This window comes from Triticum aestivum, chromosome 4A, assembly GCF_018294505.1.
Source record: "Triticum aestivum cultivar Chinese Spring chromosome 4A, IWGSC CS RefSeq v2.1, whole genome shotgun sequence".
Lineage (NCBI taxonomy): Eukaryota > Viridiplantae > Streptophyta > Magnoliopsida > Poales > Poaceae > Triticum > Triticum aestivum.
In genome coordinates, this window is record NC_057803.1 from 689942331 (window position 1) to 690086509 (window position 144179).

Consider the following 144179-nt stretch of genomic DNA (forward strand, 5'->3'; position numbering starts at 1 on the left):
GAGACGGTGGTCTTGCAATAGAGAAGAGGGATAGGAGAGGAGGTGGTTTTGGAATGGAGATGATGGAGAGGAGAGGAGGTGGTTTTGCAATGGAGAAGATCAGAAGAGGGAGAGGCGAGACGGTGGTTTTGGAATGGAGATGATGGAGAGGAGAGGAGGTGGTTTTGCAATGGAGAAGATCAGAAGAGGAAGAGGCGAGACGGTGGTTTTGGAATGGAGATGATGGAGAGGAGAGGAGGTGGTTTTGCAATGGAGAAGAGGGAGAGGAGCGTGCGGCAGCGATTTAGGATTGGGCGAGAGGGCCGGCGCGCTGTGACTGGATCAAAATCAAAATCAAATTACCCTTCAATTAAGAAAGCGACCCCACATTAACTAGTCTCCCTTTTATTCTGGGTCATAATTGACCATTATTTTCACACATAAAATATATGTTATACGTTGCAAAAATAATATAATTTGAAAGTACATTTAGATACGAACCAAACGATACAATATTTGGTGACATGCATTCACATTTTGCTTGTCACATACAGTACGTGGTCAAACTTTGACCCAAAATACGCAAAACAACAAAAAAATACTTCCAAGACCAGCGCCGCTCTTCCGCTCTTCTCCTGTTCCAATCTAAATCCACCACCGCTCCTCTCCTGTTCCAATCTAAATCCAGCGCCGCTCCTCTCCTCTTCCATTTCAAAACCACCGCCGCTCCTCTCCTGTTCTAGTCCAAAACCAGCGTCGCTCCTCTCCCGTTCTAATCCAAAACCAGCGCCGCTCCTCTCCTCTTCCATTCAAAAACCACCGCCTTCGAGTGAAGGTGCTGTGGAGAAGTAGATCGATGGTGGAGTACAACCGATACGTGAGGATCGCAGACGGCGACCCTGTGAAGCTAGCTAGGATATTGGAGATACAGACTTGGTTTGACAACAAGGACCAACTAGTGGCGACGGCGAGATCCCTGGCCAAATATCTGCAATAGAGCGGAAAAGCGGCGATACTCCCGGAGGGAGTCGCGCCGGAGTACATAGAGTTGTTCCTCTGGGCCATGGAGCAAACAGAGTCACCGAATACGATCATGAGGGAGCGGTGGTGGGAGTATCGATCCCAGATGGAACATCCACCGGAGATTGAAGGATCGAGCATCTACAGTGTGTCATTTGTGAGGGTGTCCTGCCAGAGCGAGCCGGTGGAGTCTTCGCCGACCAAACCCAACTGCAAGAGGATAAAAGCAGTTGGCCCGATGATGCTTCTCCGCCATCGTCTCCCTCGCCGTTCACATCGTCTCACGGGGCGGCTGTCTGCCGCCGAGGAATAGGAGGGGACTGCCCCTCAGCCCAATAGTCGGGCAGGTTGTGAATTGTCAGGAGGAGCTTAGGGTTGTTAGTATTTGCAGGTTATGAATTGTGTTTTGTGTTGTGTATTTTGAGAGTACTTTAAGATTTGAATGTCTTTTGAATTTCAGATTTGCAGTATTGAGCATATGAAGAATTTTATGAATTCTAGAGATCTATTTTTAGCACTTAAAAAATGTAGTTTCATAGGAGTATAAAAGTGCAGACGAGAAGAAACTGCAAGTTTCAGTTTCAGATAAGAAACTGCAAGTTCAGCTTCAGATAAGAAACTACAACTTTCAGAGGCAGAGCATTTATATTAACACGGCCTTTTCAAACAGGGTTAACATCATGTTGGAAGTTTTATTCGTGGTCGAAAATGGAACTACCAGCCAGTTAACATCATGCTGATCAACATTCATGCATAGCACATCTTCATATGATGCACAGTCAAAATGCCCACACAATGTTGAGTGTGCGAAACACAAAGAAAACAAGGGACGGAGTTTTGGCAAGTGTTGGACGTGGTTTTGGGCTGCCCCGTCTAGGCTTTCATTTTTAACATGCGCAGCCCACGACCTCGGATGGGAGGGCCTGTTTGTATTTTCTTAGGGTCATCATGTATCAACCGGCCTATGGACCTCCCATCCGAGGTTTTATTTTTGGCAGCCCAATTTATGTTTTTTTTGAAGAAAACGCAACGGTCTGTTCTATTTTTCTATATAAGAATAGGAACGCCAGGTACAATTTATGTTTCCCTTTTAACTATATTATATATATTTAAATTATTTTATATGTTATTATATATTATTTTTATTGTCATCATATATTTAACAGATACTTACATCTGTAAGAAAACAATATCCCACATCTTATTAACTTATAAAAATAATTTCTTAACAAATAAAATCCTGGGTTGTTTTGGCACGAAAATCGTAGTGATTGTGTACAAAAGCTTGGTAAGATTTAAGGATGAATGTAATAATATCACTTATTATTTAAATATATTTATAACAAAATGCTCAGCCCTTTTTTATTTTTTGATAACATTGCTGGCCCAACCCACATTATAATTAGAATCAGCCCAGCAAAATCGTGTATCTAGATAAAGTGCAAATGGCCTGTAATTTTTTAGGAAATAAAATAGATGGGCCGCATGAAAGCTACATTAATTGTTGACCCAGCTCAGCTAATGGTTGTAATTCAAAAAAAAGATCAAATTGACTGTAAATTCTAATGAAATGGTGTTGCTAAGTTTGCTTCATTTAATTAGCTATAGACTCAAAATTGTCTTTTCACCTAGGTACACACTCTTAGTACTGTTTCTTCCTTGGGTCACCAAACTAGTCTCTCTCTTCTTGATTAACTTGCCACATCAGACTTTATGCCTATGTGGCAAGCTTAAGCACCTGTAGGACCAAGTAAATACAATAGTGCGCTTTACATGGCATTTTTGCATATGTGGAGAAAATATAGGCAAGGAAAAAGTGGAGAAGTGGGCTCTCATGCAAGAGCCAGCCTCTACTACTACATGGTGGAGCATTGGGAGAGGCACTTGTATGGAGGTGGTCAGGAATCGGGAGACTCACGCTGGTCGTAGCACCGCAGTTAAAATGATAATGGCAAGTCAAATCATGGGGCCCCGCCTATCCAGTAGTAACTCACTGTCAAATCACACAGCCCTACATTTGTAGCAGCCTACTCCCTCGTCTTCTCGCGTCTCTATCAAACCGACTAGGCGGAACTGTCCCGCCGCCTACCGGGCAGGAAAAGCCCCGCCCTCGACTTTTAAATAGTATACAATATACTAATTTTGTATCCATGGATTGCGCCCGCGCCATGGAGCAAAGCGTCTTGAAAATGGGGTACACATGTACGGAGTATACAGCACGCACGTCGCGTTCGCGTCGCACCCCAGACGGTCGGTCGGTCTGGCACGCTGCTCTCCGAATGGAACGCGCGTCATATTGCGTTAGCACACACATGTGGGACGGCAATTGAGAACCGACCATAGGCACACTCCCCGGCCCCGCAAGTCGGGTGACTTAATAGAAGAGGGAGACGGGCGATAGTACTAGAGAAGTGTTGTACTACATTGGTGCTTGGACGATACCTGCAAGACACGGAAGATCAGTTCGTCCATGCATGTGACCAGACTCCAGCAGACACGCATGGATTGGCTATCGTCTACATATCGTGCAGGCTGTGTTGTACATGGTTGTAGTTGTGGTGAGAAATCTAAAAAAAGGTTTCTTATCATCTCGCAAAATTATGTATCATGTGCTTCGGATCCCTACGAGGGTTAAACAGCGACAACTGAGTTGGGCTAGTCATTGGGGGCACATGCATGAACAGTGACTACTCGGCTGCCATCTAGGTCAAGCCGGCTATGTTAATTAGACATCTATTGACGGACCCCTTTTCTACGAGTTTATCTTTAATTTGAGCTTTGTTCCTCGTCTAGTTTGTCCGTCGGGATTCATGTTGTCTCCTTTGGGCAGTGAGGTTATGATATCTTGTCATGTGGCATTTTTTTGTGTTATATGTTATAATCCGGCTCTTCCAATGAAATGGTGTTGCTAAAAAATGAGACCTCATGTTCTGAAAAAATGAGACCGCGCAAAAAAAGACTGTAAATTCTGAAAAAATGGGTTGAATACGTGCCACATTTTTGGAGGCTGAAATGTGGGCCAATAGGTCGAAGCCAACGCAATTGGTTGTAAATTTAGTCAAAAAATGATTCTGACATGTTAGCCATTTGATTTACATCCAACGGCCGGCATCCATCTTCAATCTCTTGTCTTCTTCCTCCAGCGCCGCCGGGACCACCTCCCGCTTCCTGCTGCTAGTAGCTCTGCTTAGCACGCTTCGGTATGAAGCGCTACTCCACCGTTGGCAAGGCCATCCCTCCAACCCTCCACACCTCATGTTCTTCTCCACTGACTGCCGAACCACACCACACTAGAACCAGTTAACCCTCATACACCTCTCCGTCTGCGACTCTACTCCCGCGTCTTCCCATCTCCGGCTCGTTGTTGTCCGTGGCCTCGCCGTCGTCCACCACCTTGGATGCACACGGTGCGGCGTGGTCAACGTGGTCAACGAACGACACCATCGGAAGTAGGCTGTGCATGGAGAGGCTGACAGCTATGTCCACGGCCGCACACTTGGAAATGTCTCCTTATTACATGCTAAATAATGATTCCTCCAGCTGACATCTGGGACCCACCGGAAGGGCCTCTGTATTTCGCAAAAAAAACGTGCCCCCCGCTGACTTGTCGGACCCACCAGCTATCTTCGCACGCAAGGAAGTGCCTCCTTATTACACACAAAAAATGAATACTCCCCCTGCCAGCTGGAACCCAGCATACTGGGAGGCTGACTTGTGGGCCTACCAAGTTGACGGGGATGGAGGGCTTTGTCAACTTAGTCAATATGAATGATTCTAGCTCCTGTTACCGTACGATGTTCATCCAACGGTTGTAGTGCTTCTTCAACCTCTGGTCTTCTTGCTCCAGCCGCCCAAACCAGCGCCGGTCGTGCCGCGTGCTCCTGCCTCCCGTGGCCGGCTGTGATGCCGCGGAGGCCTCACCGCCCCCTACTACTCCCACCGCTGGCCAGGCCATCCCTCTACTCACCCACACCCCCTGTTAATCTACAGCGACAGTAGCCTCACACCGTAGCCGAACCAGTGAACCCTCGTACTCCTCTTCGCGTGGGCATCCACTGCTGCGTCTTCCCCGGCTCCGAGTCGTCCCCTTCCTAGGCCTCGCCATCGTCCACTGCCATGGTGCTCTCGGCACGGCGTGGTCAACATGGTCAAGGAATGACTTCCATCGAATGTGGACTGTACATGGAGAGGCTGACAGCTGGGTCCACGGCCACAGCGAGGAAGTGTCTCCTTATTACGCGGAAAATAATGCTTCCTCCACTTGACAGCGGGGACCCACCGGACGGGCCACCGTATTTCGCAAAAAAAAAGTTTCCCCCTGACTGCTGGGACCCACCAGCTACATCTTCGCACGCAAGGAAGTGCGTCCGGGCAAAAAAAATGATTCGCCCCCCTGACTGCTGGGACCCACCAGCTACATCTTCGCACGCAAGGAAGTGTGTCCGGGCAAAAAAAATGATTCGCCCACCTGACTGCTGGGACCCAACACCTACATCTTCGCACGCAAAGGAAGTGCCTCCGGGCAAAAAAAACGATTCGCCCCTCTAACTGCTGGGACCCACCGGCTACATTTTTGCACGCAAGGAACTGCCTGATAGTCGGGACCCACCTGGTCGAAGCGTACGTAGCGTTGTCATTCTGGTCGCGAACTTGTACGTACATATATACTGGTCGATGTAGAGGCGCGCACGTGTCGTAGTAGAGGCGCATACGTATCATAGTAGAGGCGCGCACATAGCATGTACACGTACGTACAGCGGCCAGGGTGCAAGAAAGAAAATACGACCACGTATGTGTACATACGGGTGGGGTCTCGAACGCCTAGTCGCGCATACGTACGGCGAGGGCTCGTGTTCATGGGGAGGCAAAGGAATGTGTCGTGTTCATGGGGAGGCAACGGAATGCGTCGTGTTCATGGGGAGGCAACGGAATGCGTCGTGTTCACGGGGAGGCAACGGAATGCGTCGTGTTCATCGGGAGGCAACTGAACGCGTGGGAGCCAACCGGCTTGGACGGAACAGGCGATGGAAATGAGGCCTGGTGTACCACAAAACGGAGGAAACGGACCTCCTATGGTTGAAACGGGGGTCATGTTGATCGGGAGGGGTGTGGCATACCGCAAAATGGACGAAACGGACCTCCTACAGTCGAAACAGGGGTCCTGTTGATCGGGAGGGGTGTGGTGTACCGCAAAACGGACGAAACGGACCTCCTACGATCGAAACGGGGGTCCTGTTGATCGGGAGGGGTGTGGCGTACCGCAAAACGGACGAAAGGGACTTGTGTTGGAGCGCTACGGTCGAAATGGGGGGGGGAGGGGTGTGGCGTACCGCAAAACGGGACTCCACGGGATATTGTTCATCTCCACCATCGACCTCCTCCAGCCTCCACGGGCTACCGTCGACCTCCTCCAGCCTCCACGGGCTCCTGTTCATCCAGCCTCCACCGCGCGCTACTCCACCGGCTACTGTTCAACCACCCCTCCACGGGCATCCCTCCACCGTCTGCTGTTCATCCAGCCCTCCACACCACGGGGTCCTGTCCAACCACCCCTCCACGGCCACCCCTCCATCGTCTACTGTTCATCCAGCCCTCCACACCACGGGTTCCTGTTCATCCAGAGGCAACGCCACCGCTCACTGTTCATCCAACCCCCCCCCCCCCCCCCCCCGCAACGCTCACTGTTCATCCCAGAGGCAGCATCGATCGGCTTCAGTTAGCAGCAGTAGCGAAGGAATCGCTCCATCAGGTTCAGTTAACAGCCATCGATCGATCGCTCGGGTTCAGTAACACGTAGCCTGCAATGCAATCGCTCGGGTTTAGTTAGAGCCCAACGCCTCGCTCGGCTTCAGTTAGAGCCAACGCCTCGCACACACGCACGTACCTATACGAGAGAAACGCGCATCGCTCTCCCACCGTAACCGGCAACTCCCCGAAATTTTCCTCCCCCTCGCTTCTACCACGGTTTTTTCCGTCATGGACGACCCAATGAATGTCATGCAACTGCGTCTCCGGCCCGCCCAGGACGAAAAGCCCATTTTCTATCATGATTTTTTGTCATAGAAGTAGGAGCCCACCACATCTATGATGATACCGGGTTTTGTCACAATTATCATCATAGAAGTGTCATATGTATGACAGAAAAAAAATTCGTTTGGCCCAAAGTGTCACGGATGTGTCTTTTTTTTGTAGTGACTCCCCCCTTTCCTAGTTGGATTAGGACTTGGGAGGGGGGAAAGAGGAGGGAGAGAGGAAGGAAGGGGGGGGGGCGCCGCCCCCCTCTCCTTGTCCTATTTGGACTAGGGGGGAGGGCACCGCGACCCAGCCCTGGCCGCCTCTCCTCTTCTCCGTAAAGGCCCAGTAAGGCCCATTAACCTCCCGGGGGGTTCCGGTAACCTTCCGGTACTCCGGTAAAATACCGATTTCACCCGGAACACTTCTGATATCCAAACATAAGCTTACAATATATCAATCTTCATGTCTCGACCATTTCGAGACACCTCGTCATGTACGTGATCACATCCGGGACTTCGAACAACCTTTGGTACATCAAAACATATAATCTCATAATATAACTGTCATCGTAACGTTAAGCGTGCAGACCCTACGGGTTCGAGAACTATGTAGACATGACCGAGACACATCTCCGATCAATAACCAATAGCGGAACCTGGATGCTCATATTGGCTCCCACATATTCTACGAAGATCTTTATCGATCAGACCGCATAACAACATAGGTTGTTCCCTTTGTCATCGGTATATTACTTGCCCGAGGTTCGATCATCGGTATCTCAATACCTAGTTCAATCTCGTTACCGGCAAGTCTCTTTACTCGTTCCGTAATACATCATCCCGCAACTAACTCATTAGTTGCAATGCTTCCAAGGCTTAAGTGATGTGTATTACCGAGAGGGCCCAGAGATACCTCTCCGACAATCGGAGTGACAAATCCTAATCTCAAAATACGCCAACCCAACATGTACCTTCGGAGACACCTGTAGAGCACCTTTATAATCACCCAGTTATGTTGTGACGTTTGGTAGCACACAAAGTGTTCTTCCGGTAAACGGGAGTTGCATAATCTCATAGTCATAGGAACATGTATAAGTCATGAAGAAAGCAACAACAACATACTAATCTAATGATGTGATCCCGTTGATCAAATGACAACTCATGTCTATGGTTAGGAAACATAACCATCTTCGATTAACGAGCTAGTCAAGTAGAGGCATACTAGTGACACTATGTTTGTCTATGTATTCACACATCTATTATGTTTCCGGTTAATACAATTCTAGCATGAATAATAAACATTTATCATGATATAAGGAAATAAATAATAACTTTATTATTGCCTCTAGGGCATATTTCCTTCAGCTAGGCCAGAAGGAAGCATCTCGAAGGGCCATGAAAATGAGGAGGTCATTGAATTTTGTATTGACTTTATTCCTGACCTTAATCCGATTGGTGTTCCTGAATCGCGGCATAAGGGCAGACTGGATGGAAAAGGCACGCTAGGAGGGGATCAAATAATATGTATGGACGGGCATTCTCTCACTGAAGCACACTACACAGTTCTACAGAATTACACCTTGGTGGCTCCGTATATGGAGGAACACAAGAATTTTCTACACTCCAATCACCCGGAGCAGTCTGACGACTGGATTACACGTGAATAAACAAGGACTTTTTCCGGTTGGTTGCAGACACGTGCCATGCATGATGGCGATATTGAAGATGACCTGTACTTGTTGTCCCAGTTACCATCTTCGAATATAATGACTTTCAAAGGGTACAAGATAAATGGGAATACATTTTACATGATTGCCCAAGATAAGAAGAGCACCAACCAAAACAGTGGTGTCCGCTTTGATTCAACAACCAACACGCGAAAGGAAACATATTATGGTTACATAGAGGACATATGGGAACTTAACTATGGAGGCAGTTTGAAGGTCCCTTTGTTTCGGTGCAAATGGATCAATATGACACGAGGCGGGGTAACGGAAGACCCCAAGTACGGAATGACAACAGTGGATCTCAACAATCTTGCATATGCAGACGAACCATTCGTCCTAGCCAATGATGTGGCGCAGGTTTTCTATGTGAAAGACATGTCTACCAAGCCGAGAAAAAGAAAAGATAAGGAAGCGAATGGATCATACGATGAGCCAAAGCGCCACATAGTTCTTTCAGGGAAAAGAAACATCGTGGGAGTGGATGACAAGACAGACATGTCATAAGATTATGAAAGGTTTGATGAAATTGCTCCATTCACAGTGAATATTGACCCGAGTATCCAGTTAAATGATGAAGATTATCCATGGTTATGGCACAAAGGGACACACGCGAAAAAAAAGTTTCACACCCAAAGATTCCACACTGGCATGTGATAGGCTTCACCGTCATCACTTTCTTCTGTAGTGACTTTCCAGACTTATATATCTGGAAAGTGTCGCTTCGAAGAAACCAGAGGGGATCTTTGTAATAGTTAGGGTACTTATGTGTTTTGGTATTTGAAATGCGAAGAAATTTTAGGTGCAAAAACTGGATGCACTTCGTCTACCAATTAGTTCATCAAATAACTCAAATTTAAACTATTCAAATTTGAAAACTACTGGCACTAACAGAAAGTTTGTAATTTTTTGAAACTATAGAAAAAATATTTAGAAATAAATAAATGAAAATAAATAAAGTAGAAAAAAAACTAAATTTTTGTTGAGACAAAAACTAAATTAAAAAAATTAAACTATTCAAATTTGAAAACTACTCGCACTAACAGAAAGTTTGTAATTTTTTGTACCTAAAGAAAGATATTCAGAAATAAATAAATGAAAATAAATAAAGTAGAAAAGAAAAAAACTAAATTTTTGTTGAGACAAAAACTAAAAAAGCCCACCTACTGGGCCACAGCGGCCTGCATACGACTAGAAATCCAACCTGTAGTTGGGCCAGGATGCAGGCCCGCTAGCCCAGTAGGCCTAACAGGGCAGAGTCGAAGAGGTAGGCCCAGAAGGCCTACATTGGAGAGGAGCTCAATGCAGTGCCCGTGCCGGGGCTTATAAACTGGCGAGGTGGGACTAAACTTGCGCACCACCTGGAGCCAGCGCATCCTCTTTAGTACCGCTTTGTGGCTATAACCGGTACTAACGGGGGGCCTTTAGTACCGGTTGTAGCCACCACCCGGTACTATAGGGGTGCGCTTCCCGCCGCTTTGCCTGGCCAAAACAGACCTTTAGTACCGGTTAGTGGCTCCAACCGGTTCCAAAGGTCGGTTCTATATAAGAGAAAAAAATTCATCAGTTCTCCCTCTGCTTCTTCTCCTCTGTCCCGTCGCCGCCGCCCCTCATCGCCGCCCCTGTCTCCGCCCCCGTCCCGCGCCATTGCCGTCCCCGTCGTTGCCGTCCCCGTCGCACCGTCCCCCCGTCCCGCGCCATCATCGTCCGGCCCCTCGCCTCGCCGTCGTCATCACCTTCGCCTTGGACGGTCGACCTCGCCTCGCCGTCGCCGTCACCTATACCTCGCCGTCGTCGTCGCCTCGACCTCGCCTGCGCGCGCTGTGAGCCCCTCCCCTGCCTCTCCTCCCTCCAATACACTACGCCGCCGCCACCGCTGGCCGCCCGCGCGCACGCACACACACGCACTACACGCGCACACACACACTCACACTACACGCGCGCACACACACACAATTTTTCTGTTTTTAGTTTTTAGTTTTTTCTGTTTTTCTGTTTTGCATACAAAGTTTTAGACGAATTAATTAATTAGATTAGATTAATGTCAAATAGTATATACAAATGTTAGAAATGTTATAGAAATGACAAAATTTTAGAAATGTTAGTTTTAGCTAGATGAATTAGATTAATTTCGAATTGTTATAGAAATGTTATACAAATGTTAGTTTTTAGTTTCTTATAATTTTAGTTATACAAATTTAGAATTTCCATATAAGAAATCACAATCCGATCATTTAGAAAATGTTACTTTTGCCGCGTATAGTATTTGTTCTCGACGATGCCCGGCCCGCATCCTCGCCATCGACCCGTTCGCGACGGTGTTCTACTTCAGAGGACCCATGTCCGGGACTAGGCTCTGCCGGGCTAGCACTGGGAGGTGCTACCTTCAAGGGCTCGCCGCTTGGTGAGGAACCCGGGTCCCGTCGTCGACCCTGAGCTACTTTGGTGGCGTTTCCGTGGGCCACTTTCGGTGCAGAGGGAGTCGGCCCTGCCGGAGGTGGTGCGTCGCCGTGTCAGGGAGGAGGACAAGCACGTCCATCGCTACATGGCTGCTATGGACGTCAGGTTCTCCAATACCTAGCAGGGACTTTGGGGAGATGACCGGAGCTATGATCCTGTGATGGTTCCTTCTCTTTGGGTGTCCACCGCCCGTGCATCAAGAACCGCGAGTGGACTAGATTATTATGTAGTATTCGATCTTTATTAGCTAGCTAGCCAATGATGAATTAGATATATAATATTCGAGACGATGTATTCAAGATTATATATTATTCAACACGATGCATATTATGTACTATGATTCAGGATTTCCTCCTATTGATTGCATGCATGCATATTGTAATTTGAATACTAAATTGTTTTATATTTCTTCTGGATTTGATAAATAAAAGCTATGGCGGACAATACCGATTGAGAGGGAGAAGAGGCCCTATTCGAGATCGTACGCTCCTCTCGCGCGCCAGATAATCGAAATGAAGAAGATGACGGCTCCCAATATCTGAACAATACCGGGGAGGGTGATGATATGATATTCGATCGCGACGACCGAATTGATGAAGTCATGGATTATGATGGCGAAGAAATTAATGATTATGATGGCGAAGAAATTAATGATTATGATGGCGAACAAAATGTTGATCTTGATAAAACAGAGACCGGCGAGGTATATTTATATAAGAAGGCATCTGGTGATCATCACATGTTTGAAATGATTTGAAGATATATTAACGAATCGATCTTTCTTCTTTTCAGCCCTCCGGATCAAGCAAATCTTCTACAGGCAGAGTAGTGCGAGGCTCGAGAAAAAAGTTGAAGCCGGGCGTAAAGTTCAACATCGAGGCCATCAAAACTACTGGTAAACGAATAGCACCTAAGAACATTGCGGACAAGTTCGTTCGTCGGTGTGGAGTTCTTGTGAAGGACAAACTCCCGATCTCCCTTCAAGAATGGAAAGAGCCATCAAAGCCCCGTCCAGATCTTACTTTTGTCGGTGACTGTTGGGGATATAACTATTTGTGTAAGCCGCCCAGGTGGGGTCGGGTTACGCAAAGAAGACTCACCAGAGAGAAGCCCAAGACCAAGGCATGAAGATGGCGGCTCATAGAAAGCTTAAGGCCCACAGGCGACTTAAGGTCCGTTGTAGTAAACCGTTGTAATAATATTACTTGTATCATAAGGTAGACTTAGCTAGTCACCGAGCCGGACATTGTTTATAAGCCGGCCGGGACTCTGTAAGCCGCAGGGCGTCCAACCGTGTATATAAGGGGACAACCCGCTGGCGGCTTAGGGCAAGAAACAATTCATCAAGAGCCAGGCATAGCGTATCTCGCTCCCTGGTCATCGAAACATCAATACCAACCCAACTAGATGTAGGCCTTACCTTCACCGTAAGGGGCCGAACTAGTATAGGGTCCTTTGTCCCGATTAACCCCTTCAAGCTTCCTAGTTGCGATGGCTCCACAACTAAATCCTTTCACGAGGACATCTGACATGACAATTCCACGACAGTTGGTGCCCACCGTGGGGCCAGCGCACAGTGGATTTGAGTTCTTGAAGGGCAACTTTGAAGGGCTCAATGGATACGTAGTGGGCCGGATGACCAAAAGTCGTCGCGGCAAGATCTACATCGACGATGAAGGTTGGGGCCCCGATGTCGGCTCAATTGAGTATGGATACCGGGTCCCCTTCGGAGGGATCCACGTCTTCATCGGCCGGATTGGTGAGCCGGGGCCTGAGCCGGACAACTGCACCGACCTCGTCGAGACGGCTCAGCGTGCGAAACCTTCCCGAGTTCAAACCGGCATGAAGCGTGTCTTTGTGGGCTGCGTCCACAGAGAAGAACTTTCTGAAGGACCTGAAGACGGTGGTGAGACGTCCGTCCACTCTGGCGGTGATTCGTCCGCCGGTTCAACAGATTCTTTGTATCAAGTTTAAGACGGTGCGCTCGGGGGCTGTTCCGATGGCCTTAGTATTCCGGACCTCTGCGAGTCGCCAAATTGGGCAGGAGTCTTTATGGCTGGGACTCAACCCGGACAAAATTCTACAGCCACAGCTGCAATTACTTCCGGGTTAGGAGCAGCTGGGGCAGGAGGCCCTGTGCGCCCGCCGGCTCAAGTACTGATAGACCTCATGGACAAGCTTACGACCCTGTTAACCACCACGGTTATCCCTGCAAACAAAGATGAGCATGACGCGGAGGTAGCACGGGTACGTGAGGAGATAGCTTAGGCCAAGGAGGCCTTAGCAGCTGAGGATACTAGGCTAGCCACGGAGCGGGCGGCTCTCGATGCCCGGGCACAGCGGTTGCAGTCAGAGGCTTACCAGCTCACGCTGAGTTTAAGCGCATCCAATGAGGTAATGAGGAGGAGACACCATAAGACCCAATCCCGGTTGCCTCCGAATTATGACCCTAGGGTTGTTTTTGCTACACCCAGAGCCGGCCCAAGTAACCCGTCCGATGCTAATCAGTTTATGACATCCGGAGCGGGAGAACCGGCTCAGCGTCGGGAGATGCCACCTACTCATATGAGCATGGAGCCGCCGCGTTATGTGCCGGTACCGGAGGGTCACTTTTCCAACCCCATGGAGAATTTAATCGCAGCGTCAGCGCGCCTGGCGGCTCTTCCAGTGGACGGTGATGATCCAACAGCAGTGGAGACCCGGAGGATCAGGCAACTTGTCCAGACGGCCCTGGCTCAGCAGGAGACCTATTCTTACAGCCTGGATAGGATTCATTCAACCCCTTCGCCTTGGTTAGCACCGCCTCATCAGAACCCGAGCCCAAGTTACAGCAGGCACATGGAGTCCGAAGCTTTGTCAAGCAACGCCCAACGCCGTAACCAGCATGGTGGCTATAACCCGGTGCAAAACCGAGTATGCCAGGAGAACGAGCGGGCGGCTCAACAGGCGGCTCAACTGGCGGCTCATCAGGATATCCCAGAGTATCCAACGACTTCTATTGAGTTAGGAGTAGCCACCAGAACTGGTGGAGTTCCTTGTTTAATACCGGCTTTGCGCAACGTGCGTCTGCCGAAGGACTTCAAGGGACCTCGAAAGGTGCCGAATTACAAGGCCAACTTACAGCCCGGAGCGTGGATTGAGAGTTATGAGATGGCCATGGAGCTGTTGGAGGTCAGTGACGCGGCAATGGCTAAATACTTCACCATGATGTTAGATGGAACGGCCCGGTCTTGGCTAAAAGGTTTACCACCTAATTCCATTGGTTCGTGGGAGGAGTTAAAGGCCCGTTTCATCCAGAACTTCAAGGATACCTGTAAGCAATCTATGTCGATCGTGGACTTGACGAGTTGTAAGCAAGGAGAGGGTGAATCCACCACCCATTGGGTACGCCGAGTCAAGGAGATCATTCACTCATCTGATAAGATGGATGCCGACTCTGCAGTCCTCATGTTGGAGAAGAATTGCAACTTTGAACCACTGAGGCAGAAATTGGGCCGCCTTAAGCGTGACTGCACCGATATGGGAACGCTGATGGCGGCTTTAGTCAAATATGCCAATTCTGATAATACCAAGGACCCCGCGTCTGGCGATGAGAAGGCAGGGAAGGGTAAAAGGAACGGTAATGGAAAGGGTCAACAGCACAACCCGGGGAATCAAAGTGGCAATAAGCGTAATGTGGATGGCAACCCGGAGCTTGTGGCTAACGCTAGTACACAGGGTAACAATCAGAGACGTAAGGGTAAGTGGGCTCGAAACGGCGGGTCAGGTCCATCTCTTGAGCAGCTACTCAACGAGCCCTGTCCGAAACACGGCACCCGGGAGCACCCCGCTACGCACCTATGGAGAGATTGTGCGATCATGAAGGCGTTTAAAAACTCCAATATCTTTGATAGTGGTCATGGATCTGGTGGTGGTTCAGGGGCCGGCGGCTTTCATGGCCCGGGCGGCGGTTCAAATTCCGGTTTTCAGGGACGGCCAGGTGGAAATAGTCAGCAGCAATCTGGCCAGGGAGGACAGCAGCAGCAACAGCAGTCGGGTTACCAGAGCCAACCAAAACAGTTGAGCGGTGGGCAGTACCATGTGTTTACCACCAGCTTATGAAAACGTGACCAGAAGGTTCATAAGAGGGCTGTAAATTCGGTTGAACCGGCAGTTCCTTGTTGTTTGAGATGGTCAGAGCAACCCATCATTTGGAGCAGAGAGGATCACCCTCCACGCGTTGATAATCCGGGTCAGTTAGCCTTGGTGGTAGCACCCCAGGTTGGTGGATATAAATTTACTAAAGTACTCATGGACGGAGGTAGCAGCATGAATATACTTTATTATGAGACCTTCCAACGTATGGGGTTGACTAAGAAGAATCTGAGAACATCCAACACTGTTTTCCACGGGGTGGTTCCAGGCAAGTCGGCTTACCCAGTTGGTAAGATTGAATTAGAGGTGGCCTTTGGGGATGAGTATGATTCCAGGGCTGAGAAGTTGACGTTTGAGGTGGTGAAGATCAGGAGCCCATATCACGCTCTGTTTGGGCGACCGACTTATGCTACGTTCATGGCACAGCCGTGTTACATTTATCTACAGCTCAAGATGCCGGGTTACAAGGGCACCATCACCGTGCATGGGAGTCGAAGGGTGGCCTTGGAATGTGAAGAAGGCGACGCAGCATACGCTGAGACGGCCTGTGCCGCGGAGGAGCTCAAGTTCTATCAAGACAATGTTGATCCGGCGGATATGACCTCCCTTAAGAAGCCAACTACTGAGCATGACCCGGCGTTGAAGTTTAAATCGGCCGCTGTGACAAAGCTTGTTGACTTCACCCCGGGAGACGCCTCTTAGCAGTTCAGTATTAGTGCCAATTTGGATCCTAAATAGGAAAGCGCGCTCATCGAGTTCATCCGTGAGAACCGGGACATCTTCTGACATGCCGGGTGTACCGAGGGAACTCGCTGAGCACACTCTCAATATTGTCGGGTTTATTGTCGAAGTTTTTCATCCGGACAAAGAGAGACGGACAACTATTGGGGAAGAAGTGGCCCGGCTCTTAGCGGCCGGGTTTATTGTCGAAGTTTTTCATCCGGAGTGGTTGTCTAACCCGGTGTTGGTGCTCAAGAAGAACGGCACTTGGCAGATGTGTGTGGATTACACGGACTTAAATAAGGCTTGTCTGGTTGATCCCTTTGCTCTCCCCCGTATTGATCAAATCATTGATGCTACGGCGGGTTGTGAACGTTTGAGCTTTTTGGATGCTTACTCTGGTTATCATCAGATCAAGATGGCAGTTAAGGACCAGGAGAAGACAGCTTTTATCACCCCGTTTGGGGCTTTCTGTTATGTATCTATGCCGTTTGGGCTCAAGAGCGCCCAGGCAACTTATCAGCGATGTGTGCAGAACTGTTTGCACGATCAAATTGGGCGCAATGTTCATGCTTATGTCGATGACATCATGGTGAAGTCCAGTGAAAATGAAACTTTAATATCCGACTTGAGAGAGACCTTTCACAATCTCCGGGTTTACAAGATGATGCTTAACCCGGCCAAGTGCATATTTGGTGTACCTGCGTGCAAGCTCTTGGGCTTTCTGGTGTCAAATAGAGGCATTGAAGCTAATCCAAAGAAGATCACGGCGATTACCTCTCTGGCTAAGCCGGCATGTATCCATGATGTTCAGCGCCTGGCGGGATGGGTTGCTGCTTTAAGCCGGTTCATAAGCCGGTTAGGAGAGAAGGCCTTACCGCTATTATCAGATGATGAAGAAAATAGACACTTTTGTCTGGAGCGATGCGGCTAACACTGCCTTTGAAGATTTAAAGAGACAGTTGTCTGAGCCACCGGTTCTTGCAGCTCCCATTGATAAAGAGCCGTTATTGTTATATGTGGCTGCTAACTCACGGGCCGTCAGTGTTGCCATCGTGGTGGAGCGTAAGGAGGCAAGCAAGGAGCATCCGGTTCAACGGCCGGTTTACTACATCAGCGAGGTGCTCATTGAGTCTAAGCAAAGGTATCCACATTGGCAGAAGCTTGTTTATGGTGTGTTCATGGCAAATCGGAAGCTGAAGCAGTACTTCCAAAGTCACCCTATAACGGTGGTGAGCTCTGATCCTTTGGGAGACATCATTCAGAATAGGGAAGCCACAGGACGAATCGCCAAGTGGACCATTGAGCTTGGGCCCTATGGTCTGAAGTATATGCCCCGTACTGCCATCAAGTCTCAGGCCTTGGTGGATTTTATCAATGATTGGACGGAGTTGTAGGCACCTGAGGAGAAGCCGGACAATACGTATTGGACTATTCACTTTGATGGGTCCAGGCAGTTAGAAGGATCAGGGGCTTGAGTTGTCTTAACTTCCCCTCGAGGTGATAAATTTCGTTATGTGCTCCGGCTCATGTTTCCTAGTACCAACAATGCAGCTAAATACGAGGCCTTACTCCATAGTCTCTGGATGGCTAAGGAGATGAATTTAAGCCTGTTAAGGTGCTTGGGCGACTCAGACCTTGTGGCTGAACAGGTCTCAGGCACATGGGATTCTAAGGATCCCCTTATGGCGGCTTATCACCGTGAAGTTGATGCCGTAGCTGGGTACTTCAGGGGGTATCAGGTGGAGCACATTGACAGAAGGAAGAATGAGGCGGCTAATGCTTTAAGCCGGTTGGGCTCTCAGCGCAAGCCGGTACTGCCTAACACCTTTCTTGACGTTCTACATAATCCTTCTGCCAAGGTACCTACAGAGGAAGAGCTTGCAGTACCAGACCCGGAGGCACAGTTGGTGGTTGCACTTCACGTCATCCTGGATTGGACATTGCCATATCTGACTTATATGACCCGGGGACAGCTGCCTGAGGAGGAGACCTTGGCGAGACAAATTGTCAGGCGGTCCAAATCCATGACAATTGTTAACGGCGACTTACATCATCTCAGTGTCATAGGGGCGTTCCAGCGTTGTGTGTCGCCTGCAGAGGTTCAAGAGATACTCCGAGAAATCCATGAAGGAGATTGTGATCATCATGCCGGCTCAAAATCTCTGGTGGCAGAGGCTTTCTGTCATGGTTTTTGTTGGCTGACGGCTCATGCCGATGCAGAAGATCTTGTTAGCAAATGTGACGGATGTCAAAAATTCTCACGACGAGCTCATGTGTCGGCTCAAGAATTGAGGATGATTCCAATCACTTGGCCATTTGCAGTCTGGGGGCTTGACATGGTGGGACCTTTTAAAAGGTCTAAGGATAAAAAGACACACCTCCTCGTGGCAGTGGATAAATTTACAAAGTGGATTGAGGCAGAGCCGGTCAGTCAGTGTGATGCGGCCACAGCAGTTCAGTTCATCAAAAAGGTGATCTTTCATTTTGGTTTTCCACATAGCATCATAACTGACAATGGTACTAATCTCTCCAAGGGTGCCATGGAAGAGTTCTGTCAACGGGAACATATCCGGCTTGACGTTTCGGCTGTTGCTCATCCTCAATCCAATGGTCAAGCAGAAAGAGCTAATCAGGAGATTTTAAGGGGTATCAAGCCACAGCTCTTGGTCCCCTTACAGCGGACTCCGGGTTGTTGGGTGGAAGAGTTGCCCTCTGTGCTGTGGAGCATTAATACTACGCCTAACAGATCCACGGGTTATACACCTTTTTTCATGGTTTATGGAGCAGAGGCAGTTCTGCCCAGTGACATCCGGCACGATTCGCCCTGTGTGGCGGCTTACGTTGAGGCTGATAATGAAAAGGCTCGACAAGAGGCGCTTGACTTGTTAGATGAGGAGCGAGACTTGGCAATAGCCCGCACAACGATTTACCAGCAAGACCTTCATCGTTATCAAAGCTGCCGGGTCAGGAGCAGAACATTTCAGGAAGGCGATTTAGTGCTCCCGCTCATCCAGGATCAGTCCGATATGCACAAGCTATCCCCTCCTTGGGAAGGACCCTTTGTGGTCAGCAAGAATCTGCACAACGGGTCATACTACCTCATTGATATTCGAGAGCACAAAGACTCAGGTAAATCGGAGGAGGAGACCTGCCGGCCGTGGAATATAGCCCATCTTCGGCCTTATTATACTTAAGCCACCGGTTCTTTAGATGTATATATTTTTTTCACAATGTATATATTATATAAAGTAACAAAGCAGGACCTCTGTCCTTTTTTCACCCTCAAAAAAGTGTATATGTCTTTTTGGAAGGTGGTGGAAACAACCAACAGGGACCGGATCATATCTGAATCCGGCTTTACCTTTGGTCTGGCTTATGATCATATCTGAATCTAGCCATGATCACTTGGGGGCTTCCTGTTCAAACATAGGTCGTATCCGAACCAAAGAGAACATAGCTGTGGATACCCACTTGATCGGCATACTTGCCAAGCTTACTTGGGGGCTTCTTGATCATATTTAAATCACAGCTTAACCCCCATAGGTCTGACGTGGATCGTATGCGAATCAGCGTCAATAAACAAATCTTATGGTCACTTGGGGGCTTCCTGTTCAAACATAGGTCGTATTCGAACCAAAGAGAACATAGCTATCGATACCCACTTGATCGGCATCCCCAAGCCACTAGGGGCTATATGATCATATCCGAATCTTAGCTTAACCCCTTTGGAACGGTTTACTGATCGTATCCGAATCAGAAGCCTGTAAAGTATTTTGATTATCCTGAAACCTTGTGAAAAGCATTTTGAGATGTTTTTTGTCTTGCCGGTTTAATATTCATCACCCCAGGTTGTTAAGTGCCGGGTGAACATTATATGAGCCGGGAAGATTATCCAAGGATTGCAGAATAAGGCAAGTAAAGTTTAAAAGCCAAGGAAGCAAAAGCCAGAAATATATAGCCATGGCAGCTTAGGAAAAGTGTTAAGCATGCACAAAGGCATGACAGGCATAGGGAAGTTTTTCTACCCTATTACAAGACTCTCCGAGTCTGAAATTGATGAAGCATTGTTTTTTGGCCAAACATCTGGTGATTCACTCCTTCGGCGGGCTTGAGGGCTCCGGGTTATCCTTCTCCGCTTCTCCGTCGGCTGTTTTGTCCTGGAAAGTTGATGAGGCCCAATGAATGTCTCTCAAAGCTTCAAATTCAGCTTCAGCATCTATTAAACCGGCCGGGTCCACTTTAGGGGCAAAAGTATGCTTACGAATTGGAGGGATCAGGCTGATTTGATCATATGGAGCGTTTGGGATTTTCCGATTGTTACTGTCATAAGCCGACGCATACTTGCTGAGGTCAGTATCGTTTCCGATAAGGGTGGCCACCGGACATATGGCTTTGACGCAGGCGGTGAATTCATGATCATCAAAGGCATTGGCGTCTTCCTTTAGACTCGGGTATCCAAGTGCAAGGTCTGCCGGGTCTAGTTCTGGGAGCCATGCTTTTGCCCGGCTCAAGGCGGCTATAGCCTCGGCTCTTGAGGATGAACGCCTTAAGTCTTGGATCTGCTGAGGTAGAAAGGCAAGGCTCTTCAATAGATCTTGCAAAAGGCGGGGGTGTGGACTTGATAAAGCTACAACGGCCAAAGCACGTTGTGTCCCGGAGTATAGTTGTTCCACTAAATTGTAAACTACTTTAAGCTTGATACGCGTGTTCTGCTTCAAGTTGACACTCCTGGAGCCTGTATGTGCACAAGCATAACAGTCCGTCGGAAGTAATTATTACAATCATCATTGTAAGGTTGCAATGTTTAAAGGCTGGTTTACAATAACTTACCAAAGATAGCTGAGACCATTTGCGATATCTGCTGTTTTAAGTCGGTCAGCTCGGTTGTTGCTTCGGCAAGAGATGCTTCGGCTGTTTCGGCCCGATTCACCAGGGAAGCCTTATCATCAGCTCAAGTTTTCTTCTCCGACTCAAAATTCTTCTTTAGTTTCTCATTTTCAGAGACACTAAATTCAAATTTGGAGTTAGCCTTCTACGTCTCAAGCTCTTGAGTTTCCAGACGGCTCTTCAGGGTAGCAAGTTCTGATTCAAATTGACTTATGGCAGCCTGCATTGACACCAGGTTATGGTAAGAATTATAGTAAGGTAACATTCAAGTCCCGAGCACTTTACAAGTAAAGATACTTGGCACTTGGGGGCTAATGTATGCTGAAGAATTCTTTAACTTTATCCTGCCGGGTCACACATATTAAGTCTCAAGCACCTTACAAGTAATGATACTTGACACTTGGGGGCTAATGTGTATTGCAGATTTAAAAGCTTTATGTGATAACCGGGTTAAGCAACTTCTTTTTAAGCCAGATAAATTAACAGGTAAAGCAAATTTCTAAAAGTCTACAACATATTTGTTCATAAGCAATAGACTTGGGGGCTGGTACAGTATGTAAGATTCAGGTAAAAAGTATAAGTTATACCTCAGATTTGTGCTGTATTTGTTTCACCATGTCAATTTCCAGGTCACGGCTGTTACGAACCTGATTCAGATAGCCCGAGACTATATCACCAATGCTTAAGTGAGTGTAATCAGTGATGTCCTGCTTGGCTTTTCGGCGTTGGGCTAATTCTTCCTTGGCGGTACATTTGGCAAGGACTGTAGGCCGCCTTGGCTCAACAAACTGAGACTTCACAAATTCAACTTCCGGCTCATTTGTTTTGACCGGGCTAGGAGTCTCCGGGTTACTTGTTTGGACAGTATCTTCAGGAGGTGGATCAGAGGTTGGCATTGGAATATCAGAAGCTGGATCAGGCGGCGGCTGATGGGTAGAATTGTCTGGAGCAGATGTATTGATCACCGGTTCAGCCACGATTGGTTCTTCAGACGGCTTATTCTTCTTTTCCCGTTTACTGGGTTTTACTTGCATACTATTAACAAAAGCAGAAGGATGAATATGTAAGCATAGGTAAAGCAAAAAGTGCATAAGTTTACATTACCCGGGAGCAGTTTTGAAAGTCGGCATATTTGACTGCATGGATTCGTCGGAAGAAGGAGAAGTATCCTGATAGTTGGAGTCAGATGAATTGAGAGGTTGACGAATTAAGCCTGCTAAAGGTAAGACAGAACATAAATCGGAGATAACCTCAGTCCGACGCTTCCTGGTTACATCAGGTAAGCCGGAGGAGAGTTCTGCATCCTTGTTGTTCCGGGTCTGCCTCCGGTTCTCAAACTGTTGTTGCTTCAAAATAAATTGAGGATCTTGATAAGCAAGTGCATGTGAAAATCTTACTTTCCGGGTCACCCTTCGGGTCTTTCGCTTTGGCAAAGGCTCTGAGTCGAAGGAGATTATAGTTACCTCTTCACTGGCTGCTTGACTGTTCCCCGTATCCTCCTGAAGGGATAAAATGTCAGACAGGTGATAACAAGGGACTTAAGAAAATTTAAAGATTACCTCTTCTTCATCTGAAGAGCTATCCTCCAATCTGAGTAAGTCGGAGGCGCTGGGTTTCTTCTTCTTTGAGGTTCCTACATTGGCGGCTTTCCTTTCAGCTTTCTTGGTCGTCCTGGCTTGTTTGGCAGCTTCATGGTCATATTTGGCTTTCCAGAAGTCATCACCGGCCTGTGAAAAAAAGTTAAAAAATTATGAGTATCAAGAAAGGTATATGTTGGGGAACGTAGCAGAAATTCAAAATTTTCCTACGTGTCACCAAGATCTATCTATGGAGAAACCAGCAACGAGGGGAAGGAGAGTGCATCTACATACCCTCGTAGATCGCTAAGCGGAAGCGTTCAAGAGAACGGGGTTGAAGGAGTCGTACTCGTCGTGATCCAAATCACCGGAGATCCTAGTGTCGAACGGAAGGCACCTCCGCGTTCAACACACGTACAGCCCGGTGACGTCTCCCACGCCTTGATCCAGCAAGGAGAGAGGGAGAGGTTGAGGAAGACTCCATCCAGCAGCAGCACAACGGCGTGGTGGTGGTGGAGGAGCGTGGCAATCCTGCAGGGCTTCTCCAAGCATCGCGGGAGAGGAGGAGTAAGAGAGGTAGGGCTGCGCCAATAGAGGGAGAAACTCATGTGTTGGGCAGCCCCCAAGCCTCAAGTATTTATAGGGGGAGGGGAGGGGGCTGCGCCCCCTCTAGGGTTCCCTCCCCAAGGGTGGCGGCCAGAGGGGGAGAGAGGGGAGGCGCGCCTGGGGTGGGCCTTAGAGCCCATCTGCCCTAGGGTTTGCCCCCTCCCACTCTCCCTTGCGCCTTGGGCCCCTTGTGGGGGGCGCACCAGCCCACCTGGGGCTGGTTCTCTCCCACACTTGGCCCATGCAGCCCTCTGGGGTTGGTGGCCCCACTTGGTGGACCCCCGGGGCCCTCCCGGTGGTCCCGGTACGTTACCGAAAAAACCCGAAACTTTTCCGGTGACCAAAACAGGACTTCCCATATATAAATCTTTACCTCCGGACCATTCCGGAACTCCTCGTGACGTCCGGGATCTCATCCGGGACTCTGAACAACATTCGGTAACCACATAAAAACTTCCTTTATAACCCTAGCGTCATCGAACCTTAAGTGTGTAGACCCTACGGGTTCGGGAACCATGCAGACATGACCGAGACGTTCTCCGGTCAATAACCAACAGCGGGATCTGGATACCCATGTTGGCTCCCACATGTTCCACGATGATCTCATCGGATGAACCACGATGTCAAGGACTCAATCGATCACGTATACAATTCCCTTTGTCTAGCGGTATAGTACTTGCCCGAGATTCAATCGTCGGTATACCGATGCCTTGTTCAATCTCGTTACTGGCAAGTCTCTTTACTCGTTCCGTAACACATCATCCTGTGATCAACCCCTTGGTCACATTGTGCACATTATGATGATGTCCTACCGAGTGGGCCCAGAGATACCTCTCCGTTTACACGGAGTGACAAATCCCAGTCTCGATTCGTGCCAACCCAACAGACACTTTCGGAGATACCTGTAGTGCACCTTTATAGTCACCCAGTTACGTTGTGATGTTTGGTACACCCAAAGCATTCCTACAGTATCCGGGAGTTGCACAATCTCATGGTCTAAGGAAATGATACTTGACATTACAAAAGCTTTAGCATACGAACTACACGATCTTTGTGCTAGGCTTAGGATTGGGTCTTGTCCATCACATCATTCTGCTAATGATGTGATCCCGTTATCAACGACATCCAATGTCCATGGTTAGGAAACCGTAACCATCTATTGATCAACGAGCTAGTCAACAGAGGCTTACTAGGGACATGGTGTTGTCTATGTATCCACACATGTATCTGAGTTTCCTTTCAATACAATTATAGCATGGATAATAAACAATTATCATGAACAAGGAAATATGATAATAACTAATTTATTATTGCCTCTAGGGCATATTTCCAACAGTCTCCCACTTGCACTAGAGTCAATAATCTAGTTCACATCACCATGTATCAACACTGATAGGTCACATCGCCACGTGACCAACATCCAAAGAGTTTACTAGTGTCTTAAACTAGTTCACATCACCATGTGATTAAGTCTCAATGAGTTCTGGGGTTTGATCATGTTTTGCTTGTGAGAGAGGTTTTAGTCAACGGGTCTGCAACATTCAGATCTGTATGTACTTCGCAATTCTCTATGTCATATTGTAAATGCTGCTTCCACGCTCCACTTGGAGCTATTCCAAATGGTTGCTCCACTATACGTATCCGGTTTGCTACTCAGAGTCATTCGGATAGGTGTTAAAGCTTGCATCGACATAACCCTTTACGCCGAACTCTTTATCACCTCCATAATCGAGAAACATGTCCTTATTTACTCCAAGGACAATTTTTGACCGATGTCCAATGATCCCCATTTCTGGATCATTCTTGTACCCCTTGACTGACTCATGGCAAGGCACACTTCCGATGCGGTACACAGCATAGCATACTCTAGATCCTACGTCTGAAGCATAGGGGACGACCTTCGTCCTTTGTCTCTCTTTTTACGTGGTCGAGCTTTAACTCTTAACTTCATACCTTACAACTCAGGCAAGAACTCCTTCTTTGACTGATCCATCTTGAACACCTTTAAGATCATGTCAAGGTGTGTGCTCATTTGAAAGTACTATTAAGCATTTTTTGATCCATCCTCATAGATCTTGATGCTCAATGTTCCCTTGAAAAACACTTTTCAAATAACCCTATATGCTTTCCAGAAATTCTACATCAGTTCTGATCAACAATATGTCAACAACATATACTCATCAGAAATTCTATAGTGCTCCCACTCACTTCTTTGGAAATACAAGTTTCTCATAAACTTTGTATAAACTCAAAATCTTTGATCATCTCATCAAAGCGTTCATTCCAACTCCGAGATGCTTACTCCAGTCCTTAGAAGGATCGCTGGTGCTAGCATACCTTTTAGCATCCTTGGGATCGACAAAACCTTTCTGATTGTATCACATACAACCTTTCCTTATGAAAACTGGTAAGGAAACTCGTTTTGACATCCATCTGCCAGATTTCATAAATGCAGCTAATGCTAACATGATTCTGATGGACTTAAGCATCGCTACGGATGAGAAAACCTCATCGTAGTCAACTCCTTGAACTTGTGAAAAACTCTTCACCACAAGTCGAGCTTCATAGACGGTGACATTACCGTCCACGTCCGTCTGTTTCTTAAAGATCCATTTATCTCAATGGCTTGCCGATCATCGGGCAAGTCCACCAAAGTCCATGCTTTGTTATGACACATGGATCCTGTCTCGGATTTAATGGCTTCTAACCATTTGTCAGAATATGGGCCCACCATCGCTTCTCCATAGCTCGTAGGTTCATTGTTGTCTAGCAACATGACCTTCAAGACAGGATCACCGTACCACTCCGAAGCAGTATGCGTCCTTGTCGTTCTACGAGGTTCGGTAGTGACTTGATCCGAAACTTCATGATCACTATCATAAGCTTCCACTTCAATTGGTGTAGGTGCCACAGGAACCACTTCCTGTGCCCTGCTACACACTTGTTGAATTGACGGTTCAATAACCTCATCAAGTCTCCACCATCCTCCCACTCAATTCTTTCGAGAGAAACCTTTCCTCGAGAAAGGACCCGATTCAAGAAACAATCCCTATTGCTTTCGGATCTGAATTAGGAGGTACACCCAACTGTTTTGGGTGTCCTATGAAGATGCATTTTATCCGCTTTGGGTTCGAGCTTATCAACCTGAAACTTTTTCATATAAGCGTCGCAGCCCCAAACTTTTAAGAAATGACAACTTAGGTTTCTCCAAACGGTGTCGTCTCAACGGAATTACGTGGTGCCCTATTAAAGTGAGTGCGGTTGTCTCTAATGCCTAACCCTTGAACGATAGTGGTAATTCGACAAGAGACATCATGGTACGCAGCATATCCAATAGGGTGCAACTATGATGTTCGGACACACCATCGCACAATGGTGTTCCAGGCGGTATGAATTGTGAAACAATTTCCACAATGTCTTAATTGCGTGCCAAAGCTCGTAACTCAGACACTCATCTCTATGATCATATCATAGACATTTTATCCTCTTGTCACGATGATCTTCAACTTCACTCTGAAATTACTTGAACCATTCAATAATTCAGACTTGTGCTTCATCAAGTAAATATACTTAGTATCTACTCAAATCATTCGTGAAGTAAGAACATAACGATATTCACTGCATGCCTCAGCACTCAATGGACTGCACACATCAAAATGTGTTACTTCCTACAAGTTGCTTTCTTGTTCCATTTTACTGAAAACGAGGCTTTCAGTCCTCTTGCCCATGTGGTGTGATTTGCATATCTCAAGTGATTCAAAATCAAGTGAGTCCAAACGATCCATCTGCATGGAGTTCCTTCATGCTTATACACCAATAGACATGGCTCGCATGTCTCAAACTTTTCAAAATGAGTGAGTCCAAAGATCCATCAACATGGAGCTTCTTCATGCGATTTATACCAATATGACTTACATGGCAGTGCCACATGTAAGTGGTACTATCATTACTATCTTATATCTTTTGGCATGAAAATGTGTATCACTGCGATCGAGATTCAATAAACCACTCAGGTTTAATACTAATCTTGATGGTACAGGGAGCGCGCGATGTTTGATCACATCAAACTTGGAAACACTTCCAACACATATCGTCATCTCACCTTTAGCTAGTCTCCATTTATTCCGTAGCTCTTTTGTTTCGAGTTACTAACACTTTAGCAACCGAATCGGTATCTTAATACCCTGGTGCTACTAGGAGTACTAGTAAAGTACACATTTACATAATGTATATCCAATATACTTCTATCGACCTTGCCGGCCTTCTCATCTACCAAGTATCTAGGGTAATTCTGCTCCAGTGGTTGTTCCCCTTATTACAGAAGCACTTAGTATCGGGTTTGGGTTAAACCTTGGGTTTCTTCACTAGAGCAGCAGCTGATTTGTCGTTTAATGAAGTATCCCTTCTTGCCCTCGCCCTTCTTGAAACTAGTGGTTTCACCAACCATCAACAATTGATGCTCCTTCTTGATTTCTACTTTCGCGATGTCAAACAACGCGAATACCTCAAGGATCATCATCTCTATCCTTGATATGTTATAGTTCATCACGAAGCTCTAGCAGCTTGGTGGCAATGACTTTGGAGAAACATCAGTATCTCATCTGGAAGATCAACTCCCACTCGATTCAAGTGATTGTTGCACTCAGACAATCTGAGCACAAGCTCAACGATTGAGCTTTTCTCCCTTAGTTTGTAGGATAAGAAAAACGTCGGAGGTCTTATACCTCTTGACGTGGGCACGAGCCTGAAATCCCAATTTCATCCCTCAAAACATCTCATATGTTCCGCGACGTTTCGAAAACGTCTTTGGTGCCTCAACTCTAAACCGTTTAACTAAACTATCACGTAGTTATCAAAACGTGTATGTCCGATGTTCGCAACATCCTCAAACGATGTTTGGGGTTTAGCACACTGAGCGGTGCATTAAGGACATGAGCTATCTACTGTCCGCATAATCGCTACTGTCAACTTTCAACTATATTTTCTCTAGGAACAAAACAGTGGAACTACAGCGCGAGCTTACGACATAATTTGCAAAGATCTTTTGACTATGTTCAGGATAATTAAGTTCATCTTATGAACTCCCACTCAGATAGATATCCCTCTAGTCATCTAAGTGATTACATGATCCGAGTCAACTAGGCCGTGTCCGATCATCACGTGAGACGGACTAGTGATCATCGGTGAACATCTTCATGTTGATCGTATCTACTATACGACTCATCACTACTAGAAAAACCCCTACTAATGGCGCACCTAGTATGGCCATTAATGGCGCATCTGTGGTGCGCCACTAACAGCACGCCATTAGTAATTTTTACTAATGGCGCACCAGTGGTGCGCCATTAGTATCTGGTATACTAATGGCGCACCACTGGTGCGCCATTAGTATAGGCCATGGTGCGCCATTAGTATGCCTCCCAGGGGCCATGTATACCCACGTGCTTTGGATACTAATGGCGCACCATAACTGGATGCGCCATTAGTAACCGCGGCATACTAATGACGCACTGTCCTGTGATGCGCCATTAGTGATGCGCCATTTTGAATCTAGATCTGGATCGTGATTTTTTGCCCATTTTTTGCTCGTTTTTTTTGCTTGTTTTTTGGCACGACATTATTTCAAATTTTGTTCCTGTTTTTGGATCTTGTTGGCATGGTCTTTTGCCGGAGAGGAGTTCGCCGGAGAGGAGGAGGAGGAGGAGGTCGCTGGAGAGGAGGAAGGAGAAACCATGAGGGGATGGGAGGAGCTCACCGGAGAGGAGGGAGGAGGATCTCACCGGAGAGGAGGGAGGAGGAGCTCACCAGAGAGGAGGGAGGAGGAGCTCACCGGAGAGGAGGGAGGAGTAGCTCACCGGAGAGGAGGGAGGAGGAGCTCACCGGAGAGGAGGGATTTTTTGCCTCACCGGAGAGGAGGGAGGAGGAGCGCACCGGAGAGGAGGGAGGAGGAGCTCACCGAAGAGGAGGGAGAAGAAACCATGAGGGGAGGGGAGGGGAGGGGAGGGGAGGGGAGGGGAGGAGGGAGGAGGAAGGAGGAGGTCGCCGAAGAGGAGGGAGAAGAAACCATGAGGGGAGGGGAGGGGAGGGGAGGGGAGGGGAGGGGAGGAGGGAGGAGGGAGGAGGAGGTCGCCGGAGAGGAGGAGGAGGTCACCGAAGAGGAGAAGTATGGTGGAGGAGAGAAGGGAAGAGAAGATGAAATGAAGAGAGGAGGGGAGGACCAGCCATATATACGGCATACTAATGGCGCACCGCGGGCAGGTGCGCCATTAGTAAAAAAAATTATTTTTTTTATTTATTTTGAATTTTGAAGGCGGGAAGATACTAATGGCGCACCACAGGCTGGTGCGCCATTAGTAATTGTATTTTTATTTTTTTGACTTATTTTGAATTTTGAAGGAGGGAAGATACTAATGGCGCAGCATGGTCAGGTGCGCCATTAGTAACTTTTTTTTATTTTTTTGACTTATTTTGAATTTTGAAGGCGGGAAGATAGTAATGGCGCACTGTGGGTAGGTGCGCCATTAGTAAGTTTGAATTTTTTTGATTTTTTTGCCTCTCTAGATCTTAAAAGCCCCGTATCTTTTTTCTGTTAGGTTTTTGAGGATTTTGAAAATGTTTAACGGGGTTCCCCCGGTTAAATTTGGATGTAACTTTTCGAGTAGATGATTTTTCATATAAAAACTTTTTCATCCGAGTTAGTATGCAAAAGTTATGCCCATTTTTACAAATTCTCGCGAGATTTTGCAAATGAAGTCAAAATTCATATTTGCAAATTTTCCCAACAACTAGGCCACATATCACATGGGAAACTTATTTTCTTTTATTTTTTTGACATTTTTATCATTTTCTTTTAATTTTTTTAAACTGAAAAGGCGATCCACGGGGGGGGGTGCATTCGGTGGAAGTGGTGGCCATGGTTACTAATGGCGCACCGTGGCATGGTGCGCCATTACTAGTTTAACTAGTAATGGCGCACCACACCCACGGTGCGCCATTAGTATGTTTGGACAGGCGCACTAGTTCAAAAAAAAATTTGGTACTAATGGCGCACCGTGGACAGGGTGCGCCATTAGTAGTTTCAACACTAATGGCGCATCAGAAGGTGGTGCGCCATTAGTATATACTAATGGCGCACCACATGTCTGGTGCGCCATTAGTGTCATTTCCATCTATAGCCCTTTTCCTAGTAGTGCATGCTCGACCTTTCGGTCTCTTGTGTTCCGAGGCCATGTCTGTACATGCTAGGCTCGTCAAGTCAACCTAAGTGTTTCGCGTGTGTAAATCTGTCTTACACCCGTTGTATGTGAACGTAAGAATCCATCACACCCGATCATCACGTGGTGCTTAGAAACGACGAACTTTCGCAACGGTGCACAGTTAGGGGGAACACTTTCTTGAAATTTTAATGAGGGATCATCTTATTTACTACCGTCGTTCTAAGAAAATAAGATGCATAAACATGATAAACATCACATGCAATCAAATAGTGACATGATATGGCCAATATCATATTGCTCCTTTTGATCTCCATCTTCGGGGCTCCATGATCATCATCGTCACTGGCATGACACCATGATCTCCATCACCGTGATCTCCATCATCGTGTCTCCATGAAGTTGTCTCGCCAACTCATTACTTCTACTACTATGGCTACCGGTTAGCAATAAAGTAAAGTAATTACATGGCGTTGTTCAATGACATGCAGGTCATACAATAAATAAAGACAACTCCTATGGCTCCTGCCGGTTGTCATACTCATCGACATGCAAGTCGTGATTCCTATTACAATAACATGATCAATCTCATACATCACATATCATTCATCACATTCTTCTTGGCCATATCACATCACATAGAATACCCTGCAAAAACAAGTTAGACGTCCTCTAATTGTTGTTTGCATGTTTTACGTGGCTGCTAATGGGTTTCTAGCAAGAACGTTTCTTACCTACGCAAAACCACAACGTGATATGCCAATTGTTATTTACCCTTCATAAGGACCCTTTTCATCGAATCCGTTCCGACTAAAGTGGGAGAGACTGGCACCCGCTAGCCACCTTATGCACCAAGTGCACGTCAGTCGGTGGAACCTGTCTCACGTAAGTGTACGTGTAAGGTCGGTCCGGGCCGCTTCATCCCACAATACCGTCGAAACAAGATTGGACTAGTAACGGTAAGCATATTGAACAAAATCAACGCCCACAACTACTTTGTGTTCTACTCATGCAAAGAATCTACGCAATAGACCTAGCTCATGATGCCACTGTTGGGGAACGTAGCAGAAATTCAAAATTTTCCTACGTGTCACCAAGATCTATCTATGGAGAAACCAACAACGAGGGGAAGGAGAGTGCATCTACATACCCTTGTAGATCGCTAAGCGGAAGCGTTCAAGAGAACGGGGTTGAAGGAGTCGTACTCGTCGTGATCCAAATCACCGGAGATCCTAGTGCCAAACGGACGGCACCTCCGCGTTCAACACACGTACAGCCCGGTGACGTCTCCCACGCCTTGATCCAGCAAGGAGAGAGGGATAGGTTGAGGAAGACTCCATCCAGCAGCAGCACAACGGCGTGGTGGTGGTGGAGGAGCGTGGCAATCCTGCAGGGCTTCGCCAAGCATCACGGGAGAGGAGGAGTAAGAGAGGTAGGGCTGCGCCAATAGAGGGAGAAACTCATGTGTTGGGCAGCCCCCAAGCCTCAAGTATTTATAGGGGGAGGGGAGGGGGCTGCGCCCCCTCTAGGGTTCCCTCCCCAAGGGTGGCGGCAGCCCCCAGATGCCATCTGGGTGGCGGCCAGAGGGGGAGAGAGGGGAGGCGCGCCTGGGGTGGGCCTTAGGGCCCATCTGCCCTAGGGTTTGCCCCCTCCCACTCTCCCTTGCGCCTTGGGCCCCTTGTGGGGGGCACACCAGCCCACCTGGGGCTGGTTCCCTCCCACACTTGGCCCATGCAGCCCTCCGGGGTTGGTGGCCCCACTTGGTGGACCCCCAGGACCCTCCCGGTGGTCCCGGTACGTTACCGGAAAAACCCGAAACTTTTCCGGTGACCAAAACAGAACTTCCCATATATAAATCTTTACCTCCGGACCATTCCGGAACTCCTCGTGACGTTCGGGATCTCATCCGGGACTCCGAACAACATTCGGTAACCACATACAAACTTCCTTTATAACCCTAGCGTCATCGAACCTTAAGTGTGTAGACCCTACGGGTTCGGGAACCATGCAGACATGACCGAGACGTTCTCCGGTCAATAACCAACAGCGGGATCTGGATACCCATGTTGGCTCCCACATGTTCCACGATGATCTCATCGGATGAACCACGATGTCAAGGACTCAATCGATCCCGTATACAATTCCCTTTGTCTAGCGGTATAGTACTTTCCCGAGATTCGATCGTCGGTATACCGATACCTTGTTCAATCTTGTTACCGGCAAGTCTCTTTACTCGTTCCGTAACACATCATCCCGTGATCAACCCCTTGGTCACATTGTGCACATTATGATAATGTCCTACGGAGTGGGCCCAGAGATACCTCTCCGTTTACACGGAGTGACATATCCCAGTCTCGATTCGTGCCAACCCAACAGACACTTTCGGAGATACCTGTAGTGCACCTTTATAGTCACCCAGTTACGTTGTGACATTTGGTACACCCAAAGCATTCCTACGGTATCCGGGAGTTGCACAATCTCATGGTCTAAGGAAATGATACTTGACATTAGAAAAGCTTTAGCATACGAACTACATGATCTTTGTGCTAGGCTTAGGATTGGGTCTTGTCCATCACATCATTCTGCTAATGATGTGATCCCGTTATCAACGACATCCAATGTCCTTGGTTAGGAAACCGTAACCATCTATTGATCAACGGGCTAGTCAACAGAGGCTTACTAGGGACATGGTGTTGTCTATGTATCCACGCATGTATCTGAGTTTCCTTTCAATACAATTATAGCATGGATAATAAACGATTATCATGAACAAGGAAATATGATAATAACCAATTTATTATTGCCTCTAGGGCATATTTCCAATAGTATAATGTATCCGTAAAGATTTGTTACGATTGACAACTTACCGCAGGGGCCGGGTTATTCTTGCAAAATGGAAGTAAGCCGAAGGCGTTGCTCGTCACAGTGCCCTCCTTCAGCAGTGACTGGGTTGTAGCATCCACCACGTCATCTGGTAAGTCGTCAGGGCTATGGCGTAGCGGATCATTCTTTTCTACAGTATAAGTACACATTAAGCCGGGACGGCGGCTTAATGGAAGTATACGCAAAGTGACCCAGACTCGGACCAGATCGATGCCGTTTAAACCATTTCCCAAGAGAGCTTTAATCTTCCTGATGGTGGAATTGAGAGGCACGCGTTCAAGGGTTGTGGTGAATTGAGAGGCACGCGTTCAAGGGTTGTCAGCTTGTCTGGTAGCGGATGGTTAGATTCAAGGCGCAGGGCGCGAAAGCCGGGCAGAGGTTTTTCATCAGCCGGAGAAGTGTCCTGGCAGTAGAACCATGTCTGGTTCCAAGATTTTGGGTGGCTCGACAACTCAGCATAAGGGAAAAGACAGTCTCTTCGTCGCTGGATTGAGATGTCGCCAAGTTCAAGACTGGGCCCATTGGCACGTTCATTTTGCCGGTTCATGTAAAAAAGTTCCCGGAACAAAAGCAGACTCGGTTCTTCTCCCAGGTACACCTCGCAGAAGACTTGGAAATTGCAAATATTTGACACGGAATTGGGTCCGATGTCTTGAGGTCTAAGATCAAAGAAATTTAACACCTCTCTGAAGAATTCTGAGCCGGGAGGAGCAAATCCACGGCTCATATGATCTGTAAAAATTACTACTTCCCCTGCTTTGGGGTGAGGCTTTTCTTCAGATGGGTCAGGGGCACGGTAAGACATAACATCCTTTTTTGGAAGATGCCCAGACTTCACAAACTCAGCTAGTTTGCTATTGGTAACTATGGATGGAACCCAATTGCAAGTCATAGGGGCCTTGGTAGCTTTAGGAGCCATCACAGCAATTGGCCTATGGAAAAACAAGAAAATCCGGTTCGATTTTAACCCGAGGGAAGAATCCTGATAATTCAAGGTGGCGGCTTAATGAGGGGCCTAATGATATAAGGATGACTGTGCAACAATATTTAAGCCGCTACGAGTATCAAGTGCAGTTTAAAAAATTCCCGGGTCATGAGGAGCAATTAGGGTCCTGTGTCATTTATTTAAGCCGGACACCTCGACAGTTGTGTTTCAGAGCAGTTACCAGAAGAGGTTTTCCGGGTGATAAAAGCAAGTTTCACAGATAACAGTTATTACTCTGGATCAAAATATTGCTCTGAAAGGAAATTTTTCTAGACCTAAAACGAGGCAGAGAACTTCATGCACTCGAAGAGGATTCCTGAACAAGGGAAAGGAGATCTATTTTTATGCAAGATCAACACAAACAAGCACCGTAGCAGTTCTACGTAGTTTCCACGATCTAAACAGGGCATTGGAAGGAACTAGCGAGGGTTTGGTGTCGGCCAGTGATGAACACCGATGAACTCGGCAAGGACCTAATGCAGATCCGAGAAAGGGAATGAGAGGAACTCACGGATGCGGACGAGCTCGGAGGTTCGCCGTCGATCTCTGGTCAGAGTCAGGTTGATGCGGCGGCCTGAGTCAATGAAGACGAGAGGTTCGACGGTGGCGGCGGCAGAGCTCGGGAGGAGGCAAGAGGAAGAAGACGACTGGGGGGAAAGACTTAGGTCGCCCTATTTATAAAAGAAGACTGACTGAGAGGGCGCGAAAAACGAGGAAATAACATTTATTATCCAGCGGCTCGGGCGCCTCGATTCTCGGGACAGTCAGTAAAGACAAAGATCCGTTGAAGATATGGCGGAATAAAAATAAGTTTTATTGAAGATGACGTCACGGTGATTTAACCCGGATCCAGATGATGACGTCACGGCGGGTTAAAATTCTTCATGCAAGACAAAAGACTGCAGGACAGTTCATAAGGTATTTTAAGATTGACATGAATAGGTTCAAATCAATCTGGGGCCTAATGTTGGGGATATAACTATTTGTGTAAGCCGCCCAGGAGGGGCCGGGTTACGCAAAGAAGACTCGCCAGAGAGAAGCCCAAGACCAAGGCATGAAGATGGCGGCTCATAGAAAGCTTAAGGCCCACAGGCGACTTAAGGCCCGTTGTAGTAAACCGCTGTAATAATATTACTTGTATCATAAGGTAGACTTAGATAGTCACCGAGCCGGACAGTGTTTATAAGCCGGCCGGGACTCTGTAAGCCGCAGGGCGTCCACCTGTGTATATAAGGGGACGACCCGCTGGCGGCTTAGGGCAAGAAACAACTCATCGAGAGCCAGGCATAGCGTATCTTGCTCCCTGGTCATCGAAATATCAATACCAACCCAACTAGACGTAGGCCTTACCTTCACCGTAAGGGGCCGAACTAGTATAAAACCTCTCGTGTCCTTTGTCCCGATTAACCCCTTCAAGCTTCCTAGTTGCGATGGCTCCACAACTAAGTCCTTTCACGAGGACATCTGACGTGACAATTCCATTAAGCAACTTGAAAAGATTGAGTTTCTTTAAAAATCGAAGAACCAACCCGACCGGTTCAGTCTAGTTTGAGCTTCACCCTCCAACTTGCATTAGACAGTATATCTTTTTCTTTTGCACCGGGGCAGGGGAGGGGGAAGGTTTTTTTTTTTTCGGGGGCACATACTATATCTTTGCATGTTAAAATAGTTGTTGGCCTAAAGCGTTTTATTACTCACAGTCTCGCTTAGTATTTGTGTCCTGTCTTTATTTCCCGTTTCTAAATTTGCTGCTTCAGTTTGTTTTCATGTTGCTAGCTTAATTTACCTTGCCTTATAGAAGGGCGATAGTAGTAAGCTATTTCCAAGTGATCACTCAGGTGAAAATGCTGCTAAGTCATGCTCAACCATTGCCCCCGTGGTTCGAACCATGTATTTGCGGTCATCAAGATAATTTTCTTGGTCCGTTGTCAGAAGCATAAGGCACAAAACTAATTCTGGCTGTAGATAATGTTACAAAGAAGAAAAATGAGTAATCTTTATTAGTAGATAGAAAGGTCGGACAGATGACCTATTTTATTCTTCCTGGCATACTTATTGCATATTCGGGTTGCTCCAATAGCACAATTTGGAGCCGAAACAAATACATGCTACTAAAATACCACAAGATGAGATTATTTTTTCGCCAGCAGAGCCTTAAAGGTAATTGGAAATGTAAATTGGGGTGGACCATAGTAGAACGCAGCAGCTGTCAGCTTGGCGGCCCTATCTGTCATGAACTCCGGGTCCCAGAACCAGTAACCATCGGGGTTGTAGCAGTACGTCCAGTCGGGGTAGCTCCACTCGCTGCAGGAGTCCTGGGTATTCACTAGCCCTGCACCTCATACAACATAATAATTAAACAATGAAACAAACCACAATTAAATGAACATTGGAGACATGTGCGTTATTGGTAGATAATGGAATTCTGCTCCCAGATTGGGGTGTCCTATGTAAATAGGGCATTAGTGGTTGGTTAATTTTCAATAGAAGAAAGAGTATCAGTTCTAGTTTACTGTGCTACGTACCATAATTTGATGGGTTGGCAAAGACGGCGGTGGTGAAGCCGTAGAAGTCGCCGATGGAGTAGGAGAGACCCGACTTCTTGGACGCGAGGCCAGCCATTAGGGGCTTCAGGGCCGCGTCGAACGCGGTGGCGTTCTTTTTCAGGCTCTGGTCACACTCATACCTGTAGGGAGGTGGCTTGCAGCCGATGATGCCAACGTTTACGATGGCCATCTTCCTGGCGCCCATGTCATAAAGGGACGAGATGGCTTCCCCGTAAAGAGTGATGAGCTCCTGGAGCTCGGTCTGTGATCGTGGATATCCAGACTCGACGTTCCATCTTGGATCGAGGTCCTGGCCACCGGTGCCAATTAGGAAGAAAGACTTGGAGAGGAGCTCACGCAATTTCGCGTCGCCACCCAGCTTGGCCTCCATCTGGGACCTCGTCACCTTGAAGTGCTCAAGCTGCTTCGGCAACGAGATGGAACGTTCTCCGTTCTGTTGCATCTCTCATTTCAAATGTTTGTAATTTCGCACGAATGCAAATTTAGTGCAATGGGTTGACTTACAGTGGAGATTTTGATACCGGAACCTGCCGAGGCGTAGTTGGCGCCCCACATGTTGAGCCCACCGTTCAACGACATGTAAGCTGGAGGGCTCTGCTGGAAGCCGATTGATGTTGCTGAACACCATAAAACCAACCAGCCAATCAATCATGGATGATCGATCGATGAGTAGGCATATGATGTGTTAATTGAGAGACCGGGGTTATCCTCCTTTTTTCTAAAAAAAAGGATGTATCATGGGTTTGGCACGCACGTACCAACGGTGTCAGCCAAGTTGGCTCCGTTGCTGAACCTGCCGCTGCTAGATTGAGAGACTTGAGGGGGGTACCCCTCCTCCGTTTCGACCTTGGGCAAGTATCTGTTGTTTCCGACGTCCAACACCCCGTCTCCGAACACGAACATGGCAGGTGGAGGCACGGGCTTCGCCGGCTTTACCTCATCGTCTGTTTTCACCAGCACGTGCATTATATTGTACTATTTCACCGCAAACCCGATACCCCACGGAAAAATCCAAAATTAAAGAGTATACTTACGGCAGAATGTCTTGCAGTCGGGGCAGAGGACGATGCACTGCTGTGGGCAGCGGTCGGGGCAGGTGCTCGTGCAACCCGGCCGCTTCCCGTCGGTGTCCTTGCAGGTGACGTTCCTGGGAGGGACGGCCTCCCCCTCCCCCTCGTTGCCGTCCGGGGAGCCGGGAGATGGGTATGAGCCAGGGGATGGATACGAGTCCGGGGAGCTTGGGGACGACGGGTATTGCGCCGACGCCGACGCCGACAATGCTAGCAGGCAGAGGATGCCCACCACGAGCACACTCGCGCGCACCGCCATTGCTGCTGCCAACAGGTCCAAGCTAATCGGCGGAAAGACAACGTATGCTGCTGCCGCTGGCCGTTGTGATCGAGGGCCTCAAGGTTATCCTTATATAGTATGGTTATAGTCAGCACAGCAAGCTGGGTTAATGGCGAGCGTTGACCCAGATTGCCGGACCAGCAATGTAAGTAGCCGAACTGTCTTATGAACGACGACAAGTATGAAGCAAGATTTAATCAACAAGATACTCTTGGAATACAAGTATAGAACAGATCAAGTCGGCAACTCATAAGATTCTCCGGTGCAGTCGAGGCCGGTGCCTCGGGGTGAGGATATATATAATTATATACTTCAATAGGTAATGCAACTGCAGCTGGATACTTGTACGCGCAGGCAGAGGGAAACAACCCATGGATGAACTGAAGAAATAGAGAGTAGCCTGTGCGTGTGATCGGGCTGACGGCAGACCTACGCGTCCATGCTTCATATTAGTAACTACGGGATACAGGAGACTAAGTCAAAGCCTTACAAGTCAAATCTTGAGATATGCCTCCTCACGTGCTCATGCTTGAAATCTGAAATCTTCAAAACTAAGTCGGTCACCTCAAAAGTCAGAGCGCGCAATTTTTGTATTTTAATTTTTTGAACATAACTACTCCCTCCTTTCCTAAATGTAAGTCTTTGTAGAGATTTCACTAGGTGGACTACATACGGAGCAAAATGAATGAATCTACACTTAAAATGCATCTATATATATTCGTATGTAGTTCATAGTGAAATCTCTACAAAGACTTACTAGTATGTATGCACGTGCAATGCACGTTTTAACTTTATGGGGTGAGTTTTGGTAGGGAAAAACATAGACTTACTGATTGATTCAAAGCAAAAAATTCTTGATTTATAGATGCTGAAATGAATTATATTATAAAGAAAGTACGAATTAATATATGCAATCCCCATAATTTGTTAATAAAGAATCCTGCAAAAAATGTTAATAAAGAAAAGAATTAAAAATGAATTTAACTTTACTTTATGTTTCTCCCTCAAAACCATTTTTTGGGCTCAACTCATTGCCAACCTCAAGCTACAACATGTCTGGCCCAAGAGAAATCAGTTTAGGCCACATCTCTTGAGAAGTATCAGGCGGTTCATTCTAGAACATGATGGATGCAACAACCATGCACTGTTCAGTGCGAATCCCACTATTTTCAGCCGTTGGATCTAGGACATAAATGGTTAGGATTGATGGCCCGCTCCTATTCAAAACTCGTACACTATATAGTAGTATAGATATTTAGGAACAGAGGGAGTATGATTTTACCTAGTAGCCATGGAGGGCGTCTTAGCGATTGAATTCAACAGAATATAATTTTGTTGATGATCTTGATTTGTGGCTGGGTGGAAGGTGCATATCTCGTCTATATTTGCATGGTTTTGGTTTTATTGCCTCGGTAAAAATCGATAAATCTTATTTGAGAATGAAAAAAACTACACCCACCTTCCGTCCTGGAAATACAAGAGTATGTGCAACGGTAGAGAAAAGCTTCCGACTAACCGACGGAGGGAATACTCGGCAAACCATTTGTCGAGATGATATTGGCCTGCACCGAGTCCTCGTCGCACTCGGTGAAGAAGCTGTTTCAGTTTTCACTAGGGCGAAATGTAATATTGTAACAGGAAATTACACTATCATAACAGGAAGAATACACTTAAGCAATATAAATGAATAACAAGAATGGATCCTACCATCAAAGCTCCAATCTGATTTAGAACCATGATTCTGACTAGCTTGACAGCCGCCTCCTCCTACCACTCCGTCCCTCTTCCTCTCACCACTGCTAGATACCAGTGGCCAGGCTAAGTCGCGACACTAGTTAGTGATGGCGGCAACGAGGAGATCTCTGCCCCGGTAACCTTTACCAACGAGATGCGATCTACAAGCGGCGACTTGAGCTAGAGGATATGGTTGTGCAGCGGTGGCGGTGGTGTTTCCGACCAGGCAGGCGATCTCTCGTGGTGAGGTGTCGGTGGCCACAATCCGGTCTGCAGATACACGGATGGCAGCGGCGACATTCTGCATCTCAACGAGGCGGCCTTCCACTCGAACACGTGGATGGCACAGTGGTCCTGCACTATGAGGCGGTTATCGCTTCAGGCCGGAGTGTCTTGGACATTCATATCCAATAGCAACGGCGAGTATGTTTTGCCGACCAATTTTGTTCGAGGAAGAGGAAGGCGGAGCATGAGGACGGTGCCGCACTGTTGTAGTGTCCCCAATTGGGATTTTGGCGGTGCCAATGACCTTACTCCCTCGCCAATTTTTCTCGTATGTGCGCGCCGGTGAGACCTTCGTCCTTCCGAGCCTTCGGTGGTCACCGATACTTGTTGCGGTTTGACTGTATGCTTGTGTGGGTATGGTCTTCACATGCATGGCATCTCACGTCAAGACTTTGCTATACATGTAACTGCTCAGATCATTGAACATGGTGGCGACAACACATGATGACTTTGATTTGGTAATGCTTCTCGAGTACTACTCGGCCTCGAGCTTCGGGTGAAAACCCAAGGTTTGAACCTAAGGGAATTTTGGGTCGTTACCTTGTTGAAAGCACTGCTCGGATTTGCTCAACCTTATCTTCAGGGTGAAAGCCCAGGTTTTGAGCTTTCGTGCTTAGATCCAGTGACATCGGCGCTTGACTGCCATTTCCTTCCCATAGGCTTTCTGTTGGAGAACCTTTTCTCGATGTTTTTGTGATCTCATGAAATGGTTGGTGTGGATGGTCGATGTTGTAGTTCATCAATCACTGTTTCGATTGCTTCTTAGATTTTTTTTTCCTTTTCACTTTCCTCCACCTAGATAGAGTTTTGGTCTTGTATAACTTTGCTCTTTGCCGGCTAAATTCTTTGTGTGTGCGCACACGCGTTAGTGTTGCTTGTGTGCATCCTAATTATGCAAAGACTGGGTTCATTCTAATTGTGTTTGTATCCCATCGAATAAAATCAACCTTTATCAAGAATGACTAATCAGATACCCTGATCTTGTTGTTTCCGCCCTTTTGTCTCGATGCGGAACAACTGTAGTAGTCGTCTTCATTCTGTTGCCGCCATCCTTTTTAAGCAAAAGCGTAGGGCTAAGCAAGTTCGTCAGCAAAATTGTCAATTTCATGTGTTCTTCGGAGAATGTAAGGTGGATGTTATGCGGCTGGGGGCGCCATCGTAATCATATTCCACGGGACATTCGTCCAGCTGTATACATGGCAAAAATCACTACGTTCTATATATGGCAAAGATGAAGCACTGGGTTTTCCAAGGGATTTTTTTCCCCAGAGACTACCACGCACAATGTTCACGACCTGGCCTGCGAGGAGGCACGGGTGCAGCTCCCTCTTCTGCCACCTCCATGGCGCCGGGAGCGCCTTGCTGTACCGCGTGCTGGACGCGGTGACGTCGGTGAAATGCGAGACGCGGCGGGCTCGCAAGCAGGTCAAGGTGCTCGAGGCCCTCGACGTCGCCGGGACGCAGATGTACCACTTCACCACCATCGTCATCGCCGGCATGGGCTTCTTCACGGACGCCTACGACCTGTTCTCGGTCTCCCTCATCGCCGACCTCCTGGGCCGCATCTACTACCACTCGGCGGACGGCAGGCTCCCCCGTAACGTCGCCGGCGCCGTCAGCGGCGTGGCGCTCTGCGGCACGGTCCTGGGGCAGCTCTTCTTCGGCTGGCTCGGCGACAGGATGGGGCGGAAGCTGATCTACGGCGTCACGCTCAAGCTCATGGTGGTGTGCTCGCTCGCGTCCGGCCTCTCCTTCCACAACAAGCCCAAGTGCGTCGTGGCCACGTTGTGCTTCTTCCGCTTCTGGCTCGGCTTCGGCATCGGCGGCGACTACCCGCTTTCGGCCACCATCATGTCTGAGTATGCCAACAAAAGGACTCGCGGAGCCTTCATAGCAGCAGTCTTCGCTATGCAGGTGTGTAAGTAAAACTATCACAATATTTTTTGGAGCCTGTGCCGTATCTCATTTCTAATCTACAGCCCGCTTCTCTTTTCTCTCGTGTAACTTTCAATCCTTATCTTATTATGCTTGCTCTGCATAAAGGGTCTTGGGAACCTGGCTGCTGGGGCTGTTGTTCTGGTGCTCTCTGCGAGCTTCAAGAACACGGCCGCGTACGATTCTGACCAGCTCGGGCAAGCAGACTACGTGTGGCGCATTGTACTTATGCTCGGCGCCGTTCCTGCCCTGCTCACCTACTACTGGCGCATGAAGATGCCCGAGACGGCGCGCTACACCGCGCTCATCGCCAAGAACCTCAAGCTAGCGGCGTCTGACATGGCCGCGGTCCTCGACATCGACTTCGTGTCCGACATGGAAGCGGAGGCCGTCGTTAAGCAGGACGAGTTTGGCCTCTTCTCCATGGAGTTCCTTCACAAGCATGGCCGCCAGCTCCTCGGAACCACCGTGTGCTGGTTCGTCCTCGACGTCGTCTTCTACTCCCTCAACCTCTTCATGAAGGACATCTTCAGCGGCATCGGCTGGTTTGGAGACGCGGCTGAGATGAGCCCTCTCGAGCAGACCTACAAGATAGCCCGCACGCAGGCCATCATCGTGGTCGGCGGTTCCCTACCAGGGTACTTCCTCACTGTCCTCTTCGTTGACTGCATCGGCCGCATCAAGATCCAGCTCATGGGGTTTACCATGATGACCATCTTCATGATCGGGCTCGCCGCGCCCTACAAGTTCTGGTCCAAACCCAGCATGCATGCAGGCTTCGCCATCATGTATGCATTGATCCTCTTCTTCGCAAACTTTGGCCCTAACTCCACCACCTTCATCCTACCCACCGAGATATTCCCGACGCGGCTGCGGTCGACATGCAACGGTATATCGGCTGCCGGGGGTAAGTGTGGTGCCATCATCGGTGTTCTCTGGTTCCAGTATTCTCATACGAGCATCCGGAGCTCTCTCCTTCTTCTAGCAGGGTGCAACCTGGTTGGAGTCATGTTCACTCTTGCCTTGCCGGAATCCAAAGGGATGTCACTCGAGGATATCACCGGAGAAATGGAGGAAGAAAGTGAACCATCTCAAGAATCTGCAACGATTGCTGAAGTTGAGTTCATCCACAGCGTGGAAATTTTGTAACCAGTACCATTCATCCCGGTTGCTGATTTTAGTGTCTTCTCAAAGTTACTCAAACATTGGAAACTTGTATCTTTGAAATGTTTGGATTATATAGTCTTCAATGTGACATGGGATGGGATAGACTCCAAACGAAGTGGCAATAACAAAACTAAATCTAGGCATAGCAAATAGTAGAGCAACTTTCAGTTTTATCCCGTCCTTTACTCCTATCCATATTACTTTTCGCTGGTTCAGTACAACTGTATTACAGAATTGTACTAGAGCAGCGACAAGTAATCCCTATGAGCCTACAAGATATTGAACCCAGGACCAGGGAGGTTGTGAGCACGTTGTTAGCCACTAGAACCAACCAGATTTGGTGATACATATGTAGCACAGTTTCTTATCAACAAGAATCGATTTACTGTAGCAGACCAAACCACCACTGTACAAACCGGGCGGGACACTGCAGTGAACCGACCGAGGGGGTATTGTAGCTAATATGTTTTTTCAATTTCTAAAATGTTTTTTGAAACAAGAATAGTTTTAAAAATCCAAAATGTTTTTCAAAATTTGAACTTCTTATTGAAACGCGAACATTTTTTCAAATTTAGATCATACCGTACCCAGGATCGTGCAACTATTCTTCCTTCGTTCAAGACTCGCTTTTCTTGCTGGTTGAATGAGTGAGCCTTGGCCATACATACTGAGATTCAATAGTCAACTTTGGAGTCTGTCCTAAAGCCCTATGAACATTTTTTCAGAATCGTGAACATTTTCTGAAAGTGCGAACAATTTTTTAAAGTTTGCGAAATTTTTCTGAAAGTGCGAACAATTTTTCAAAGTTTGCGAACATTTTCTTGGAAACTTGAACAATTTTTAAAATTTCAGAATATTTTCTAAAAATGCGAACACTTCTTCAAGTTTGTGAGAATTATTTGAAAACACAAACATTTTTTTAAATTTAAGAACATTTTTCAACTTTATAAACATTTTGTGAAAACATTTTTTATTTTCTAGGGCATAAACATTTTTTTCTCTTTGCATTTCTCTTTATATCTATCTGCATTTCTCTTTGAATAAAACTAAAAGAAAAAAAAGAATATCTCACCTATGTACATATCTTAGATAAATAAGCTGGAAATTACCACAATAATTAGAAACATTTGGTTGAAAGAAAAAAAACTACTAGATCTCACGTCCTATAAAAGAAAAAGAAAAACTACCACATCTCATGTTTGGATCTCATGTCCCTTAAAACAAAACAAAAAACTGATTCTAAAAAAAGAAACTACTACTTGTCACGTACAAAAAAGCTACTACTATATATTTCCTTTAAAAAAGCTACAACAACTTATTTATCCTTTTTAGCTGCATTTCCTGTACAAAAAAACTACTAACGGATCTCACCTTTCTTTATGGTTCCTAGAATAAAGATCGCAGCAGCAGTCCCTCAGAAAACAAAAACACACATAGTGATCGTCCCTGCCTCCCTGATTTCACGTGGCGGCTGTCCCAAAACAAAAGAGAAAAACAAATAGATACCAAATCTCACGTAAAAAGCTACTACTATATCTTTTCCATAAAAAGAGCGATCACACCTATGTACACATCTTAGATAAATAAGCTAGAAATTACCACAATAATAAGAAACATTTGGTTAAAGAAAAAAAACCCACTAGATCTCATGTTTAGATCTCATGTCCCTTAACCAAAACAAAAACTGATTAAAAAAAGATACTACTTTTCACGTACAAAAAAGCTACTACTATATCTTTCCCTTAAAAAAGCTACTACAACTTATGTATCTTTTTCTAGCTGCATTTCCTGTAAAAAAAACTACTAACGGATCTCACCTTCCTTTATGGTTCCTAGAATAAAGATCGCAGTAGCAGTCCCTCAGAAAACAAAAACGCACGTAGTGATCGTCCCCTGTGTCCCTGATTTCACGTAGCGGCTGTCCCAAAACAAAAGAGAAAAACAAAAAGATACCAAATCTCACGTTAAAAGCTACTACTATATCTTTTCCATAAAAAAAGCTTAATCGGTCTCTGGGAGTTTGTTCAAAATTAATGGTGTAAGGGGGCCTAACACTTCCAATGCCGGTCCCAAGACCAGAAAAAAGTGGAGGGCGCATAAAGAATATAACACTAGGCCTTTGTGTTTAATCTACATAACTTACTACCATCATTTTGTAACTTGGCCATAAGTCAATTGAGTGAAGATCAAGAGCAGCCATCATACATGGTGGTACAAAAACATGAACTGGAAGGTTAGTCACTAACAACACTTCCTTAATTAGTTTATTAGTTCAATCGTACGGTGCCAAAAATAAATAAGGGGGATGAGACCCTCAGACCAGAAAATTAGACCTATCTCTACCTAAACCTGTGTTTGCACGTCGAGAACTATACGTAGCATTCTCAAGAGTCGCAATAAAGGTGTTGACCAAGGGTAATATTATATAAATAAATCTTTAAAAGGCACATAAAAACACTTTTATTATAGTTCTTCTTCAACAAATATGTTGCTATTGACCTTTTATTAGACAAGAATAAGTACATAAAAAATTTGTATACTACAAACTATCTTCAATATAATAACTAACATATCAATGCTAACATGAGATGGCAGGATGTCAAAAAAAACATGACATGGCAGGATGGATATGGTTTATTGATATGCATAAGTAATGGAAGCGTGCATCGGCATTTGATGGAATAACTCATTCATACCTAACATTGATGCTCAATATTATCTGATATTTGAGGCTCATTACATATAGTTTAGAGCCTGAATGTGAATAGGGGTATGGGCGGCAACTGTGAATGCCATCACAAGCACGAATAAATTGGATAGGCGTAATCAAATTAATATTTACACTACTTTAGTTACATCTGTTCAACAATACAAACATAGGAAAAGGATAAGAAGGGGTAAATATGACATGAACAGGAAAGGGAAAAAAGTTGGACCTGCAAGAGGAAGATGGCAACCGCTATGGAGGACGAATATGACGTGTCGGCCGGCCCTGATTTTCAATAATATGGATGTGTCTTATGGAGGATGAACTCAGTCCGGATCCAATATGGCTACGAGACATGAGATACATTCCCACAATGACTCAACAATAACACCGATGTTGCTCTTTGCGTAGATGGACATCAGCCGGCGGCATCAATCAGGCAGTCAATGGAGAAAAGGAGGTTGTCTTTTCTCTATGAGTAGCTGGACATCAGCCGGGGGCGGCAACACGGGAGTCAACGCAAAAAGGAAGGAAAGGAGAAATGAGATGAAGGGGATCGGGCAAGGCCTGCCTCTGTGTGAACATGTGGACTGTGGAGTCCTAGAGATTCCGGAATGTTGTGTGCATCTACGTGAGCCTGTTGGACTAAAAGCCTAATTAATCATTCAAGTACGAAAACATTATTTTACTACAAAAAGCACAAATTATCAGTTATAAATTGTGCTAAAAGCATCAACTATGAATTATTAAAAAAACACTAATCAATGTACATCGTCTAGGGAAAAAGTATAGTGCATAGACGCATTTTTAACAGAAATTGTGTAATATTTGGTGATGTAAACTTTTTTAAATATAAATCCATGCTAACATATACTTAATGGGCATATTAACAAAAAAAATGATCGTTACAAAATCGCCCGTATTGAATCAAATTTGATGCCTAGGATACTTCTTGAGGAAACATTATATACTAAAAATAAGTATATTTGATATGCCTCAACGGCATTGTAAAGCTAGCCACCCACCATGTGCACATCACTGCAGTTGCATTAGGAAATCCCATGAATTTGAGGACGGAACACTAAAAAACTTCAGCAACAACATGGCCTCCAAATATCTCACCCAAACATTTAAGGGGTAACTCTTATATCCTTAAAACGTCCAACCCAAAAACCTGGTGAATATGAACTACTAGTCCGACACACTTCTCTCAACTGGTATTTTTGAACTACTAGTAAGCGTGTACGTGAAAATTCACGTGTACAGAGAAGATAGTCTGGTAGTAGTAGTCAAAAACATTACAAACGAACCTAGCATGTTTTTGTACAATCAAGGATGGTCATTCTCACTGTTTGACAAAAGGTACTCCCTGCAAGTGATCTAAAATGTCTTGGAGGGAGTAAAATCTACAAAATCTACTTTGCAGTGCACCTAAGAGCATCTCTAGTAGATTCGTAAAAGGCCCGATTCTGTTAAATAACCGCTATTTTACGGTTTTGGGCGAAAGAAAAGGCCATTCCAGATCCCGCAAAATGGCTGGTGCTGTAAAAATTTATACAACTCCCCTTAAGAAAAACCTCGTCCTGAAGATATGGAGTTTTGGAGGAAATTTTTTCAGCTCCCACTATACCACGAGGGCTGGGGGTAAATGAATGTTTTATTTAGTGCGAAGTGTAATATACTATGTTAGCTATAGTAGCTAATTTTTTGTATGGCCACGTGACACTCTTGTTTTACTACTAAACATGATTTTAAGGTATATCACTATATGTGCTTCATGCTTCATTATTTCCTCGAACATAGGTTCCTCAAAAATGTTTACTTATCTGAACATTTATTTAAAGTAGTATTAAATTATTATTTTTTAGCATATATTCCCTCAGCAATGCGCGGGGTATCATCTTGTTTACAATAAAAAGTGGTCCCTTCTGTTGGAAATATGAGCAATTTACCGAGTGATTTTATTAACAGAAATACTAGATAAAGCATGACTAGTGTAGTAGTGATAAAACAGGCCATGTGATTTGACAAAGGGAAGGTAAACAACATCTTCATATATGAACCGTAACTAAACATATATTATGCAGACAGTATAGCAAGTTGCATATATGAAATAGAGTCTAACATATCCAGGGCAAACACTAGAACAAGGAACTGTAGCAGAACCTCTAATAGAAAGGAGACGGACACGTACGAGGCAGCAGCAGCAGCAGAAGCGCTGGACTTGGGGTCGGTGTCCTCGCCAGCCATGTAGTCGAGGAGGTCGTGGACGTCGGGGAAGAAGTCGTCGTCGGGGAAGTAGTCGTCGGAGTCCGGTGTGTCCGTGATGAAGAAGTCAGTAGTCGCGCAGAGCGCTCCCCAAAAACCTTATCACCCTTCTCCCGTACAGGACTCAAAATGTGCGGTTTCGGAGGCCTACTGTCCCAACCTGCGGTGCACGCCGCAAGCCGGGATGGGGAAGATCGTAGTAGCAGTGCAGTGCTGAGGAACCGGTGGCGAGAGGAGGAAGTAGTTCTGGTGTGTCTCTCTGGAGAGGAGCGACCTCTCTTATATAGGCACAAGAGAAGGACGCGAATAGGCTGCGCCGGGAGGTGAAGCAACGGAGGCAGACGAAACGAACAGGCATCACATGAAGAGGTGCGCCGTTCTTATTCAGGCGGAGGAGGAGCGCGCGTGGATTTCCCTCTTGTTCTCATGCTCATACAAGTGGGGAAGGAGCCTCCCTTATAAAGAGGTCCAACTCCCTCTAAACTAGCAAGCTGGGACTAAACTTTAGTTCCACCTCTTGCCTTGCACGAATGGGCTGTGTGGGCCTCTAGGATTTATAGGAATTTCTGAAACTGCTATTGGTCTAGGCCTAAAATAGACAAAATTCCAGCAATCCCCCACCAGATCCCAGAGGCACACAAAATTTGTCTTTGCTTCCAAAACACTGTTTTATATACTGGTACTGCAGTGGAGACTGTTAAGTTGAACTTCCACCTAGAACCCTATGCTACACTAGTTGGCAACTTGAACAGTGGACTGGGCCTTGAACTGCAAGTTTTCTGCGAATCTAGTTTCACATAAAGCCTTGACCAATATGTGGCTACCGTGGGTCTTCCTCACGGGTGGAGCTTATGCATCATACTCCGTGACCTTTCATGAGTTTACTAGAGAGAACCCTACTCTCATAGATTGCGACGTTTAACAATCAGACTCATATAGGTGCGTTCTTCAAAAGATGCTCTGCAGGACAACATCTCTTCTTCAAAAAGCCACTTAGAACACATTAAGATATACATCAACCTGCCATGCAGATTAGGAGAGTATTGCATCTTCATGGAGTGGTATTTTAACAGTAGGGATACTCTCCTCCCAGTTGACCAACAGCTTGTCTTCCACATCTAATTCACGGGATCTCCGATCACAAAGAATAGGTTACCACTGTGAATAACTCTTATTGTGGGTCTCATACCCATCTCCCTGGATGCATTATCTATCACATTACGTGATAGACCCTTAGTAAAAGGATCTGCCAGATATTTAGACGTTTGGATATAATCCAATGCAATAACTCCAGAGTTTTTCATTTTTCTGACAGACTTTAACCTTCTCTGAACGTGTCTTGATGACTTCATGTTATCCTTTGAGCTGCTCACTTTAGTGATCATAGTTTGATTGTCACAGTTCATAAGGATACCCGGTATAGGTTTCTCAACTACCGGCAAGTCATTCAAGAGCCGGCGAAGCCAATCTGCTTCGACCGTAGCTGTATCTAGTGCTGTGAGTTCTGCTTCCATTGTTGACCTCGTTAAGATGGTCTGCTTGCAAGACTTCCAAGAAACAGCGCCACCTCCATGAGTGAATACATAACTGCTCGTGGCCTTTATCTCATCAGCATCTGAGATCCAATTTGAGTCACTATACCCTTCAAGCACCTTTGGATGCCCAGTGTAGTGAATTCCATAATTCGTAGTGCCTTTCAAATAACGCAAAACTCTCTCTAGAGCTTTCCAATGCACATCTCCTGGTTTTGAAACAAACCAACTCAGTTTGCTAACAGCAAAAGAGATGTCAGGTCTTGTAGCACTTGCTAAGTACATAAGCGAGCCAATAATCTAAGAATACTTCAATTGATCTCTAGCAATTCTTCGATTCTTTCGAAGCAGCACGCTAGCATCATATGGTGTTGGAGAGGGGTTGCAGTCACTATAGCCAAAGCGACTCAAGATCTTTTCCACATAGTGAGATTGAAGCAATGTATTCCCACCATCATCATCTCTCAACAACTTGATGTTCAGAATGACATCAGCCACTCCTAAATCCTTCATCTCAAAACAGCGAGATGGGAAATCCTTGACCTCCTTAATAACATTCAGATTTGTTCCGAAAATCAGTATGTCATCAACATACAAGCAAAGCATAACTCCCTCGCCCCCACCATGGCGATAGTACACACATTTGTCAACTTCGTTCACAACAAAGCCTGCATCTGTTAAAGTTCTTTCGAACTTCTCATGCCACTGTTTGGGTGCTTGATTGAGTCCATACAAAGACTTCAGCAACTTGCACACTTTCCCTTCCTGGCCATCTATTACAAACCCATCTGGTTGTTCCATATAAATTTCCTCATCCAACTCTCCATTTAGGAAAGCAGTCTTAACATCCATTTGATGAATGAGAAGACCATGTGAGTCAGCTAGTGAAAGTAGAACTCGAATAGTGGTCAGTCGAGCCTCAGGTTAGTAAGTATCAAAGAAGTCTTCACCTTCCTTTTGGGTATAACCCTTTGCCACGAGCCGAGCCTTGTACTTTTCGATAGTACCATCAGGCCTAAGCTTCTTCTTGAATACCCATTTGCATCCTATAGGTTTGCACCCATAAGGACGATCAGTTATCTCCCAAGTTTCATTCGCCAAGATGGAATCCATCTCGCTATGAACCGCTTCCTTCCAGTAGTCAGCATCTTCCGATGCATAGGCCTCCGAAATAGAACTGGGAGTGTCATTTATGAGATACACAAGAAAATCATCACCACAAGAATTGGCAGTCCTTTGTCTCTTGCTCCTAGTAGGAACTTCATTGTGCTCCTCCATAGGACTTTCAAAGTGTTTCATCGAAATGGCAGGTTCAGTAATTGTAACTGGTTCCTGATTCGATGAACTAGGCATCTCATGATTAGATGAGGTAGCCATATCCTTCATGGGAAAGATATCTTCAAAGAAAGTCGCATCATTCGACTCCATGATCGTACCGACATGCATGTCAGGTCCCTCAGATTTTACAACCAAGAATCTATAGCCAATGCTATGAAAAGCATATCCCAGGAAAACACAATCCACAGTTTTTGGTCCCAGCTTCCGCTTCTTTGGAATTGGTACATTGACTTTCGCCAAACAGCCCCATGTTCGCAGATAAGAGAGTTTTAACCTTTTCTTCTCCCATTCCTCGAATGGAGTTATCTCTTTGTTCTTTGTGGGAACTAGGTTTAGGACATGACATGCAGTCAATATCGCCTCCCCCCACCATGCCTTGGAGAGACCCGATGTGTCTAACATGGCGTTAACCAAATCAGTTAGAGTATGGTTCTTTCTTTCGGCCACCCCATTTGACTGAGGTGAGTAGGGAGGCGTCCTCTCATGGATTATACCATGTTCCGCACAAAAATCATCAAATTCATTGGAAAAATACTCTCCACCACGGTCGGACCTAAGCCTCTTGATTTTCTGATCAAGTTGGTTTTCCACTTCAGCTTTATAGATCTTGAAAAAGTTCAAAGCCTCATCCTTAGATTTCAGAAGATACACACGGCAGTATCTAGTGGAGTCGTCAATTAATGTCATAAAATATTTCTTTCCACCTTTTGTCAAAACACCATTCATTTCACATTGATCTGAATGTATAAGTTCTAGTGGTGCAAGATTTCTCGTCTCCGCAGTCACGTGAGACTTACGAGGTTGCTTAGCTTGCACACACACTTGACACTTAGATCCCTTGACAGTGGTGAAACTAGGGATTAAGTTCAACTTCGCTAGTCGTGACATGCAACCAAAGTTAACATGACAAAGACGTGAATGCCACACATTTGATTCACTATTGTTGCAAATATGATTAACAACTTTATTGCAAACGTCTGTTAAGGATAAACGAAACAGACCTCCTGACTCATAGCCTTTACCAACAAAGGTTCCATACTTGGATATTACAAATTTATTCGACTCAAAGACAAGCTTATAGCCATCTCTACACAGAAGAGATCTGCTAACAAGATTTTTATTGACGGAGGGGACATAATGCACGTTCTTCAGCCGCACGATTTTCCTCGAAGTAAACTTCAGATCGACCGTGCCAACACCACGAACAGAAGCACTTGAACCGTTGCCCATCAGCACGGTTGAAGTCCCTGCGGTCTGATAAGATGAAAACATGGAAATATCACCTCATACATGCACATTAGCACCCGTGTCAATCAACCAATCAGGAGAATGACATACTGAAAGAATAGTGGGAAATATACCATACCCAGCATCCTTCATGTCAGTGTCTCCAATGACAACATTAGCGGTCTTGCCGCCTTTCCCAGGATGACGCTTGTCATAGCGATTGGGGCAACTAGGAGCCCAATGATCAGGATCTCCACACACATGACAGACACCTTTCTTCTTGTCATTCTTCTTCTTGAAGTTCGTGTGCTGCACAGCCTTGTTCTTCCCATCAAACTTTGCTTTACCATCAAGCTTGCCCTTGTTCTTAAACTTGTGGGACTGGAAGTTTTTCTTCTGTACCAGATTGGCACTAGATCCTCCCTCAGTACCTCGAGCACGTATGTCCTTTGCTCTCTCCTTTTCTTCCACATCAAGAGTACCAATGAGATCTGGAACGGAAAACTCCTGTCTCTTATGCTTTAGTAAGGTAGCAAAGTTCCTCCATGAAGGAGGAAGCTTAGTGATGATACCCCCGGCAACAAACTTGTTCGGTAGCATGCAATTGAAGTGCTCAAGTTCTCTAGCAAATGACTGTATCTCATGAGCCTGCTCAACCACAGAGCGCTCTTCAGTCATCCTGTAATCATAGAATTGCTCCATGATGTACAGCTCAGTGCCGGCATTCGAGACCCCAAACTTGGCCTCGAGTGAGTCCCACATATCTTTTCCATTGTCAATTGACGCATAAGCATCAACTATGTTCTCACCAAGAACACTCAAGAGAGCAGCCTTAAACAAGGTATTCATTTTCTGAAAAGCTTGTGCCTGTTGGGCATCTTGCTCTCCTTCAGGTTTGCCAAGAGTGGCGTCATAGCAGCTCATGGTCTGAAACTATAAGACTGCTCTCACGCGCCACCTCTTATAGTGGATACCCTCAAACATAGGAGGTCTCATGGAAGCAGCAAAACCACTCGGGGTAAATTGCCTGTTATAAGGTTTTTGGATTGTTGGAAATATGAGCAATTTACTGAGCGATTTTATTAACAGAAATACTAGATAAAGCATGACTAGTGTAGTAGTGATAAAACAGGCCATGTGATTTGACAAAGGGAAGGTAAACAACATCTTCATATATGAACCGTAACTAAACATATATTGGGCAGACAGTATAGCAAGTTGCATATATGAAATAGAGTCTAACATATCCAGGGCAAACACTAGAACAAGGAACTGTAGCAGAACCTCTAATAGAAAGGAGACGAACACGTACGAGGCAGCAGCAGCAGCAGAAGCGCTGGACTTGGGGTCGGTGTCCTCGACAGCCATGTCGTCGAGGAGGTCGTGGACGTCGGGGAAGAAGTCGTCGTCGGGGAAGTAGTCGTCGGAGTCCGGGGCGTCCGTGATGAAGAAGTCAGTAGTCGCGCAGAGCGCTCCCCAAAAACCTTATCACCCTTCTCCCGTACAGGACTCAAAAGGTGCGGTTTCGGAGGCCTACTGTCCCAACCTGTGGTGCACGCCGCAAGCCGGGATGGGGAAGATCGTAGTAGCAGCGCAGTGCTGAGGAACCGGTGGCGAGATGAGGAAGTAGTTCTGCTGTGTCTCTCTGGAGAGGAGCGACCTCTCTTATATAGGCACAAGAGAAGGACGCGAACAGGCTGCGCCGGGAGGTGAAGCAACGGAGGGAGACGAAACGAGCAGGCAGCACGCGAAGAGGTGCGCCGTTCGTATTCAGGCTCCACTACAGCAAAAACGTTTCAGCTCCCGTGTGACCGTTCGTATACCCGTCGTGCGTGGCAAAAATTTAGACATCGGCGCGGCGCGGCGGGGCGGGCGGCGGAGGAGGAGCGCGCGTGGATGTCCCTCTTGTTCTCATGCTCATACAAGTGGGGAAGGAGCCTCCCTTATAAAGAGGTCCAACTCCCTCTAAACTAGCAAGGTGGGACTAAACTTTAGTTCCACCTCTTGCCTTGCACGAATGGGCTGCGTGGGCCTCTAGGATTTATAGGAATTTCTGAAACTGCTATTGGGCTAGACCCAAAATAGATAAAATTCCAGCACCTGGAACCCAACATCTGATTTTTTTTTCATAAATGTGGTGGCATACACAGAGACAACCTTTGCAGAGACCACTCCTCGCTAACCGATTTCAACGAAGAGAATCAGGAGCTTCCTAAATAGTTCTACATTGTGCGATTGTGTTGGCCCGGTATTTTGGGGTCTGCTGTTTCATTGGGCTACCTCACCATATTGTATTGTTTCGCCGTGTAACTTGGGTGTTGTTCCTTTTATATATAAAGCAGGTCAAGAGGCTGTTTCAAGAGTAAATGGTCTCCAGACGGTGTAGGAATATTAACCCCGCAACTACTCCCTCTCTCTCAAAATATAAGATTTTTTTGGCTAACCATATATTCTACAAAAGTAACAATAGAAGTTGTACCAAATCATTGATTGTTCAAACATCAGCAAACACATAACTGTGCCACGGATTTGCCATGAACCGTGCAATCGAGAGATGTACTATTCCTCTTCCATTTACCTTCCCATTCTAGAAAGAAATAATCATGGTCTACACATTTTTTTGGACCAACTCCGATAAAGGAAGCAACTATTAATATCATATACACAAAGGTGTAGCTCTAATATATTGGAGACTAAATCTTAAATAGGTCACAAAAGATAATAAATGATGCATGTATCAGCTATTAGAAGACCAAATTCAGCAGCTCTATGGAAGACACCAAATCACTTTTACATGTGACGAAACATAAACACCGCTAAAATAAACAGTGAATCATAATCACCTGGAGCAATATTTTTCTTCTTGGGTGGCAGCTGAAATCATCGATATGAAATTGTTTCGGAGGAAGGCTAAAGAGATAACGAAACGTTACTCCAGCGTGTAGATAATTGTCCCAATAAATAAACCAGTATACAATGTCTTGCTAATAGCACGCTATTTCATGCTAATAGTGTAATTTAAGGGTAGGCACTATTTTGTATCGGGCGCTATTTTTTTTCCTTGATCCTATACCTTATTATACTTGCTCTGCATAAAGGGTGCTCTCTGCGAGATTCAAGAACACGGCCGCGTACGAGACTCACCAGCTTTGGCAAGCGGACTACATGTGGCACATCGTGCTCATGCTTGGCGCCTTTCCTGTCCTCCTCACCTACTACTGGCGTATCAAGATGTCCGAGACGGTGTGCTTCACCATGCTTATCGCCAAGAACCTCAAGCTAGCGGCGTCCCACATGGCCACGATCCACGTGATCGACATCGTATCAGATGCATATGTGGACGCCGTCGTCAGGCAGGATGAGTTCGGCCTCTTTTATGTGGTGTTCCTCCACAAGCATGGCTGGCAGCTCCTCGACACCACCCTATGCTGGTTCATCCTCGACGTCGTCTTCTACTCCCTCAATCTCTTCATGAAGTACATATTCACCGGCATTGGCTGGTTTGGATACGCGGCCGACATGAGCCCTCTGGAGCAGAACTACAAGATAGCCCACACACAGGCCATCATCGTTGTCGGCGGTTCCCTGCCAGGGTACTTCCTCACCATCCTCTTCGTCGACTTCATCGGCCGCATGAAGATCTTGCTCATGGGGTTCACCATGATGACCATCTTCATGATCGGGCTTGCCGGGCTCTAAAAGTTCTAGTCCAAGCTCGGTATGCACGCAGTCTTCGCCGTCACGTATGCATTGATCCTCTTCTTCACAAACTTTGGCCCCAACTCCACCACCTTCATCCTGCCCACGGAGATATTCTCGACGCGGCCGTGGTCAACGTGCAACGACATATCGGCTGTGGGGGGAAAGTGTGGTACCATCATCGGTGTTCTCTGGTTCCATTATTCTCATACGAGCATCCGGAGTTCTCTGCTTCTGCTGGCAGGCTGCAACCTAGTTGGAGTTATGTTCACTCTTGAATTTCCGTAGTGCAAACGGATGTCACCCGAGGATATCACCGGAGAAATGGAGGAAGAAAGCGAACCACCTGAAGAATCTGCAATGGTTGATGAAGCTGAGTTCATCCACATCGTGGAAATTTCGTAACCAGTACTGTCCATTCCCGGTGCTAATCTTAGTGTCTTCAAATTATTCAACCATTAAGAACTTGTATCTACGAGATGTTTGGTTATATAGAATGTTCACTCTGACATGAGATGTGTTAGACTCCAAACGAAGGGGCAGTAACACAACTAAACCTAGGCATAGTGAATAATATAGAAAATTTTAGTTTGACCCCATCTCATAGCAGTTTTTATAGCAATTACCCCATTTATATACCACACATTGCAGCGGGAATTTGTTGCAATATACTTTCATAAGATTTGGTTGTGCGGAGTATAAATATTTAGATTAATAACACATTACCAGAATGAAAATACATATGATTTATTAGATTTAATTATGCATAGTTGTAAAATATCTATTGAATAGAAGTAGAATAATAGAATGAAAAACATTTTCCCACACATGGTTGCATGTGGAAGTGGATCTTTTCACATGCATGGTTGCTTGTTGAGGTGAGACTTATCCCATCCATAATTGTATGGTGATGTGGCATGCTTATATGCTGAGATAAATAAGTTAGTGGGGATGACTCTCGTAAGTATATAGGATATTTTCATCCATCTTACCCCATCTACAAAACTTGTACTATAACTTATTCCTGGATGCCAGGATTCAACCTTGTTGTTGATTGTCTTTTCAAAATTACTCAGACACTGAGAACTTATATCTTTGAAATGTTTTGATTATACATAGAGTTCACTGTGACATGAGATGGGATAGACTCCAAAGAAGTGGCAATAACGCAACTAATAAAAGTACTCATAGCAAATAATAGTGCGAATTTAAATTTTTTTACCCCCTCTTTTAGCATTTTTTTAAGTAATTACCCCATTTATGGCATTTTCATCTGTACCATTTTGCCTGGGCATGCACCAACCTTCCATCGTGGTCCTTGACTGCTAGCCCAGTGCTCCCCTTTCCACAGTGTTCCCAAAAGCTCGCGTCGACGTTAATTTTCAGCACACCCTCCTCTAGTGGCTTCCAAAAGAATTTCTATTACTCGATTAGGGATCCCTTCCTTTGATGCCCACAAGGGAGGCTGGCGGCAGGGTGCATGAGAGAGGTAGGCAGGTGGGCGGGCGGCGCCGAGGCAGGTGCCAAACTGCACAAGGAGGAAGGCGGGTTGGTCGCACTGAGCCTGGCATCATGTGACACTCCATCAAAGGGGAAGAAGGAGCAGGCGACGAGATGGACACACACGGGAAAAGGAAAGAGGAAGTCAATGTTCTAAACACCAGTGAAAACCGACCAAAATTGGACATGTTAGCTTCAAAGCCACTCAAGGGGGGTGATTTTTATGGTTTTGAAGTTCCGAGGGTAAAAACTATATATAAGTTGATTTCAAGGGGATTTGGCTCGTAGATTTGTAGGTGATTTCTATACTTTTTTCTTTCAAATACTTCCTCAACTGTACCCATTGCATCAACATGTTTTTGTGTTGGCCTCACTCCCAGTTCTGGGAAGTTTCAAGAAGCTTAAACCCATTTCACTTTTTTTCTTCGTTTCCCACATTTTTATTCTTTTTTTTTGTTTCTTTGCATTTCCTTTTTCATTTAGGTTAATTCTTTATTTTTCTAGTTGAAGGAGTTACTCATTTTTTAAATCTAATTTCTTTAAAGGTGTGTTTTTTCTTAAAACTAGGAGATATCTTTTCAAATTCATGTGCTTTCCAAAATGTGATATTTTAATTCACTAATACTACCTAAATTTTTTGAACATTTTTCAAATTATTAAGCAACTTTTAATCCACAATTTATTTTCAAAACCGTGAATGGTATTATTGTATTTGAATATTTTTAAAATTTGCCAAGATTTTGAAAACGCCATAAATAATATTTAAATGTTCATGAACTTTTTCAAAATTGTGAACATTTAAAAATTCATGATCTTTTAAAATCAACAAACATTTTCAAATCCCTGAAGTTTTTAAAATTAGTAAAACATTTTTCAAAGTTCGGAAATACTTTGAGCTTCACAAACACTTTCCAATTTTTTCATGAACATTTTATAAAATCCATGAAAAAATTAAATTCCTGAAGAGTTGTTCAAAATCGTGAACTTTGTTAATTCCATGTATATTTTTCAAATTCATGATTTTTTGAAAATCCAAGAGCATTTTTAAAATTAGCAACATTTTGTAAATTCTCATTTTCTTTGAATTAGTGAACCTTTTCAAATCATAAAAAATTGAGCCGTTTGTTTATGTGATGGTGGAGTATTTTTTTGCACGTAAGGGCTAAGAAAAAAACGCAAACAAAGATATCATTGTGCATATCATATATAGTTTCATTGTGCGCGTAAGGGTTAAGGAACAACTGTCGTCGTCTTCATTCTGTCATCGCCTTCCTTTTTCTAGCAACGGCAGCAAGTTCGTCAGCAAAGTTGTCAACTCGTCCAGCTGCAACCCTCGTCCAGTTGTATAATAATTAGGAACGGAGACAAGCAGGCGGTTCTATATATATATGGCAAACATGAGGCACTTGGTTTTCCAGAGGAATTTTTTCGCAGAGACTACTACTAAAATGTTCACGACCTGGCCTGCGAGGAGGCATGCGTGCAGCTCCCTCTTCTGCCACCTCCATGGCGCCGGGAGCGCCTTGCTGTACCGCGTGCTGGACGCGGTGACGTCGGTGAAATGCGAGACGCGGCGGGCTCGCAAGCAGGTCAAGGTGCTCGAGGCCCTCGACGTCGCCGGGGCGCAGCTGTACCACTTTACCACCATCGTCATCGCCGGCATGGGCTTCTTCACGGACGCCTACGACCTGTTCTCCGTCTCCCTGATCGCCGACCTCCTGGGCCACATCTACTACCACTCGGCGGACGGCAGGCTCCCTGGCAATGTCGCGGGCGCTGTCAGCGGCGTGGCGCTCTGCGGCACGGTCCTGGGGCAGCTCTTCTTCGGCTGGCTCGGCGACAGGATGGGGCGGAAGCGCATCTACGGCGTCACGCTCAAGCTCATGGTGGTGTGCTCGCTCGCGTCAGGCCTCTCCTTCCACAACAAGCCCAAGTGCGTTGTGGCCACGTTGTGCTTCTTCCGCTTCTGGCTCGGCTTCGGCGTCGGCGGCGACTACCCGCTTTCGGCCACCATCATGTCTGAGTATGCCAACAAGAGGACTCGCGGAGCCTTCATAGCAGCAGTCTTCGCTATGCAGGTGTGTAAGTAAAACTATCACAATATTTTTTGGAGCCTGTGCCGTATCTCATTCTTAATCTACAGCCCGCTTCTCTTTTCTCTCGTCTAACTCAGTCAAAGATAATATTTCAATCCTTATCTTATTATGCTTGCTCTGCATAAAGGGTCTTGGGAACCTGGCTGCTGGGGCTGTTGTTCTGGTGCTCTCTGCGAGCTTCAAGAACACGGCCGCGTACGATACTGACCAGCTCGGGCAAGCAGACTACGTGTGGCGCATAGTACTCATGCTCGGTGCCGTTCCTGCCCTGCTCACCTACTATTGGCGCATGAAGATGCCCGAGACGGCGCGCTACACCATGCTCATCGCCAAGAACCTCAAGCTAGAGGCGTCTGACATGGCCGCGGTCCTCGACATCGACTTCGTGTCCGACATGGATGCGGAGGCCGTCGTTAAGCAGGACGAGTTTGGCCTCTTCTCCATGGAGTTCCTTCACAAGCATGGCCGCCAGCTCCTCGGAACCACCGTGTGCTGGTTCGTCCTCGACGTCGTCTTCTACTCCCTCAACCTCTTCATGAAGGACATCTTCAGCGGCATCGGCTGGATTGGAGACGCGGCTGAGATGAGCCCTCTCGAGCAGACCTACAAGATAGCCCGCACGCAGGCCATCATCGTGGTCGGCGGTTCCCTACCAGGGTACTTCCTCACTGTCCTCTTTGTTGACCGCATCGGCCGCATCAAGATCCAGCTCATGGGGTTCACCATGATGACCATCTTCATGATCGGGCTCGCCGCGCCCTACTAGTTCTGGTCCAAACCCAGCATGCACGCAGGCTTCGCCATCATGTATGCATTGATCCTCTTCTTCGCAAACTTCGGCCCCAACTCCACCACCTTCATCCTGCCCACCGAGATATTCCCGACGCGGCTGCGGTCGACGTGCAATGGAATATCGGCTGCCGGGGGTAAGTGTGGTGCCATCATCGGTGTTCTCTGGTTCCAGTATTCTCATACGAGCATCCGGAGCTCTCTCCTTCTTCTAGCAGGGTGCAACCTGGTTGGAGTCATGTTCACTCTTGCCTTGCCGGAATCCAAAGGGATGTCACTCGAGGATATCACCGGGGAAATGGAGGAAGAAAGTGAACCATCTCAAGAATCTGCAACGATTGCTGAAGTTGAGTTCATCCACAGCGTGGAAATTTTGTAACCAGTACCATTCATCCCAGTTGCTGATTTTAGTGTCTTCTCAAAATTACTCAAATATTGGAAACTTGTATCTTTGAGATGTTTGGACAATATAGGGTTCAATGTGACATGGGATGGGATAGACTCCAAACGAAGTGGCAATAACACAACTAAATCTAGCAAATGGTAGAGCAACTTTCAGTTTTACCCCTTCCTTTACTCTTATCCATATTACTTGCCGCTGGTTCAGTACAACTGTATTACAGAATTGTACTAGAGCAGCGACAAGTAATCCCTATGAGCCTACAAGATATTGAACCCAGGACCAGGGAGGTTGTGAGCACGTTGTTGGCCACTAGAACCAACCAGATTTGGTGATACATATGTAGCACAGTTTCTTATCAACAAGAATTGATTTACTGTAGCAGACCAAACAACGACTGTACGACCGGGCGGGACACCGTAGTGAACAGACCGAGGGGGTATTGTAGCTAATGTGTTTTTTCAATTTCTAAAATGTTTTTTGAAACAAGAATAATTTTAAAAATCCAAAATGTTTTTCAAAATTTGAACTTCTTTTTGAAACGCGAACATTTTTTGATTTCGTGAACATTTTTTCAAATTCAGATCATACCGAACCCAGGATCCTACAACTATTCTTCCTTCGTTCAAGACTCGCTTTTCTTGCGGGTTGAATGAGTGAGCCTTGGCCATACATACTGAGATTCAACAGTCAACTTTGGAGTCCGTCCTAAAGCCCTATGAACATTTTTTCAGAATTGTGAACATTTTCTGGAAGTGCGAACATTTTCTTGGAAACTTGAATAGTTTTTATAATTTCAGAATATTTTTGAAAAATGCGAACACTTTTTCAAATTTGTGAGAATTATTTGAAAACACAAACATTTTTAAAATTTAAGAACATTTTTCAACTATATTAATTTTTTTGAATTTTTTTTATTTTCTAGGGCATAATCATTTTTTTTCTATTTTTCGTTTTTCTTCTCTTTTCTCGCTAATTTATTTCCTCCTTTTTGAACTTTATTATAATTCTTGAAACCTTTTCAAAAACTTGAAAAAATCTTTGGAATACCAAAAAATGTTCTTATTTTCAAATATTGTTTACAATTTTTTTGAAATCTAGAACTTGATTAAAAATAATCCGTTTCTTGAATTTTTTGTTCATACATTTTAAAAATGTTTGTGCTTCCAAAAAGTTGATATTTTTTTAAAAAAAATGGACTGAAATTTTTGTTCAAAATTTTCATCAATTGTGGGGAATTTGTTACCAATTTTGGAAAATGTGTTTAAGTTTGTAAAATTTCATACACAATTTGTTATTCCAGAATTGTTGACAAATTTGAGGAAATGCTTACAACATAAGAAAATGTTCATGTTAGTTGATAATGATGGAAATTGCAAATAGCAGAAGCATTAAAATTAGGAAAAACTACATGCTCATGGATGCACCCGTCTGGCATAGTCTGACACACTTCTCTCAACTGGTATTTGTGAACTACTAGTAAGCGTCTACGTGAAAATTCAGGTGTACAGAGAAGATAGTCTGGTAGTAGTAGTCAAAAACATTACAAACGAACCAAGCATGTTTTTGTACAATCAAGGATGGTCATTCTCACTGTTTGACAAAAGGTACTCCCTGCAAGTGATCTAAAATGTCTTGGAGGGAGTATAATTTAGAAAATCTACTTTGCAGTGCACCTAAGAGCATCTCTAGTAGATTCGTAAAAGGCCCGAGTCTTTAAAATCACCGCTATTTTATGGTTTTGGGCGAAAGAAAAGGCCATTCTAGATCCTGCAAAATGGTTGGTCCTGTAAAAATTTATACAGCTCCCCTTAAGAAAAACCTCGTCCTGAAGATATGGAGTTTTGGAGGAATTTTTTTAGCTCCCCCTATACCACGAGGACTGGGGGTAAATGAATGTTTTATTCAGTGCGAAGTGTAATATATTATGGTAGCTATAGCAGCTAATTTTTTGTATGGCCACGTGATACTCGTGTTTTACTACTAAACATGATCTTAAGGTATATCACTATACGTGCTTCATGCTTCATAATTTCCTCGAACATAGGTTCCTCAAAAATGTTTTCTTATCTGAACATTTATTTAAAGTAGTATTAATTTTGTTTTTGTTTTTAGCCTATGTTTCCTCAGCAATGCGCGGGGTATCATCTTGTTTACAATAAAAAGTGGTCCCTGCAACCCAACATCTGATTTTTTTTTTCCAGAAATGTGGTGGCATACACAGAGACAACCTTTGCAGAGACCACTCCTTGGTAGCCGATTTCAACGAAGAGAATCAGGACCTTCCTAAATAGTTTTACATTGTGCGATTGTGTTGGCCCGATATTTAGGGGTCTGCTGTTTCATTGGGCTACCTCACCATATTGTATTGTTTCGCCCTGTAACTTGGGTGTTGTTCCTTTTATATATAAAGCAGGTCAAGTGCCTGTTTCAAGAGTAATGGTCTCTAACGGTGTAGGAATATTAACCCCACAACTACTCCCTCTCTCTCAAAATATAAGACTTTTTGGCTAACCATATATTCTACAAAAGCAACAATAGAAGTTGTACCAAATCATTGATTCTTGAAACATCAGCAAACACATAACTATGCCACGGATTTGCCATGAACCGTAGTATCGAGAGATGTACTATTCCTCTTCCTTTTACCTTCCCATTCTAGAAAGAAATAATCCTGATCTACACATTTTTTGGACCTACTCCGATGAAGGAAGCAACTATTGATATCATATCACTAGTGCAGAACCGGCCTTTAGTGCCGGTTCATAACGGCCTTTAGTGCCGGTTTGCCAACCGACACTAAAGAGTGGGGACTAAAGGCCACCCCCTTTAGTACCGGTTCGTCATGAACTGGCGCTAAAGTGACACCACGTAGGCACGAGCCAGACCCGTGTGCGCGTAGGACATTAGTACCGGTTGGTAACACCAAACGGTACGTACTAAATGTTTGGGGGTGGCTTTTTTTTCTATTCAATTTTTTTTGTTTGCTGATATTTCACGATACTACAAATTATACACGTTATGCATACATATAAATAGATTTTCTCATACGTAGAACCGTATGTGTGTGTGTATATATATATATATATATATATATATATATATATATATATATATATATCATCGAATGTCTCACAACCAACACCATTAATTATTCACACATACACATGTATATACATATTCAATTTCTCCTACATATGTTGCCTTGGTGCCTCCGGAGCACGATGACAAGTGGGGCGGTAGCGGGTAATAGTATTCTCCTTTGGGATCTATGACCTGGTCGAGCAAAAATCCGGCTATTTCCTCTTTAAGTGCTAGTATGCAGTCCGATGGTAGGAGCTTATCCCGCACCTCTCTGAACTGTTAAGAAGGAGATCAATATGCATGTGTGTTAGTTGTGTTACTAGATATCGATAATGGTGTGAATAGTGTTCTAACAAACGTACCCAGTCCTGTCTATCAGATCTGCTCCTTTCGGACGCCATCATGCGAATGTTCTCGCAAACGTAGAATGCACACAGATTATTCCTCGGCGCCTACTTCAGGGCCTTTACGAGAATGGAATTGAATCAGGCAATGATTAATCAAGCATGATAATTAATTACTGATATTGAAACAAGAATTAAAGAGATGGTAGCTAGCTAGTACTACTTAATTACTTATCTTTGGTCGATGCCAAAACAACTTTTTTGCCCAGTTGCCTGGAGTCACCTTGATGAACTTTGCCCATGCCCTGCCCGCCGGCAAAGAAAATTAATAAAGGGGTTATTAAATAGTTCATATCAGAAAATGACGAACTAATAATAGGCCGAGATATAGTTAATAATGATTGAAATTACCTATTGACTATCCCCTTCACGATGGTGAAGTCTTTATCTTCTTTAGTTAGTGAGTCCAGTAATTTAACTTTTCCTTCCTCAACTTTAATGTCTAACAAGACCCCGTGTCAACTGCATGCGCACACATTTGCATGTCTTAATTAAGCAGGCATGTGCATAAAATTAATCAACTACCGTAAACCGTATACACTTAATTATAAACATCTAGTTAGCTAGTAAGCAAAAATATAATTTGTAGTACAAGACAGTGTGACTCACGGGAAGTTGTAAGGAAGTAGTATATCTTCATTGCTATTGAGGCGCTTCAAGAACTCTAGCATGCTTTCCTCTACACCTTCTTGATAAAATGGAAGCTTCCATATATCCTCATTAATGGTATTTGGGTCAATGAACCCAATGCCATAGCGTCCAGATTTTTTCATTTCATACATCTTCGTCCTGCATATAATACCACATAAAAGAATATAGTGAGGATAATTACATGTAATGATTGATCACAATTATCACTACATAACTAGCTTGAGACCTAAATTACAGAAAGAAATCACTTACAGACAATAGCAACTGACGATAGACTTGTCGAGTGCGTCTTGATTGTATAACTGAAATAGTTCTAGATACTCAATGGCCAGAGCTTTCTCATGGTAATAATGCTCATGTTTGATATTCACCATGAGGGACTCTCGATTGGAAATCTTGGTAATGTTCATGTACCATTGATGCAATTCATACATTCTCGTTGGGAGGTCCTTGACCTTGTTTGGATGGACCAAAGGTTGGCCCCGGACATATTTCCATTTTATTTCCGATTCTCTAAGCGGAGACATGGGCTCGATTTCGAGGAGTTGTCCAACAGAGATCTTGAGCATTTCAGCCTGCATTATATGCTCCTCCGTTATTACCACATCGCCCTGCTGGGGAACGCTAACGGTTTGCCCTCAATAATATTTGGAGTGCGTACTCCTCTCATGTGTTGTTGGCACAACAAGCGGGGGGGATCGCTTGCGCCGCCTGTTCTCCCAGCTGGGGAACGGTTTTCCCGCATTTTTTGCCAGCTGCTTGTTGGCTCGAGCTCGAGCTCGCTTCCTTCTGTAGATGTGCTCGATGTAGCTTCCTGATTTGACGCTCATAGTCTGAGTCAACAGGCTTGGGAGCTGGTGCTCTAGCCATACGAATGAAGTGGTCAATCGTTTTCTCAGGAACTTTCTCCTTTGGCGGCGGTGCCGGTTTCGGTCCAAAATGGGCGTCCACTTGGGCCTGCACTATGGCTGCGTTTTGCTCCTCGGTCATGTCGTAAGGCCTCTGAGGAAGAGGAGCGAGGCTTGGACCATATTTATATCGCTTGTCTCCGCCTGTACTTCCTGTACTACCTCGACTCGTACCGCTACGCACCATAGCTGCGGCGTGTCTCTTCTATGATTGCTGAGACGGCGGAGACGGCTGACGTGGCTGACACTGTGCCAGACTTGAAGCAGGAGGAGTGGTCTGACGCTGTGCCGGACATGAAGGAGGAGGAGTCTGCTCAAGCATTCGGGGACTTCGAGGAGGTGGCAGACTTCAAGGAGGAGTCGGCTCATGCATTTGTGGACTTGGAGGAGCGGGAGTCTGCTGACTCGGTGGCAGACATCGAGGAGGAGTCGGCAGAAGACGCGGTGTCAGTGGACTTGGAAAGATGATGCAATCCTTTCTCCATAGGATGATATGATGTACGGCATCTCCAAGTGTGCGCTCGCCGTCACCTCCAGCAATGTCAAGTACTAGCATCGAATATGGCTCCACCACTTCATCAACCATGACATGAGCATAGCCCTCTGGAATCGGGATGCAATGGAAGGTTGCTTCAGGGGTAATTGTGAAAGCAACGCCATCCGCCACCTTCATGGATATGTTCTTCATTTTGGAGTGTAGCTCACAGTTAGTGTTCTCTATGATGTCATCCACAGGGTGGTATGTATCCAACAGTGTGTCGCCCGGGGCAGAACCAATGCTACTTCTCGGCATGGATGGTACGGTGCTATCCAATGATGGACGATCATCTACTTGCTGCTGCCGTGCTGAGACCCCCTTTCCTGGCTAAGTGAGTCGATCTGCTGCTGCTGCTGCTGGAATTTGAGTGCCAAGTCTGCGTGCCTTCCTTCTAGGCCTTGAAGGCATTCTGCGTCCTGCTTCCTATGCTCCTCCTCCAGCTTCCTCTTCTTCCCCTCCTCCATCTTCTTTCTTGCACGGGACCTGTAGTCGTCATTCCAGTCGGAAAAGCCCTCATACCAGGGAATAACGCCCATGCCTCGTGTTCTTACCGGGTGTTCAGGATTTCCCAGGGCGCGTGTAAGCTCGTCGTTCTCTCTGTTGGGCATGAACACCCCCGCTCGAGCTTCTTCTATTGTGTCAAGTATCTTTTGTTCGGCTCCTTTTAGACTTGCCTTCTTCGAAACCAGGCTTGTCTTCGGGTCCAACACCCCCCCATGTGCATAGAACCAAGTTCTTCACCTGGGGTCCAGCTCCTAGTAATCGGAGTGACCCCTGCACCCTCCATCTCTTGCTCAGACGTATCCCACTTAGGCATTCCCACCGCGTAGCCACCTTGACCCAGCCTATGGAACTGCGTCTTTTTTGCGGCATTGGCCTTGTTTTTTATCGACCGTTCCTTAGATATTTCTGAATCCTTGAATTTCACGAAATCGTCCCAGTGTTCTCTTTGCTTATCCAGTGTTCCCGTGAATTCTGGAGTCTTCCTTTTTGCAGCGAGGTAGTTGGCCCATATAGTTTTCTTGTGGGTGTTGAATGCAATTGCCATTTTCTTAAGAGCAGCGCCCTTCACTTTGTCCACATCTGCTTTAGTGAAATAATCTGGTAGGGTGAAATGTTCCATCAGAGAATCCCAAAGGTCTTGTTTGGCTTTGTCATCGACCCAAGTAACACCTGGACGTTTAGTCCATGGCTCTTTCCATTCTTGAATGGTGATCGGGAGTTTGTCCTTCACAAGAACTCCGCACTAACGAGTCCACTTGTTTGCAATTCTTAGGCATCAAAGGTTCGCCACTAGGTTTGACGGATTCGATGTTGTACTTTACACCGTCCTTCAACAATCTGCTCGGGCCTCACTTTATCCTGTTGTCTGTAGAAGCAGATTTGCTCGATCCGGAGGGCTAAAAGAAGAAGATCGATTCGTTCATATATCTTAAAATAAAAAAACATGTGATGATCACCAGATGCCTGCTTATATAAATATACCTCACCGGTAGTCTTTGTTATTTGAAGATCAGCATTCTCTGTGTCATCATAAACATTGTTTGTGTCATCATAATCAGAATCATAGTTCATGACTTCATCGGCTTGGTTGTCGAGATCAAATATCTTTTCATCACCCTCCCCGGTATTGTTCAGATATTGGGAGCTGTCATCTGCTTCATTCAGATCATCTAGCCTGCCAGGGCTGCGTATGATATCGAACAATTCCTCTTCTCTGTCTTTGCCGGTATTGTCCGCCATAGCTTTTACTTAACTAATACAGAAGAAATATAGAACAATTTAGTATTCAAATTACAATGCATGGATGCAATCAATAAGGAAAAACTGAATCATATAGTACATAATATATATGCATCATCTCGATTAATATATAATCTCGAATATACATCATCGTCTCAAATAATATATATAATCTCGAATACATCGTCTCGAATATTATATATCGAATACATCACTGGCTAGGTACCTCATAAAGATCGAGTACTATAGAAGAATCTAGGGCGCTACTCGCGGTTCCTGGGGCGCGGGCAGTGGACACCCAAAAAGAAGGAACCATCACAGGATCATATCTTCGATCATCTGCGCAAAGAACCTGCCAAGTAGTGGAGAACCTGATGTCGTCCATAACAGCCATGTAGCGATGGACGTTCTCGTCTTTCTCCTTGACACGGCGACGCACCACCTCCGGCGGGGCCGGCTGCCTCTGCACCGAATGTGGCCCACGTGAACGCCACCAAAGAAGATCAGGGTCGACGATGGGACCTGAGGCTGGGTTCCTCACCAAGCGGCGCGCCCCTCCAGGTAGAACCTTCCAGTGCCAGCCCGGCGGAGCCCAGTCCCGGACATGGGTCCTCTGAAGCATGACATCGTCACGAATGGATCGACGACGAGGATGCGGGCCGGGCATATCGTCGAGAACAAATATTGTATGCCCGCAAAAAGTAACATTAATCTAACATTCTATATGCAAATTCTAACAATTTGACATTAATCTAATTCATCTAACTAAAACTAATTCTAAAATTTCTAACATTTCTGATTATATAACTAACATTTCTAATACTTCTATAACTAAAAATAGAAAAATTGCTAACATTTTTATAAATATTTCTATAACTAAAAAACAGAAAAAATTATAACATTTCTAATATTTCTATAACTAAAAAACAGGAAAAATTTATAACATTTCTATATAACTAACATTTCTAAAAATATTTCTATAACTACAAAACAGAATAATTTCTAACATTTCTATAACTAAAAAATAGAAAAAATTCTATAACTAAAATTCTATAATGTGTGTGTGTGTGTGTATGTGTGTAGTGTGTACATGTGTGTTTGTGTGAACATGGCGGCTGGGGCGAGCTCACCGGCGAGGCGACGAGGGGGCAGCGACGACGGGGCGACGGGACGGGGCGGCGACGACGGGCCGGGGCGGCGACGACGGGGTGGGGCGCGGCGACGGGGCGGCCGGGGCGCGGCAACGGGGACGGCGGGGACGGCGACGGCCGGGGCGGCGACGTCGACGGGGGTGGCGACGAGGGGCGGGGACGGCCGGGGTCGGCGACGAGGGGCGGGGGCGGCGAAGTCGACGGGGACGACGTCGATCAGGGCAGGGCGGCGTGACGGAGGGAAGAAATAGAAAGGAAAAGTGAATTTTTTGAACTGTTGTATATATAGGACGGACCTTTAGTACCAGTTGGTGCCACGACCCGGTACTAAAGGTCTGCTTTGGCCAGGCCAAGCGGCGGGAAGCGCCCCCCTTTAGTACCGGTTGGTGCCACGACCCGGTACTAAAGGGGTGCGCTGGCGCAGTGTGGTGCGGCAAGTTTAGTCCCATCTCGCTAGTCGAAGGGCTACCGCACTGGTTTATATGCCCCAGTGTGGTAGCTCTCTCGAGCTCCTCTCCTACGCAGGCCTACTGGGCCTACCTGTTCAGTGCTGCCCTGTGGGCCTACTGGGCCTTTGTGGGCCTGCATCCTGGCCCAACAAAAGGTTGTGTTTCTAGTCGTATGCAGGCCGCTTTGGCCCAATAGGCGGGCTTTTTTATTTTCTTAATTTTTTTGTTTTATTTATTTTTGAGTTGTTTTTTGCTGTATTTAGCGTTTCTATCTGAATATTTTTGCTTTAGGTACAAAAAATTACAAACTTTTTGTTAGTGCCGGTAGTTTTCAATTTTGAATAATTTAAATTTTGAATTATTTGAAATTTGTGTGAATCACTAGTTTGTGAATAACTTAACTTCGAAAAAAGATTTTTCAGTGATTCTTTAATATTATTGTGTTTTATCATTATATTCAATTTGGTAATGCTTACGTTATTTAAAAAATGAAATGCCTTTGTAACAGATGAGTTTTCGTCCGAAACCCTAATACTTCGAAAAATATAGTAAATGCATGAAAGAATTTGTTTGCACATAAAATTTCTTTGTGTTTCAAATGCCAAAACACATAACTACCCTAACTATTACAGAGATTCCCTCCTGGGTGTGAAACACAGAAGAAAGTGATGATAGTGAAGCCGATCACATCCCGGATATTTGGGTGTGAAACTTTTTCTTCGCGTGTGTCCCTTTGCACCGTAGCCATGGAAAATCTTCATCATTTAAGTGGATGCTCGGGTCAATATTCACTGCGAATGGAGCAATTTCATCAAACTTTTCATAGTCTTCTGACATGTCTGTCTTGTCATCCACTCCCGCGATGTTTCTTTTCCCTGGAATAACTATGTGGCACTTTGGCTCGTCGTATGATCCATTCGCTTCCTTATCTTTTTCTTTTTCTTGGCCTGGTAGACATGTCTTTCACATAAAAAACCTGTGCGACATCATTGGCTAGGACGAATGGTTCTTCTACATAAGCAAGATTGTTGAGATCCACTGTTGTCATTCCGTACTGCGGGTCTTCCGTTACCCCGCCTCGTGTCATATTGATCCATTTGCACCGAAACAAAGGGACCTTCAAACCACCTTCATAGTTAAGTTCCCATATGTCCTCTATGTAACCATAATATGTTTCCTTTCCCGTGTTGGTTGTTGCATCAAAGCGGACACCACTGTTTTGGTTGGTGTTCTTCTTATCTTGGGCGATCGTGTAAAATGTATTCCCATTTATCTGGTACCCTTTAAAAGTCATTATATTCGAAAATGGTAACTGGGACAGCGAGTATAGGTCTTCTTCAATATCGCCATCGTGCATGGCACGTTTCTGCAACCAACCGGTGAAAGTCCTCGTTTGTTCACGTGTAATCCAGTCGTCAGACTTCTCCGGGTGTTTGGAGTGTAGAAAATTCTTGTGTTCCTCCATATACGGTGCCACCAAGGCGGAATTCTGTAGAATTGTGTAGTGTGCTTCAGTGAGAGAATGCCCGTCCATACATATTATTTGATCCCCTCCTAGTGTGACTTTTCCATCCAGTCTGCCCTTATGTCGCGATTCAGGAACACCAATCGGCTTAAGGTCAGGAATAAAGTCAATACAAAACTCAATGACCTCCTCATTTTCATGGCCCTTCGCGATGCTTCCTTCTGGCCTAGCACGGTTATGAACATATTTCTTCAAGACTCCCATGAACCTCTCAAAGGGGAACATATTGTGTAGAAATACAGGACCCAAAACATTAATCTCTTTGCAAAGGTGAACTAGGACGTGTGTCATGATGTTGAAGAAGGATGGTGGGAACACCAACTCAAGACTGACAAGACATTGCACAAATCATTCTGTAACCTTGGTATGATTTCTGGATCGATTACCTTCTGAGAGATGGCATTGAGGAATGCACATAGCTTCACAATGGCTAATCGAACTTTTTCCGGTAGAAGCCCCCTCAATGCAACCGGAAGCAATTGCGTCATAATCACATGGCAGTCATGAGACTTTAGGTTTTGGAACTTTTTCTCTGCCATATTTATTATTTCCTTTATATTCGATGAGAAGCCAGACGGTACCTTCATGCTGAGCAGGCATTCAAAGAAGATTTCCTTCTCTTCTTTGGTAAGAACGTAGCTGGCCTGACCCTGATGTATGCCGTCTTTTCCATGCATACGTTGCTGGTCCTCCCGTGCCTCTAGTGTATCTTTTGTCTTCACATACACGCCCAAGAAGCCAAGCAGGGTCACGCAAAGATTCTTCGTCACGTGCATCACGTCGATTGCGGAGCGGACCTCTAGGTCTTTCCAATAGGGCAGGTCCCAAATTATAGATTTCTTCTTCCACATGGGCGCACATCCGTCAGCGTCCTTCAGAACAGGTTGTCCGCCAGGACCCTTTCCAAAGATTACCTTCAAATCCTTGACCATATCATGTACATCAGCACCAGTACGGTGGCGAGGCTTCGTCCGGTGATCCGCCTTACCTTTGAAATGCTTGCCTTTCTTTCTTACGGGATGCCTGCTCGGAAGAAATCGACGATGTCCCAGGTACACAGTCTTCCTAAAACTCTCCAGATATATACTGTCAGTATCATCCCAACAGTGCGTGCATCCGCGGTATCCCTTGTTTGTCTGTCCTGAAAGGTTATTGAGAGCAGGACAATCATTGATGGTCATGAACAGCAACGCCTTTAGGTCAAATTCTTCCTGTCCGTGCTCATCCCACGCACGTACACCTGTTCCATTCCACAGCTGTAATAGTTCTTCAACTAATGGCCTTAGGTACACATCAATGTCGTTGTCGGGTTGCTTAGGGCCTTGGATGAGCACTGGCATCATAATGAACTTCCGCTTCATGCACAACCAAGGAGGAAGGTTATACAAACATAGAGTCACAGGCCACGTGCTATGGTTGCTGCTCTGCTCCCCAAAAGGATTAATGCCATCTGCGCTTAGACCAAACCATACGTTCCTTGGGTCACCTGCAAACTCCTCCCTGTACTTTCTCTCGATTTTTCTCCACTGCGAACCGTCAGCGGGTACTCTCAACTTTCCATCTTTCTTACGGTCTTCTCTGTGCCACCGCATCGCCTTCGCATGCTCTTTGTTTTGGAACAAACGTTTCAACCGTGGTATTATAGGAGCATACCACATCACCTTGGCAGGAATCTTCTTCCTGGGGCGCTCGCCCTCGACATCACCAGGGTCATCGCTACTGATCTTATAATGCAATTCACCACATACCGGGCAAGTGTTCAAATCCTCGTACACACCGCGGTAGAGGATGTAGTCATTAGGGCATGCATGTATCTTCTGCACCTCTAACTCTAGAGGGCAGACAACCTTCTTTGCTTCATACGTACTCTCGGGCAATTCGTTGTCCTTTGGAAGCATATTCTTTATCATTACCAGCAACTTTCCAAATCCCTTGTCAGATACACTATTCTCTGTGTTCCATTGCAGCAATTCCAGTGTGGTGTCCAACTTCTTTTTGTCAGCTTCGCAATTCGGGTACAACAATTTCTTGTGATCCTCTAACATGTGCTGCAACTTCTTCCTCTCCAAATCACTTGCGCAGTTTCTCTTTGCATCGGCAATGGCCCGACCTAGATCATCAGCGGGCTCATCTGATGCCTCTTCTTCAGCTTGTTCCCGCATTCCCGGCTCAGCTTCTTCCTCCATTGTTGTATCATCGTATTCAGGGAACCCATGGCCAGGATAGATGTCGTCGTCCTCTTCTTCTTCATTGTCTTCCATCATAACCCCTCTTTCTCCGTGCTTGGTCCAAACATTATACTGGGGCATGAAACCGGACTCAAATAGGTGGACGTGAATGGTTCTTGACGTAGAGTAATTGTGACCATTCTTACAGCCAGCACATGGACAAGGCATAAAACCATCCGCCCGCTTGTTTGCCTCAGCGGCAAGCAGAAAAGTATGCACGCCATTAATGAACCCGAGAGAGCATCAGTCATCATACATCCATTGTCGGCTCATATCTTCATTATACACAACACTGAATAGACCAAATTAATACAAGTTCATACATAAAGTTCATATACAACACTTAATTAAATGCAACATACAAATAACTCTCTAACTAAAGAATTTAAATGCAATAACAAATGCGATCAAGATCGCAAGTGAGGTAACAATTGATCCAATAGCATAATGATACCAAGCCACACTATCAATGGCATATTTTCTAATCTTTCTAATCTTCAACCTCATTTTCTCCATCTTGATCTTGTGATCATCGACGACATCGGCAACATGCAGCTCCAATTCCATCTTCTCCCCCTCAATTCTTTTCAATTTTTCTTTCAAATACTCGTTTTCTCTTTCAACTAAATTTAACCTCTCGACAATAGGGTCGGTTGGAATTTCTGGTTCACATACCTCCTAGATAAAAATATCTATGTCAACTTGATGGGCATAATTTGTCATAAACACGAAATGCAACAACTAGTTTTAAAAGAGAATATACCACATCCGAATCATAACAAGGACGAGGGCCGATGAGGACGGATATCAAAACCATGGCACTATGTATAACAAACAACGTACGGGTAAGATAATTATACGAGTAACTATATATCCAAATCACACAAACATCAATTTGGTAATGTAAAACATTCATGAACAAGAGCCTCACCACAAGTTGGTGCCGGCCACGGGACTGTGCGGGCGATCGACGGTGGTTACGACGGAGATTTAGAAGGCACTAAGTAAATCACACCTACATATGCAAACTAAGTGTTATTTTTGACCTCAAATTGCATATAAATCAAATACTAGCAAATATAATTCCTCCCAAATTAATCACTATACAAAGCATTGCAAGAGCTAATCTAGCAATGAGAGTTGAAAGGACAAAGTTGCTAACCTTTGTGATCATTTGAATGGATGGGGGCCTTCAAATCTTGACAAATTTTGGGCAAAATTTGTGAGGAGCTCGAGGAAGAGAGGGGAAGAACAGAGGAAGTGAGGGGAAAGGGGAAGAATAGAGTGGCTCGGGTGGACGAAGGGTTTATGTAAGTCGACCTTTGTACCGGTTCGTGACACGAACCGGTACTAAAGGTGCTGGACGGGCCCCATACTGACAACATCCTGCCACCACTCTCTTTAGTACCGGTTCGTGGCACGAACCGGTGCTAAAGGTTCGCCACGAACCGGTACTAATGAGAGCAGTCGGCTAGCCGTTGGAACCGGCACTAATGTGTCTCAGATTTGCCCCTTTTTCTACTAGTGTATACACAAAGGTGTAGCTCTAATATATTGGAGACAAAATCTTAAATAGGTGACAAATGATAATACATAATGCATGCATCAGCTATTAGAAGACCAAATTTAGCAGCTCTGTGGAAGACACCAAATCAGTTTTACATGTGACGAAACATAAACACCGCTAAAATAAAATGTGAATCATAATCACCTGGAGCAACATTTTTTTTCTTAGGTGGTAGCTGAAATCATCGATATGAAATTGTTTCGGAGGAAGGCTAAAGAGATAACGAAACGTTACTCCAGCGTGTAGATAATTGCCCCGCTAAATAAATCAGTGCACAATGTCTCGCTAATAGCATGCTATATCATGCTAATATTGTAATTTAAGGGGAGGCACTAATTTGATTGGGAGCTATTTTTTTCCTTGATCCTATACCTTATTATACTTGCTCTGCATAAAGGGTGCTCTCTGCGAGATTCAAGAACACGGCCATGCACGAGACTCACCAGCTTGGGCAAGCGGACTACGTGTGGCACATCGTGCTCATGCTTGGCACCTTTCCTGCCCTCCTGACCTACTACTGGCGCATCAAGATGTCCGAGACAGTGTGCTACACCGTGCTTATCGCCAAGAACCTCAAGCTAGCGACGTCCCACATGGACACATTCCTCATGATCTACATCGTATCGGATGCATATGTGGACGCCGTCGTCAGGCAGGACGAGTTCGACCTCTTCTATGTGGAGTTCCTCCACAAGCATTTTCGGTGTACTAGAGTAGGGGTACCCTAGTATCCCAAACTTGTGCACGGGCAGTTGTAGCGCCCCGCGGCAAGGCTTGCCGGGTGACCGCCAAGGTCCTCCGTGGTTCCTTTGGAGCCATTCAAGAACAAAGTATTCAAGCCATGGAGACAAGGCCCCGGCAAGAGGAGCTTGCCGGGAAGGCCAACCAAGGCATCCCAAGGAACTTGCTGCGACGCGCCACGCGTCCCGGCAAGGCGACAAGGCCTCGGCAAGAGGAGCTTGCCGAGAAGACCAACCAAGGCATCTCAAGGCTTGGTGAGCGACAAGCTTCCGGGCGCGACAAGACAACGACCGCGGCAAAGCGCTTGCCGCGGCAAGTAACCACCCTGTACCCACGCTCCAGCGCATCCACCAACGTGTCGCCCTGGGGCCTTCCCAGGCGCACGTGGCGAGAGGCTGTGCAGCCAGCGGTGCGAGGTGGCAAGCGGCGCTGACATGAGTAGCCATCGTGGCGAACGGTGGCGTCCCTGACGGTCCTTTTCTGCACTGTTTGGGCGACACGAACAGGCATATAATGCCTTTGTCCCCTGCCGTCAGGGTTAGGTAGGATACACTGTACAGGTAGCTGTACCAACCGCAACACTTTTTACATTTTTACCCTTCTCTGCGTTGCCACCTGTCGGTGACCCCTTGAGCATATAAAAGGAGGCCCATGCGCGACGTAGAGGGGGTTGGGCTCATTTGGGAAGCCAGAAAAACACTTAGCTCTCTCGAGCAAGAACACAATACAATCAGACAAACAGCAGTAGGAGTATTATCTCTCCGGAGAGCTCCGAAGCTGGGTAAACTTCTCGTGTGCTTCGCCTTGATCTGCTCTTCGTGCGACCTCCGCCCCCCGCCGAACCGAAAGGGGCTCGGTCCGCCGGCCCCATAGGTGTTCGTGGATCAGTTTCCCCGACAAGCATGGCCAGCCGCTCCTCGGTACCACCGTGTGCTGGTTCGTACTCGACGTCGTATTCTACTCCCTCAATCTCTTCATGAAGTACTGTTGTTGAACGTAGTAATTTCAAAAATTTCCTACGCACACACAAGATCATGGTGATGCATAGCAACGAGAGGGGAGAGTGTGTCCACGTACCCTCGTAGACCGAAAGCGGAAGCGTTAGCACAACGCGGTTGATGTAGTCGTACATCTTCACGGCCCGACCGATCAAGCACCGAAACTACAACACCTCCGAGTTCTAGCACACGTTCAGCTCAATGACGTCCCTCGAACTCCGATCTAGCCGAGTGTCGAGGGAGAGTTCCGTCAGCATGACAGCGTGGTGACGATCTTGATGTTCTACCGTCGCCGAGCTTCGCCTAAGCACCGCTACGATATTATCGAGGTGAACTATGGTGGAGGGGGGCACCACAAACGGCTAAGAGATCCAAGGGATCAATTGTTGTTGTGCCTAGAGGTGCCCCCCTGCCCCCGTATATAAAGGAGCAAGGGGGCAGGGGGCGGCCGGCCTAGGAGGGGGCGCGCCAAGGGGAGTCCTACTCCCACCGGGAGTAGGACTCCCTCCTTCCTTGTTGGAGTAGGAGAAGGGGAAAGAGGGGGAGAGGAAGAAGTAAAAGGGGGCTGCGCCCCTTGTCCAATTCGGACCGGAGGGGGGGCACAGGCCTCCTTCCTTTTGGCCTCTCTCCTCTATTCCTGTATGGCCCAATAAGGCCCATATACTCCCCAGTGAATTCCCGTAACTCTCCGGTACTCCGAAAAATATCCGAATCACTCGGAACTTTTCCGAAGTCCGAATATAGTCGTCCAATATATCGATCTTTAGGTCTCGACCATTTCGAGACTCCTCGTCATGTCCCCGATCTCATCCGGCACTCCGAACTCCTTCGGTACATCCAAACTCATAAACTCATAATATAACTGTCATCGAAACCTTAAGCGTGCGGACCCTACGGGTTCCAGAAAAATGTAGACATGACCGAGACATGTCTCCCGTTAATAACCAATAGCGGAACCTGGATGCTCATATTGGCTCCCACATATTCTACGAAGATCTTTATCGGTCAAACCGCATAACAACATACGTTGTGCCCTTTGTCATTGGTATGTTACTTGCCCGAGATTTGATCATCGGTATATTAATACCTAATTCAATCTCGTTACCGGCAAGTCTCTTTACTCGTTACATAATACATCATCCCGCAACTAACTCATTAGTTGCAATGCTTGCAAGACTTATAGTGATGTGCATTACCGAGTGGGCCCAGAGATACCTCTCCGACAATCGGAGTGACAAATCTTAATCTCGAAATACGCCAACCCAACATGTACCTTCGGAGACACCTGTAGAGCTCCTTTATAATCACCCAGTTACGTTGTGACGTTTGGTAGCACACAAAGTGTTCTTCCGGTAAACGGGAGTTGCATAATCTCATAGTCATAGGAACATGTGTAAGTCATGAAGAAAGCAGTAGCAACATACTAAACGATCAAGTGCTAAGCTAACAGAATGGGTCAAGTCAGTCACATAATTCTCCTAATGATGTGATCCCGTTAATCAAATAACAACTCATGTCTATGGTTAGGAAACTTAACCATCTTTGATTAATGAGCTAGTCAAGTAGAGGCATACTAGTGACATTATGTTTGTCTATGTATTCACAAATGTATTATGTTTCCGGTTAATACAATTCTAGCACAAATAATAAACATTTATCATGATATAAGGAAATAAATAATAACTTTATTATTGCCTCTAGGGCGTATTTCCTTCTGTCTCCCACTTGCACTAGAGTCAGTAATCTAGTTCACATCACCATGTGATTCAACACCAATATTCACATCTGTATGTGATTAACACCCATAGTTCACATCGTCATGTGACCAACACCCAAAGGGTTTACTAGAGTCAATAATCTAGTTCACATCGCTATGTGATTAACACCCAAAGAGTACTAAGGTATGATCATGTTTTGCTCATGAGAGAAGTTTAGTCAACGGGTCTGTCACATTCAGAGCCGTATGTATTTTGCAAATATTCTATGTCTACAATGCTCTGCATGGAGCTACTCTAACTAATTGCTCTCACTTTCAATATGTATCCAGATTGAGACTTAGAGTCATCTGATCAGTGTAAAAGCTTGTATCGATGTAACTTTTACGATGAACTCTTTTATCACCTCCATAATCGAGAAACATCTCCTTAGTCCTCACTAAGGATATTCTTGACCGCTGTCCAGTGATCTACTATTGGATCAAAATTGTATTCATTTGCCAAACTCAGAGCAAGGTATACAATAGGTCTGGTATACAACATAGCATACTTTATAGAACCTATGACTGAGGCATAGGGAACGACTTATCATTCTCTTTTTCTATTTTCTGCTTATGGTCGGGTTTTGAGTCTTACTCAACTTCACACCTTGCAACATAGACAAGAACTCCTTCTTTGACTGTTCTATTTTGAACTACTTCAAAATCTTATCAAGGTATGTACTTATTGAAAAATCTTATCAAGCGTCCTGATCTATCTTATAGATCTTGATGCTCAATGTGTAAACAGCTTCACCGGGGTCTTTCTTTGAAAAACTCCTTTCAAACACTCCTTTATGCTTTCCATAAAATTCTACATCATTTCCAATTAATAATATGTCATTCACATATACTTATCAGAAAGGTTGTAGTGCTCCCACTCACTTCCTTGTAAATACAGGCCTTTCCAAAAGTCTGTATAAAACCATATGCTTTGATCAACTCATCAAAGCGTATATTCCAACTCCGAGATGCTTGCATTATTCCATTGATGGATCGCCAGAGTTTGCACATTTTGTTAGCACCTTTAGGATTGACAAAACCTTCTGGTTGCATCATATACAACTCTTCTTTAATAAATCCATTAAGGAATGCAGTTTTGACATCCATTTGCCAGATTTCATAAAATGTGGCAATTGCTAACATGATTTGGACAGACTTTAAGCATCGATACGAGTGATAAAATCTCATTGTATTCAACACCTTGAACTTGTCGAGAAACCTTTTGCGACAAGTCGAGCTTTGTAGATAGTAACACTACTATCAGTGTCTGTCTTCCTCTTGAAGATCCATTTATTTTCTATGGCTTGCCGATCATCAGGCAAGTCAACCAAAGTCCATACTTTATTCTCATACATGGCTCATATCTCAGATTTTATGGCCTCAAGCCATTTCTTGGAATCTGGGCTCATCATCGCTTCCTCATAGTTCGTAGGTTCATCATGGTCTAGTAACATGACTACAAAATATGATTACCGTACCACTCTAGTGCGGATCTTAATCTGGAACATCTACAAATTTTGGTAGCAACTTGATCTGAAGTTTCATGATCATCATCATTAGCTTCCTCACTAATTGGTGTAGGAATCACTGGAACTGATTTTTGTGATTAACTACTTTCCAATTCGGGAGAAGGTACAATTACCTTATCAAGCTCTACTTTTCTCCCACTCACTTCTTTCGAGAGAAACTTCTTCTCTAGAAAGGATCCATCTTAGCAACGAATAACTTGGCTTCGGATCTGTGATAGAAGGTGTACCCAACATTTTCCTTTGGGTATTCTATGAAGACGTACTTCTCCGCTTTTGGGTTCGAGCTTATCAGGTTGAAACTTTTTCACATAAGCATCGCAACCCCAAACTTTAAGAAACAACAACTTAGGTTTATTGCTAAACCATAGTTCATACGGTGTCATCTCAACGGATTTTGATGGTGCCCTATTTAAACATGAATGCAGCTATCTCTAATGCATAACCCCAAAATGATATTGGTAAATCGGTAAGAGACATCATTGATCGCACAATATCCAATAAAGTGCAGTTACGACGTTCGGACACACCATAACGCTATAGTGTTCCAGGTGGTGTGAACTGTGAAACTATTCCACATTGTTTTTATATGAAGGCCAAACTCGTAACTCAAATATTCTTCTCCACGATCAGATCGTAGAAACTTTATTTTCTTGTTACGATGATTCTTCACTTCACTCTGAATTTCTTTGAACATTTCAAATGTTTCAGACTTGTGTTTCATTAAGTAGATATACACATATCTGCTCAAATCATCTGTGAAGGTCAGAAAATAACGATACTCGCCACGAGCATCAACACTCATTGGATCGCATACATCGATATGTATTATTTCCAATAAATCAGTAGCTCGTTCCATTGTTCCGGAGAACGGATTTTTAGTCATCTTGCCCAAAAGGCACGGTTCGCAAGCATTAAATAATTCATAACCAGGTGATTCCAAAAATCCATCTTTATGGAGTTTCCTCATGCACTTTACACCCGATATGACCCAAACGGCAGTGCCACAAATAACTTGCACTATCATTATTAACTTTGCATCTTTTGGCATCAATATTATGAATATGTGTATCACTACGATCGAGATCCAACAAACTATTTTCATTGGGTGTATGGCCATTGAATGTTTTATTCATGTAAATAGAACAACAATTATTCTCTGACTTTAAATGAATAACCGTATTGTAATAAACATGATCAAATCATATTCATGCTCAACGCAAATGCCAAATAACATTTATTTAGGTTCTACACAAATCTCGAAAGTGTAGGGAGAGTGTGATGATGATCATATCAATCTTGGAACTACTTCCAACACACATTGTCACATCACCCTCAGCTAGTCTCTGTTTATTCTGTAAATCCTATTTCGAGTTACTAATATTTAGCAACCGAACAAGTATCAAATACTCAGGGGCTACTATAAACACTAGTAGGTACACATCAATAACCTGTATATCAAATATACCCTTGTTCACTTTTCCATCCTTTTTATCCACCAAATATTCAGGGCATTTCCGCTTCCAGTGACCATTTCCTTTGCAATAGAAGCACTCAGTTTCAGGTTTTGCTCCAGCTTTGGGCTTCTTCACGGGAGTGACAACTTGCTTGCCATTCTACTTGAAGTTACCTTTCTTTTCCTTTGCCCTTTTCTTGAAACTAGTGGTCTTATCAATCATCAACACTTGATGCTCTTTCTTGATTTCTACCTTCGTCGATTTCAGCATCACGAAGAGCTCGGGAATCGTTTTCGTCATCCCTTGCATTATAGTTCATCACGAAGTTCCAGTAACTTGGTGATGGTGACTAGAGAACTCTGCCAATCACTATCTTATCTGGAAGATTAACTCCCACTTGATTCAAGCGATTGTAGTACTCAGACAATCTAAGTATTTGCTCACTAGTTGAGCAATTCTCCTCCATCTTTTAGGCGAAGTATTTGTCAAAGGTCTCATACCTCTTGACACGGGCATGAGTCTGAAATACCAATTTCATCTCTTGAAACATCTTATATGTTCCATGGTGTTTCAAAAACGTTTTGTAGTCCCGGTTCTAAGCCATAAATCATGGTGCACAAAACTATCAAGTAGTCATCATATTGAGCTAGCCAAACATTCATAACATCTGCATCTGCTCCTGCAATAGGTCTGTCACCTAGCGGTGCATCAAGGACATAATTCTTCTGTGCAGCAATGAGGATAAACCTCAGATCACGGACCAAGTCCGCATCATTGCTACTAACACTTTTCAACTTAGTTTTCTCTAGGAACACATATAAAAACTTAGGGAAGAAAAAACATAGGGAAGCAACAATGCGAGCTATTGATCTACAACATAATTTGCAAAATAGTACCAGGACTAAGTTCATGATAAATTAAAGTTCAATTAATCATATTACTTAAGAACTCCCACTTAGACAGACATTTCTCTAGTCATCTAAGTGATCACATGATCCAAATCAACTAAACCATGTCCGATCATCACGTGAGATGGAGTAGTTTTCAATGGTGGACATCACTATGTTGATCATATCTACTATATGATTCACGTTCGACCTTTCGGTCTCCGTGTTCCGAGGCCATATCTGTATATGCCAGGCTCGTCAAGTTTAACCTGAGTATTCCGCGTGTGTAACTGTTTTGCACCCGTTGTATTTGAACGTAGAGTCTATCACACCCAATCATCACGTGGTGTCTCAGCACGAGGAACTTTCACAACGGTGCATACTCAGGGAGAACACTTCTTGATAATTAGTGAGAGATCATCTTAAAATGCTACCGCCGAACTAAGCAAAATAAGATGTATAACAGATAAACATCATATGCAATCAAAATATGTGACATGATATGGCCATGATCATCTTGCGCCTTTGATCTCCATCTCCAAAGTACTGTCATGATCTCTATCGTCACTGGCACGACACCATGATCTTCATCATCTTGATCTATATCAATGTGTCGTCACATGGTCGTCTCGCCAACTATTGCTCTTGCAACTATTGCTATCGCATAGCGATAAAGTAAAGCAATTATTTGGCACTTGCATCTTATGCAACAAAGAGACAACCATAGGGCTTCTGCTAGTTGCCGATAACTTCAACAAAACATGATCATCTCATACAACAACTTATATCTCATCACGTCTTGACCATATCACATAACAACATGCCCTGCAAAAACAAGTTAGACATCCTCTACTTTGTTGTTGCAAATTTTACGTGGCTGCTACGGGCTGAGCAAGAACCGTTCTTACCTACGCATCAAAACCACAACGATAGTTCGTCAAGTTAGTGTTGTTTTAACCTTCTCAAGGACAAAGCGTAGCCACACTCGGTTCAACTAAAGTTGGAGAAACTAACACCCGCCAGCCACCTGTGTGCAAAGCACGTCGGTAGAACCAGTCTCGCGTAAGCGTACGCGTAATGTCGATCCGGACCGCTTCATCTAACAATACCGCCGAACCAAAGTATGACCTGTTGGGAAGCAGTATGACTTGTATCGCCCACAACTCACTTGTGTTCTACTCGTGCATATAACATCAACGCATAAAACCTAGGCACTGATACCACTGTTGGGGAACGTAGTAATTTCAAAATTTTCCTACGCACACGCAAGATCATGGTGATGCATAGCAACACGAGGAAGAGTGTGTCCACGTACCCTCGTAGACCGAAAGCGGAAAAGTTAGCACAACGCGGTTGATGTAGTCGTACGTCTTCACGGCCCGACCGATCAAGCACTGAAACTACGGCACCTCCGAGTTCTAGCACACGTTCAGCTTGATGACGTCCCTCGAACTCCGATCCAGCCGAGTGTCGAGGGAGAGTTCCGTCAACACGAGCGTGGTGACGATCTTGATGTTCTACCGTCGCCGAGCTTTGCCTAAGCACTGCTACGATATTATCGAGGTGGACTATGGTGGAGGGAGGCACCGCACACGGCTAAGAGATCCAAGGGATCAATTGTTGTTGTGCCTAGAGGTGCCCCCTGCCCCCGTATATAAAGGACCAAGGGGGGAGGGGGCGGCCGGCCTAGGAGGGGGCGCGTCAAGGGGAGTCCTACTCCCACCGGGAGTAGGACTCCCTCCTTCCTTGTTGGAGTAGGAGAAGGGGAAAGAGGGGGAGAGGAAGAAAGAAAAGGGGGCTGCGCCCCTTGTCCAATTCGGACCAGACGGGGGGCGCATGCCTCCTTCCTTTTGGCCTCTCTCCTCTATTCCCGTATGGCCCAAAAAGGCCCATATACTCCCCGGCGAATTCCCGTAACTCTCTCGTACTCCGAAAAATACCCGAATCACTCGGAACCTTTCCGAAGTCCGAATATAGTCGTCCAATATATCGATCTTTATGTCTCGACCATTTCGAGACTCCTCGTTATGTCCCCGATCTCATCCGGCACTCTGAACTCCTTCGGTACATCAAAACTCATAAACTCATAATATAATTGTCATCAAAACCTTAAGCGTGCGGACCCTACGGGTTTGAGAACAATGTAGACATGACCGAGACATGTCTCCGGTCAATAACCAATAGCGGAACCTGGATGCTCATATTGGCTCCCACATATTCTACGAAGATCTTTATCGGTCAAACCGCATAACAACATACATTGTTCCCTTTGTCATCGGTATGTTACTTGCCCGAGGTTTGATCGTTGGTATCTTAATACCTAGTTCAATCTCGTTACCGGCAAGTCTCTTTACTCGTTACATAATACATCATCTCGCAACTAACTCATTAGTTGCAATGCTTGCAAGGCTTATAGTGATGTGCATTACCGAGTGGGCCCAGAGATACCTCTCCGACAATCGGAGTGACAAATTCTAATCTCAAAATACGCCAACCCAACATGTACCTTCGGAGACACCTGTAGAGCTCCTTTATAATCACTCAGTTACGTTGTGATGTTTGGTAGCACACAAAGTGTTCCTCTCGTAAACGGGAGTTGCATATGAAGGAAATATGCCCTAGAGGCAATAATAAACTTATTATTTATTTCCTCATATCATGATAAATGTTTATTATTCATGCTAGAATTGTATTAACCGGAAACATAATACATGTGTGAATACATAGACCAACATAACGTCACTAGTATGCCTCTACTTGACTAGCTCATTAATCAAAGATGGTTATGTTTCCTAACCATAGACATGTGTTGTCATTTGATTAACGGGATCACATCATTAGGAGAATGATGTGATTGACATGACCCATTCCGTTAGCCTAGCACTTGATCGTTTAGTATATTGCTATTGCTTTCTTCATGACTTATACATGTTCCTGTAACTATGAGATTATGCAACTCTCGTTTACCGGAGGAACACTTTGGGTGCTACCAAACGTCACAACGTAACTGGGTGGTTATAAAGGAGTACTACAGGTGTCTCCAAAGGTACATGTTGGGTTGGCGTATTTCGAGATTAGGTTTTGTCACTCCGATTGTCGGAGAGGTATCTCTGGGCCCTCTCGGTAATGCACATCACTATAAGCCTTGCAAGCAATGTAGCCAATGAGTTAGTTACGGAATGATGCATTACGTAACGAGTAAAGAGACTTGCCGGTAACGAGATTGAACTAGGTATTGGATACTGACGATCGAATCTCGGGCAAGTAACATACCAATGACAAAGGGAACAACGTATGTTGTTATGCGGTTTGACCGATAAAGATCTTCATAGAATATGTAGGAGCCAATATGAGCATCCAGGTTCCGCTATTGGTTATTGACCAGAAACAGTTCTAGGTCATGTCTGCATAGTTCTCGAACCCGTAGGGTCCGCACGATTAATGTTACGATGACAGTTTTATTATGAGTTTATATGTTTTGATGTACCGAAGGTTGTTCGGGGTCCCGGATGTGATCACAAACATGACGAGGAGTCTTGAAATGGTCGAGACATAAAGATTGATATATTGGACGACTATATTCGGACACCGGAATTGTTCCGGGTGATTTCGGAGAAAACCGGAGTGCCGGAGGGGTTACCGAAACCCCCCGAGGAAGTATTGGGCCTTAGTGGGCCTGAGGGGAGAGAGAGGGCAGCAGCCCAGGAGGTGGCGCCCCCCCATGGGGAGTCCGAATTGGACTAGGGAGGGGGGGTTGCGCGGCCCCTCTTTCCCTCTCCCTCTCCCACTCTTTCCTTCCCCCTTCCTCCTTCATAGTGGGACTAGGAAAGGGGAATCCTACTCCCACTAGGAGGAGGATTCCCCCTCCTTGGCGCGCCCCTAGGGCCGGCCGGCCTTCCCCCTTGCTCCTTTATATACGGGGGTAGGGGGGCACCCCAAGACACACAAGTTGATCTTCGTGATCATTCCTTAGCCGGTAGAACATCATCATTGTCACCACGCCGTCGTGCTGACGGAACTCATCCCCGACACTTTAATGGATCTGAGTCCGGGGATCGTCATCAAGCTGAACGTGTGCTGAACTCGGAGGTGCCGGTCGGATCGTGAAGACGTACGACTACATCAACCCCATTGTCATAACGCTTCCGCTTACGGTCTACGAGGGTACGTGGACATTACTCTCCCCTCTCGTTGCCATGCCATCACCATGATCTTGCGTGTGCGTAGGAATTTTTTTGAAATTACTACGTTCCCCAACAGTGGTATCGGAGCCTAGGTTTTATGCGTTGATGTTATATGCACGAGTAGAACACAAGTGAGTTGTGGGCGATATAAGTCATACTGCTTACCAGCATGTCATACTTTGGTTCGGCGGTATTGTTGGATGAAGCGGTCCGGACCGACATTACGCGTACGCTTACGCGAGACTGGTTCTACCGACGTGCTTTGCACACAGGTGGCTGGCGGGTGTCAGTTTCTCCAACTTTAGTTGAACCGAGTGTGGCTACGCCCGGTCCTTACGAAGGTTAAAACAGCACCAACTTGACAAACTGGTTTTGATGCGTAGGTAAGAACGGTTCTTGCTAAGCCCGTAGCAGCCACATAAAATTTGCAACAACAAAGTAGAGGACATCTAACTTATTTTTGCAGGGCATGTTGTGGTGTGATATGGTCAGGACGTGATGCTATATTTTATTGTATGAGATGATCATGTTTTGTAACCGAAGTTATCGGCAACTGGCAGGAGCCATATGGTTGTCGCTTTATTGTATGCAATGCAATCGCCCTGTAATGCTTTACTTTATCACTAAGCGGTAGCGATAGTCATAGAAGCATAAGATTGGCGAGACGACAACGATGCTACGATGGAGATCAAGGTGTCGAGCCGGTGACGATGGTGATCCTGACGGTGCTTCAGAGATGGAGATCACAAGCACAAGATGATGATGGCCACATCATATCACTTATATTGATTGCATGTGATGTTTATCCTTTATGCATCTTATCTTGCTTTGATTGACGGTATCATTTTAAGATGATCTCTCACTAAATTATCAAGAAGTGTTCTCCCTGAGTATGCACCATTGCCAAAGTTCGTCGTGCCCAAACACCATGTGATGATCGGGTGTGATAAGCTCAACGTCCATCTACAATGGGTGCAAGCCAGTTTTGCACACGCAGAATACTCAGGTTAAACTTGACGAGGCTAGCATATGCAGATATGGCCTCGGAACACGGAGACCGAAAGGTCGAGCGTGAATCATATAGTAGATATGATAAACATAATGATGTTCACCATTGAAAACTACTCCATCTCACGTGATGATCGGTTATGGTTTAGTTGATTTGGATCACGTGATCACTTAGATGACTAGAGAGATGTCTGTCTGAGTGGGAGTTCTTAAGTAATATGATTAATTGAACTTAAACTTACCATGAACTTAGTACCTGATAGTATCTTGCTTGTCTATGTTGATTGTAGATAGATGGCCCGTGCTGTTGTTCCGTTGAATTTTAATGCGTTCCTTGAGAAAGCAAAGTTGAAAGATGATGGTAGCAATTACACGGACTGGGTCCATAACTTGAGGATTATCCTCATTGCTGCACAGAAGAATTACGTCCTGGAAGCACCGCTGGGTGCCAGGCCTGCTGCAGGAGCAACACCAGATGTTATGAACGTCTAGCAGAGCAAAGCTGATGACTACTCAACAGTTCAGTGTGCCATGCTTTACGGCTTAGAACCGGGACTTCAACGATGTTTTGAACGTCATGGAGCATATGAGATGTTCTAGGAGTTGAAGTTAATATTTCAAGCAAATGCCCGGATTGAGAGATATAAAGTCTCCAATAAGTTCTATAGCTGCAAGATGGAGGAGAATAGTTCTGACAGTGAGCATATACTCAAAATGTCTGGGTATAATAATCACTTGATTCAACTGGGAGTTAATCTTCCGGATGATAGTGTCATTAACAAAATTCTCCAATCACTGCCACCAAGCTACAATAGCTTTGTGATGAACTATAATATGCAAGGGATGAACAAGACAATTCCCGAGCTCTTCGCAATGCTAAAAGCTACGGAGGTAAAAATCAAGAAGGAGCATCAAGTGTTGATGGTCAACAAGACCACTAGTTTCAAGAAAAAGGGCAAAGGGAAGAAGAAAGGGAACTTCAAGAAGAACAACAAACAAGTTGCTGCTCAAGAGAAGAAACCCAAGTCTGGACCTAAGCTTGAAACTGAGTGCTTCTACTGCAAGCAAGCTGGTCACTGGAAGCGGAACTGCCCCAAGTATTTGGCGGATAAAAAGGATGGGAAGGTGAACAAAGGTATATGTGATATACATGTTATTGATGTGTACCTTACTAGAGCTCGCAGTAGCACCTGGGTATTTGATACTGGTTCTGTTGCTAATATTTGCAACTCGAAACAGGGACTACGGAATAAGCGAACACTGACCAAGGACGAGGTGACGATGCGTGTGGGAAATGGTTCCAAAGTTGATGTGATCGCAGTTGGCACGCTACCTCTACATCTACCTTCGGGATTAGTTTTATACCTGAATAATTGTTATTTGGTGCCAGCGTTGAGCATGAACATTATATCTGGATCTTGTTTGATGCGAGACGGTTATTCATTTAAATCAAAGAATAATGGTTGTTCTTTTTATATGAGTAATATCTTTTATGGTCATGCACCCTTAAAGAGTGGTCTATTTTTGATGAATCTCAATGGTAGTAATACACATATTCATAATGTTGAAGCCAAAAGATGGAGAGTTGATAATGATAGTGCAACTTATTTGTGGCACTGCCGTTTAGGTCATATTGGTGTAAAGCGCATGAAGAAACTCCATACTGATGAACTTTTGGAACCTCTTGATTATGAATCACTTGGTGCTTGCGAACCATGCCTCATGGGCAAGATGACTAAAACGCCGTTCTTCGGTACTATGGAAAGAGCAACACATTTGTTGGAAATCATACATATAGATGTATGTGGTCCAATGAATGTTGAAGCTCGTGGCGGATATCGTTATTTTCTCACCTTCACGGATGATTTAAGCAGATATGGGTATATCTACTTAATGAAGCATAAATCTAAAACTTTTGAAAAGTTCAAAGAATTTCAGAGTGAAGTTGAAAATCATCGTAACAAGAAAATAAAGTTTCTACGATCTGATCGTGGAGGAGAATATTTGAGTTACGAGTTTGGTTTACATTTGAAACAATGCAGAATAGTTTCGCAACTTACGCCACCTGGAACACCACAACGTAATGGTGTGTCCGAACGTCGTAATCGTACTTTACTAGATATGGTGCAATCTATGATGTCTCTTACCGATTTACCGCTATCGTTTTGGGGTTATGCTTTAGAGACGACCGCATTCACGTTAAATAGGGCACCATCAAAATCTGTTGAGACGACTCCTTATGAACTATGGTTTGGCAAGAAACCAAAGTTGTCGTTTCTGAAAGTTTGGGGCTGCGATGCTTATGTGAAAAAACATCAACCTGATAAGCTCGAACCCAAATTGGAAAAATGTGTCTTCATAGGATACCCAAAGGAAACAGTTGGGTACACCTTCTATCACAGATCCGAAGGCAAGACATTTGTTGCTAAGAATGGATCCTTTCTATAGAAGGAGTTTCTCTCGAAAGAAGTGAGTGGGAGGAAAGTAGAACTTGATGAGGTAACTATACCTGCTCCCTTATTGGAAAGTGGTTCATCACAGAAACCAGTTCCTGTGACGTCTACACCAATAAGTGAGGAAGTTAATGGTGATGATCATGAAATTTTAGATCAAGTTGTTACTGAGCCTCGTAGATCAACCAGAATAAAAACCGCACCAGAGTGGTACGGTAATCCTGTTTTGGAAGTCATGTTACTAGACCATGATGAACCTACGAACTATGAAGAAGCGATGGTGAGCCCAGATTCCGCAAAATGGCTCGAGGCCATGAAATCTGAGATGGGATCCATGTATGAGAACAAAGTGTGGACTTTGGTTGACTTTCCCAATGATCGGCAAGCAATTGAAAATAAGTGGATTTTTAAGAAGAAGACTGACGCTGACGGTAATGTTACTGTCTACAAAGCTCGACTTGTCGCAAAAGGTTTTCGACAAGTTCAAGGGATTGACTACGATGAGACCTTCTCACCCGTAGCGATGCTTAAGTCTGTCCGAATCATCTTGGCGATTGCTGCATTTTATGATTATGAAATGTGGCAGATGGATGTCAAAACTACATTCCTGAACGGGTTTCTGGAAGAAGAGTTGTATATGATGCAGCCAGAAGGTTTTGTCGATCCAAAGGGAGCTAACAAAGTGTTCAAGCTCCAGCGATCCATTTATGGACTGGTGCAAACCTCTTGGAGTTGGAATAAACGTTTTGATAGTGTGATCAAAGCATTTGGTTTTATACAGACTTTTGGAGAAGCCTGTATTTACAAGAAAGTGAGTGGGAGCTCTGTAGCATTTCTGATATTATATGTAGATGACATATTATTAATTGGAAATGATATAGAATTTCTGGATAGCATAAAGGGATACTTGAATAAAAGTTTTTCTATGAAAGACCTCGGTGAAGCTGCTTATATATTGGGCATCAAGATTTATAGAGATAGATCAAGACGCTTAATTGGACTTTCACAAAGCATATACCTTGATAAAGTTTTCAAAAAGTTCAAAATGGATCAAGCAAAGAAAGGGTTCTTGCCTGTGTTACAAGGTGTGAAGTTGAGTAAAACTCAAAGCCCGACCACTTCAGAAGATAGAGAGAAAATGAAAGATGTTCCCTATGCTTCAGCCATAGGCTCTATCATGTATGCAATGCTGTGTACCAGACCTGATGTGTGCCTTGCTATAAGTCTAGCAGGGAGGTACCAAAGTAATCCAGGAGTGGATCACTGGACAGCGGTCAAGAACATCCTGAAATATCTGAAAAGGACTAGGGATATGTTTCTCATTTATGGAGGTGAGAAAGAGCTTGTCGTAAAGGGTTACGTCGATGCAAGCTTTGACACTAATCTGGACGATTCTAAATCACAAATCGGATACGTATTTATATTAAACGGTGGAGCTGTTAGTTGGTGCAGTTCTAAACAAAGCGTCGTAGCGGGATGTACATGTGAAGCGGAGTACATAGCTGCTTCGGAAGCAGCAAATGAAGGAGTCTGGATGAAGGAGTTCATATCCGATCTAGGTGTCATACCTAGTGCATCGGGACCAATGAAAATCTTTTGTGACAATACTGGTGCAATTGCCTTGGCAAAGGAATCCAGATTTCACAAGAGAACCAAGCACATCAAGAGACGCTTCAATTCCATCCGGGATCTAGTCCAGGTGGGAGACATAGAAATTTGCAAGATACATACGGATATGAATGTCACAGACCCGCTGACTAAGCCTCTTCCACGAGCAAAACATGATCAACACCAAGACTCCAGGGGTGTTAGAATCATTACTGTGTAATCTAGATTATTGACTCTAGTGCAAGTGGGAGACTGAAGGAAATATGCCCTAGAGGCAATAATAAAGTTATTATTTATTTCCTCATATCATGATAAATGTTTATTATTCATGCTAGAATTGTATTAACCGGAAACATAATACATCTGTGAATACATAGACCAACATAACGTCACTAGTATGCCTTTACTTGACTAGCTCATTAATCAAAGATGGTTATGTTTCCTAACCATAGACATGTGTTGTCATTTGATTAACGAGATCACATCATTAGGAGAATGATGTGATTGACATGACCCATTCTGTTAGCCTAGCACTTGATCGTTTAATATATTGCTATTGCTTTCTTCATGACTTGTACATGTTCCTGTAACTATGAGATTATGCAACTCCCGTTTACCGGAGGAACACTTTGGGTGCTACCAAACGTCACAACTTAACTGGGTGATTATAAAGGAGTACTATAGGTGTCTCCAAAGGTATATGTTGGGTTGGCGTATTTCGAGATTAGGTTTTGTCACTCCGATTGTCGGAGAGGTATCTCTGGGCCCTCTCGGTAATGCACATCACTATAAGCCTTGCAAGCAATGTAGCTAATGAGTTAGTTACGGAATGATGCATTACGTAACGAGTAAAGAGACTTGCCGGTAACGAGATTGAACTAGGTATTGGATACTGACGATCGAATCTCGGGCAAGTAACATACCGATGACAAAGGGAACAACGTATGTTGTTATGCGGTTTGACCGATAAAGATCTTCGTAGAATATGTAGGAGCCAATATGAGCATCCAGGTTCCGCTATTGGTTATTGACCGGAAACAGTTCTAGGTCATGTCTGCATAGTTCTCGAACCTGTAGGGTCCGCACGCTTAACGTTACGATGACAGTTTTATTATGAGTGTATATGTTTTGATGTACCGAAGGTTGTTCGGGGTCCCGGATGTGATCACGGACATGACGAGGAGTCTCGAAATGGTCGAGACATAAATATTGATATATTGGACGACTATATTCGGACACCGGAATTGTTCCGGGTGATTTCGGAGAAAACCGGAGTGCCGGAGGGGTTACCGGAACCCCTCGGGGAAGTATTGGGCCTTAGTGGGCCTCAGGGGAGAGAGAGGGAAGCAGCCCAGGAGGTGGCGCCCCCCCCCCCATGGGGAGTTCAAATTGGACTAGGGAGGGGGGCGCGGCCCCTCTTTCCCTCTCCCTCTCCCACTCTTTCCTTCCCCCTTCCTCCTTCCTAGAGGGACTAGGAAAGGGGAATCCTACTCCCACTAGGAGGAGGATTCCCCCCTCCTTGGCGCGCCCCCTAGGGCCAGCCGACCTCCCCCCTTGCTCCTTTATATACGGGGGCAGGGGGGCACCCCAAGACACACAAGTTGATCTTCGTGATCGTTCCTTAGCCGTGTGCGGTGCCCCCCTCCACTATATTCCACCTCGGTCATATCATCGCGGAGTTTAGGCGAAGCCCTGCGCTGGTAGAACATCATCATTGTCACCACGCCGTCGTGCTGACGGAACTCATCCCCGACACTTTGCTGGATCGGAGTCCGGGGATCGTCATCGAGCTGAACGTGTGCTGAACTCGGAGGTGCCGTACGTTCGGTGCTTGGATCGGGTCGGATCATGAAGACGTACGACTACATCAACCGCATTGTCACAATGCTTCCGCTTACGGTCTACGAGGGTACGTGGACATTACTCTCCCCTCTCGTTGCTATGCCATCACCATGATCTTGCGTGTGCGTAGGATTTTTTTTGAAATTACTACGTTCCCCAACAGCATAATCTCATAGTCATAGGAACATGTATAAGTCATTAAGAAAGCAGTAGCAACATACTAAACGATCAAGTGCTAAGCTAACAGAATGGGTCAAGTCAATCACATCATTCTCCTAATGATTTGATCCCGTTAATCAAATAACAACTCACGTCTATGGTTAGGAAACTTAACCATCTTTGATTAATGAGCTAGTCAAGTAGAGTCATACTAGTGACATTATGTTTGTCTATGTATTCACACATGTATTATGTTTCCGGTTAATACAATTCTAGCATGAATAATAAACATTTATCATGATATAAGGAAATAAATAATAACTTTATTATTGCCTCTAGGGCATATTTCCTTCAAGTACATCTTCAGCAGCATCGGCTGGTTTGGAGACGCGGCCCAGATGAGCCCTCTATAGCATTCCTACAAGATAGCCCGCACGCAAGCCATCATCGTGGTCGGCGATTCCCTACCAGGGTACTTCCTCACTGTCCTCTTTGTTGACCGCATCGGCCGCATGAAGATCCTGCTCATGGGGTTTACCATGATGACCATCTTCATGATCGGGCTCGCCGCGCCCTACAAGTTCTGGTCCAAACCCAGCATGCATGCAGGCTTCGCCATCATGTATGCATTGATCATCTTCTTCGCAAACTTTGGCCCTAACTCCACCACCTTCATCCTACCCACCGAGATATTCCCGACGCGGTTGCGGTCGACATGCAATGGCATATCGGCTGCCGGGGGTAAGTGTGGTGCCATCATGGGTGTTCTCTGGTTCCAGTATTCTCATACAAGCATCCGGAGCTCTCTCCTTCTTCTGGCAGGGTGCAACCTGGTTGGGGTCATGTTCACTCTTGCCTTGCCGGAATCCAAAGGGATGTCACTCGAGGATATCACCGGGGAAATAGAGGAAGAAAGCGTACCATCTCAAGAATCTGCAACGGTTGCTGAAGTAGTTGAGTTCATCCACAGCGTGGAAATTTTGTAACCAGTACCATTCATCCCGGTTGCTGATTTTAGTGTCTTCTCAAAATTACTCAAACGTTGGAAACTTGTATCTTTGAGATGCTTGGATTATATAGTGTTCAATGTGACATGGGATGGGATAGACTCCCAACGAAGTGGCAATAACACAACTAAATATAGGCATAGCAAATAGTAGAGCAACTTTCAGTTTTACCCCTTCCTTTACTCCTATCCATATTACTTGCCGCTGGTTCAGTACAACTTTATTACAGAATTGTACTAGAGCAGCGACAAGTAATCCCTATGAGCCTACAAGATATTGAACCCAGGACCAGGGAGGTTGTGAGCACGTTGTTAGCCACTAGAACCAACCAGATTTGGTGATACATATGTAGCACAGTTTCTTATCAACAAGAATTGATTTACTGTAGCAGACCAACCCACCACTGTATGACCGGGCGGGACACTGTAGTGAACAGACCGAGGGGGTATTGTAGCTAATGTGTTTTTTCAATTTCTAAAATGTTTTTTGAAACAAGAATAATTTTAAAAATCCAAAATGTTTTTCAAAATTTGAACTTCTTTTTGAAACGCGGACATTTTTTATTTCGTGAACATTTTACAGATTCAGATCATACCGAACCCAGGATCCTACAACTATTCTTCCTTCGTTCAAGACTCGCTTTTCTTGCGGGTTGAATGAGTGAGCCTTGGCCATACATACTGAGATTCAACAGTCAACTTTGGAGTCCGTCCTAAAGCCCTATGAACATTTTTTCAGAATTGTGAACATTTTCTGAAAGTGCGAACAATTTTTAAAATCTGCTAACATTTTCTTGGAAACTTGAATAGTTTTTATCATTTCAGAATATTCTTGAAAAATGCAAACACTTTTTCAAATTTGTGAGAATTATTTGAAAACACAAACATTTTTAAAATTTAAGAACATTTTTAAACTATATTAAAAATTTTGATTTTTGTTTATTTTCTAGGGCATAAGCATTTTTTTCTATTTTTCGTTTTTCTTCTCTTTTCTCGCTAATTCATTTTCCTCCTTTTTGAAATTTATTATAATTCTTGAAACGTCTTCAAGAACTTGAAAAAATCTTTGGAATACCATAAAATGTTCTTATTTTCAAATATTCTTTACAATTTTTTTAAATCTAGAATTTGATTAAAAATAATCCTTTTCTTGAATTTTTTGTTCATACATTTTAAAAATGTTTGTGCTTCAAAAAAGTTGATATTTTTTTAAAAAAAATGGACTGAAATTTTTGTTCAAAATTTTCATCAATTGTTGGGAATTTGTTACCAATTTTGGAAAATGTGTTTAAGTTTGTAAAATTTCATACACAATTTGTTATTCCAGAACTGTTGACAAATTTCAAGAAATACTTACAACATAAGAAAATGTTCATGTTTGTTGATAATGATGGAAATTGCAAATAGCAGAAGCATTAAAATTAGGAAAAACTACATGCTCATGGATGCACCCGTCTGGCATAGTCTAACACACTTCTCTCAACTGGTATTTGTCAACTACTAGTAAGCGTGTACGTGAAAATTCACGTGTACAGAGAAGATAGTCTGGTAGTAGTAGTCAAAAACATTACAAACGAACCAAGCATGTTTTTGTACAATCAAGGATGGTCATTCTCACTGTTTGACAAAAGGTACTCCCTGCAAGTGATCTAAAATGTCTTGGAGGGAGTATAATTTAGAAAATCTACTTTGCAGTGCACCTAAGAGCATCTCTAGTAGATTCGTAAAAGGCCCGAGTCTGTAAAATAACCGCTATTTTCTGGTTTTGGGCAAAAGAAAAGGCCATTCCAGATCCTGCAAAATGGCTGGTCCTGTAAAAATTTATACAGCTCCCCTTAAGAAAAACCTCGTCCTGAAGATATGGAGTTTTGGAGGAATTTTTTTTAGCTCCCCCTATACCACGAGGACTGGGGGTAAATGAATGTTTTATTCAGTGCGAAGTGTAATATAATATGGTAGCTATAGCAGCTAATTTTTTTGTATGGCCACGTGATACTCGTGTTTTACTACTAAACATGATCTTAAGGTATATCACTATATGTGCTTCATGCTTCATAATTTCCTCGAACATAGGTTCCTAAAAAATGTTTTCTTATCTGAACATTTATTTAAAGTAGTATTAATTTTGTTTTTGTTTTTAGCATATATTTCCTCAGCAATGCACGGGGTATCATCTTGTTTACAATAAAAAGTGGTCCCTGCAACCCAACATCTGATTTTTTTTTCATAAATGTGGTGGCATACACAGAGACAACCTTTGCAGAGACCACTCCTTGCTAACAGATTTCAACGAAGAGAATCAGGACCTTCCTAAATAGTTTTACATTGTGCGATTGTGTTGGCCCGATATTTAGGGCTCTGCTGTTTCATTGGGCTACCTCACCATATTGTATTGTTTCGCCCTGTAACTTGGGTGTTGTTCCTTTTATATATAAAGCAGGTCAAGTGCCTGTTTCAAGAGTAAATGGTCTCTAGACGGTGTAGGAATATTAACCCCACAACTACTCCCTCTCTCTCAAAATATAAGACTTTTTGGCTAACCATATATTCTACAAAAGTAACAATAGAAGTTGTACCAAATCATTGATTGTTCAAACATCAGCAAACACATAACTGTGCCACGGATTTGCCATGAACCGTAGTATCGAGAGATGTACTATTCCTCTTCCTTTTACCTTCCCATTCTAGAAAGAAATAATCCTGGTCTACACATTTTTTGGACCTACTCCGATGAAGGAAGCAACTATTGATATCATATACACAAAGGTGTATCTCTTATATATTGGAGACTAAATCTTAAATAGGTCACAAAAGATAATACATAATGCATGCATCGGCTATTAGAAGACCAAATTCAGCAGCTCTGTGGACGACACCAAATCAGTTTTACATGTGACGAAACATAAACACCGCTAAAATAAACAGTGAATCATAATCACCTGGAGCAACATTTTTCTTCTTAGGTGGCAGCTGAAATCATCGATATGAAATTGTTTTAGAGGAAGGCTAAAGAGATAACGAAACGTTACTCCAGCGTGTAGATAATTGTCTCGCTAAATAAATCAGTGTACAATGTCTCGCTAATAGCACACTATATCATGCTAGTAGTGTAATTTAAGGGGAGGCACTATTTTTTATTGGGCGCTATTTTTTTCCTTGATCCTATACCTTATTATACTTGCTCTGCATAAAGGGTGCTCTCTGCGAGATTCAAGAACACGGCCGTGTACGAGACTCACCAGCTTGGCCAAGCGGACTACGTGTGGCACATCATGCTCATGCTTGGCGCCTTTCCTGCCCTCCTCACCTAGGCGCATCAAGATGTCTGAGATGGTGTGCTACACCGTGCTTATCGCCAAGAACCTCAAGCTAGCAGTGTCCCACATGGCCGCGGTCCTCGTGATCGACATTGTATCGGATGCATATGTGGACGCCGTGTCAGGCAGGACGAGTTCGGCCTCTTCTATGTAGTTCCTTCACAAGCATGGCTGGCAGCTCCTCGGCACCACCGTGTGCTGGTTCGTCCTCGATGTCGTCTTCTACTCCCTCAATATCTTCATGAAGTACATCTCCAGCGGCATTGACTGGTTTGGAGACGCGGCCCATATGAGTCATCTAGAGCAGACCTACAAGATAGCCCACACACAGGCCATCATCGTTGTCGGCGGTTCCGTGCCGGGGTACGTCCTCACCGTCCTCTTCATCGACTGCATCAGTCGCATGAAGATCCTGCTCATGGGGTTCACCATGATGACCATCTTCATGATCGAGCTTGCCGCGCTCTAAAAGTTCTAGTCCAAGCCCGGTATACACGCAGGCTTTACCGTCACGTATGCATTGATCCTCTTCTTCGCAAACTTTGGCCCCAACTCCACCACATTCATCCTGCCCACGGAGATATTCTCGACGCGACCGCGGTCGACGTGCAACGACATATCGGCTGTGGGGGAAAAGTGCGGTAACATCCTCAGTGTTCTCTGGTTCCATTATTCTCATACGAGCATTCGGAGCTCTCTACTTCTGCTGGCAGGCTGCAACCTGGTTGGAGTTATGTTCACTCTTGAATTTCCGGAGTCCAAAGGGATGTCACCCGAGGAAGAAAGCGAACCATCTGAAGAATCTGCAACGGTTGCTGAAGCTGAGTTCATCCACAACATGGAAATTTCGTAACCAGTACTGTCCATTCCCGGTGCTAATCTTAGTGTCTTCTCCAAATTATTCAACCATTGAGAACTTGTATCTTTGAGATGTTTGGTTATATAGAATGTTCACTCTGACATGAGATGTGTTAGACTCCAAACGAAGTGGCAATAACACAACTAACCTAGGCATAGCGAATAATATAGCAAATTTCAGTTTGACCCCATCTAATAGCAGTTTTTATAGAAATTACCCCATTTATATACCAAACGTTGCAGCGGGAATTGGTTGCAATATACTTTCATAAGATTTGGCTGAGCGGAATATAAATGTTTCGATTAATAACACATTACCAGAATTAAAATACATATGATTTATTAGATTTGATTATGCATAGTTGTAAAATATCTGTTGAATATATGTAGAATCATAGAATGGAAAATATTTTCCCACACATGGTTGCATGTGGTAGTGGATCTTTTCACAGGCATGGTTGCTTGTTATGAGACTTATCCCATCCATAATTGTATGGAGATGTGGCATGCTTACATGCTAAGATAAATAAGTTCGTGGGGATGACTCTTGTAAGCATATAGGATATTTTCATCCATCTTACCCCATCTACAAAACTTGTACCATAACTTTGTTGGGGAACGTAGCAGAAATTCAAAATTTTCTACGCATCACCAAGATCAATCTATGGAGTAACTAGCAACGAGAGAGAGGGAAGTGCATATTCATACCCTTTAAGATCGCGATGCGGAAGCGTTGCAAGAACGCGGTCGGTGGAGTCGTTCACTAAGCGATTCAGATCGCGGCTGAATCCGATCTAAGCACCGAATAACGGTGCCTCCGCGTTCAACACACGTACATCCCGGGTACGTCTCCTCCTTCTTGATCCAGCAAGGGGAGAGGAGAAGTTGAGGGAGAGCTCCGGCAGCACGACGACGTGGTGGTGGAGCTTGCAGTTCTCCGGTAGAGCTTCGCCAAGCACTACTACGGAGGAGGAGGTGTTGGGGAGGGAGAGGGCTGCGCCAGGGAAAGGGTGAAGCTCCCATGCGCCTCCCCACTATATATAGGGGTGGAGGTCTGGTTTCTTGCCCTCCAAGTCCATTGGGGCATTGGCAAAGGTGGGAGGAAAGAAATCCCATCATTTCCTTCCCTACCGATTGTTATCCCCCTTTTTTAGGGATCTTTATCTTATCCCTTCGGGATATGATCTTATTCCTTCTAAGGGGGGATCTTGGTGCGCCTTGACCAGGGGTGTGGGGCCTTGCCGCCACTACCCACGTTCATGTGGGTCCCCCCATGCAGGTGGGCCCCACTCCAGAACCTTCTAGAACCTTCCCGGTACAATACCGAAAAATCCCGAACATTTTCCGGTGGCCAAAATAGGACTTCCCATATATAAATCTTTACCTCCGGACCATTCCGGAACTCCTCGTGACGTCCGGGATCTCATCCGGGACTCCGAACAACATTTGGTAACTCCACACTAATTCCCATAACAACTCTAGCGTCACCGAACCTTAAGTGTGTAGACCCTACGGGTTCGGGAATCATGCAGACATGACCGAGACAGCTCTCTGGCCAATAACCAACAGCAGGATCTGGATACCCATGTTTGCTCCCACATGTTCCACGATGATCTCATCAGATGAACCACGATGTCAAGGATTTAAGCAATCCCGTATACAATTCCCTTTGTCAATCGGTACGTTACTTGCCCGAGATTCGATCGTCGGTATCCCAATACCTCGTTCAATCTCGTTACCGCCAAGTCACTTTACTCGTTCCGTAATGCATGGTCCCGTGACTAACTACTTAGTCACATTGAGCTCATTATGATGATGCATTACCGAGTGGGCCCAGAGATACCTCTTCGTCACACGGAGTGACAAATCCCAGTCTCGATTCGTGCCAACCCAACAGACACTTTCGGAGATACCCGTAGTGCACCTTTATATCCACCCAGTTACGTTGTAACGTTTGGCACACCCAAAGCATTCCTACGGTATCCGGGAGTTGCATAATCTCATGGTCTAAGGAAATGATACTTGACATTAGAAAAGCTTTTAGCAAACGAACTACACGATCTTGTGCTATGCTTAGGATTGGGTCTTGTCCATCACATCATTCTCCTAATGATGTGATCCCGTTATCAATGACATCCAATGTCCATGGTCAGGAAACCATAACCATCTATTGATCAACCAGCTAGTCAACTAGAGGCTCACTAGGGACATATTGTGGTCTATGTATTCACACATGTATTACGGTTTCCAGTTAATACAATTATAGCATGAACAATAGACAATTATCATGAACAAGGAAATATAATAATAACCATTTTATTATTGCCTCTAGGGCATATTTCCAACAGTCTCCCACTTGCACTAGAGTCAATAATCTAGTTCACATTACTATGTGATCGTAATGAATTCAACACCCATGGGGTTTGATCATATCTCGCTTGTGAGAGAGGTTATTAGTCAATGGGTCTGAACCTTTCAGATCCATGTGTGCTTTACAAATCTCCATGTCATCTTGTAGATGCAGCTACCACGCACTATTTGGAACTATTCCAAATAACTGTTCTACTAAATGAATTCGGTTTACTATTCAGAGTCATCCAGATTAGTGTCAAAGTTTGCATCGACGTAACCCTTTATGACGAACTATTTTACCACCTCCATAATCGAGAAAAATTCCTTAGTCCACTAGTCACTAAGGATAACTTTGACCGTTGTCCTGTGATCCATTTCCGGATCACTCTTGTACCCCTTGACTGACTCATGGCAAGGCACACTTCAGGTGCAGTACACAGCATAGCATACTGTAGAGCCTACGTCTAAAGCATAGGGGACGACCTTCGTCCTTCCTCTCTCTTCAGCCCTGGTCAGGTCTTGAGTCTTACTCAATACTCACACCTTATAACACAGCCAAGAACTCCTTCTTTGCCGATCTATTTTGAACTCCTTCAAAATCTTGTCATGGTGCGTATTCATTTGAAAGTACTATCAAGCGATTTTTTATCTATCCTTATAGATCTTGATGCTCAATGTTCAAGTATCTTAATCCATGTTTTCCATTGAAAAACACTTTTCAAATAACCCTATATGCTTTCCAGAAATTCAACATCATTTCCGATCAACAATATGTCAACAACATATACTCATCAGAAATGCTATAGTGCTCCCACTCACTTCTTTGAAAATACAAGTTTCTCATAAACTTTGTATAAACCCAAAATATTTGATCATCTCATCAAAGCGTATATTCGATCTCCGAGATGCTTACTCCATTCCTTAATTAGAAGGATTACTGGAGCTTTGCATACTTGTTAGCATCTTTCAGGATTGACAAAACCTTCTGGTTGTATCACATACAACCTTTCCTCAAGAAAATCGTCGAGGAAAAAATGTTTTGAATCCTATCTGCAAGATTTCATAAACAGTGCAGTAGCTGCTAATATAATTCCAACAGACTCTTAGCATCGCTACGAGTGAGAAAGTCTCATCGTAGTCAACTCCTTGAACTTGTCGAAAAACATCTTAGCGGCAAGTCGAGCTTTCTTAATGGTGACACTTACCATCATTGTCCGTCTTCCTTTTTAAAAAATCCATCTGTACTCAATAGCCTTACGACCATCGAGTGGTTCTTCCAAAGTCTATACTTTGTTTTCATACATGGATCCTCTCTCAGATTTTATGGCCTCGAGCCATTCGTCGGAATCTGGGCCCATCATCGCTTCTTCATAGCTCGTAGGTTCATTGTTGTCCAGCAACATGACCTCTAAAACAGGATTAGGTACCACTCTGAAGTAGTACGCATGCTTGTCGACCTACGAGGTTTGGTAGTGACTTGATCTGAAGTTTCATGATCACTATCGTCAGCTTCCACTTCAATTGGTGCAGGCGCCACATGAACAACTTCATGTGCCCTGCTACACACTAGTTGAAGTGACGGTTCAATAACCTCATCAAGTCTCCACTATCCTCCCACTCAATTCTTTCGAGAGAAACTTTTCCTCGAGAAAGGACCCGTTTCTAGAAACAATCAATTTTGCTTCTAGATCTGAAATAGGAGGTATACCCAACTGTTTTGGGTGTCCTATGAAGATGAATTTATCCGCTTTGGGTTCGAGCTTATCAGGATGAAACCTTTTTCACATAAGCGTCGCATCCCTAAACTTTTAAGAAACGACAACTTAGGTTTCTCTAAACCATAGTTCATATGGTGTCGTCTCAACGGAATCGCGTGGTGCCCTATTTAAAGTGAATGTGGTTGTCTCTAATGCCTAAACCATAAACGATAGTGGTAATTCGATAAGAGACAGCATGGTATGCACCATATCCAATAGGGTGCAGTTATGATGTTCGGACACACCATCACACTATGGTGTTCCAGGCGTTATTAGTTGTGAAACAATTTCCACAATGTCTTAATTGTGAGCCAAACTCGTAACTTAGATATTCATCTCTATGATCATATCATAGACATCTTATCCTCTTGTCACGACGATCTTCAATTTCACTCTGAAATTACTTGAACCTTTCAATAATTCAGACTTGTGTTTCATCAAGTAAATATACTCAGCATCTACTCAAATCATCTGTGAAGCAAGAACATAACGATATCCACTGCGTGCCTCAGCACTCATTGGACTGCACACATCAAAATGTATTACTTCCAACAAGTTGCTTTCTTGTTTCATCTTACTGAAAACGAGGCCTTTCAGTCATCTTGCCCATGTGGTATGATTTGCATGTCTCAAGTGATTCAAAATCAAGTGAGTCCAAACGATCCATCTGCATGGAGTTTCTTCATGCGTATACACCAATAGACATGGTTTGCATGTCTCAAAACTTTTCAAAAACGAGTGAGTCCAAAGATCCATCAACATGGAGCTTCTTCATGCGTTTTATACCAATATGACTCAAACGGCAGTGCCACAAGTATGTGGTACTATCATTACTATCTTATATCTTTTGGCATGAACATGTGTATCACTATGATCGAGATTCAATAAACCATTCATTTTAGGTGCAAGACCGTTGAAGGTATTATTCAAATAAACAGAGTAACCATTATTATCCTTAAATGAATAACCGTATTGCGATAAACATAATCCAATCATGTCTATGCTCAGCGCGAACACTAAATAACAATTATTTAGATTTAACACTAATCTCGATGGTAGAGGGAGCAGGCGATGCTTGATCACATCAACCTTGGAAACACTTCCAACATATATCGTCATCTCACCTTTAGCTAGTCTCCGTTTATTCCATAGCATTTTTATTTCGAGTTACTAACACTTAGCAACCGAACCGGTATCTTAATACCCTAGTGCTACTAGGAGTACTAGTAAAGTACACATTTAATACAATGTATATCCAATATACTTCTGTCAACCTTGCCAGCCTTCTCATCTATCTAGTATCTAGGGTAGTTCTGCTTCAATGACTGGTCCCCTCATTACAGAAGCACTTAGTCTCGGGTTTTGGGTTCAAGCTTGGGTTTCTTCACTAGAGCAGCAACTGATTTGCCGTTTCATGAAGTATCCCTTCTTGCCCTTGCCCTTCTTGAAACTAGTGGTTTTACTAACCATCAACAATTGATGCTCCTACTCAATTTCTACTTTCGCGGTGTCAAACATCACGAATTGCTCAAGGATCATCATGTCTATTCCTGATATGTTATAGTTCATTACGAAGCTCTAATAGCTTGGTGGCAGTGACTATGGAGAACCATCACTATCTCATCTGGAAGATTAACTCCCACTTGATTCAAGTGATTGTAGTACTCAGACAATCTGAGCACATGCTCAATGATTGAGCTTTTCTCCCTTAGTTTGCAGGCTAAGAAACTTGTCGGAGGTCTTACACCTCTTGACGTGGGCACGAGCCTCAAATCCCAATTTCAGCTCTTGGAACATCTCATATGTTCTGCGACGTTTCAAAAATGTCTTCGGTGCCTCAATTCTAAACCGTTTAACATTACGCACTGAACTATCACGTAGTCATCAAAACGTGTATGTCAGATGTTCGCAACATCCACAAACGACGCTCGAGGTTCAGCACACCGAGTGGTGCATTAAGGACATAATCCTTCTGTGCAGCAATGAGGACAATCCTCAGTATACGGACCCAGTCCGCATAATTGCTACTATCAACTTTCAACTAAAATTTTCTCTAGGAACATATCTTAAACAGTAGAACTAAAGCGCAAGCTACGACATAATTTGCAAAGTCCTTTTGACTGTGTTCATGATAATTAAGTTCATCTATTAATGAACTCCCACTCAGATAGACATCCCTCTAGTCATCTAAGTGATACATGATCCGAGTCAACTAGGCCGTGTCCGATCGTCACGTCAGACGGACTAGTCATCATCGGTGAACATCTCCATGTTGATCGTATCTACTATACGACTCATGTTCGACCTTTCGGTCTCTTGTGTTCCGAGGCCATGTATGTACATGCTAGGCTCGCCAATTCAACCTAAGTGTTTTGCATGTGTAAATCTGGCTTACACCCGTTGTATGTGAACGTTAGAATCTATCACATCCGATCATCATGTGGTGCTTCGAAACAACGAACTTTCGGAACGGTGCACAGTTAGGGGGAACACTTTCTTGAAATTTTAATGAGGGATCATCTTATTTATGCTACCATCGTTCTAAGCAAATAAGATGTAAACATGACAAACATCACATGCAAATCATAAAGTGACATGATATGGTCAATATCATCTTGCGCCTTTCATCTCCATCTTGAGGCACGACATGATCACCTTCGTCACCGGCATGACACCATGATCTCCATCATCGTGTCTTCATGAAGTTGTCTCGCCAACTATTACTTCTACTACTATGGCTAATGGTTTAGCAATAAAGTAAAGTAATTACATGGTGTTTTCAATGACACGCAGGTCATACAATAAATTAAGACAACTCCTATGGCTCCTGCCGGTTGTCATACTCATCGACATGCAAGTCGTGATTCCTATTACAAGAACATGATCAATCTCATATATCATTCATCACATTCTTTTGGCCATATCACATCACATAGCATACCCTGCAAAAACAAGTTAGACATTCTCTAATTGTTGTTGCATGTTTTACGTGGCTGCTATGAGTTTCTAGCAAGAACGTTTCTTACCTACGCAAAAGCCACAACCGTGATATGCCAATTGCTACTTACACTTCATAAGGACCCTTTTCATCGAATCCGATTCGACTAAAGTGGGAGAGACTGGCACCCGCTAGCCACCTTTATGCAACAAGTGCATGTCAGTCGGTGGAACCTGTCTCACGTAAGCGTACGTGTAAGGTCGGTCCGGGACGCTTCATCCCACGATGCTGCCGAATCAATATAGAACTACTAACGGTAAGAAAATTGAACAAACCAACGCCCACAACTACTTGTGTTCTACTCGTGCATAGAATCTATGCAATACACCTAGCTCATGATGCCACTGTTGGGGAACGTAGCAGAAATTCAAAATTTTCTACGCATCACCAAGATCAATCTATGGAGTAACTAGCAAAGAGAGAGAGGGGAGTGCATCTTCATACCCTTCTTGATCGGTGGAAGCGTTGCAAGAACATGGTCGGTGGAGTCGTTCACTAAGCGATTCAGATCGCGGCCGAATCCGATCTAAGCACCGAATAACGGTGCCTCCGCGTTCAACACACGTACAGCCCGGGGACGTCTCCTCCTTCTTGATCCAGAAAGGGGAGAGAAGAAGTTGAGGGAGAGCTCTGGTAGCACGACGGCGTGGTGGTGGAGCTTGCAGTACTCCGGTAGAGCTTCGCCAAGCACTACTACGGAGGAGGAGGTGTTGGGCAGGGAGAGGGTTGCGCCAGGGGAAGGGTGAAACTCCCATGTGCCTCCCCACAATATATAGGGGTGGAGGGGGCTGGTTTCTTGCCCTCCAAGTCCATCAGGGCGTTGGCAAAGGTGAGAGGAAAGAAATCCCATCATTTCCTTCCCCACCGATTGTTATCCCCCTTTTTTAGGGATCTTTATCTTATCCGTTCAGGATATGATCTTATTCCTTCTAAGGGGGGATCTTGGTGCGCCTTGACCAGGGGTGTGGGGCCTTGCCCCCACTACCCACGTTCATGTGGGTCCCCCCATGCAGGTGGGTCCCACTCCGGAACCTTCTAGAACCTTCCCTGTACAATACCGAAAAATCCCGAACATTTTCCGGTGGCCAAAATAGGACTTCCCATATATAAATCTTTACCTCCGGACCATTACGTAACTCCTTGTGACGTCCGGGATCTCATCCGGGACTCCGAACAACATTTGGTAACTACACACTAATTCCCATAACAACTCTAGCGTCACCGAACCTTAAGTGTGTAGACCCTACGGGTTCGGGAATCATGCAGACATGACCGAGACAGCTCTCTGGCCAATAACCAACAGAGGGATCTGGATACCCATGTTGGCTCCCACATGTTCCATGATGATCTCATTGGATGAACCACGATGTCAAGGATTCAAGCAATCCCGTATACAATTCCCTTTGTCAATCGATACGTTACTTGCCCGAGATTTGATCGTCGGTATCCCAATACCTCGTTCAATCTCGTTACCGGCAAGTCACTTTACTCGTTCCGTAATGCATGATCCCGTGACTAACTACTTAGTCACATTGAGCTCATTATGATGATGCATTACCGAGTGGGCCCAGAGATACCTCTCCATCACACGGAGTGACAAATCCCAGTCTCGATTCGTGCCAACCCAACAAACACTTTCGGAGATACCCGTAGTGCACCTTTATAGCCACCCAGTTATGTTGTGACGTTTGGCACACCCAAAGCATTCCTACGGTATCCGGGAGTTGCACAATCTCATGGTCCAAGGAAATGATACTTGACATTAGAAAAGCTTTTAGCAAACGAACTACACGATTTTGTGCTATGCTTAGGATTGGGTCTTGTCCATCACATCATTCTCCTAATGACGTGATCCCGTTATCAATGACATCCAATGTCCATGGTCAGGAAACCATAACCATCTATGTATCAACCAGCTAGTCAACTAGAGGCTCACTAGGGACATGTTGTGGTCTATGTATTCACACATGTATTACGGTTTCCAGTTAATACAATTATAGCATGAACAATAGACAATTATCATGAACAAGGAAATATAATAATAACCATTTTATTATTGCCTCTAGGGCATATTTCCAACAAACTTGTCCCTGGATGCCAGGGTTCAACCTTGTTGCTGATTATCTTCTCAAAATTACTCAAACACTGAGAACTTATATCTTTGAAATGTTTTGATTATACATAGTGTTCACTGTGACATGAGATGGGATAGACTCCAAAAGAAGTGGCAATAACACAACTAATAAAAGTACACGTAGCAAATAATAGTGCTAATTTCAATTTTTTACCCCCTCTTTTAGCATTTTCTTATAGTAATTACCCCATTTATGGCATTTTCATCCGTACCATTTTGCCTGGGCATGCACCAGCGTTCCATCGTGGTCCTTGACTGCTAGCCCAGTGCTCCCCTTTCTACAGTGTTACCAAAAGCTCGCGTCGACATTAATTTTCAGCACACCCTCCTCCAGTGGCTTCCAAAAGAATTTCTATTACTCAATTAGGGATCCCTTCCTTTGATGCCCACAGGGGAGGCCGGCGGCAGGGTGCGTGAGAGAGGTAGGCAGCTGGGCAGGTGGCGCCGAGCCAGGTGCCAGACTGCACAAGGAGGAAGGCGGATTGGCCGCACTGAGCCTGGCATCATGTGACGCTCCATCAAAGGGGAAGAAGGAGCAGGCGACAAGATGGACACACACGGGAAAAGGAAAGAGGAAGTCAATGTTCTAAACACCAGTGAAAACCAACCAAAATTGGACATGTAGCTTCAAAGCCACTCAAGGGGGGTGATTTTTATGGTTTTGAAGTTTCGAGGGTAAAAACTATATATAAGTTGATTTCAAGGGGATTTGGCTCCATGAAGTAGATTTGTAGGTGATTTCTATACATTTTTCTTTCAAATGTTTTTGTATGGGCTGACCCATGTAAAGTTTCTACTCACTCCCAGTTCTAGGAAGTTTCAAGAAGCTTACACCCATTTCACTTTTTTTCTCTTCGTTTTCTACATTTTTATTCTATTTTTTTGTTTCTTTGCATTTCCTTTTTCATTTAGGTTAATTCTTTCTTTTTCTAGTTGAAGGAGTAACTGATTTTTAAAATCTAATTTCTTTAAAAGTGTGTTTTTCTTAAAACTAGGAGATATCTTCTCAAATTCATGTGCTTTCCGAAATGTGACATTTTAATTCACTAATACTACCTAAACTTTTTAAACATTTTTCAAATTATTCAGCAACTTTTAATCCACAATTTATTTTCAAAACCGTGAATGGTATTATTGTATTTGAATATTTTTAAGATTTGCAAAGATTTTGAAAACGCCATCAATAATATATAAATTGTCATGAGCTTTTTCAAAATTCGTGAACATTTAAAAATTCATGAACTTTTAAAATCCACAAACATTTTCAAATCCCTGAACTTTTTAAAATTAGTAAAACATTTATCAAAGTTCCGAAATATTTTTAACTTCACAAACATTTTCCAATTTTTTCATGAACATTTTCTAAAGTCCATGAACAAAATTAAATTCCTGAAGAGTTGTTCAAAATCGTGAACTTTGTTAATTCCATGTATATTTTTCAAATTCATGATTTTTTGAAAATCCAAGAGCATTTTTAAAATTAGCAACATTTTGTAAATTCACATTTTCTTTGAATTAGTGAACATTTTTAAATCATAAAAAATTGAGCCCTTTGTTTATGTGATGGTGGAGTATTTTATTTATATTTTTGCACGTAAGGGCTAAGAAAAAAACGCAAACAAAGATATCATTAGTTTGATTGTGCACGTAAGGGCTAAGGAACAACTGTCGTCGCCTTCCTTTTTCTAGCAACGGCAGCAAGTTCGTCAGCAAAGTTGTCAATTCGTCCAGCTCCCTCTTGTTCTCATGCTCATACAAGTGGGGAAGGAGCCTCCCTTATAAAGAGGTCCAACTCCCTCTAAACTAGCAAGGTGGGACTAAACTTTAGTTCCACCTCTTGCCTTGCACGAATGGGCTGTGTGGGCCTCTAGGATTTATAGGAATTTCTGAAACTGCTATTGGGCTAGGCCCAAAATAGACAAAATTCCAGCAATCCCCCACTAGATCCCAGAGGCACACAAAATTTGCCTTTGGTTCTAAAACACTGTTTTATATACTGCAGTGGAGACTGTTAAGTTGAACTTCCACCTAGAACCCTATGCTACACTAGTTGAGAACTTGAACAGTGGACTGGGCCTTGAACTGCAAGTTTTCTGCGAATCTAGTTTCACATAAAGCCTTGACCAATATGTGGCTACCGTGGGTCTTTCCCACGGGTGGAGCTTATGCGTCATACTCCGTGACCTTTCATGAGTTTACTAGAGAGAACCCTACTCTCATAGATTGCGACGTTTAACAATCAGACTCATATAGGAGCGTTCTTCAAAAGATGCTCTGCAGGACAACATCTCTGCTTCAAAAAGCCACTTAGAACACATTAAGATATACGTCAACATGCCATGCAGATTAGGAGAGTATTACATCTTCATGGAGTGGTATTTTAACAGTAGGGATACTCTCCTCCCAGTTGACCAACAGCTTGTCTTCCACATCTAATTCACGGGATCTCCGATCATAAAGAATGGGTTACCACTGTGAACAACTCATATTGTGGGTCTCATACCCATCTCCCTCGATGCATTATCTATCACATTACATGATAGACCCTTAGTAAAAGGATCTGCCAGATTTTTAGATGTTTGGATATAATCCAATTCAATAACTCCGGAGTTTTTCATTTTTCTGACGGACTTTAACCTTCTCTGAACGTGTCTTGATGACTTCATGTTATCCTTTGAGCTGCTCACTTTAGTGATCATAGTTTGATTGTCACAGTTCATAAGGATACCCGGTACAGGTTTCTCAACTACCGGCAAGTCATTCAAGAGCCGGCGAAGCCAATCTGCTTCGACCGTAGCTGTATCTAGTGCTGTGAGTTCTGCTTCCATTGTTGACCTCGTTAAGATTGTCTGCTTGCAAGACTTCCAAGAAACAGCGCCACCTCCATGAGTGAATACATAACCGCTCGTGGCCTTTATCTCATCAGTATCTGAGATCCAATTTGAGTCACTATACCCTTCAAGCACCTTTGGATGCCCAGTGTAGTGAATTCCATAATTCGCAGTGCCTTTCAAATAACGCAAAACTCTCTCTAGAGCTTTCCAATGCACATCTCCTGGTTTTGAAACAAACCGACTTAGTTTGCTAACAGAAAAAGAGATGTTAGGTCTTGTAGCACTTGCTAAGTACATAAGCGAGCCAATAATCTGAGAATACTTCAATTGATCTCTAGCAATTCTTCGATTCTTTCGAAGCAGCACACTAGCATCATATGGTGTTGGAGAGGGCTTGCAGTCACTATAGCCAAAGCGACTCAAGATCTTTTCCACATAGTGAGATTGAAGCAATGTAATCCCACCATCATCATCTCTCAACACCTTGATGTTCAGAATGACATCAGCCACTCCTAAATCCTTCATCTCAAAACAGTGAGATAGGAAATCCTTGACCTCCTTAATAACATTCAGATTTGTTCCGAAAATCAGTATGTCATCAACATACAAGCAAAGCATAACTCCCTTGCCCCCACCATGGCGATAGTACACACATTTGTGAGCTTCGTTCACAACAAAGCCTGCAGCTGTTAAAGTTCTTTCGAACTTCTCATGCCATTGTTTGGGTGCTTGCTTGAGTCCATACAAAGACTTCAGCAACTTGCACACTTTCCCTTCCTGACTATCTATTACAAATCCATCTGGTTGTTCCATATAAATTTCCTCATCCAACTCTCCATTTAGGAAAGCAGTCTTAACATCCATTTGATGAACGAGAAGACCATGTGAGGCAGCTAGTGAAAGTAGAACTCGAATAGTGGTCAGTCGAGCCACAGGTGAGTAAGTATCAAAGAAGTCTTCACCTTCCTTTTGGGTATAACCCTTTGCCACGAGCCGAGCCTTGTACTTTACGATAGTACCATCAGGCCTAAGCTTCTTCTTGAATACCCATTTGCATCCTATAGGTTTGCACCCATAAGGACGATCAGTTATCTCCCAAGTTTCATTCGCCAAGATGGAATCCATCTCGCTACGAACCGCTTCCTTCCAGTAGTCAGCATCTTCTGATGCATAGGCCTCCAAAATAGAACTGGGAGTGTCATCTATGAGATACACAAGAAAATCATCACCAAAAGACTTGGCAGTCCTTTGTCTCTTGCTCCTAGTAGGAACTTCATTGTTCTCCTCCATAGGACTTTCAAAGTGTTCCATCGAAATGGCAGGTTTAGTAATTGTAACTGGTTCCTGATTCGATGAACTAGGCATCTCCTGATTAGATGAGGTAGCCATATCCTTCATGGGAAAGATATCTTCAAAGGAAGTCGCATCATTCGACTCCATGATCGTACCGACATGCATGTCAGGTACCTCAGATTTTACAATCAAGAATCTATAGCCAATGCTATGAAAAGCATATCCCAGGAAAACACAATCCATAGTTTTTGGTCCCAGCTTCCGCTTCTTTGGAATTGGTACATTGACTTTCGCCAAACAGCCCCATGTTCACAGATAAGAGAGTTTTAACCTTTTCTTCTCCCATTCCTCGAATGAAGTTATCTCTTTGTTCTTTCTGGGAACTCTGTTTAGGACATGACATGCAGTCAATATCGCCTCCCCCCACCATGCCTTGGAGAGACCCGATGTGTCTAACATGGTGTTAACCAAACCAGTTAGAGTACGGTTCTTTCTTTCGGCCACCCCATTTGACTGAGGTGAGTAGGGAGGCGTCCTCTCATGGATTATTCTATATTCCGCACAAAAAGCATCAATTTCATTGGAAAAATACTCTCCACCACGGTCGGACCTAAGCCTCTTGATTTTCCGATCAAGTTGGTTTTCCACTTCAGCTTTATAGATCATGAAAAAGTTCAAAGCCTCATCCTTAGATTTCAGAAGATACACACGGCAGTATCTAGTGGAGTCGTCAATTAACGTCATGAAATATTTCTTTCCACCTTTTGTCAAAACACCATTCATTTCACATAGATCTGAATGTATAAGTTCTAGTGGTGCAAGATTTCTCATCTCCGCAGTCACGTGAGACTTACGAGGTTGCTTAGCTTGCACACACACTTGACACTTAGATCCCTTGACAATGGTGAAACAAGGGATTAAGTTCAACTTCGCTAGTCGTGACATGCAACCAAAGTTAACATGACAAAGACGTGAATGCCACACATTTGATTCACTATTGTTGCAAATATGATTAACAACTTTATTGCAAACGTCTGATAAGGATAAACGAAACAGACCTCCTGACTCATAGCCTTTACCAACAAAGGTTCCATACTTGGATATTACAAATTTATTCGACTCAAAGACAAGCTTATAGCCATCTCTACACAGAAGAGATCCGGTAACAAGATTTTTATTGACGGAGGGGACATAATGCACGTTCTTTAGCCGCACGATTTTCCCCGAAGTAAACTTCAGATCGACCGTGCCAACACCACGAACAGAAGCACTTGAACCGTTTCCCATCAGCACGGTTGAAGTCCCTGCGGTCTGATAAGACAAAAACATGGAAATATCACCTCATACATGCACATTAGCACCCGTGTCAATCAACCAATCAGGAGAATGACATACTGAAAGAATAGTGGGAAATATACCATACCCAACATCCTTCATGTCAGTGTCTCCAATGACAACATTAGCGGTCTTGCCGCCTTTCCCAAGATGACGCTTGTCATAGCGATTGGGGCAACTAGGAGCCCAATGATCAGGATCTCCACACACATGACAGACACCTTTCTTCTTGTCATTCTTCTTCTTGAAGTTCGTGTGCTGCACAGCCTTGTTCTTCCCATCAAACTTTGCTTTACCATCAAGCTTGCCCTTGTTCTTAAACTTGTGGGACTGGAAGTTTTTCTTCTGTACCAGATTGGCACTAGATCCTCCCTCAATACCTCGAGCACGTGTGTCCTTTGCTCTCACCTTTTCTTCCACATCAAGAGTACCAATGAGATCCGGAACGGAAAACTCCTGTCTCTTATGCTTCAGTAAGGTAGCAAAGTTCCTCCATGAAGGAGGAAGCTTAGTGATGATACCCCCAACAACAAACTTGTTCGGTAGCATGCAATTGAACTGCTCAAGTTCTCTAGCAAATGACTGTATCTCATGAGCCTGCTCAACCACGGAGCGCTCTTCAGTCATCCTGTAATCATAGAATTGCTCCATGATGTACAGCTCAGTGCCGGCATTCGAGACCCCAAACTTGGCCTCGAGTGCGTCCCACATATCTTTTCCATTGTCAATTGACGCATAAGCATCAACTATGTTCTCACCAAGAACACTCAAGAGAGCAGCCTTAAACAAGGTATCCATTTTCCGAAAAGCTTGTGCCTGTTGGGCATCTTGCTCTCCTTCAGGTTTGCCAAGAGTGGCGTCATAGCAGCTCATGGTCTGAAACCATAAGACTGCTCTCACGCGCCACCTCTTATAGTGGATACCCTCAAACATAGGAGGACTCATGGAAGCAGCAAAACCACTCGGGGTAAATTGCCTATTATAAGGTTTTTGGATTGTTGGAAATATGAGCAATTTACCGAGTGATTTTATTAACAGAAATACTAGATAAAGCATGACTAGTGTAGTAGTGATAAAACAGGCCATGTGATTTGACAAAGGGAAGGTAAACAACATCTTCATATATGAACCGTAACTAAACATATATTGGGCAGACAGTATATTAAGTTGCATATATGAAATAGAGTATAACATATCTAGGGAAAACACTAGAACAAGGAACTGTAGCAGAACCTCTAATAGAAAGGAGACGAACACGTACGAGGCAGCAGCAGCAGCAGAAGCGCTGGACTTGGGGTTGGTGTCCTCGCCAGCCATGTTGTCGAGGAGGTCGTGGACGTCGGGGAAGAAGTCGTCGTCGGGGAAGTAGTCGTCGGAGTCCGGGGCGTCCGTGATGAAGAAGTCAGTAGTCGCGCAGAGCGCTCGCCAAAAACCTTATCACCCTTCTCCCGTACAGGACTCAAAAGGTGTGATTTCGAAGGCCTACTGTCCCAACCTGCGGTGCATGCCGCAAGCCGAGATGGGGAAGATCGTAGTAGCAGCGTAGTGCTGAGGAACCGGTGGCGAGAGGAGGAAGTAGTTCTGGTGTGTCTCTCTGGAGAGGAGCGACCTCTCTTATATAGGCACAAGAGAAGGACGCGAACAGGCTGCGCCGGGAGGTGAAGCAACGGAGGGAGACGAAACGAACAGGCAACACGCGAAGAGGTGCGCCGTTCGTATTCAGGCTCCACTACAGCAAAAACGTTTCAGCTCCTGTGTGACCATTCGTATACCCGTCGTGCGTGGCAAAAATTTAGACATCGGCTCGTTCCCGCAACCCGCGTCGTGTCGCGGTGCGGCGGGCGGCGGAGGAGGAGCGCGCGTGGATGTCCCTCTTGTTCTCATGCTCATACAAGTGGGGAAGGAGCCTCCCTTATAAACAGGTCCAACTCCCTCTAAACTAGCAAGGCGGGACTAAACTTTAGTTTCACCTCTTGCCTTGCACGAATGGGCTGCGTGGGCCTCTAGGATTTATAGGAATTTCTGAAGCTGCTATTGGGCTAGGCCCAAAATAGACAAAATTCCAGCACCTGCAACCCAACATCTGATTTTTTTCATAAATGTGGTGGCATACACAAAGACAACCTTTGCAGAGACCACTCCTCGCTAACCGATTTCAACGAAGAGAATCAGGAGCTTCCTAAATAGATTTACATTGTGCGATTGTGTTGGCCCGGTATTTTGGGGTCTGCTGTTTCATTGGGCTACCTCACCATATTGTATTGTTTCGCCGTGTAACTTGGGTGTTGTTCCTTTTATATATAAAGCAGGTCAAGAGCCTGTTTCAAGAGTAAATGGTCTCCAGACGGTGTAGGAATATTAACCCCACAACTACTCCCTCTCTCTCAAAATATAAGATTTTTTTGGCTAACCATATATTCTACAAAAGTAACATTAGAAGTTGTACCAAATCATTGATTGTTCAAACATCAGCAAACACATAACTGTGCCACGGATTTGCCATGAACCGTGCAATCGAGAGATGTACTATTCCTCTTCTATTTACCTTCCCATTCTAGAAAGAAATAATCATGGTCTACACATTTTTTTGGACCAACTCCGATGAAGGAAGCAACTACTAATATCATATACACAAAGGTGTAGCTCTAATATATTGGAGACTAAATCTTAAATAGGTCACAAAAGATAATAAATGATGCATGTATCAGCTATTAGAAGACCAAATTCAGCAGCTCTATGGAAGATACCAAATCACTTTTACATGTGACGAAACATAAACACCGCTAAAATAAACAGTGAATCATAATCACCTGGAGCAATATTTTTCTTCTTGGGTGGCAGCTGAAATCATCGATATGAAATTGTTTCGGAGGAAGGCTAAAGAGATAACGAAATGTTACTCCAGCGTGTAGATAATTGTCCCGCTAAATAAACCAGTATACAATGTCTTGCCAATAGCACGCTATTTCATGCTAATAGTGTAATTTAAGGGTAGGCACTATTTTGTATCGGGCGCTATTTTTTTCCTTGATCCTATACCTTATTATACTTGCTCTGCATAAAGGGTGCTCTCTGCGAGATTCAAGAACACAGCCGCGTACAAGACTCACCAGCTTTGGCAAGCGGACTACATGTGGCACATCGTGCTCATGCTTGGCGCCTTTCCTGTCCTCCTCACCTACTACTGGCGTATCAAGATGTTCGAGACGGTGTGCTTCACCATGCTTATCGCCAAGAACCTCAAGCTAGCGGCGTCCCACATGGCCACGATCCACGTGATCGACATCGTATCAGATGCATATGTGGACGCCGTCGTCAGGCAGGATGAGTTCAGCCTCTTTTATGTGGAGTTCCTCCACAAGCATGGCTGGCAGCTCCTTGGCACCACCCTATGCTGGTTCATCCTCGACGTCGTCTTCTACTCCCTCAATCTCTTCATGAAGTACATATTCAGCGGCATCGGCTGGTTTGGAGACGCGGCCGACATGAGCCCTCTGGAGCAGAACTACAAGATAGCCCACACACAGGCCATAATCGTTGTCGGCGGTTCCCTGCCAGGGTACTTCCTCACCATCCTCTTCGTCGACTTCATCGGCCGCATGAAGATCTTGCTCATGGGGTTCACCATGATGACCATCTTCATGATCGGGCTTGCCGGGCTCTAAAAGTTCTAGTCCAAGCTCGGTATGCACGCAGTCTTTCGCCGTCACGTATGCATTGATCCTCTTCTTCACAAACTTTGGCCCCAACTCCACCACCTTCATCCTGCCCACGGAGATATTCTCGACGCGGTCGTGGTCAACGTGCAACGACATATTGGCTGTGGGGGGAAAGTGTGGTACCATCATCGGTGTTCTCTGGTTCCATTATTCTCATACGAGCATCCGGAGCTCTCTGCTTCTACTGGAAGGCTGCAACCTGGTTGGAGTTATGTTCACTCTTGAATTTCCAGAGTGCAAACGGATGTCACCCGAGGATATCACCGGAGAAATGGAGGAAGAAAGCGAACCACCTGAAGAATCTGCAATGGTTGCTGAAGCTGAGTTCATCCACATCGTGGAAATTTCGTAACTAGTACGGTCCATTCCCGGTGCTAATCTTAGTGTCTTCAAATTATTCAACCATTAAGAACTTGTATCTATGAGATGTTTGGTTATATAGAATGTTCACTCTGACATGAGATGTGTTAGACTCCAAACGAAGTGGCAGTAACACAACTAAACCTAGGCATAGTGAATAATATAGCAAATTTCAGTTTGACCCCATCTGATAGCAGTTTTTATAGCAATTACCCCATTTATATACCACACATTGCAGCGGGAATTTGTTGCAATATACTTTCAAAAGATTTGGTTGTGCGGAGTATAAATATTTAGATTAATAACACATTACCAGAATGAAAATACATATGATTTATTAGATTTAGTTATGCATAGTTGTAAAATATCTATTGAATATAAGTAGAATAATAGAATGAAATACATTTTCCCACACATGGTTGCATGTGGAAGTGGATCTTTTCACATGCATGGTTGCTTGTTGAGGTGAGACTTATCCCATCCATAATTGTATGGTGATGTGGCATGCTTATATGCTGAGATAAATAAGTTAGTGGGGATGACTCTCGTAAGTATATAGGATATTTTCATCCATCTTACCCCATCTACAAAACATGTACTATAACTTATTTCTGGATGCCAGGATTCAACCTTGTTGTTGATTGTCTTTTCAAATTTACTCAAACACTGAGAACTTATATCTTTCAAATGTTTTTATTATACATAGTGTTCATTGTGACATGAGATGGGATAGACTGCAAAGAAGTGGCAATAACGCAACTAATAAAAGTACTCATAGCAAATAATAGTGCGAATTTAAATTTTTTTACCCCCTCTTTTAGCATTTTTTAAGTAATTACCTCATTTATGGCATTTTCATCTGTACCATTTTGCCTGGGCATGCAGCAACCTTCCATCGTGGACCTTGACTGCTAGCCCAGTGCTCCCCTTTCCACAGTGTTCCCAAAAGCTCGCGTCGACGTTAATTTTCAGCACACCCTCCTCCAGTGGCTTCCAAAAGAATTTCTATTACTCGATTAGGGATCCCTTCCTTTGATGCCCACAAGGGAGGCTGGTGGCAGGGTGCATGAGAGAGGTAGGCAGGTGGGCGGGCGACGCCGAGGCAGGTGCCAAACTGCACAAGGAGGAAGGCGGGTTGGTCGCACTGAGCCTGGCATCATGTGACACTCCATCAAAGGGGAAGAAGGAGCAGGCGACGAGATGGACACACACGGGAAAAGGAAAGAGGAAGTCAATGTTCTAAACACCAGTGAAAACCGACCAAAATTGGACATGTTAGCTTCAAAGCCACTCAAGGGGGGTGATTTTTATAGTTTTGAAGTTCCGAGGGTAAAAACTATATATAAGTTGATTTCAAGGGGATTTGGCTCGTAGATTTGTAGGTGATTTCTATACTTTTTTCTTTCAAATACTTCCTCAACTGTACCCATTGCATCAACATGTTTTTGTGTTGGCCTCACTCCCAGTTCTGGGAAGTTTCAAGAAGCTTAAACCCATTTCACTTTTTTCTTCGTTTCCCACATTTTTATTCTTTTTTTTGTTTCTTTGCATTTCCTTTTTCATTTAGGTTAATTCTTTCTTTTTCTAGTTGAAGGAGTTACTCATTTTTTAAATCTAATTTCTTTAAAGGTGTGTTTTTTCTTAAAACTAGGAGATATCTTTTCAAATTCATGTGCTTTCCAAAATGTGATATTTTAATTCACTAATACTACCTAAATTTTTTGAACATTTTTCAAATTATTAAGCAACTTTTAATCCACAATTTATTTTCAAAACCGTGAATGGTATTATTGTATTTGAATATTTTTAAAATTTGCCAAGATTTTGAAAACGCCATCAATAATATTTAAATGTTCATGAACTTTTTCAAAATTCGTGAACATTTAAAAATTCATGAACTTTTAAAATCCACAAACATTTTCAAATCCCTGAAATTTTTAAAATTAGTAAAACATTTTCCAAAGTTCGGAAATACTTTGAGCTTCACAAACACTTTCCAATTTTTTCATGAACATTTTCTAAAATCCATGAAAAAATTAAATTCCTGAAGAGTTGTTCAAAATCGTGAACTTTGTTAATTCCATGTATATTTTTCAAATTCATGATTTTTTGAAAATCCAAGAGCATTTTTAAAATTAGCAACATTTTGTAAATTCTCATTTTCTTTGAATTAGTGAACCTTTTCAAATCAAAAAAATTGAGCCGTTTGTTTATGTGATGGTGGAGTATTTTTTTGCACGTAAGGGCTAAGAAAAAAACGCAAACAACGATATCATTGTGCATATCATATATAGTTTCATTGTGCGCGTAAGGGTTAAGGAACAACTTTCGTACGTCGTCTTCATTCTGTCATCGCCTTCCTTTTTCTAGCAACGGCAGCAAGTTCGTCAGCAAAGTTGTCAACTCGTCCAGCTGCAACCCTCGTCCAGTTGTATAATAATTAGGAACGGAGACAACCAGGCGGTTCTATATATGGCAAACATGAGGCACTTGGTTTTCCAGAGGAATTTTTTCGCAGAGACTACTACTAAAATGTTCACGAACTGGCCTGCGAGGAGGCATGCGTGCAGCTCCCTCTTCTGCCACCTCCATGGCGCCGGGAGCGCCTTGCTGTACCGTGTGCTGGACGCGGTGACGTCGGTGAAATGCGAGACGCGGCGGGCTCGCAAGCAGGTCAAGGTGCTCGAGGCCCTCGACGTCGCCGGGACGCAGCTGTACCACTTTACCACCATCGTCATCGCCGGCATGGGCTTCTTCACGGACGCCTACGACCTGTTCTCCGTCTCCCTGATCGCCGACCTCCTGGGCCACATCTACTACCACTCGGCGGACGGCAGGCTCCCTGGCAATGTCGCGGGCGCTGTCAGCGGCGTGGCGCTCTGCGGCACGGTCCTGGGGCAGCTCTTCTTCGGCTGGCTCGGCGACAGGATGGGGCGGAAGCGCATCTACGGCGTCACGCTCAAGCTCATGGTGGTGTGCTCGCTCGCGTCAGGCCTCTCCTTCCACAACAAGCCCAAGTGCGTTGTGACCACGTTGTGCTTCTTCCGCTTCTGGCTCGGCTTCGGCGTCGGCGGCGACTACCCGCTTTCGGCCACCATCATGTCTGAGTATGCCAACAAGAGGACTCGCGGAGCCTTCATAGCAGCAGTCTTCGCTATGCAGGTGTGTAAGTAAAACTATCACAATATTTTTTGGAGCCTGTGCCGTATCTCATTCTTAATCTACAGCCCGCTTCTCTTTTCTCTCGTCTAATTCAGTCAAAGATAATATTTCAATCCTTATCTTATTATGCTTGCTCTGCATAAAGGGTCTTGGGAACCTGGCTGCTGGGGCTGTTGTTCTGGTGCTCTCTGCGAGCTTCAAGAACACGGCCGCGTACGATACTGACCAGCTCGGGCAAGCAGACTACGTGTGGCGCATAGTACTCATGCTCGGCGCCGTTCCTGCCCTGCTCACCTACTACTGGCGCATGAAGATGCCCGAGACGGCGCGCTACACCGCGCTCATCGCCAAGAACCTCAAGCTAGCGGCGTCTGACATGGCCGCGGTCCTCGACATCGACTTCGTGTCCGACATGGATGCGGAGGCCGTCGTTAAGCAGCAGGACGAGTTTGGCCTATTCTCCATGGAGTTCCTTCACAAGCACGGCCGCCAGCTCCTCGGAACCACCGTGTGCTGGTTCGTCCTCGACGTCGTCTTCTACTCCCTCAACCTCTTCATGAAGGACATCTTCAGCGGCATCGGCTGGTTTGGAGACGCGGCTGAGATGAGCCCTCTCGAGCAGACCTACAAGATAGCCCGCATGCAGGCCATCATCGTGGTCGGCGGTTCCCTACCAAGGTACTTCCTCACTGTCCTCTTCGTTGACCGCATCGGCCGCATCAAGATTCAGCTCATGGGGTTTACCATGATGACCATCTTCATGATCGGGCTCGCCGCGCCCTACAAGTTCTGGTCCAAACCCAGCATGCATGCAGGCTTCGCCATCATGTATGCATTGATCCTCTTCTTCGCAAACTTTGGCCCTAACTCCACCACCTTCATCGTACCCACCGAGATATTCCCGACGCGGCTGCGGTCGACATGCAACGGTATATCGGCTGCCGGGGGTAAGTGTGGTGCCATCATCGGTGTTCTCTGGTTCCAGTATTCTCATACGAGCATCCGGAGCTCTCTCCTTCTTCTAGCAGGGTGCAACCTGGTTGGAGTCATGTTCACTCTTGCCTTGCCGGAATCCAAAGGGATGTCACTCGAGGATATCACCGGAGAAATGGAGGAAGAAAGTGAACCATCTCAAGAATCTGCAACGATTGCTGAAGTTGAGTTCATCCACAGCGTGGAAATTTTGTAACCAGTACCATTCATCCCGGTTGCTGATTTTAGTGTCTTCTCAAAGTTACTCAAACATTGGAAACTTGTATCTTTGAAATGTTTGGATTATATAGTCTTCAATGTGACATGGGATGGGATAGACTCCAAACGAAGTGGCAATAACAAAACTAAATCTAGGCATAGCAAATAGTAGAGCAACTTTCAGTTTTATCCCGTCCTTTACTCCTATCCATATTACTTTTCGCTGGTTCAGTACAACTGTGTTACAGAATTGTACTAGAGCAGCGACAAGTAATCCCTATGAGCCTACAAGATATTGAACCCAGGACCAGGGAGGTTGTGAGCACGTTGTTAGCCACTAGAACCAACCAGATTTGGTGATACATATGTAGCACAGTTTCTTATCAACAAGAATCGATTTACTGTAGCAGACCAAACCACCACTGTACAACCAGGCGGGACACTGCAGTGAACCGACCGAGGGGGTATTGTAGCTAATATGTTTTTTCAATTTCTAAAATGTTTTTTTGAAACAAGAACAATTTTAAAAATCCAAAATGTTTTTCAAAATTTGAACTTCTTATTGAAACGCGAACATTTTTTCAAATTTAGATCATACCGAACCCAGGATCGTGCAACTATTCTTCCTTCGTTCAAGACTCGCTTTTCTTGCTGGTTGAATGAGTGAGCCTTGGCCATACATACTGAGATTCAATAGTCAACTTTGGAGTCCGTCCTAAAGCCCTATGAACATTTTTTCAGAATCGTGAACATTTTCTGAAAGTGCGAACAATTTTTTAAAGTTTGCGAAATTTTTCTGAAAGTGCGAACAATTTTTCAAAGTTTGCGAACATTTTCTTGGAAACTTGAACAATTTTTAAAATTTCAGAATATTTTCTAAAAATGCGAACACTTCTTCAAGTTTGTGAGAATTATTTGAAAACACAAACATTTTTTTAAATTTAAGAACATTTTTCAACTTTATAAACATTTTGTGAAAACATTTTTTATTTTCTAGGGCATAAACATTTTTTTCTCTTTGCATTTCTCTTTATATCTATCTGCATTTCTCTTTGAATAAAACTAAAAGAAAAAAAAGAATATCTCACCTATGTACATATCTTAGATAAATAAGCTGGAAATTACCACAATAATTAGAAACATTTGGTTGAAAGAAAAAAAACTACAAATCTCACGTCCTATAAAAGAAAAAGAAAAACTACCACATCTCATGTTTGGATCTCATGTCCCTTAAAACAAAACAAAAAACTGATTCTAAAAAAAGAAACTACTACTTGTCACGTACAAAAAAGCTACTACTATATATTTCCTTTAAAAAAGCTACAACAACTTATTTATCTTTTTTAGCTGCATTTCCTGTACAAAAAAACTACTAACGGATCTCACCTTTCTTTATGGTTCCTAGAATAAAGATCGCAGCAGCAGTCCCTCAGAAAACAAAAACACACATAGTGATCGTCCCCTGCCTCCCTGATTTCACGTGGCGGCTGTCCCAAAACAAAAGAGAAAAACAAATAGATACCAAATCTCACGTAAAAAGCTACTACTATATCTTTTCCATAAAAAGAGCGATCACACCTATGTACACATCTTAGATAAATAAGCTAGAAATTACCACAATAATAAGAAAGATTTGGTTAAAGAAAAAAAAACCCACTAGATCTCATGTTTAGATCTCATGTCCCTTAACCAAAACAAAAAACTGATTAAAAAGAGATACTACTTTTCACGTACAAAAAAGCTACTACTATATCTTTCCCTTAAAAAAGCTACTACAACTTATGTATCTTTTTCTAGCTGCATTTCCTGTAAAAAAAACTACTAACGGATCTCACCTTCCTTTATGGTTCCTAGAATAAAGATCGCAGTAGCAGTCCCTCAGAAAACAAAAACGCACGTAGCGATCGTCCCCTGTGTCCCTGATTTCACGTGGCGGCCGTCCCAAAACAAAAGAAAAAACAAATAGATACCAAATCTCACGTTAAAAGCTACTACTATATCTTTTCCATAAAAAAAGCTTAATCGGTCTCTGGGAGTTTGTTCAAAATTAATGGTGTAAGGGGGCCTAACACTTCCAATGCCGGTCCCAAGACCAGAAAAAAGTGGAGGGCGCATAAAGAATATAACACTAGGCCTTTGTGTTTAATCTACATAACTTACTACCATCATTTTGTAACTTGGCCATAAGTCAATTGAGTGAAGATCAAGAGCAGCCATCATACATGGTGGTACAAAAACATGAACTGGAAGGTTAGTCACTAACAACACTTCCTTAATTAGTTTATTAGTTCAATCGTACGGTGCCAAAAATAAATAGGGGGGATGAGACCCGCAGACCAAAAAATTAGACCTATCTCTGCCTAAACATGTGTTTGCACATGGAGAACTATACGTAGCATTCTCAAGAGTCGCAATAAAGGGGTGGACCAAGGGTAATATTATATAAATAAATATTTAAAAGGCACATAAAAACACTTTTATTATAGTTCTTCTTCAACAAATATGTTGCTATTGACCTTTTATTAGACAAGAATAAGTACATAAAAAATTTGTATACTACAAACTATCTTCAAGATAATAACGAACATATCAATGCTAACATGAGATGGCAGGATGTTCAAAAAAAAATGACATGGCAGGATGGATATGGTTTATTGATATGCATAAGTAATGGAAGCGTGCATCGGCATTTGATGGAATAACTCATTCATACCTAACATTGATGCTCAATATTATCTGATATTTGAGGCTCATTACATATAGTTTAGAGCCTGAATGTGAATAGGGGTATGGGCGGCAACTGTGAATGCCATCACAAGCACGAATAAATTGGATAGGCGTAATCAAATTAATATTTACACTACTTTAGTTACATCTGTTCAACAATACAAACATAGGAAAAGGATAAGAAGGGGTAAATATGACATGAACAGGAAAGGGAAAAAAGTTGGACCTGCAAGAGGAAGATGGCAACCGCTATGGAGGACGAATATGGCGTGTCGGCCGGCCCTGATTTTCAATAATATGGATGTGTCTTAAGGAGGATGAACTCAGTCCGGATCCAATATGGCTACGAGACATGAGATACATTCCCACAATGACTCAACAATAACACCGATGTTGCTCTTTGCGTAGATGGACATCAGCCGGCGGCATCAATCAGGCAGTCAATGGAGAAAAGGAGGTTGTCTTTTCTCTATGAGTAGCTGGACATCAGCCGGGGGCGGCAACACGGGAGTCAACGCAAAAAGGAAGGAAAGGAGAAATGAGACGAAGGGGATCGGGCAAGGCCTGCCTCGATGTGAAGATGTGGACTGTGGAGTCCTAGAGATTCCGGAATGTTGTGTGCATCTATGTGAGCCTGTTGGACTAAAAGCCTAATTAATCATTCAAGTACGAAAACATTATTTTACTACAAAAAGCACAAATTATCAGTTATAAATTGTGCTAAAAGCATCAACTATGAATTATTAGAAAAACACTAATTAATGTACATCGTCTAGGGAAAAAGTATAGTGCATAGACGCATTTTTAACAGAAATTGTGTAATATTTGGTGATGTAAATTTTTTAAATATAAATCCATGCTAACATATACTTCATGGGCATATTAACAGAAAAAATGATCGTTACAAAATCGCCCATATTGAATCAAATTTGATGCCTAGGATACTTCTTGAGGAAACATTATATACTAAAAATAAGTATATTTGATATGCCTCAACGGCATTGTAAAGCTAGCCACCCACCATGTACACATCACTGCAGTTCCATTAGGAAATCCCATGAATTTGAGGACGGGACACTAAAAAACTTCAGCAACAACATGGCCTCCAAATATCTCACCCAAACATTAAAGGGGTAACTCTTATATCCTTAAAACGTCCAACCCAAAAACCTGGTGAATATGAACTACTAGTCTGACACACTTCTCTCAACTGGTATTTTTGAACTACTAGTAAGCGTGTACGTGAAAATTCACATGTAAAGAGAAGATAGTCTGGTAGTAGTAGTAAAAAACATTGCAAACGAACCTAGCATGTTTTTGTACAATCAAGGATGGTCATTCTCACTGTTTGACAAAAGGTACTCCCTGCAAGTGATCTAAAATGTCTTGGAGGGAGTAAAATCTACAAAATCTACTTTGCAGTGCACCTAAGAGCATCTCTAGTAGATTCGTAAAAGGCCCGATTCTGTTAAATAACCGCTATTTTACGGTTTTGGTCGAAAGAAAAGGCCATTCCAGATCCTGCAAAATGGCTGGTCCTGTAAAAATTTATACAACTCCCCTTAAGAAAAACCTCGTCCTGAAGATATGGAGTTTTGGAGGAAATTTTTTCAGCTCCCACTATACCACGAGGGCTGGGGTAAATGAATGTTTTATTTAGTGCGAAGTGTAATATACTATGTTAGCTATAGTAGCTAATTTTTTGTATGGCCACGTGACACTCGTGTTTTACTACTAAACATGATTTTAAGGTATATCACTATATGTGCTTCATGCTTCATAATTTCCTCGAACATAGGTTCCTCAAAAATGTTTACTTATCTGAACATTTATTTAAAGTAGTATTAAATTATTATTTTTTTAGCATATATTCCCTCAGCAATGCGCGGGGTATCATCTTGTTTACAATAAAAAGTGGTCCCTGCTGTTGGAAATATGAGCAATTTACCGAGTGATTTTATTAACAGAAATACTAGATAAAGCATGACTAGTGTAGTAGTGATAAAACAGGCCATGTGATTTGACAAAGGGAAGGTAAACAACATCTTCATATATGAACCGTAACTAAACATATATTGGGCAGACAGTATAGCAAGTTGCATATATGAAATAGAGTCTAACATATCCAGGGCAAACACTAGAACAAGGAACTGTAGCAGAACCTCTAATAGAAAGGAGACGAACACGTACGAGGCAGCAGCAGCAGCAGCAGAAGCGCTGGACTTGGGGTCGGTGTCCTTGCCAGCCATGTCGTCGAGGAGGTCGCGGACGTCGGGGAAGAAGTCGTCGTCGGGGAAGTAGTCGTCGGAGTCCGGTGCGTCCGTGATGAAAAAGTCAGTAGTCGCGCAGAGCGCTCCCGAAAAACATTATCACCCTTCTCCCGTACAGGACTCAAAATGTGCGGTTTCGGAGGCCTACTGTCCCAACCTGCGGTGCACGCCGCAAGCCGGGATGGGGAAGATCGTAGTAGCAGTGCAGTGCTGAGGAACCGGTGGCGAGAGGAGGAAGTAGTTCTGGTGTGTCTCTCTGGAGAGGAGCGACCTCTCTTATATAGGCACACGAGAAGGACGCGAACAGGCTGCGCCGGGAGGTGAAGCAACGGAGGGAGACGAAACGAACAGGCAGCACGCGAAGAGGTGCGCCGTTCGTATTCAGGCGGAGGAGGAGCGCACGTGGATGTCCCTCTTGTTCTCATGCTCATACAAGTGGGGAAGGAGCCTCCCTTATAAAGAGGTCCAACTCCCTCTAAACTAGCAAGGTGGGACTAAACTTTAGTTCCACCTCTTGCCTTGCACGAATGGGCTATGTGGGCCTCTAGGATTTATAGGAATTTCTGAAACTGCTATTGGGCTAGGCCCAAAATAGACAAAATTCCAGCAATCTCCCACCAGATCCCAGAGGCACACAAAATTTGCCTTTGGTTCCAAAACACTGTTTTATATACCAGTACTGCAGTGGATACTGTTAAGTTGAATTTCCACCTAGAACCCTATGCTACACTAGTTGGCAACTTCAATAGTGGACTGGGCCTTGAACTGCAAGTTTTTTGCGAATCTAGTTTCACATAAAGCCTTGACCAATATGTGGCTACCGTGGGTCTTCCCCGCGGGTGGAGCTTATGCGTCATACTCCGTGACCTTTCATGAGTTTACTAGAGAGAACCCTACTCTCATAGATTGCAACGTTTAACAATCAGACTCATATAGGTGCGTTCTTCAAAAGATGCTCTGCAGGACAACATCTCTGCTTCAAAAAGCCACTTAGAACACATTAAGATATACATCAACCTGCCATGCAGATTAGGAGAGTATTGCATCTTCATGGAGTGGTATTTTAACAGTAGGGATACTCTCCTCCCAGTTGACCAATAGCTTGTCTTCCACATCTAATTCACGGGATCTCCGATCATAAAGAATAGGTTACCACTGTGAACAACTCATATTGTGGGTCTCATACCCATCTCCCTCGATGCATTGTCTATCACATTACGTGATAGACCCTTAGTAAAAGGATCTGCCAGATTTTTAGATGTTTGGATATAATCCAATGCAATAACTCCGGAGTTTTTCATTTTTCTGACAGACTTTAACCTTCTCTGAACGTGTCTTGATGACTTCATGTTATCCTTTGAGCTGTTCACTTTAGTGATCATAGTTTGATTGTCACAGTTCATAAGGATACCCGGTACAGGTTTCTCAACTACTGGCAAGTCATTCAAGAGCCGGCGAAGCCAATCTGCTTCGACCGTAGCTGTATCTAGTGTTGTGAGTTCTGCTTCCATTGTTGACCTCGTTAAGATGGTCTGCTTGCAAGACTTCCAAGAAAGAGCGCCACCTCCATGAGTGAATACATAACCGCTCGTGGCCTTTATCTCATCAGCATCTGAGATCCAGTTTGAGTCACTATACCCTTCAAGCACCTTTGGATGCCCAGTGTAGTGAATTCCATCATTCGCAGTGCCTTTCAAATAACGCAAAACTCTCTCTAGAGCTTTCCAATGCACATCGCCTGGTTTTGAAACAAACCGACTCAGTTTGCTAACAGCAAAAGAGATGTCAGGTCTTGTATCACTTGCTAAGTACATAAGCGAGCCAATAATCTGAGAATACTTCAATTGATCTCTAGCAATTATTCGATTCTTTCGAAGCAGCACGCTAGCATCATATGGTGTTGGAGAGGGCTTGCAGTCACTATAGCCAAAGCGACTCAAGATCTTTTCCACATAGTAAGATTGAAGCAATGTAATCCCACCATCATCATCTCTCAACAACTTGATGTTCAGAATGACATCAGCCACTCCTAAATCCTTCATCTCAAAACAGCGAGATAGGAAATCCTTGACCTCCTTAATAACATTCAGATTTGTTCCGAAAATCAGTATGTCATCAACATACAAGCAAAGCATAACTCCCTCGCCCCCACCATGGCGATAGTACACACATTTGTGAGCTTCGTTCACAACAAAGCCTGCAGCTGTTAAAGTTCTTTCGAACTTCTCATGCCACTGTTTGGGTACTTGCTTGAGTCCATACAAAGACTTCAGCAACTTGCACACTTTCCCTTCCTGACCATCTATTACAAACCCATCTGGTTGTTCCATATAAATTTCCTCATCCAACTCTCCATTTAGGAAAGCAGTCTTAACATCCATTTGATGAATGAGAAGACCATGTGAGGCAGCTAGTGAAAGTAGAACTCGAATAGTGGTCAGTCGAGCCACAGGTGAGTAAGTATCAAAGAAGTCTTCACCTTCCTTTTGGGTATAACCCTTTGCCATGAACCGAGCCTTGTACTTTTCAATAGTACCATCAGGCCTAAGCTTCTTCTTGAATATCCATTTGCATCCTATAGGTTTGCACCCATAAGGACGATCAGTTATCCCCCAAGTTTCATTCGCCAAGATGGAATCCATCTCGCTACGAACCGCTTCCTTCCAGTAGTCAGCATCTTCCGATGCATAGGCCTCCGAAATAGAACTGGGAGTGTCATCTATGAGATACACAAGAAAATCATTACCAAAAGACTTGGCAGTCCTTTGTCTCTTGCTCCTAGTAGGAACTTCATTGTTCTCTTCCACAGGACTTTCAAAGTGTTCCATCGAAATGGCAGGTTCAGTAATTGTAACTGGTTCCTGATTCGATGAACTAGGCATCTCCTGATTAGATGAGGTAGCCATATCCTTCATGGGAAAGATATCTTCAAAGAAAGTCGCATCATTCGACTCCATGATCGTACCTACATGCATGTCAGGTACCTCAGATTTTACAACCAAGAATCTATAGCCAATGTTATGAAAAGCATATCCCAGGAAAACACAATCCACAGTTTTTGGTCCCAGCTTCCGCTTCTTTGGAATTGGTACATTGACTTTCTCCAAACAGCCCCATGTTCGCAGATAAGAGAGTTTTAACCTTTTGTTCTCCCATTCCTCGAATGGAGTTATCTCTTTGTTCTTTGTGGGAACTCGGGCTAGGACATGACATGCAGTCAATATCGCCTCCCCCCACCATGCCTTGGAGAGACCCGATGTGTCTAACATGGCGTTAACCAAATCAGTTAGAGTACGGTTCTTTCCTTCGGCCACCCCATTTGACTGAGGTGAGTACGGAGGCGTCCTCTCATGGATTGTACCATGTTCCGCACAAAAAGAATCAAATTCATTGGAAAAGTTGGTTTTCCACTTCAGCTTTATAGATCTTGAATAAGTTCAAAGCCTCATCCTTAGATTTCAGAAGATACACACGGCAGTATCTAGTGGAGTCGTCAATTAACGTCATGAAATATTTCTTTCCACCTTTTGTCAAAACACCATTCATTTCACATAGATCTGAATGTATAAGTTCTAGTGGTGCAAGATTTCTCGTCTCCGCAGTCACGTGAGACTTACAAGGTTGCTTAGCTTGCACACACACTTGACACTTAGATCCCTTGACAGTGGTGAAACTAGGGATTAAGTTCAACTTCGCTAGTCGTGACATGCAACCAAAGTTAACATGACAAAGACGTGAATGCCACACATTTGATTCACTATTGTTGCAAATATGATTAACAACTTTATTGCAAACGTCTGATAAGGATAAACGAAACAGACCTCCTGACTCATAGCCTTTACCAACAAAGGTTCCATACTTGGATATTACAAATTTATTCGACTCAAAGACAAGCTTATAGCCATCTCTACACAGAAGAGATCCGCTAACAAGATTCTTATTGACGGAGGGGACATAATGCACGTTCTTCAGCCGCACGATTTTCCCCGAAGTAAACTTCAGATCGACCGTGCCAACACCACGAACAGAAGCACTTGAACCGTTTCCCATCAGCACGGTTGAAGTCCTTGCGGTCTGATAAGACGAAAACATGGAAATATCACCTCATACATGCACATTAGCACCCGTGTCAATCAACCAATCAGGAGAATGACATACTGAAAGAATAGTGGGAAATATACCATACCCAGCATCCTTCGTGTCAGTGTCTCCAATGACAACATTAGCGGTCTTGCCGCCTTTCCCAGGATGACGCTTGTCATAACGATTGGGGCAACTAGGAGCCCAATGATCAGGATCTCCACACACATGACAGACACCATTCTTCTTGTCATTCTTCTTCTTGAAGTTCGTGTGCTGCACAACCTTGTTCTTCCCATCAAACCTTGCCCTTGTTCTTAAACTTGTGGGACTGGAAGTTTTTCTTTTGTACCAGATTGGCACTAGATCCTCCCTCAATACCTCAAGCACGTGTGTCCTTTGCTCTCGCCTTTTCTTCCACATCAAGAGTACCAATGAGATCCGGAACGGAAAACTCCTGTCTCTTATGCTTCAGTAAGGTAGCAAAGTTCCTCCATGAAGGAGGAAGCTTAGTGATGATACCCCCGGCAACAAACTTGTCCGGTAGCATGCAATTGAAGTGCTCAAGTTCTCTAGCAAATGACTGTATCTCATGATCCTGCTCAACCACGGAGCGCTCTTCAGTCATCCTGTAATCATAGAATTGCTCCATGATGTACAGCTCAGTGCCGGCATTCGAGACCCCAAACATGGCCTCGAGTGCGTCCCACATATCTTTTCCATTGTCAATTGTCGCATAAGCATCAACTATGTTCTCACCAAGAACACTCAAGAGAGCACCCTTAAACAAGGTATCCATTTTCTAAAAAGCTTGTGCCTGTTGGGCATCTTGCTCTCCTTCAGGTTTGCCAAGAGTGGCGTCATAGCAGCTCATGGTCTGAAACCATAAGACTGCTCTCACGCGCCACCTCTTATAGTGGATACCCTCAAACATAGGAGGTATCATGGAAGCAGCAAAACCACTCGGGGTAAATTTCCTATTATAAGGTTTTGGGATTGTTGGAAATATGAGCAATTTACCGAGTTATTTTATTAACAGAAATACTAGATAAAGCATGACTAGTGTAGTAGTGATAAAACATGCCATGTGATTTGACAAAGGGAAGGTAAACAACATCTTCATATATGAACCGTAACTAAACATATATTGGGCAGACAGTATAGCAAGTTGCATATATGAAATAGAGTCTAACATATCCAGGGCAAACACTAGAACAAGGAACTGTAGCAGAACCTCTAATAGAAAGGAGACGAACACGTACGAGGCAGCAGCAGCAGCAGAAGCACTAGACTTGGGGTCGGTGTCCTCGCCAGCCATGTCGTCGAGGAGGTCGTGGACGTCGGGGAAGAAGTCGTCGTCGGGGAAGTAGTCGTCGGAGTCCGGGGCGTCCGTGATGAAGAAGTCAATAGTCACGCAGAGCGCTCCCCAAAAACCTTATCACCCTTCTCCCGTACAGGACTCAAAAGGTGCGGTTTCGGAGGCCTAGTGTGCCAACCTGCGGTGCACGCCGCAAGCCGGGATGGGGAAGATCGTAGTAGCAGCGCAGTGCCGAGGAACCGGTGGCGAGAGGAGGAAGTAGTTCTGGTGTGTCTCTCTGGAGAGGAGCGACCTCTCTTATATAGGCACAAGAGAAGGACGCGAACAGGCTGCGCCGGGAGGTGAAGCAACAGAGGGAGACGAAACGAACAGGCAGCACGCGAAGAGGTGCGCCGTTCGTATTCAGGCTCCACTACAGCAAAAACGTTTCAGCTCCCGTGTGACCGTTCGTATACCCGTCGTGCGTGGCAAAAATTTAGACATCGGCTCGTTCCCGCAACCAGCATCGCGGCGCGGCGCGGCGCGGCGCGGCGCGGCGCGGCGCGGCGCGGCGGGCGGCGGAGGAGGAGCGCGCGTGGATGTCCCTCTTGTTCTCATGCTCATACAAGTGGGGAAGGAGCCTCCCTTATAAAGAGGTCCAACTCCTTCTAAACTAGCAAGGTGGGACAAAAATTTAGTTCCACCTCTTGCCTTGCACGAATGGGCTGCGTGGGCCTCTAGGATTTATAGGAATTTCTGAAGCTGCTATTGGGCTAGGCCCAAAATAGACAAAATTCCAGCACCTGCAACCCAACATCGGATTTTTTTTCATAAATGTGGTGGCATACACAGAGACAACCTTTGCAGAGACCACTCCTCGCTAACCGATTTCAACGAAGAGAATCAGGAGCTTCCTAAATAGTTTTACATTGTGCAATTGTGTTGGCCCGGTATTTTGGGGTCTGCTGTTTCATTGGGCTACCTCACCATATTGTATTGTTTCGCCGTGTAACTTGGGTGTTGTTCCTTTTATATATAAAGCAGGTCAAGAGCCTGTTTCAAGAGTAAATGGTCTCCAGACGGTGTAGGAATATTAACCCCGCAACTACTCCCTCTCTCTCAAAATATAAGATTTTTTTGGCTAACCAAATATTCTACAAAAGTAACAATAGAAGTTGTACCAAATCATTGATTGTTCAAACATCAGCAAACACATAACTGTGCCACGGATTTGCCATGAACCATGCAATCGAGAGATGTACTATTCCTCTTCCATTTACCTTCCCATTCTAGAAAGAAATAATCATGGTGTACATATTTTTTTGGACCAACTCCGATGAAGGAAGCAACTATTAATATCATATACACAAAGGTGTAGCTCTAATATATTGGAGACTAAATCTTAAATAGGTCACAAAAGATAATAAATGATGCATGTATCAGCTATTAGAAGACCAAATTCAGCAGCTCTATGGAAGACACCAAATCACTTTTACATGTGATGAAACATAAACACCGCTAAAATAAACAGTGAATCATAATCACCTGGAGCAATATTTTTCTTCTTGGGTGGCAGCTGAAATCATCGATATGAAATTGTTTCGGAGGAAGGCTAAAGAGATAACGAAATGTTACTCCAGCGTGTAGATAATTGTCCCGCTAAATAAACCAGTATACAATGTCTTGCTAATAGCACGCTATTTCATGCTAATAGTGTAATTTAAGGGTAGGCACTATTTTGTATCGGGCGCTATTTTTTTCCTTGATCCTATACCTTATTATACTTGCTCTGCATAAAGGGTGCTCTCTGCGAGATTCAAGAACACGGCCGCGTATGAGACTCACCAGCTTTGGCAAGCGGACTACATGTGGCACGGCGTGCTCATGCTTGGCGCCTTTCCTGTCCTCCTCACCTACTACTGGCGTATCAAGATGTCGAGACGGTGTGCTTTACCATGCTTATCGCCAAGAACCTCAAGCTAGCGGCGTCCCACACGGCCACGATCCACGTGATCGACATCGTATCAGATGCATATGTGGACGCCGTCGTCAGGCAGGATGAGTTCGGCCTCTTTTATGTGGAGTTCCTCCACAAGCATGGCTGGCAGCTCCTCGGCACCACCCTATGCTGGTTCATCCTCGACGTCGTCTTCTACTCCCTCACTCTCTTCATGAAGTACATATTCAGCGGCATCGGCTGGTTTGGAGACGCGGCCGACATGAGCCCTCTGGAGCAGAACTACAAGATAGCCCACACACAGGCCATCATCGTTGTCGGCGGTTCCCGGCCAGGGTACTTCCTCACCATCCTCTTCGTCGACTTCATCGGCCGCATGAAGATCTTGCTCATGGGGTTCACCATGATGACCATCTTCATGATCGGGCTTGCCGGGCTCTAAAAGTTCTAGTCCATGCTCGGTATGCACGCAGTCTTCGCCGTCACGTATGCATTGATCCTCTTCTTCACAAACTTTGGCCCCAACTCCACCACCTTCATCCTACCCACGGAGATATTCTCGACGCGGCCGTGGTCAACGTGCAACGACATATCGGCTGTGGGGGGAAAGTGTGGTACCATCATCGGTGTTCTCTGGTTCCATTATTCTCATACGAGCATCCGGAGCTCTTTGCTTCTGCTGGCAGGCTGCAACCTAGTTGGAGTTATGTTCACTCTTGAATTTCCGTAGTGCAAACGGATGTCACCCGAGGATATCACCAGAGAAATGGAGGAAGAAAGCGAACCACCTGAAGAATCTGCAATGGTTGATGAAGCTGAGTTCATCCACATCATGGAAATTTCGTAACCAGTATTGTCCATTCCCGGTGCTAATCTTAGTGTCTTCAAATTATTCAACCATTAAGAACTTGTATCTACGAGATGTTTGGTTATATAGAATGTTCACTCTGACATGAGATGTGTTAGACTCCAAATGAAGTGGCAGTAACACAACTAAACCTAAGCATAGTGAATAATATAGCAAATTTCAGTTTGACCCCATCTCATAGCAGTTTTTATAGCAATTACTGTTGGGGAACGTTGCAGAAAATTAAAATATTTCCTACGGAATCACCAAGATCCATCTATGAGTTCATCTAAGCAACGAGTCAAGGGAGTGAATTTGCATCTACATACCACTTGTAGATCGTGTACGGAAGCGTTTGAGGGAACGGTGATGATGGAGTCGTACTCGCCGTGATTCAGATCACCGATGACCAAGTGCTGAACGGGCAGCACCTCCGCGTTCAACACACGTACGGTACGACGACGTCTCCTCCTTCTTGATCCAGCAAGGGGGAAGGATAGGTTGAGGAAGAAGGCTCCAGCAGCAGCACGACGGCGTGATGATGGTGGAGAGGCAGTACTCCGACAGGGCTTCGCCAAGCACACAACGGAGGAGGAGAGGTGTTGGGGAGGGGAGGGGCTGCGCCTTGGCTTGGGTGTTCAGCCCTCCCCTCACCCCTCTATTTATAGGGGAAGGGGCAAGGGGGGCCGGCCCCTCTAGATGGGATCTAGAGGGGGGGCGGCGGCCAGGGAGGGGGGACTTCCCCCCAAGCAAAGGGGGCGCCCCCTCTAGGGTTCCCCCCCCCCAACCCTAGGCGCATGGGCCCAAGGGGGGGGCGTGCCCAGCCCTCCAGGGGCTGGCTCCTGCCCCACGCGGCCCTTGTGGGCCCCCCGGGAGGGGTGGCCCCTCTCGGTGGACCCCCGGAACCCCTCCGGTGGCCCCGGTACAATACCGATATGCCCCCGAAACCTTCCGGTGTTCGTATGTCAACTTCCCATATATAAATCTTTACCTCCGGACCATTCCGAAACTCCTCGTGACGTCCGGGATCTCATCCGGGACTCCGAACAACTTTGGGTAATCACATACAAGTCTTCCTAATAACCCTAGCGTCGCCGAACCTTAAGTGTGTAGACCCTACGGGTTCGGGAGACACGCAGACATGACCGAGACGGCTCTCCGGTCAATAACCAACAGCGGGATCTGGATACCCATGTTGGCTCCCACATGCTCCTCGATGATGTCATCGGATGAACCACGATGTCGAGGATTCAATCAACCCCGTATGCAATTCCCTTTGTCAGTCGGTATGTTACTTGCCCAAGACTCGATCGTCGGCATCCCACTACCTCGTTCAGTCTCATTACCGGCAAGTCACTTTACTCGTACCGTAATGCATGATCTCGTGACCAAACACTTGGTCACTTTGAGCTCATTATGATGATGCACTACCGAGTGGGCCCAGTGATACCTCTCCGTCATACAGAGTGACAAATCCCAGTCTCGATCCGTGTCAACCCAACAGACACTTTCGGAGATACCTGTAATGCACCTTTATAGTCACCCAGTTACGTTGTGACGTTTGGTACACCCAAAGCACTCCTACGGTATCCGGGAGTTACACGATCTCATGGTCTAAGGAAGAGATACTTGACATTGGAAAAGCTCTAGCAAAACGAACTACACGATCTTGTGCTATGCTTAGGATTGGGTCTTGTCCATCACATCATTCTCCTAATGATGTGATCTCGTTGTCAACGACATCTAATGTCCATAGTTAGGAAACCATGACTATCTGTTGACCAACGAGCTAGTCAACTAGAGGCTTACTAGGGACGTATTGTAGTCTATGTATTCACACGTGTATTACGATTTCCGGATAATACAATTATAGCATGAATAAAAGACAATTATCATGAACAAGGAAATATAGTAATAATTCTTTTATTATTGCCTCTAGGGCATATTTCCAACAGTCTCCCACTTGCACTAGAGTCAATAATCTAGTTACATTGTGATGAATCGAACACCCATAGAGTTCTCGTGTTGATCATGTTTTGCTCGCGAGAGAGGTTTAGTCAAGGGATCTGCGACATTCAGATCCGTATGTACTTTGCAAATATCTATGTCTCCATCTTGAACATTTTCACGGATGGAGTTGAAACGACGCTTGATGTGCCTGGTCTTCTTGTGAAACCTGGGCTCTTTGGCAAGGGCAATAGCTCCAGTGTTGTCACAGAAGAGTTTGATCGGCCCCAACACATTGGATATGACTCCTAGGTCGGTGATGAACTCCTTCACCCAAATAGCTTCATGCGCTGCCTCCGAGGCTGCCATGTACTCCGCTTCACATGTAGATCCCGCCACGACGCTCTGCTTGCAGCTGCACCAGCTTACTGCTCCACCATTCAACATATACACGTATCCAGTTTGTGACTTAGAGTCATCCAGATCTTTGTCGAAGCTAGCATCAACGTAACCCTTTACGACGAGCTCTTCGTCACCTCCATAAACGAGAAACATGTCCTTTGTCCTTTTCAGGTACTTCAGGATATTCTTGACTGCTATCCAGTGTTCCTTGCCGGGATTACTTTGGTACCTTCCTACCAAACTTACGGCAAGGTTTACATCAGGTCTGGTACACAGCATGGCATACATAATAGATCCTATGGCTGAAGCATAGGGGATGACACTCATCTCTTCTTTATCTTTTGCCGTGGTCGGGCATTGAGCCGAGCTCAATCTCACACCTTGCAATACAGGCAAGAACCCCTTCTTGGATTGATCCATTTTGAACTTCTTCAAAATCTTATCAAGGTATGTGCTTTGTGAAAGACCTATGAGGCGTCTCGATCTATCTCTATAGATCTTGATGCCTAATATATAAGCAGCTTCTCCAAGGTCCTTCATTGAAAAACACTTATTCAAGTAGGCCTTAATGCTGTCCAAAAGTTCTATATCATTTCCCATCAAAAGTATGTCATCTACATATAATATGAGAAATGCTACAGAGCTCCCACTCACTTTCTTGTAAACGCAGGCTTCTCCATAAGTCTGCATAAACCCAAACGCTTTGATCATCTCATCAAAGCGAATGTTCCAACTCCGAGATGCTTGCACCAGCCCATAAATGGATCGCTGGAGCTTGCATACTTTGTTAGCATTCTTAGGATCGACAAAACCCTCTGGCTGCATCATATACAGTTCTTCCTTAAGATGCCCGTTAAGGAATGCCGTTTTGACGTCCATCTGCCATATCTCATAATCATAGTATGCGGCAATTGCTAACATGATTCGGACGGACTTCAGCTTCGCTACGGGAGAGAAAGTCTCATCGTAGTCAATCCCTTGAACTTGCCGATAACCCTTAGCGACAAGTCGAGCTTTATAGATGGTGACATTACCATCCGCGTCCGTCTTCTTCTTAAAGATCCATTTGTTTTCTATCGCTCGCCGATCATCGGGCAAGTCAGTCAAAGTCCATACTTTGTTTTCATACATGGATTCTATCTCGGATTTCATGGCTTCTAGCCATTTGTTGGAATCTGGGCCCGCCATTGCTTCTTCATAGTTCGAAGGTTCACCGTTGTCCAACAACATGATTTCCAGGACAGGGTTGCCGTACCACTCTGGTGCGGAACGTGTCCTTGTGGACCTACGAAGTTCAGTAGCAACTTGATCCGAAGTACCTTGATCATTATCATTATTTTCCTCTTCAGTTGGTGTAGGCATCACAGGAACATTTTCCTGAGCTGCACTACTATCCTGTTCAAGAGGTAGTACTTCATCGAGTTCTACTTTCCTCCCACTTACTTCTTTCGAGAGAAACTCTTTTTCCAGAAAGGATCCGTTCTTGGCAACAAAGATCTTGCCCTCGGATCTTAAGTAGAAGGTATACCCAATGGTTTCTTTAGCGTATCCTACGAAGACGCATTTTTCCGACTTGGGTTCGAGCTTTTCAGGTTGAAGTTTCTTGACATAAGCATCGCATCCCCAAACTTTTAGAAACGACAGCTTAGGTTTCTTCCGAAACCATAATTCATACGGTGTCGTCTCAACAGATTTAGATGGTGCCCTACTTAAAGTGAATGTAGCTGTCTCTAGAGCGTATCCCCAAAATGATAGCGGTAAATCGGTAAGAGACATCATAGATCGCACCATATCCAATAGAGTGCGATTACGACGTTCGGACACACCGTTTCGCTGAGGTGTTCCAGGCGGCGTGAGTTGTGAAACGATTCCATATTTTCTTAAGTGTGTACCAAATTCGTGACTTAAATATTCTCCTCCACGATCCGATCGTAAGAATTTTATCTTTCGGTCACGTTGATTCTCTACTTCATTCTGAAATTCCTTAAACTTTTCAAAGGTCTCAGACTTGTGTTTTATCAAGTAGACATACCCATATCTACTCAAGTCATCAGTGAGAGTGAGAACATAACGATATCCTCCGCGAGCCTCAACGCTCATTGGACCGCACACATCGGTATGTATGATTTCCAACAAGTTGGTTGCTCGCTCCATTGTTCCGGAGAACGGGGTGTTGGTCATTTTTCCCATGAGGCATGGTTCGCATGTGTCAAATGATTCATAATCGAGAGACTCTAAAAGTCCATCAGCATGGAGCTTCTTCATGCGCTTGACACCAATGTGACCAAGGCGGCAGTGCCACAAGTATGTGGGACTATCGTTATCAACCTTACATCTTTTGGTATTCACGCTATGAATATGTGTAACATTACGTTCGAGATTCATTAAGAATAAATCATTGACCATCAGGGCATGACCATAAAACATATCTCTCATATAAATGGAACAACCATTATTATCGGATTTAAATGAGTAGTCATCTTGTATTAAACGAGATCCAGATACAATGTTCATGCTCAAACATGGCACTAAATAACAATTATTGAGGTTTAAAACTAATCCCGTAGGTAAATGTAGAGGTAGCGTGCCGACGGCGATCACATCGACCTTGGAACCATTCCCGACGCGCATCATGACCTCGTCCTTTGCCAGTCTCCACTTATTCCGCAGCTCCTGCTGTGAGTTACAAATGTGAGCAACGGCACCGGTATCAAATACCCAGGAGTTACTACGAGTACTGGTAAGGTACACATCAATTACATGTATATCAAATATACCTTTAGTGTTGCCGGCCTTCTTGTCCGCTAAGTATTGGGGCAGTTCCGCTTCCAGTGACCCTTCCCCTTGCAATAAAAGCACTCAGTTTCAGGCTTGGGTCCATTCTTTGACTTCTTCCCGGCAACTGGCTTACCGGGCGCAGCAACATCTTTGCCGTCCTTCTTGAAGTTCTTCTTACCCTTGCCCTTCTTGAACTTAGTGGTCTTATTGACCATCAACACTTGATGTTCTTTCTTGATTTCAACCTCTGCTGACTTCAGCATTGAAAATACTTCAGGAATGGTCTTCACCATCCCCTGCATATTGTAGTTCATCACAAAGCTCTTGTAGCTCGGTGGGAGCGACTGAAGGATCCTGTCAATGACCGCCTCATCCGGGAGGTTAATGTCCAGCTGGGACAGGCGGTTGTGCAACCTAGACATTTTGAGTATGTGCTCACTGATAGAACTATTTTCCTCCATCTTACAACTATAGAACTTGTCAGAGACTTCATATCTCTCGACCTGGGCATGAGCTTGGAAAACTAGTTTCAGCTCCTCGAACATTTCATATGCTCTGTGTTGCTCAAAACGCTTTTGGAGCCCCGGTTCTAAGCTGTAAAGCATGCCGCACTGAACGAGGGAGTAACCATCAGCACGAGACTGCCAAGCATTCATAATGTCTTGGTTCTCTGGGACGGGAGCGTCACCTAGCGGTCCTTCTAGGACATATTGTTTCCTGGCAGCTATGAGGATGATCCTCAGGTTCCGGACCCAGTCCGTATAGTTGCTGCCATCATCTTTCAGCTTGGTTTTCTCTAGGAACGCGTTGAAGTTCATGTTGACATGAGCGTTGGCCATTTGATCTACAAGACATATTTTGCAAAGAGTTTTAGACTAAGTTCATGATAATTAAGTTCATCTAATCAAATTATTTTAATGAACTCCCACTCAGATTTGACATCCCTCTAGTCATCTAAGTGTTACACGATCCGAGTCGACTAGGCCGTGTCCGATCATCACGTGAGACGGACTAGTCATCATCGGTGAACATCTCCATGTTGATCGTATCTTCCATACGACTCATGTTCGACCTTTCGGTCTCCTGTGTTCTGAGGCCATGTCTGTACCTGCTAGGCTCGTCAAGTTAACCCTAAGTGTTCTACATGTGTAAATCTGTCTTACACCCGTTGTATGTGAACGTAAGGATCTATCACACCCGGTCATCACGTGGTGCTTCGAAACGACGAACTTTAGCAACGGTGCACAGTTAGGGGGAACACTTTCTTGAAATTATTATAAGGGATCATCTTATTTACTACCGTCATTCTAAGTAAACAAGAGGCATAAAACATAATAAACATCACATGCAATTATATAAAGTAGTGACATGATATGGCCAATATCATATAGCTCCTTTGATCTTCATCTTCGGGGCTCCATGATCATCTTGTCACCGGCATGACACCATGATCTCCATCATCATGATCTCCATCATCGTGTATTCATGAAGTTGTCACGCCAACGACTACTTCTACTTCTATGGCTAACGCGTTTAGCAACAAAGTAAAGTAATTTACATGGCGTTCTTCAATGACATGCAGGTCATACAAAAAATTAAGACAACTCCTATGGCTCCTGCCGGTTGTCATACTCATCGACATGCAAGTCGTGATTCCTATTACAAGAATATGATCTCATACATCACAATATATCATTCATCATTCATCACAACTTCTAGCCATATCACATCACATGACAATTGCTGCAAAAACAAGTTAGACGTCCTCTAATTGTTGTTGCATCTTTTACGTGGCTGCAATTGGGTTCTAGCAAGAACGTTTTCTTACCTACGAATAACCACAACGTGATTTTGTCAACTTCTATTTACCCTTCATAAGGACCCTTTTCATCGAATCCGCTTCAACTAAAGTGGGAGAGACAGACACCCGCCAGCCACCTTATGCAACTAGTGCATGTCAGTCGGTGGAACCGGTCTCACATAAGCGTACGTGTAAGGTTGGTCCGGGCCGCTTCATCCCACAATACCGCTGAAGCAAGATAAGACTAGTAGCGGCAAGCAAGTTGACAAGATCTACGCCCACAACAAAATTGTGTTCTACTCGTGCAATAGAAAACTACGCATAGACCTAGCTCATGATGCCACTGTTGGGGAACGTTGCAGAAAATTAAAAATTTTCCTAGGGTTTCACCAAGATCCATCTATGAGTTCATCTAAGAAACGAGTCAAGGGAGTGAGTTTGCATCTACATACCACTTGTAGATCGCGTACGGAAGCATTTGAGGGAACGGTGATGATGGAGTCGTACTCGCCGTGATTCAGATCACCGATGACCAAGTGCTGAACGGACATCACCTCCGCGTTCAACGCACGTACGGTTCGGGCGACGTCTCCTCCTTCTTGATCCAGCAAGAGGGAAGGAGAGGTTGAGGAAGAAGGCTACAGCAGCAGCACGACGGCGTGATGATGGTGGAGAGGCAGTACTCCGACTGGGCTTCGCCAAGCACACAACGGAGGAGGAGAGGTGTTGGGGAGGGGAGGGGCTGCGCCTTGGCTTGGGTGTTCAGCCCTCCCCTCACCCCTCTATTTATAGGGGAAGGGGCAAGGGGGGCCGGCCCCTCTAGATGGGATCTAGAGGGGGGGCGGCGGCCAGGGAGGGGGGGACTTGCCCCCCAAGCAATGGGGGCGCCCCCTCTAGGGTTCCCCCCCAACCCTAGGCGCATGGGCCCAAGGGGGGGGGGGCGCACCCAGCCCTCCAGGGGCTGGCTCCTGCCCCCACGCGGCCCTTGTGGCCCCCCCCGGAGGGGTGGCCCCTCCCGGTGGACCCCCGGAACCCCTCTGGTGGCCCCGGTACAATACCGATATGCCCCCGAAACCTTCCGGTGTCCGTATGTCAACTTCCCATATATAAATCTTTACCTCCGGACCATTCTGGATCTCCTCGTGACGTCCGGGATCTCATCCGAGACTCCGAACAACTTTCGATAATCACATACAAGTCTTCCTAATAACCCTAGCGTCGCCGAACCTTAAGTGTGTAGACCCTACGGGTTCGGGAGACACGCAGACATGACCGAGACGTCTCTCCGGTCAATAACCAACAGCGGGATCTGGATACCCATGTTGGCTCCCACATGCTCCTCGATGATGTCATCGGATGAACCACGATGTCGAGGATTCAATCAACCCCGTATGCAATTCCCTTTGTCAGTCGGTATGTTACTTGCCCGAGACTCGATCGTCGGCATCCCAATACCTCGTCCAGTCTCGTTACCGGCACGTCACTTTACTCGTACCATAATGCATGATCCTGTGACCAGACACTTGGTCACTTTGAGCTCATTATGATGATGCACTACCGAGTGGGCCCAGTGATACCTCTTCGTCATACGGAGTGACAAATCCCAGTCTCGATCCGTGTCAACCCAACAGACACTTTCGGAGATACCTGTAATGCACCTTTATAGTCACCCAGTTACGTTGTGACGTTTGGTACACCCAAACCACTCCTACGGTATCTGGGAGTTACACGATCTCATGGTCTAAGGAAGAGATACTTGACATTGGAAAAGCTCTAGCAAAACGAACTACACGATCTTGTGCTATGCTTAGGATTGGGTCTTGTCCATCAGATCATTCTCCTAATGATGTGATCCCGTTGTCAACGACATCTAATGTCCATAGTCAGGAAACCATGACTATCTGTTGACCAACGAGCTAGTCAACTAGAGGCTTACTAGGGACGTATTGTAGTCTATGTATTCACACGTGTATTACGATTTCCAGATAATACAATTATAGCATGAATAAAAGACAATTATCATGAACAAGGAAATATAATAATAATTCTTTTATTATTGCCTCTAGGGCATATTTCCAACAGTTACCCCA

General features: G+C 44.6%; 3 protein-coding genes and 6 pseudogenes across 3 annotated transcripts; 8 read left to right on the top strand and 1 right to left on the bottom strand.

The window, feature by feature from the left end:
• Positions 1–36175: 36175 nt before the first annotated feature.
• On the bottom strand, positions 36176–38142 carry LOC123083160 (GDSL esterase/lipase At1g29660-like). The gene is made up of 5 exons (XM_044505281.1): positions 37808–38142; positions 37532–37717; positions 37278–37390; positions 36732–37206; positions 36176–36538 (listed from the first exon to the last, which is right to left on the bottom strand). Exons 1-5 carry the CDS (start codon positions 38100–38102, stop codon positions 36339–36341), a joined length of 1269 nt encoding a protein of 422 aa, XP_044361216.1. The 5' UTR covers positions 38103–38142; the 3' UTR covers positions 36176–36338.
• A 3284-nt stretch (positions 38143–41426) lies between these two features.
• LOC123083162 (putative inorganic phosphate transporter 1-13) lies at positions 41427–43226 on the top strand. Its single transcript, XM_044505282.1, has 2 exons — positions 41427–42056; positions 42186–43226. The coding sequence occupies exons 1-2, from the start codon at positions 41427–41429 to the stop codon at positions 43224–43226; spliced, it is 1671 nt and encodes a 556-aa protein (XP_044361217.1).
• A 10660-nt stretch (positions 43227–53886) lies between these two features.
• On the top strand, positions 53887–56420 carry LOC123084285 (probable inorganic phosphate transporter 1-4; annotated as a pseudogene).
• A 2543-nt stretch (positions 56421–58963) lies between these two features.
• Positions 58964–60779, top strand: LOC123083163 (putative inorganic phosphate transporter 1-13; annotated as a pseudogene).
• A 5362-nt stretch (positions 60780–66141) lies between these two features.
• LOC123084286 (putative inorganic phosphate transporter 1-13) lies at positions 66142–94653 on the top strand (annotated as a pseudogene).
• A 2035-nt stretch (positions 94654–96688) lies between these two features.
• Positions 96689–98843, top strand: LOC123084287 (probable inorganic phosphate transporter 1-4; annotated as a pseudogene).
• A 16227-nt stretch (positions 98844–115070) lies between these two features.
• LOC123084288 (probable inorganic phosphate transporter 1-4) lies at positions 115071–117622 on the top strand (annotated as a pseudogene).
• Positions 117623–120162: 2540 nt separating this feature from the next.
• LOC123083164 (putative inorganic phosphate transporter 1-13) lies at positions 120163–121981 on the top strand. Its single transcript, XM_044505283.1, has 2 exons — positions 120163–120792; positions 120938–121981. Exons 1-2 carry the CDS (start codon positions 120163–120165, stop codon positions 121979–121981), a joined length of 1674 nt encoding a protein of 557 aa, XP_044361218.1.
• Positions 121982–132580: 10599 nt separating this feature from the next.
• On the top strand, positions 132581–135161 carry LOC123084289 (probable inorganic phosphate transporter 1-4; annotated as a pseudogene).
• Positions 135162–144179: the final 9018 nt, after the last annotated feature.

What these genes read in the sequence shown, in the direction of transcription:
- LOC123083160 (XM_044505281.1), bottom strand. Translation starts at nt 38,102, where the DNA reads ATGGCGGTGCGCGCGAGTGTGCTCGTGGTGGGCATCCTCTGCCTGCTA. An exon ending in CAACTTGGCTGACACCGTTG is followed by an intron (nt 37,391 to 37,531) that starts GTACGTGCGTGC and finishes TATGGTGTTCAG; the next exon opens with CAACATCAATCGGCTTCCAG. An exon ending in CCGGTATCAAAATCTCCACT is followed by an intron (nt 37,207 to 37,277) that starts GTAAGTCAACCC and finishes GAGATGCAACAG; the next exon opens with AACGGAGAACGTTCCATCTC.
- LOC123083162 (XM_044505282.1), top strand. Translation starts at nt 41,427, where the DNA reads ATGTTCACGACCTGGCCTGCGAGGAGGCACGGGTGCAGCTCCCTCTTC. An exon ending in CAGCAGTCTTCGCTATGCAG is followed by an intron (nt 42,057 to 42,185) that starts GTGTGTAAGTAA and finishes CTCTGCATAAAG; the next exon opens with GGTCTTGGGAACCTGGCTGC.
- LOC123083164 (XM_044505283.1), top strand. Translation starts at nt 120,163, where the DNA reads ATGTTCACGAACTGGCCTGCGAGGAGGCATGCGTGCAGCTCCCTCTTC. An exon ending in CAGCAGTCTTCGCTATGCAG is followed by an intron (nt 120,793 to 120,937) that starts GTGTGTAAGTAA and finishes CTCTGCATAAAG; the next exon opens with GGTCTTGGGAACCTGGCTGC.